General features: G+C 41.9%; 3 protein-coding genes across 3 annotated transcripts; 2 read left to right on the forward strand and 1 right to left on the reverse strand.

The window, feature by feature from the left end:
- Positions 1 to 1213: 1213 nt before the first annotated feature.
- MOV10L1 (Mov10 like RNA helicase 1) lies at positions 1214 to 53190 on the reverse strand. Its single transcript, XM_063135011.1, has 26 exons — positions 53105 to 53190; positions 46772 to 46956; positions 44230 to 44383; positions 43547 to 43659; positions 42936 to 43126; positions 39286 to 39426; positions 36801 to 36952; positions 36533 to 36716; positions 34786 to 34980; positions 34175 to 34289; positions 33049 to 33226; positions 32354 to 32424; positions 31647 to 31738; positions 31026 to 31084; positions 29895 to 30019; positions 28910 to 29066; positions 28487 to 28665; positions 27699 to 27845; positions 25612 to 25733; positions 23955 to 24054; positions 14461 to 14625; positions 10755 to 10928; positions 7460 to 7609; positions 5895 to 6002; positions 5194 to 5331; positions 1214 to 1335 (listed from the first exon to the last, which is right to left on the reverse strand). Exons 1-26 carry the CDS (start codon positions 53133 to 53135, stop codon positions 1240 to 1242), a joined length of 3522 nt encoding a protein of 1173 aa, XP_062991081.1. The 5' UTR covers positions 53136 to 53190; the 3' UTR covers positions 1214 to 1239.
- Positions 53191 to 54957: 1767 nt separating this feature from the next.
- On the forward strand, positions 54958 to 81662 carry MLC1 (modulator of VRAC current 1). Its single transcript, XM_063134887.1, has 13 exons — positions 54958 to 55031; positions 55623 to 55756; positions 56490 to 56673; positions 62654 to 62743; positions 65705 to 65758; positions 66108 to 66209; positions 72786 to 72887; positions 75088 to 75159; positions 75246 to 75362; positions 75751 to 75807; positions 77053 to 77175; positions 79392 to 79559; positions 81142 to 81662. Exons 3-13 carry the CDS (start codon positions 56494 to 56496, stop codon positions 81214 to 81216), a joined length of 1140 nt encoding a protein of 379 aa, XP_062990957.1. The 5' UTR covers positions 54958 to 55031; positions 55623 to 55756; positions 56490 to 56493; the 3' UTR covers positions 81217 to 81662.
- A 4914-nt stretch (positions 81663 to 86576) lies between these two features.
- TTLL8 (tubulin tyrosine ligase like 8) lies at positions 86577 to 118162 on the forward strand. Its single transcript, XM_063134888.1, has 14 exons — positions 86577 to 86652; positions 88733 to 88828; positions 91399 to 91490; positions 93374 to 93530; positions 95528 to 95595; positions 97571 to 97699; positions 99376 to 99490; positions 101006 to 101131; positions 104451 to 104631; positions 106897 to 107045; positions 110010 to 110256; positions 110936 to 111371; positions 114576 to 115047; positions 117960 to 118162. Exons 1-14 carry the CDS (start codon positions 86577 to 86579, stop codon positions 118160 to 118162), a joined length of 2547 nt encoding a protein of 848 aa, XP_062990958.1.
- The last annotated feature ends 26017 nt before the right edge of the window (positions 118163 to 144179 follow it).

Here is a 144179-nt window from a genome sequence, read left to right on the forward strand (position 1 = left end):
AAACAGAATTTTCACCACTCACTGAACTGTCCAGTATTACATGTAGCTCTAACATTGATATCCACACAAATATCTCAAAATCCAAAACACACATCGTCTACAGATGTTGTGTTTCACATGTCTAAAAGTCAGCCAGTGGCTCAATTCAGACAACACATTTCTCAACAGTGGTTTTAGAACTCCATGGAGGAGTTCTTACACCACTGTTGAGAAATGTGTTGTCTGGCGGGGAAACTCCACACGATGGTGGAGGTTTTTTGGAAAACACTCCACACAGAATATCAACGCTGTGCAGAGAAGAGTTCCTGCACAATGGTTGTGTTGCGTGGTGGGCTCCACGGATTGTTTTGTTCTGTTGAGTTAACTTTTCCCACTGGCTAGAATTCCCTGGCAAGAGTGGCGAAAAGAGCAAGTGCCTCTCTAGGAGAGCTACTAGGATTGGTTTATTTGCATTAACGGCTGATGGGATACCATTGGGAGGACCGGTGGAGGAGAGAGGGCAGAGGAACTGTCAATCAAACACCATGATGGATTTTACTCAACTCCACTGTAGCCCACAGTCACACAATGGTGGAATTAGAACATGTTGTCTGGGTAGTACCCCCTAAAAACTCAACCGTTGAGTGGAGTTTTCATGCTGCGTTGACTAACATGTTGTCTGAACTGAGCCAGTACCTTTTTGTATATCAGTATGGTTATAAGTTCACCTATTCTTGGTATATATTGGCAAAAGTTGTTTCTCCCCACAATCTGTCAAAGCTCTAGAAGGGCTCTGAGTTAATTTTTTTTTTACTGGAAGAACAATTCAATGAGGGTGGGAGTAAAAGAGAATCCATGATAGAAACCTCACCACATCCAAAGTCCTGTTGGGCTCTTACGGCATGGCGGTTGGAAGGAAAGTAAGGAAGGCAAAGCCTTCACATTCGGAATGTCCCCTTATGTTCATGATTACTGGAGCATTGAAGGCAGAGTAACAATGGGTTGAGGTTCATCTACCCGCAATACAGGTGGAGGGAGATTTAAACTAGGGAGCACAGCATTGCAGCTTCAGTTATTTTATAACTGTATGTATGCATGAACACACATACACACACTTTATTTTTAGATACAGTAACAGTAGTGGTAGTTTCTCTCCCCCTTTGTAAAAGAGGGGGTTTAAGGTGTTTTTTTTTTAACAAAGAGACACTACTGATCTATCAATACTTATTTCTTCTCTCCACAACAGTACTGAAAAGACACTCACTCGTTTTGATTTTCTAGTTCTCGTGGTAAGTCACAGCCAATGTAAACTCCATTTGTCAAACTGTATTCCAAGAGAGCAGTAAAGCAGGGATCCTGACCAAAACAAGGAAGATTGTAAAACCTTTACTATTTATTAATTATGCTAAAAAATATATTGCAATGGACAGTACACCAAATGATATTCTTAAAGTATTTGGAACCAGTAGGCCTTTAAAAGGAATACATGTTTAAGTTATATGCAGATGGATTTCACATAACTATGTGTTGCTAGGAAAGGTGGCATTGTGTGAGTTGTACAGCATTAAGCATATTCTAACTTCTCACTCTGATCTGCAATATACAAGAAGTAACTGTCAGATGTGCTCTTTGATGAAGCAAATATGCATTTGTTCCTCAATCTTTGCTGGGTTTTAGAACTCTACTATAACTGGAAAAGGAAAAAAAGGTAAAATGAAAGCCCACCTAGTTATGGTAGATCTTTGAAAATTGTGATTTGGTGACTATTCAGTGCAGTTTTTTCTAAAGGCCCTGGAAGCTATCTTAATGTTCCAAGAGCAGAACATTAAAAAAACTTTTTTTAAAAAAGAGGCATGCTTAAGCTGGCCAGGTGTTTTGTGCTACCATCCTCTTGTGAATTGGTGATTGGGATGGAGAAGCAAGACAATTTCTGGTCCCAATTTATTCCCTTCCAAATCATGTTATCCTTTAATTACTTCCACATCACTTTGGATAAGGATGCAATGTTGCTTCGTAATGCTTAGCCATGCTGTGGTTTGTGAAATTGTGAAAAACAAAGAATCCTCTTGTAAAATGAAAATCTATATTACTCATTTAGCCTGCTTTCATTAGCTCAGTTCAGACAACACATTTTTCAATGGTGGTTTTAGAACTCCACAGTGGAGTTTTTACACCAACGTTGAGAAATGTGTTTTATAAAACACACCACACTGAATATCTATGCTGTGCAGAGGAGAGTTCCTGCACAACGTTTGTGTTGTTTGTGTTGTGTGGAGGGCTCCGTGGAGTTTCTCATTGCATTGTGTTGACTTTTCCCACTGGCTACAGAGTTCTCTGGCAAGAGTGGCTAAAGAAGCGAGTGCTGCTCTAGGAGAGCTACCAGAATTGTTGTTTTTTGCAGCAATGGCTGATGGGATACCATCAGGACTGGGGGAGGAGAGAGGGTGGAGGAACTGTCACTCAAACGCCATGTTGAATTTTACTCAACTCCACGGTAGCCCACAGTCACATAATGGTGGAGTTAGAACATGTTGTGTGGCGAGTACCCCCTACAAACTCAACTGTTGAGTGGAGTTTTCACACTGTGTAGAGAAATGTGTTGTGTGAATTGAGCCATTCCCTCTCTACCCAGGGAAGCCTAGCAACTCTATTTTTGTGAGTGGGGTTAAAAATCTCTAACAGGAGTATCAGCACGCTGACCAAATCGCAATTCTTACAATGCGCGAGGGAATACCATGACAGTGAATATGGTATAAAACAATGTAAGTTTGTAGGGTAAAATAGCTTTAAACAAATTTATTGCCACATAAATTTCACAGCTAAGAGCTCACTTCAGATAAACACAAACATCTTCAATCTGAATATAATGAATGTTTTTTCCTTCTTTCTCTTGAAGCTAAACGTCCTGTGGGAAGAGTGGTAGTGCTGGGGTATATAATCATCCTTGTGTCCCATTTGGGGGATGACTTTCCATAGACTGCATGCATTTCAGTTTAGGTGGATCTCAGAATAAGTTTTAATCTTTAGAATAGCTTTCCCCAACCTGGTGCTCTCCAAATGTTGTGGACTTCAGTTCTCATCAGCTCTAGCCATCATGTCAATTGTCAGGAATCCTGGAAATTGTACTTCAAAATATCTGAAGGGTGCCAGTTTGGGGAAGGGTGCTTTAGAGTTTAAACTCAATAGCATAGATAAAGGTATAGAAAACATGTTATCATCCTGAATTTTTACTGTGTGGTATTCATTGCTTACGAAATGTCTTGGGCCACAGTAGCAAAAAGGGGCAGTGGGTATTAGAGCTGGTCAAGACAACACAGCTAAGGTTATACAGTTAACATTAGGACTTATTCAGTGCCGAAGAAGAAATAGTCTTTAATGATGAAAGCGTGACCTATCAGAAACACGCCATGTTTACTCAAATCGTTATTACTGTGACTCAAAACAGCTATAAGCAGAGGAAAATAATGCTCATGAGACAGAGGACAGAAATAGAAGACATGCACCTGTTTCAAGTGCCCTTTCAGTGAGGGCCAAAGTTTCTCCCACCTCATAATAACTTTGACTTATTTGTAAGAAATGGAACAGTCTCACTCTAGTGGCTAAAAAAATGACAACTTAACCTGTTACAATAGTACCAGCCGTACATGCAGTATGCTGTTGCTTTAAAAAACACTCTACTTTGTGGCAAAGATGCAGACTAAGGGCAGTATCCAATGGTAGTCCTATATAAACTCGACTCATACACATCAACGGGTCTGTGTAGGAATACCATTGAATACTACCCTAAGTCTTTCTATAGACAGTCTACCATTAGTACTTTTCTGATACTTAGAAACAGCCCCAAGCCAACCATGATCAGGGCCAGCCCTACCATTAGGCAGAGTGAAACATCCATCTCAGGTAGAATCATAGAATAGCAGAGTTGGAAGGGGCCTACAAGGCTATCGAGTCCAACCCCCTGATCAATGCAGGAATCCACCCTAAAACATCCCTGACAGATGGTTGTCCAGCTTCCTCTTGAATGCCTCTAGTGTGGGAGAGCCCACAACCTCCCTAGGTAATTGGTTCCATTGCCGTACTGCTCTAACAGTCAGGAAGTTTTTCCTGATGTCCAGCCGGAATCTGGCTTCCTTTAACTTGAGCCCGTTATTCCGTGTCCTGCACTCTGGGAGGATCGAGAAGAGATCCTGGCCCTCCTCTGTGTGACAACCTTTTAAGTATTTGAAGAGTGCTCTCATGTCTCCCCTCAATCTTCTCTTCTCCAGGCTAAACATGCCCAGTTCTTTCAGTCTCTTTTCATAGGGCTTTGTTTCCAGACCCCTGATCTGGAAACAATGCTTGGCTGTGCAGAACAGTAGCAAGGTGTTTGAGGACAGAGCAATTTGTGCCAAACAACCTGTCTTGTTCCCCAAGCTTGCTGCTCTGTCACCAGTTTTGAGGTAAGATTCCTTTGCCAGTCCAGTCAGCTCCTATATGTGGAAAGGGGTGGGTGCCATCTAGTCCTTTGCCTCCTACAACAAAATGTCTTGGACTAGCCCAGTAGTCAATTACGAAAAATAAGAAATGTGAAATACTCTGAAAACCACTTATCAAGCTACGTTTCCACTGGCAAACTTTGGTTCCTTTGGCTCCAGTCAACACCTTCCTGTGGCCTCTCGTGCTGTTCCATCATTTAATACAGCCATGTTTGCTACATTTCATGTCATTACTGTTTCCACTCCCCACAGTGGTTAATATTTCCTAAAGCAGAAATGCTGGCATGGATGAACAGATGTGAATATGGTCTAAATCAGAAGTGGGTCCAGAGGCTATTCCCCCGACCCACCCCTTGTGTCCCCCCGCAGATGCCAAAACCCAGGACAATAATACATTTTAAATGGCACCCATAGCTGCTACAGAGTACCAAGCTAATTTTGACCCTTTTGGTGCTTGGTAGCAGCTATGGAAGCCATTGTGCTTGCAAATAAATAAATAAATATCCAGTTTTTAAAATTTTATGTTTTTTGGCATTCTCCCCCTCACACCGAAGTTCTGGGGTGGCTGAACTGGGGTGCTCACTTCTTGGTCAAAATGAAAAGTACTAACATAATGACTTTTACAATGATATTCATACTGTAGATAAAGACAGGCAAGTTGCTATCTACTTCTGTGAAATAAACACTACTAATGGAATCAAACCAACATGAATTAGATGATAAAACAAGCAAGCCTTACTTTGACAAGCACATGAGGATTTCCGACTATAATGAGCAATGCCTTGGGTCTGGTAATGGCCACATTAAAGCGCTTTGCATTAGTAAGGAAGCCTAAAAAGTATCTTTCATCATGGAATGAAGTTTCATTTGACCGGACCTGGAATACAAGCAACAACATCAAGTTCAAAGGTCAAGACTGATGGAGGTAATTGTATAGGTGTGTGGATATACAATCCCTCCCTCTTGGAATGCCCAAGACCCACAATAGCATCTTGTGTAGTACAGGCAGTCAGCTTTGTTAGACCCAACCTTGTGCTGCACAACCATAACTCAGTAGCTCAAAAGAAATCTGATAGCAAGTCAAGAGGTACATTTTAAGAGGAAAAATGAAAACTCGACATCAACCGCCAAGCCTTTCCTTGAATTATAATCCTCAGAAATCACACAGTACAGGGTACGTAGCATCGCTGCCTTTTAAACAAAACCATACTTGGGCTGCAATCCTTTGCACGCTTTCCTGAGAGTCAGCTTTGTTGTAACACATTGGGACATCCTCATGAGTAGGCAAGCAGAGGACTGTGTTGTCTATCAACATCCGTACCTAACCTCTTTGCTAGACACTAACAATACCACCTATTCTGGCATCCTCCTGCTGCTTCAGCATCCAGTTTTTGACCATCACTTGGGTACAACACACACAAATTGTGCCTCAATACATACTGTTGATATGATGATCACTAGGAATTCTTGCCCTTGAAACTCTTCTACTGAGCCAACTTTGATGTCCATTAGACCCACAGTACGTAAGAGAATTCTGATTTTTTCTACCTAAAAATAGGGACAATGTAACAATTACTTTTCAGTTATGATATTTCAGAATTAGCTTTCAACATAAGAGAACATAATGGTTTGATTTTAAAAAATTCAACCGCTGAAATTGAAAATATTTAATTCCTTTGAATTCTATTTTCTAAAAATTTTGAATTGCTTTCATCTACTTGATTCTACTATCGTTGTCATACCATGGCTTTTGTCAAGTCATAAATTCTTCATATCTCTCAAAGTAAAGATTTAAAAAAGCAGAAGTAATGTACGAAAAAGTTCCATTTGGAGAAGTGTTTCAATTTAAGCCGCCTTAAAAATCAGGAACTTTTTATGGACCCTCAAGTAAGGGTCCATATATTTAAGGGAGGTATCCACTCTTTTCCTGGCCCTTCCAGTTCTACTGAAGTGTTTGTCCATAGCAAAGGATACCTTCAAGCAACTACCAGAGAATCCTCTTGGAGAGGCTCACGTCCTGTGGCTTTCAGTTTTTTCTAAATATTGCCTTCCCCAGACATATAAAAGCAAACCAGGAAGTACCCTAATAGGAAAACTACCTGTTATTGTAATTTGGAACTCTTTGGCACTGATGGTTGTTGTTGGCCTTGCTAATCACTAGCTAGTCACTAGCAGATGCAGTAAGACTGCTGGAGAGAGATGATTTTGGAAGCACATTTGGAGTACCTAAATATACACTGAAAATACTCTTTTGCTTTTCCCTATGACAAACCCATCCGTGTAGTCTATCGTCTAAGTGAGCATTGAATGTTGAAAATGATTCTGGAACATGCACTTCGATGCAAGGTCCTGACCAAAGTCTATTGGGCCTAGCTATTACAAGAAGTAAGACTGCACCTTAAAACACCCAATAGAGAAAAGGAAAGATCAGGAAAGTCTTTTTTCAGGGCACAGTCTGCCGTCACTGTTCTTCTAAACGAGGCACCGCTAATATGCTTCTAAGGAACCAAAGTTTTCTGTAGAACATAGTTTGAAACTAAATTTTCAGCTGTGGTAGATAAAAAATCCGGCAAGTAATTGAAGAACAGAAGAATAAACTTCCCAAATAAGTGCATTTCTTCTGAGAAATGCAATAAACAACCAGCCAAGTTACCAGTCAAATTTAATTACTTTAGAAGACAAGGCAAAGGAAGTTTGCTCTTCCGGGACTGCAATGTCTTTGGGAAATTTCTCATGAGAGGCTATGCTTTTCCACTATCTCTAATGAAATGGCAAAATCAACATTTGTTAATGTACCATCACACATGACCCTAACCCTAACCTTCTAGCATGATATTAAAATGTATTTTTTTAGTTTTGAAATTTATATCCCACTGACATGGCTTTTAAAACCCTTCAAGGCAGCTTACAAAAACACCAAAGCAAACAAGAACGTTCAATATTCCAAACCACACACAAAAAATAACAGCATTACCATAATAGTACTCTATAAAATGGAGCTCTACCTGCTTTCGGTAAGGTGTAATCACTCCAATGTCCATCTCTGACACTGTATTAGTGATGCTTTTAGCAAGAAGGCAACAATAACGCATTACTTGGACTGCTTCTGTAGGATTGAACCAAGAAGGATTATAGCCTTCTCGCAATTCAGTGCCCTGCATTGGGAAGGCAAGAAAAGAAAACCATGAAAAGCAATATACTCTTTCTTTATTTTTAAAAGTATATCCTGCCCTATTTTTGTGATAGCAATTACACTGCAGGCATTAATAAAAGTAAAAACCCCTCAGACTGGCACCACTGTAGCTCTGAGCGACGATTTTCTTCTTGTCACTCTCAAGGAGTAATTCTGTCAGCTGCTAGAGCAAGACTGTAGTGATGTTTTGGGCCCTAGAATAACTGCAGCAGTGTGAAACCATAGAAACACCCCACTGGTGCACCCTCTTTGTCAAGGTACCAGAATATCAGAACATTTTGGCTATCTGTAGAAATGTCTGTGGAATTATCAATTTCAATGCCAACAAAAGCAGCACTCTTCATCTCCTCCTTGATGCAATCTTTTGCCATGGTCTTTGAGGGATCTCTGAATACTGAATTCTGAAATTCCATGGCTACATTGACGGATGCCACAAGATAACCAGTACTCAGAAAATTCCTTGATAGTCTGACTGCTCTCTCTTATCATTGTCCACAAAGTGCTGGTTTAAAAGTTCCACAGATACGCTTTAAGGTAGAATCTTGCACTGAACAGAGAGTTGGACTTGATGGCCTTATAGGCCCCTTCCAACTCTATGATTCTATGAAGTGTATGCAGTCCATGTTTTTGGACAGGATGTATTTGTTGTTCTTGATTTCTTGGCTGTATTTCCTCATAGGTGCATGGTAGCCTTTGATGTCCAGTTTCTGGCAACATCTGCTTTGCTTAACATTGCTAGCTGCACCCAGTCATCAATACGGCTCCTGGATGCCTTGTGCGTCTTGTTCTTCTCAGAAAGAGATCTCAAGTCTTGGACATCACTGTCTCCACCCATTCCTTGTGCCCTACCCCTGCCAACAGCAAGCAGAGAAAGCGGAAAAAAGCATCCCTGCACTGACATCCTGTTAATCAGTCCAATGTCTGGTATCACGACGGACTGAACTTGCAAGTATATGAGTTTCTTCTGTTGTTCGCACATTGCTGGAATGTCAGAGTGGGAGTGTCTGGTCTCATCTCCTTGATTCAGAGCTTGGTGGCTAAAGTCAGCCTGAAAAACTGAGTCTGAAGGCACATAACTAACTAACTATTAGGGCCTCAATTGTGTTCATTGTGAATGTGATGGGATATGTTACCCTGGAAAGCAAGGAAAGAGAAACATTGCAGTAATGCCCATATTCTATGGACAGTCACCAAGCCACATTAAACAGAGTTGGGAGTTTCTGGCTGCAATAACTAATGCATTCTAATTAACCATGCAGCATAGCAGGACATGTGGCACAGCATTAAAAATGTTATATGGCATTGCAGGTTGAAAGGCATGCAAGTTGGCAAGCAGCACAAGTTTTCAAAACATTACATTGGTCAAACACATAATAAGAGACAATGGCACTTAGCAAAGCAAAGCAACCATAGAATTAATTTTTCTGAAGCAAGTCCATTAATTTCTTTAAGTAACCACTCGGTGAACTTTTGGATGCATTGCCATGTCATCAGGATTATACAGACCCTGCCCTACACCCTCAAGAGATGGGATTCCTTTAAAAAAAACAAAAACAAAAAAAACTTAGCATGTAAAGCAACCCAACCCCCTTTCCATATACTGTATTTTCTGGCGTATAAGACTACTTTTTAACCCAGGAAAATCTTCTCAAAAGTTGGGGGTCGTCTTATACACCCAGTATAAGATGACTTTTTAACCCAGGAAGATCTTCTCAAAAGTTGGGGGTCGTCTTATATGCCCAGTCGTCTTATACGCCGGAAAATACGGTAATTATTTTACCCATATAATTAATTTCAAGCAAATAATTTCTAAAGTAATCATTACTTCGCAAACTTGGATGAATTTGCAGGAATGCTACTATCATTGTCTGGTCCGAGTTGTCACCCAGGCAGGCAATTACGATATGCTGCAGGCTACCGCCTTAAGTGATCTGGGCCACTTCCTGTTTATTTATTTTATTTATTTATTTAAGCATTTTTATGCCGCCATTCAGCCAAAAAAGGCTCTCACGGCGCCTTACAAAAGTATTTCTTGACAGTCCCTGCCCACAGGCTTACAATCTAAAAGACATGACAGAAAAGGAAAGGGGATTGGGAGGGAGGAAGAGGAGGGGGAAAAGGAAAGCAAATTCAGGCACTACAGTCTTAATTGCGAAGTTCAGCAGTTACAGGAGGGGGCTCTCAGCTGGAGCTGAACCCAGGCACGGTGGAGAGGTGCCTGGCTGCTGCTTCCTCCCTCACTGATGGCCTCTGCAATGACTCTGTTTTACTTTGCAACTTCTTCCTGTCTCTCCTGAAGCTTTTGTGACTGTGCATTTCTTGGGCAGCCTTGAGAAAGTGGGGTCCTGTATGTAGGGATCAGGTATTGTGTGCCTTTGATGCTATGGGCATTGTGAGCCTTTGATGCTATGGGCATTGTGTGCCTTTGATGCTATGGGCATTGTGAGCCTTTGATGCTATGGGCATTGTGAGCCTTTGATGCTATGGGCATTGTGTGCCTTTGATGCTATGGGCATTGTGAGCCTTTGATGCTATGGGCATTGTGTGCCTTTGATGCTATGGGCATTGTGTGCCTTTGATGCTATGGGCATTGTGAGCCTTTGATGCTATGGGCATTGTGAGCCTTTGATGCTATGGGCACTGATTCCCCTGGCAGCCCTTCAACAAGTCAGCCATGTTAGCTGACATGATTCTGGTAAAGCCGGCCACAACCAGTTTTTCTAAGCAGCTCAGAAGTGACACCGATGAAGCATGTGTTGTGACAGCAACCAGCACAGCTGTGCCATGATAGAGAGGGACTATCCACTAGACATGATTGTAAACAGTATGGGGGAGCCATAGGGGTTTGTGGGGGGTGGGGCAGGGGGGCTGCCATAAAATGACACTTCATTTCTAAATTAAGTAAATGTCCTGGAATGGTGAAATACTCACTGAAGTTTTCTGAAGCTGTTCAAGTAGATTCCATATATTCTTTTGCAATGGTGAATTCACATAACACAAATTTCTGGCTTTATTCAAACTACATGGCATCGAGTGCATCTATGTAACAATGCTGTGGATAAAGTCCATTTTTCAAGAGTTATCTGGATATAAAGACATTTACCTACCCTAACTCCATGAAAAACCAGGGGAAAACCTTTCCTTGGCAACTTCTCCCATCCCAACAAAGAGTTTACCACTGAAGAATCAGCACAGACTTCTAGTTCCTTGTGGTAAAAGAGTCTAGATGGCAATGTGAGCAGCGCTGCGTGCGATCGATAATTCTTCACAAGTTTTGTAATCTGCAAGCAAAGAACAGAGAAGTCTATGATATGAGACTGTATAGTGCTATTTTCCGAGGCACAGCCATGTTGATAGCAGATCCAATTTTGAAAAGTTTAGAAGAATGCTGCTGAACTCTAAGGGGCTTCCTGATGGGCTTCATTTAGGGCATGAGTAAGGAACAGTTTTCAGCAGGAGGGCCGAATTTCTCATGGCAAACCTTCCGGGGGCTGCATGCAAGCGGTAAATGGGCAGGGCCACCCCATATTCACTATTGTCACACATACACATTACACACACACCTATTTTCACATAACTTATACAAACATACCTTCCCCTGTGGTCTCAAAGATCCCCCCTGCCCAATGTAGCAATTAAGCCTGGGGAAAGAAAAGCATCCTTTGACTCCGATGGGATCTTTTTTTAAAGCATAAATGCTTTGAGGCCACCACTGTCTTCCACTGCTGGCGCCTCCCAGGGGCATGATTCTGCAGCCAAACAAAGTGCATTTGTTTTCAAGCAAAGTTACTGCTTTTCTGCCACCATGGTGGCAAATTTGGCAGTGGTGGTGAGAGGTGCACCACCCCAGTCTCTAAAAGTTGCTTACTCCTGCTTTAGAGCATACCTATAGATTCATTGCTTTAATTGATTCTAACCCTCGCCAGCCAATGTGATGACACCGCAACTGTCCAGGCCACATCGTCTCTAAGAGAAACTGATGTAAACAGGCACCTAGGCAGATGTCAGAAACAGAGATCTGCCAGCGGCAGCAGTTTTGACCTCTCTTGCCAAGGGACTCTGCAGGCACTCTTAATAACACCTTTAAGCCACTGCGGTGCGCCAGAGGACACAATAAGCCACCATGGTTTAAATAAACCTCGCTACAGACATGGCTTATCAGGGTGGCTTATTTTGGCTTAATAAGCCACCCTGGTTGGGAAAAAGCAGACAACACAATGAGCCATGGCGGTGTATAAACTACTAAACTCAGGCTATATGTAGTTCTGTGTTTAATCAAGACTCCTAGGAATAGATTTGTTGCATTTAGGCAAGAGGTAGCTAACAAAGTATATCATAGAAGCATAGAATAGTAGAGTTGGAAGGTGTCTATAAGGCCATCCAGTCCAACCCTGTTTAATGCAGGAATCCATCTTAAAGCATCCCTGACAGATGGCTGTCCAGCTGCCTATTGAAGGCCTCCAGTGTGGGAGAGCCCATGACCTCCCTAGGTAATTGATTCCATTGTCGTACTGCTCTAACAGTCAGAAAGCTTTCCTGACGTCCAGCTGAAATCTGGCTTCCTTCTTGAGCCCATTATTCCGTGACTTGCACTCTGGGATGATCGAGAAGAGATCCTGGACCTCCTCTAAACATGCCCAGTTCTCTCAATCTCTCCTCTTAGGCCTTTGTTTCCAGACCCCTGATCATCCTCATTGCCCTCCTCTGAACACGTTCCATCTTGTCTGCATCCTCCTTGAAGTGTGCTGCCCAGAACTGGAAAAAATACTCAAGATGAACCTAACCAGTGCCGAAAAGAGGGGAATCAGTACCTCGCACGATTTGAAAGCTATACTTTTATTAATGTAGCCCAAAATAGCATTTGCTTTTTTTGCAGCCACATCACACTGTTGGCTCATATTCAGTTTGTGATCTACAGCAATTCCAAGATCCTTCCCGCTTGTAGCATTGATGAGCCAAGTATCCACCCCCTCATCTTATAACTGTGCATTTGGTTTCTTTTTCCTAGGTGTAGAACTTGGCATTTATCTCTGTTAAATTTCATTCTGTTGTTTTCAGCCCAGTGCTCCAGCCTATCAAGATCACTTTGAAGTTTGTTCCTGACTTCCAGGGTATTAGCTATCTCACCCAATTTTGTGTCATCTGCAAATTTGATAAGCATTCCCTGCACCTCCTCATACAAATCATTAATAAAAATGTTGAAGAGCATTGGGCCCAAGACTGAGCCTTGCATTACCCCTCTCATTACTTTCCCCCAGTTTGAGAAGTCCGATTCTGTAGCCAACTGTGGATCCACCGAATAGCTCTTCCATCTAGCCCACTTTTAGCTAGTTTGCTGATTAGACTGTCATGGGGTACTTTGCCAAAAGCTTTGCTGAAGTCAAGATATATTATGTCCACAGCATTCCCATAGTCCACAAGGGACGTTACCCGATCAAAAAATGAGATCAAATTAGTCTGGCAGGATTTGTTCTTGACAAATCCATGCTGGCACTGCATTGTTTTCAAGGTGCTTACAGACAGACTTATTTATAATCTACTTCAAAAATTTCCCAGTGATTTGTGTCAGACTAACTGGTCTGTAGTTCCCAGATTCCTCCTTTTTGCCCTTTTTGAAGACAGGGACAACATTAGCCAGTCGTTTGGCACTTCACCTGTCTTCCATGATTTTGCAGAGATAATAAACAGTGGTTCTGAGAATTCCTCTGCCAGATCCTTTATTACTCTAGGACGCAGTTCATTGGACCCTGGAGATTTGAACTCATTCAAAGAAATTAGGTGTTCCTTGGCCATCTGTTTATCAATCTCAAGTTTCAATCCTGCTCCTTTAGCTTGTACTTCATTTTTGCTGGTGTGTGTGTGTGTGTGTCACAGACCTGCTTTTGGAAGAAGGCTGAGCCAAAGTAGTAAATGAGCACTTTGGCTTTTTCTTTGTCATCTGTTATCAATTTTCTATCCTTATTGAGTAGTTGAACCACCATTTCTTTCCTCTGTCTTTTATTATGCACATACCTGAAGAAAGTTTTGTTGCTTTTCGCATCCCTCTCTAGCCTCAGCTCATTCTCACCTTTAGCCTTCCTGATGCCATTCCTGCACTTCTGTGTTACCTGTCTGTACCCTTCTTTTGTTGCTTGGCCTTCCTTCCACTTTCTATATGTGTCCTTTTTTTGTTTTCAGGTCATCTGTAAGCTTTTTGTGGAGCCACATTGGTTTGTTCTGTTGTCATCTATTTTTTCCCCTTGTTGGAACTGTTTGTAATTTTGCCTTTAAAATTTCCCTTTTTAAAACTCCCACCCATCTTGGACTCCTTTCCTCATTATGGTCACTTGCCATGGGACCTTATAGATCACAGTTCTGAGTTTATTAAAATCGGCTTTCCTAAAATCCAGAGTACACGTATGGCTACACTCAGCTTTTGCTTCCTTTAAAATGAAGAACGCAAGTATGATGTGGTCGCTTTCCTCCAGAGTTCCCGTAACCCACTTTATCCACTAAATCATCCCTATACTCTTATACCCTTCAACTGCTATATTCCAGTCATGGGAGTCATCCCACCACATTTCAGTTATACTATCAAGTTGTATTTGCCTTCATGTATTAAGAGTTCAAGTTCATTCTGTTTGTTTCCCATACTCTGGGCATTACTAGATAGACATTGAAGACCACAAACTTTACAGTCTGGCGTTTTCCCTACATTATTATGAAGTCTATTTTGGGGTGCTATTAGAGCTCTTCTCTCTGTTATGGTGGTTAACTGTTACATTAAGTAAATTTATAGACTTAACAATTAACTTTATTCTCCAATTAACTTACCACCAGAGGATTGTATGATCCACAAGCACCAAAAGCATGCTCATCTCTCTGATATAGAGGCCGACACATCAGTCTCTCCAACAGGGAAACATTTAATCCATATGCCGTAGCAAGACTGGATTTTATTACTGGGCCTAGCTGCATTGGATCACCTGAAAGCACGATCTGTAGGTGCAGAACGTTACTTAATTGAAACTTAGAATGAAAATTTAGCATATATTTAACGTTTTCATTTTCATTTCTTACATTTTAAAATTTTTTACAAAATGTGCAACAGAGATTGTCTTGACATCATCAAGGGATTTGGAGTTGGGTGTCATCATTATGCACATGACACATTTCGCCAAGGAGTAACTGTGGATACCCCAAACAGATGCCTGCTATCCGGAAAGGCCTGGATAAGGACTAACAAACTGAAGCTAAGAGGAGCTGATGGGGAATGTAATCTTTGTAAACCAGCCAGAGAGCTTTGGTTATTGAATGGTACAGAAATGTAATGTATGAATGAATGCTCTATCAATCCAGGGAAGTGTTATTCAGCCTAATCTGGATAGGGTGGTACTTTCTTTTAATGACCCAATTCACATCTAGGGTGATACTGCTTGATCTAGCACTGCTGCTGGACCATCAGATGGTAACAGAAGCTTGCAGTACCTTCCATCAGTTTGAGTGGTTCATCATCTATGCCCCCTTTCTTGAAGAGATTGTTGGAACAGTTATTCATGTTCTAATAATGTCTGGCCGGATTACTGTAACATGTTGTATGTGTGGCTGCCCATGCACTTGGAAACTACAGCTGGTTCAAAACATGGCCGCCAGACTGTTTATTGGGATTGAGCGCCATGAGCACATCATGCCAATACTGAAAGAGGTTCATTGGCTTCCATTTTGTTTCTAGGCCTTTAAAGCCTTAAATGGCCTGGGACCTGAATATCTAGAGGAATCTCAGCAATTAAGATCTTTGTCAGAGGCTTTTCTCTGTGTACCCCCATTGCCTCAAAGGGGAACATTTTCAGTGGTAGCTCCCAAATTATGGGATCACCTCCTTTAGCACATGTACTTGTGCTATCTTTTAGGCACCAGGCAGTATCTTGATTTTTTCATGGAGTTATCTATGTTTTTATGGTATTTTGTTCCACCCTAAATTTGAATTGTTTTAATGGCTACTGGTTTGTTAATTGTTGTGCTTTGATTGTGCTTCTGATTATTGTTTGACTGATTTGATAGCCACCAGGACCAGTCCAGGTTTTGGCGAGCCCCTGTGTATCAGTAGGCCCCCTTTGGCATTGCCACCTGCTCCTCCTACATCTATGTTGACAGTATTTATATCTTCAAGTGACCAAATTGAGGCTGCAACCCGAAACACACTTTCTAGGAAACAAATCCCACTTCTCTGAGTAAAAATGCATAAGACTGCACTACAGAGATCTGGAGATACTGGAGATGACAAGTTGCATTTTAGGGATTTTCCCCGAGCACTGAACTGTATACTCTCGTGCTTTGGGGCAGCCCCGAGGCTCAGGGCATCCTAAGCACCATCAAGCACGAAAACCTCTTTCCACGGTTCTCCAAGCAGTTGCAGAAGAGTAGCTACTCCTGCACCCTACAGCGGTATAAGGAGATGCTACATGCACTCAAGAAGGGTGGTTAAGATGGGTGATGGTGGTAGTTAGGCAGGGTGGAGGGTGGTTAACGTGAGTGGAGGGTGGTTAACATGAGTGTTTTCTGATTCAACGATCAGAAAAAGACTGAACAAGAATGGTGTTCATGGGAAGATAGCCAGAAGGAAACCACTGCTCTCTAAAAAGAACACTGCTGCCCCCTGAAGTTTGCTAAAGGTCACACAGATGATCCTCAAAACTTCTAGAACAATGTTCTCAGGACTGACAAATCAAAGGTAGAGCCTTTTGGCCTCACTGAGAAATGTTATGTTCGGCAAATAACAAACGCTTGACTTCGAACAGAAGACTCTCATCCCAACCATCAAGTATGGTGGTGGGAATGCATTGTTTTGGGTCTGCTTTGCTGCCTCAGGACCTGGTTGACTTGCCATCATGGTAAAACCATGAATTCTGCAGTGTATCACAGAAGATTCTAGAAAAGAATGTCAGGCCATCTGTCTGTGAGCTGAAACTGAACTGAAAGTGGGTCTTGAAACAAGAAAATGATCCTAAACATACAAGCAGATCTACAAAAGTATGGCTGTAGAAGAAAAAAAATCTATGTTTTACAATGGCCTAGTCAAAGTCCGGACCTAATGTAAGGAATGGTGAGTTGTCTGAGGATGAGGACTCTGGGGATGAGCAGCCACAGGCGGGACCCAGTACCAGCTTGGCTGATCAACAGCCAGCAGAGGCCTCATCCAGTGCAGACTTAGAAGAGGAGCAAACAGACTTGTTACACGTGCCCTCGTTCAAACAGCAAAGGGCAGAGAAGGAGGCGTTACGTCGATCTAAGCGGATTGCTAATAAACGCCAGCTGAACAAGGAACAGCTGTGAGGCTGAGCTGGTGTATTTAGATAGCAGTCCGCAGACCAGGAAATTGTCAGAGCTTATCTGGTTTGCCTGGGAGAAGCTCTGGACCGTGTACCCGTGACCGTGCCGTGTTCCTGTTGTATCGTTTTGGACTCTGGACTTCTTGGACCTCGTGACTCTCTCCTGCCCTTTGGAATCTGGACTGGCTTATGGATTTTCGTGACTCTCTCGTACCCTCACTGACATCTGGAATGCTTTATGGACTGCCTTTGTGTTTTGCGTAAGCAACCAGCAATTGCTCTATGTATTTCTGTTTCAGCTGTGTGACCAATACACATTATTAGTTACTTCTTTAATTGCTGTGTTTGCTGTTTCTTGGCGTGCTTCCCAGTCTGGGCACTCTGCCCAAAGAGATAAGCAAAAGTGGCTGGTTTCAGACCGGCTTCTTCAGGACAGAATAAGCTCTGACCAACGTTTTACCAGCACTTTTTCTGTTAAGAAAAATAAGAATGGAAAACCTTTTGGAGCAGCAGAAGCAGTTAGCTACGCAGGTGATCCAGCTCACGCAATTAATCACCATGCTCCAAGCGCAAGTGTCATGCCCTGCATGGAACCGGAGTCGGGAGATGAGGGGGAGTTGGCAGAGGCTGGACCCAGTACAGTGGGGCCTGGCTCAGGAGAGGAGAATGGACTGGCAGAGGCTGTGACAGAGCCTCAGGGAGAGGAGCCACGGCCAGCAGGAACCTCTGCCAGCTCTGAGGGCCTGATACCAGCAAAGACTCTGGAAGAGCAGCAGGGATCTGAGGAGGAGACGGAGAAGCCCGGTTTCAGCCAGTTCCGGGCGGAGAAGGCTACCCGACGCAGGTCTAGCCGTCTCCAACAGAAACGCCAAGCAATCAGAGACCAGCTGCGGAACGCTGACTCAGCACTCTGACTGAGGATAAAAGAGCAGCCGGGAGCCCTGCCAAATTGTCAGAGATTATCTGAGCTTTCTGGCGAAAGCCTCGGTTCCTGCATCTCGTGACCTCGTGCCTTGCTCCCTGACTCCTGGTTCCTGATTCCGGCATTGACTCCTGGACCCCGTGACCACGCCTTGCTTCTCTGGACTCCTGATTGACCACGGACTGGTTAGTGACTACGCTTGCCTGTTATTGCCCCCTGGACTTTTGGACTGTTGTTTGGACTTTGCTGAATGCTGGCTGCGCTGACCCTGGACTGGACTCTCGACTACCTGCTTTGCCAATTCCCTAGACTTTGGACTGGACATTGACTTCTCTGTAAGCTTGAATCCTGATCTGCAACGTCCTTTTGCCTTTACGTTCACAGCTCCGTTTGCACTGCCTTCCCTGAACTGTTTGCATACTGCAATAAACTCATCTGTTGCTTAGTTACCCGCTGGTCTAATCTGTCTTTGTCAAGCCATTTGGCAGCTTTCCCGGACAGAAAGTGAATCAGGCAATGGCTGCGGCTTCTCAGCCTCCGCCGCTGCCGCGTAGGAGTAAATGCTTTGCAACCATGCCAGAGAGGTTTTCCGGAGAAAGGGGAATGCTGGACACTTTTCTTGCAAACTGCAAATTGCATTTCAAGGTCCGCCCGGAGGATTTTGTTACAGATGGGCACAAAGTAGCTTTTATTGTGTCCTTATTGTCTGGGTCTGCAAGCAAATGGGTTACACCTTATCTCAATCAGGATAGCCCTTTGCTTGACAACCTGGATGCGTTTCTGAAAGAGATGACAGCCATCTGGGGAGATCCGGTGAAAGCAGAAACAGCTGAGCACTGCATAAGGGAGTTGCGTCAGGGAAAGGGGTCAGTGGCTGAATATGCTACTCAGTTTCGTCTCCTGGCACAAGACCTGACTTGGAATGACAGTGCACTTCAGTCACAGTTTCGTTATGGCCTGGCAGAGGAGCTGTTGGACGAATTGGCACGCTCAGCACCGCCTACATCATTGGCTCTGCTCATCGAACAGGCCACCCGGATGGATGTTCGCTTATCAGCTCGTCGTTTGGCACGAAAAGGAACAACAGGATGGAGAGTACAGCCAGTGGTGGAGCCAGCAGCAACACCTGCAGTCGTGGTCTCGCCCTGTACTGGGGAGGAGCCCATGCAGCTGGGAGCTGTAAGAGCACATCTCTCTGCGGCGGAGAAGCAGCGAAGGAGAGCGGCTGGCGTGTGCTTATATTGTGGACATGGGGGGCATTTTGCTCGAGTCTGCCCTGCCAAAGGACAGAAGGGGTCTTTGTCGGGAAACGGGACTTCCCAGGCTTAGGAGGGGTCGCTAGCCTGGGAATTTTGGGGGCAGAGGCAGGTGTGCCTCATGCAGAACCTAGAAAAGACCCTCTACTGGTCTCAGCAACGTTGTCAGAGGAGCAGGCTCAGGGGTGTGCAGTGGGAGTTATGGTTGACTCTGGAGCATCCAGCAATTTTATGGACTGGGCATTTGCTTCCCAACACAATTTCACACTAGAGCCGCTGGCAGAGCCGAGGCAGGTGGAGACAATTGATGGGCGACTTTTAAAATCAGGGCCAGTTACGCACCAGACCACTCTGTTGAGGCTGGAGATCCAGGGGCATGTGGAGCACCTACGTTTCTATGTGGCAGCAGTACCACATTTTGCAGTGGTTTTGGGGATGCCATGGCTCACGCAGCATGATCCCCATATTTCATGGGGTCGGCGGGAAGTACTTTTTGCTTCACCCTATTGTCAAGAACATTGTTGGCCAGAGCAGGTGCAGGCAGCCGTGGCAGTGGTTCCAAGATCTGCGGCCGCAGATCTTCCAGCGAAGTACGCTGAATTTGCGGATGTTTTTGACAAAAAGGAGGCGGATAGGCTTCCACCGCATAGGCCATATGACTGCACCATTGATTTGTTACCAGGGGCCTCTATACCAGCAGGGCGCATTTATTCCCTTTCAGAACCAGAGTTGGCGGTTTTACGGGAATTTTTGGAGACCAACATACAGAAGGGGTTTATTCGCCCTTCTAAGTCGCCTGCAGGCGCACCCGTATTCTTTGTACGCAAAAAGACAGGGGATTTGCGTCTCTGTAATGATTATAGAGGTCTGAACCGCATCACAGTGCGTAACCGCTACCCCTTACCATTAATTCCAGAACTTTTGGAGCGCCTGCGACATGCGAAGGTTTTTACCAAATTAGATCTTCGCGGGGCTTATAATTTGGTGAGAATCAAGGAAGGGGACGAGTGGAAGACTGCTTTTCAGACCAGATATGGGCACTATGAATATACGGTGATGTCGTTCGGATTATGCAACGCCCCAGCCGTATTTCAGCATTTTGTTAATGACATTTTCAGGGACTACCTGGATCGCTTTGTTATTATTTATCTGGATGATTTTTTGATTTTTTCCCCCAATCAGGAGGCGCATGATGCTCATGTTAAGGCAGTCTTGCAGAGACTTCGTGAGCACAGGTTGTACGCAAAATTAGACAAATGTGCGTTCGATCTCACGGAAGTGGACTTTTTAGGTTATAAGATCTCGGCAAAAGGAGTGGCGATGGATCACGCCAAGGTCGAAGCGGTCCTGTCCTGGCAGTCTCCTAGGACTCGAAAGGAGGTGCAGCGCTTTTTGGGTTTCGCGAATTTTTACCGGCGCTTTATTCCAGAGTTCGCGACTCTGGCGGAACCCATCACCCAGTTGCTGAGGGGCAAGACGGGGTTTCGGTGGACACCGGCAGCACAGGTAGCTTTCGAGCAGCTGAAGCAGCGGTTTACGGCAGCCCCAATTTTGCAGCATCCAGATCCACGTAAACCGTTTGTGGTGGAGACGGATGCGTCAGATGTCGCCGTAGGTGCAGTTCTGCTGCAGGCAAGTACAGCAGACTCTGGGTGGTTGCCTTGTGCGTTTTTTTTCTAGGCAGCTTACTCCACCAGAAAGAAACTACACCATCTGGGAGAAGGAGCTCTTGGCAGTAAAGGCGGCCTTCGAGGTGTGGCGTCATCTGTTGGAGGGGGCGGAGTATCCAGTAGAGGTTCGAACCGATCACCGGAATCTGGAGTATCTACAAACAGCCCGGAAGCTGACACAAAGGCAGAAGCGCTGGGCTTTGTTTTTTGGGCGTTTCAACTTTCGGTTGAAATATGTTCCTCGGGCCCAAAATCGCCAGGCTGATGCCTTGTCCCGCAAGCCGGAGTATGCAGCGCAGACGGAGAGGGAGGTGCGGTCAACGATCCTGCGACCCGAACATTTTGCAGCAGCGCAGGTGCCCCCGACTTTGAGGGAACAGATTCGCCAGGTGCAGGGGCAGGACGCGTTGGTGCGGGAACAGGCAGCAGGAGGGGCCAAGGCACCGTTTCACATAAGAGACGGGCTCCTATATCACCGAGGTCGTTTGTATGTGCCAGCAGGGGTGTGTAGGGACTCAGTGTTACAGCTGTGCCATGACAGCCGACCGGCCGGACATTTTGGCATATACAAGACTTTGCACCTGCTATCTAGAGACTTTTGGTGGCCGAGGGTGCAAGCAGATGTGGCTCGGTACGTCCAGAGCTGTCCGGTGTGCCATCGGGCAAAGGACATAAGGGGGCGACCGGCAGGCTTGCTACATCCGTTGCCTACACCTGTGGGTCCATGGCGGGTGATTTCAATGGACTTTATTACAGACTTGCCATTGTCTGCGGGTCACACCACTATATTTGTAGTGGTCGATCTTTTTTCAAAGATGGCACATTTTGTCCCGTGTCCAGGGTTACCAACCGCCCAGGAGACTGCTCGATTGTTCGTGGACAATGTGTTCAGGTTACATGGACTGCCGGAGGGGATTGTCTCGGATCGGGGAGCGCAATTTACGGCACGTTTTTGGAAGGCGGTGATGCAGGTTTTGGACATCAAAGCGCATATGTCATCAGCCTTTCATCCGCAAACAGATGGCCAGACAGAGCGGACAAATGGCACGTTAGAGCAATACCTCCGATGTTACTCTAACTATCAACAAGACAATTGGGCGGGGTTGCTTCCCTTGGCGGAATTCGCCTATAATAATTCTGTGCACGCCTCAACGCAGCAGACACCGTTCTTTGCAACCAGTGGTATGCATCCACGGTGGTTTCCGGCGGTGGTGCCCGCTACCAAGGTTCCTGCAGCAGATCAATGGTTGCAGGAATTACAGGCAGTGCAATCCATGGTGCAGGAGCAGCTGCAGGTGGCCAAAGAGGCCTACAAGGTGGGCGCTGATCGGAGGAGGCAGGAGGGGCCGGCAATCACGGTTGGTGACCGGGTGTGGTTATCAACACGGAATCTTCCACGGCATCGACCCTGCCGGAAGTTGGATGCACGCTTTATGGGTCCATTTTTAGTAACAGCACAGATTAATCCGGTGGCGTTCCGCTTACAGCTGCCTCGGACTTTCTGGATTCACCCTGTGTTTCACCGTTCTCTATTGGTTCCAGCAGCAGGGGTGAGGCCGGATGCTGGGTCAAAGGCTCCTCCAGTCCCAGTGTTAGTGGATGGGGAGGAGGAGTATGAAGTGGCACAAGTCTTGGACTCACGGAAACATCAAGGGCGTTTGCAGTACTTAATTGACTGGCTGGGTTATGGGCCAGAAGAGCGCTCCTGGGAGAATGCTGGGGATGTGCATGCTCCTCTCTTGGTGCAGGACTTTCACCTTAACTACCCTTCCAAGCCAGGCCCAGCTAGGGCGGCAGGAGGGGATTATGGAGAGGGGAGTAGTGTAAGGAATGGTGAGTTGTCTGAGGATGAGGACTCTGGGGATGAGCAGCCACAGGCGGGACCCAGTACCAGCTTGGCTGATCAACAGCCAGCAGAGGCCTCATCCAGTGCAGACTTAGAAGAGGAGCAAACAGACTTGTTACACGTGCCCTCGTTCAAACAGCAAAGGGCAGAGAAGGAGGCGTTACGTCGATCTAAGCGGATTGCTAATAAACGCCAGCTGAACAAGGAACAGCTGTGAGGCTGAGCTGGTGTATTTAGATAGCAGTCCGCAGACCAGGAAATTGTCAGAGCTTATCTGGTTTGCCTGGGAGAAGCTCTGGACCGTGTACCCGTGACCGTGCCGTGTTCCTGTTGTATCGTTTTGGACTCTGGACTTCTTGGACCTCGTGACTCTCTCCTGCCCTTTGGAATCTGGACTGGCTTATGGATTTTCGTGACTCTCTCGTACCCTCACTGACATCTGGAATGCTTTATGGACTGCCTTTGTGTTTTGCGTAAGCAACCAGCAATTGCTCTACGTATTTCTGTTTCAGCTGTGTGACCAATACACCTTATTAGTTACTTCTTTAATTGCTGTGTTTGCTGTTTCTTGGCGTGCTTCCCAGTCTGGGCACTCTGCCCAAAGAGATAAGCAAAAGTGGCTGGTTTCAGACCGGCTTCTTCAGGACACCTAAACCCCTTCAAAATGTTGTGGCAGGATCTGAAGTGAGCTGTTCATGTAAGGAAGCCCTGAAATGTCACGGAGTTGAAACAGTTCTGTAAGGAGGAATGGGTCAAAATTCCTCAAAATCAATGTGAGAGACTAAGAGTTATAGGAAACATTTACCTGAAGTCATTGTTGCTCAACAGTCTGCAACCAGGTACTGAATCTAAAGGTTCACATACTTTTTTACGCATAGATATTGAATGTTGAATCAGTTGTGGATAAATAAACTCTGAGAAAGGATCATGTTTGTGTGTCGTTTGTTTAATCATGTTATCTACTGTTCTTTATTTAGGATTATGGGGTTAGATTAAGACCTAATAACTTTTTAGGTTGGAAATATGTGACAACCCTAGTAAGTTTACAAACTTTTTCTTACCACTGCAAGTATGTTTTCTCAACACAAACCAGGAAGTGACCATTCCAGACAAAATGTGTCACTCTATACTTTTAATTCTTGTCCCTCCCCCATAACAAACTGTTTCATCATGAAAACTGGTCCAATATATTTTTGAATTGAAGAATTTCTCCTTGCTGGAGATTATATCATGAAATAATCTTACAGAAAAAGGAATCTCAGGAAAAAATATAGAAAGGCTCAAATGAATGCAGTAGAAACTTACCTGCCCAGTGACTTCTGAGATCAGCCCCAAAGGGATTAGGCATTCTGGTTCACTTGCCTGCCCTGCTTCATCCACAAATGCATGTGTGAAGTGCCCAAGCCTAGAGTTGGAGAACAAGAGTTGAAACTGTCTGCTTGCGGTATGTTCTGCCACCCTGTGGTGTTGCCTAAGCAAACAGCTCCAGAAAAATAAGAAGTCTGCCCGAGTAATATTTGAAGGAAGGATTTCAATCCACTTAAAGTCTATACTCTGTTTTTTGTATAGGTTAACAACAGGCTACCTTGGGGCTGTGTCACATAAATGTTTCAGATGTAGGAAACGTTTGCTCTGCTTGCCTTCAGAATACACAGTCACCTAACCTATACGCAAGTCCAGTTCAGACATAACCCGGTCTGGTTTTCACTATGTGAGTTGCAGCAGAACTAAACCTTGTGCATGCCCTCTTTCCCTGTCTGCTTCCATGTGCCAGGAGGAGATCAGAAACTTCCATTTCCAATTTTAAACGAAGTACATTTCCTCGTGGGGTGATTTAATGTTATGTGTAGAAACTTGCTTCACGAGCCCCATATATTGGGAGTTGATGAGTGGATACGTACGAAAAGGCCTTTTCCATAGCACTCCCCAAATTGTGGAATCCTCTCTCTAGAAAGGTCCACCTTGTGCTGACTCGATCCATTTTCTGGCAGCAACGGCAACCCCTTTTTATCCTCTCAGGCCGAAAAGTGATGTTGCAAAGTTGTGTTTTACAACTGTCCTTTTCCATGCTGCCTTGATATTTATCATTTGTAAATTATTGTGCTGCTACTTGCAATTTCTTTTGTTTTAAGGGATTTTGCTAATTTTATTGTGTTTGCTTTCATTATGTATGTCACCCTGAGAGCTGCAGCTAAACTCATTGAATATTTTAATAAACTACTGTAACATTTACAGGCAAGATGGAAAGATGGTCTGAACATGGCAGGGAATAATTAATTTCATTTAAATCTAACCTTTACTCCAATTATCACAGGGCAGCATGTGTGTTTGTGTCCCATTTTATCCTTACAACCACTCTGTAAGGTAGGTTATAGGCTGAGAGATGATGATTGGCCCAGGATCACCCAGAACGCTTCATGCCTAAGTAGGTTGTTTTTTTATGATAGCAAGATGACATAGACCATGGTTTAAGACACCTTAAACCATGGCTTTAACGACAGTGAATAAGGCAAAAAGCTTTATTCACCATGGTTAAAGCTGTGGTTTAAGGTGTCTTCTGAACAGGGCCACACTGAGTCTGTTCAGACAACACACTAAGCCACGGTGGTTAAGCATTTTGAGCTAAATGTTATGGCTTAGCATGTCGTGTGAACCATTTCTAATCCTGGTGGCTACCTAACCACGGTTTAAACACGCTCACTAGCCCTTTGCTGCAAAAGAGTTAGCAGCCTAACCATGGCTTAGCTTGTCATCTGAGCAGGCATATTAAACTATTCCTTGACACAGTATATTGCAAAATACAACTGGCATAAAGACCATTGCATTTTCCATACAGTGGTGGGTCCTTTCGCCGTCTCTAGTTGTTCTCTGTTCTCTATCCTATCATAAGCCCTCCCATTATTATTTTTAAACACCTCAGTCCTGTCTCGAATGTGTCACCAAAACACGCATCCACATTTACCTTATTCCTATTTGGTAGAACATTCCTGCACTGCTGCACGTCACAATGATTATCCTGAACCGAGATGCTTGCCAAATGTCTTCCCCATCTTTGGAGTAAAGCTTTATTACATCACTAAGGCTCTGTTAACATAAGCAAGCAATTGTGCCGTAAGTAATTTTGTCATGAGCTAAATCTAGAGGGTTGGATCCAGGATTTGCCTTCTGTGAATGAAAGGGCTCCTCCGTTCATGGAAGGTGCTTCCATCCCTTTCCTTTTTCAGGGATTCCACAGCCCACACCATTCAGCAGGGTCCCCCAACGTTGTGTATAGCATTCTCACGGGCTAGTAGAAAGGAGGAGGCAGCGACGTCCACCTCTATCAAGCCAGTTGCACATGCCTAAATCTGGATCCAACCCACAACGTGCAGTTCAAGTACACAGGAAACAAAATCCAAACACCAAAACATAATCTTTAAACACTGGAAGAAAGATGGTGACCGCTTGATGCTTTATTTACCTATTTGATTTCTCTCCTGCCTTTCCACATAGACGAATCCCCAAAGCAGATTATGTTTTTAAAAAGGGTACATTGGAGCTGCTTCCACCCACCCACCCACTTGCTCTAGGGTAGCAGGTTCTTCCCCCACAAAACCCAGCTCTCATTAGATTATTGTGTCTGCTCCCAGCAACAATCATTCCATCACATTCCCTGGCCCTGTGCTCTTTATTTCTTTCCACCCTTAACTGCAAGTCTTTTCACTGCCCAAATACAGAAAGGGAAGACTCAGATGCAGCAGCTGTGCCTCAGGTGAACCGCTGAAAAACGGCCGCTGGATGCTCTTTTGCTTTCCATGCAGAACTACAGACCGTTTCACTGTCTAAGAGCAGAGCAGGAGGATTCAGGTGCAACAGCTTTTCAAGATTCTGAAGCAGCAGGACAATACAGTTTTATTTTTAAGCTATGACTACAGTACTTCTGAGTCAGATGACATAGTGGAGGGGCTGTGTGAAGGTAATTATGGTGTTCGTTCAAGTTGTGCAATCTATTCATATAGCTCTCCACACCTCTTGTATGTTGCATTTTAAGTCTCTCTCTGAGGTGCCCATTTAAATTCCCCTCTCTTCACAGAAGCAGTACAGCAGGGAGGTAACATAAACAATGACCAGATTTGCATCAATTAACTTAAATTCGCCTGGGTCTTTGCCACTATCATTAATCAGGCTGATCAAAAGTTGCTCCGTGATGTGTGAACCCAGTCGACATGGGTTAATCATAGGTTAAACAACCCAAAGTTAACCTAAGAATGAATTAATCCAGGTTCACACACATCACAGAGCAACTTCCAATTGGGCCTATTAATCCTAAAATCTGCAGATTTGAGATTCCACAGATCAGGAGTGGCATATCAGTAAGCAATGTTTAGAGGTGGCAACTGAGTAATTTGGAAAGTCAAGTATTGCTCAATACAAACAAAGATAAAGGAACAAAAGATTAACCTTACTGTATAAAGCAAACTCTGAGCATCAAATGCAGCAGGGCAAGGAACTTGTAGTCCTCCAGATGTTTTGGCCTAAAATTCCCATCCACCCTGGAAAGCATAGGCAATGGTGAGGGATGATGGGAGATGGTGGCCAAAGTATCTGGAAGGCCACAATTTACCCACTCCTGCAGGCCTGGCCCTCCCATGAAACAGGTTGAGGTGCCTGCATCAGGCAGCAGAGTGGGAGGAGTGGTGAATTGTGCTGCTTCACCCCCACCCCTAGGAGGGCTCACCAGTGCTGCCCTATACCTCCACTGGGTGTTCCGGAGAGCCCTACCAGCCACTCTCTCGCCGTGGCCTTTGCTGCAGCATGAAAGCAGTCAGCAGGGCTCTCTGGAGGAGCCACCCACCCTATGTTTCCCTTGTCCTGTGCTCCCCCCTCATACTTTTGCTGGGTGGGGACATGTGACAAGAGAAGGGGAGGCATGATGTGGCAATGGCACCATTCTCTCCCACCTCAGGTGGTGAGTCGGTTTGTGCCAGGGCTGCACCCCTGAAATATAAAGTGATGCATTTATGACAGAATGAAGTCACATGGAGTATGGCACTCCTTAAAACAAATTACCTCTTCGTTTCTGCTGGATGCATTAACTCTGACCATCACTCCTGGCTTTAACACATTGCTGCTGTGAAGTCGTAAACAAACTAGATCTGTTGCACTGTTTGATGGTGCACAGACCAATATTCGGCTGTCTGGTAAGGTGTAATGTATCTAAAAATGTTGAAAAAATACGTCAATCTTTCATGTTCTCTTTTGGATGGATGTTCTTAATGTACTGGGCAGTGAAACAGTACAGAAATAGAAACTGTACAGATTATTTTCTGCCATTCCTATTTCTTCACATCCCAAGTGTCTGTCCTTCAAGGAAGAGGCCAACGATGACTTTTCCCTATTCACAGATGTTCGAAATTACTAGTAGGAAATTTTATGAAGAGAGACTGGAACTACTAGTGATCTAGATGGGCATAATACTGCCTTCAGAATATCCCAGTGATCTATCAATTATGCAATGAAGTTTTCCCCCCTTTATTTGTTTTGATCCACCATGCAAGGTTTACATTAATACAATTTCTGAAACACAAGTAGCAGCCTTTTTCAAGCCAATACAGTGATCAGAGCAGCACCAGAGCAATTAGTGTAGATGGAACAAGTCATGTGATCCTCAGTTCGGTACTGAACTTTGTTAATCTTATTTCAGACAAGGCCTTGGCTTCCTCTTTGAAATAAAAAAAAAACTTCTCAGGAGTGGGAATTCATACCTCGTGCATGATTAAGTAAAAGATTTAATGAAGAGTTAAGTTTATTTTAAAAACGCAGGGGCAAGATCCAATTATATTATTGTTCTCTGTTACCTGTAAAATTGCTTCAATGACTGTGACAGTTTTGCCAGTTCCTGGTGGTCCAAAGACAATGTAAGGAGTTGGACGACATTCACCACTAAGTATCCTTTTCACTGCTAGTTTCTGATGTTCATTCAGCAGAGGGTTGAAATAGTCAAAGTCTCTTCTATTAGATGATGTAGCTCCATTTACTATATTCAAAATGGTGTATATATAATTTTAGAAGTCTTTCTTTCTCAATTAAAAAAGCCGTACTTTAAAAAGTTTTTCTATTATTTACAAAATGTGTAAAGACACAAATTTATCTGAAAAAATACCAGCCACGTGCAAATTATTTATCCTATAATGAAGCAATAGCTGATAAACATCTAAACTGCCATCTACCTAATCACTTTATATTAGCAAAAAATAAGAAAATATTAACATTATACCAACTTGTTTGTGTGGCGACTGTCACAATATCGGAAATGACAACTGCTTTTTTATCGTTTGGCTTCTTTTTTCCATTGACATTTTGCACCTTCTCATTCTGAGAATAACAAAAATGAGAAATAAAATGAACGCTTACAATATTTATGAACAGTAGCACGTGTTAAAGCTGGGGTTCGCAATGTAGTGCTCACGGTCCCAATGGGCCCCCAAAGGCCTGCCATGGTGCCCCCACCAGGCTATCTGCTCCCCTCAGCAGTAGATGACCTAAGAGGTCCATTAAAATGCTCTCCCTGATCTGCACTGCCCCTTTGCCTGCTTGTTGTCCCTGCTTGGCTTCTGCTGCACATACCCACTTCCATTCTGACTGATGGCAATACCAGGACTTTGGAGAAAAGAGAGAAGGATGCCTGGCGGCTGAGCAGTGCCTGACCCAGTTATGTATCAATGGTTTGAATGAGGAAAAATAATTAACACAGTGATTTGGGAAGGGGGGTAGAAAAAGGGGCAGCTGGAGTCATGTCAGGGGAGGTCAAGTAAGGGGGAAGACAGTGTCCAGGGAGGGGAGGGGGGGAGGAATGCACAATGGAAGAAGTCTGGTGAAGCGAAAACCTTGAGCTATCACAACTTTTGCTATCCTTTCAAGCAGAAGAAGTATCTGCAGCATCCATTTCTTTTTGCAGGTGTACTCTTTGGTATTATGTCAACGGAAAGCATTACAGGGACAAAAAGACACGGATGGTGCAGCCATGAAACTGCTTCAGAGAGAAACATACGTATATGAGTTGCTAACTTCCACTCAAGAACCATACAGTTTCAGGCAAAAAATTTAAAGCTACAGTACAGACACTCACTTTCACTTGACTTGATGTTCTGACAACCGTATTTAAGTACAAAATGTAAGTGAGTGTAGGAACAAATGTTTACTACATTTTCTTACAGATGAAGTGATGCATTTTTACAGCAGTAAATAATTTAGTGAAAAACTGACAACAGATTGGTGGCAAAGGTTTACCTTAGCTTCCTGTGTGATACTTTGTACTTGAGCACCATCTGAACCATGCCACCGCTTGACAATTTGAGGAGATTGCATTGTAAGACTATCAGGAAATAAAACTTTGGGACAGAAATTAAGGAGAGAGAAGGAGAGAGAAACACGAATAGTGTATCATTCTATTTTATCAAATGGATTGTTTAATAAAAACAGATGTTACAGATGATGCCAAAAATGTTTCTCTGCATTCCTACATTCTTCAAAGACCGAAGTTACAACAGCATTTTCCCTTTGGCTGAAGTAATCCACATAAAAATATATCAAAGTCACCAAAAATTAAACTAGTGCTTTCGCCAAGATGAATCGCCCCTTCGGCTGTGGACATGAAGAGAATTATAAACATTTATAACTTTAGAACCCAGGTCCGATTAGTGAGAGGGGGAGCACTTTCTGGACGCCCTGGACATGCACATCGCCGAGCGCTTGGCCAGCCTAGCCAGAACAGGACTGGCCAGGCAGTGCTTGGCAAGCTCACGAGGTGGGCACCCTGTGAGTTCTTCTTTCACTAATCCAAACAGAAAACAGTAATTTCAGTTGTGCCCTGAATATAATTCTGTCTCCCATTTGAATTCTGTAATTATACAGAGGTGACACATCAAATCAAAACAGAATTCATTCAATGGCATTAGTGGCTTAAAATCCAGGAGAATGTCATTTTGGAACTAGTCTGGAAGAGCTATATACACCTCTATTAAGTAATTATTGGAAGACCTTTTTTTTACCAAGCTTTCAAGAAAATCAACAAGGTATATCTTAACAGCACAGTGCATTGAGGTTAACTTTCCATGTAAAGTTTGCCTAAAATTGCATCCATACAGGAGCTGTTCCATGGGGTAAACTATTCATATGCAGCTTGCAAGTCCATTCGCATCCAAAATAAAGTACTGATAGCAAAATGATGCAGAGGTGAGGAGAAAGACATAAGATATTGCATATATGCACATGGTGTACAGTCAAGTCCTAATGTGATGCAATTTTAAACAGCAGCCACACCGCAGTTTTGTTTGAAGTAGGCGTGAATCTCCCACTATTGTCACAACATTCCTTAGAGGGGAACACACATCTCACCCTTTTCTCCTAAATGGATGGCTTGTTCAACTGCAAAATGGCATCTCCGGCTGGTAGTCCTGTCAACAGATTAGAATAAAAGCTAAACCTTAAGAGTCAAGGTATCAAAATACTAGGCCTGAGAGATACATTCTCTTAGGCTGCTGCTGTATTTATATAGGGAATAGGAGAAATTTCTAAAACCAGTTGCTTCAGCTCAGCCATTTTACAGCAGTAACTACAAAAATAAATAAATAAATAAATAAAATCTAAAGGCATTACCTAATATTTCCTCAAAGTTGCATGAAAAATATTTGTATTATAGGAAACATTTTGTTCTTAAATAAGACGGATATTTTTTTTAAAAAAGTAAAGGTTCATTTGTCTTCACCAAGTGCAATGTTGCTAGTATACTAATAAAAGCAGAAGTAGTCAGCACTAAATATGTATGTACACATAAGAGCTAGACGTTTTATGTGACTGTTGTCACAGCAGTTCTGCAAGGTTGAGTCACTTTTGTGAAGGCTGGTCTTGAGCAAGTCCACCATACAAGGTGGAAGAAAGATCCTCCCAAACTGGCCAGCAAGCACACATCTTTTGCTTCATAATGAATTTAGCTGTAACTTTTAAGAAAAAGCTCACCTGCCAACAGTAAATTCCACATCCATGGGCTCAGAATTATAAGACCGTTCAAACTCTTGGTTAAGCTTCAGAGTAACTTCTTCATTATGAATCTGTATAAGGAAAATAAATTACCAGTTTTTTTTAGTGCTTGAATTTCAGAAATCTCAACTCAGAAATATGTCAACTGTATCCTTTAAGCTTAAGAGTAAAATATTTTAATAGAAGTTAAATTGCATTTAGCTGTTGAAATTTGAAGAAACCAAAAGCAGTGAACACACGTAAGAAATCTAGTATGAAATATGATAAAATCATTCAAACCATTACCTGCAATGAATCCCAAAAGAAGTGAACTTATTTTCCTAGTGGCCCCATTCAGAAGACACCTTAAACCATAGCTTTCCTCACAGTTGTTAAGCCATGTTCAGGAGAAACCTTAAACCATGGCTTTAACCACGGTGAATAAAGCAGCCTTATTCACCATGGTTAAAGCCATGGTTTAAGGTGTCTTCTGAACACAGCTTGGCTTTCTGGCTTAACCACCATGCTTAAAGCCATGGTTTAAGGTGTCTTCTGAATGGGCCCATACTCATTTTCCATTAGAAGTTGTAGGCTGCAATACCATGAACACTTACTTGGGAATAAGCCTCACTGAACACAACAGACTTACTGCACTGTTAGAAAACAAAAATACAGAAAGCTGAAGAAAGCAAACACATCCGACTTACCTCAGTGGCATACGCAACGTAGTGGATTTCTTGCTCCAAGTAGTCTTGGGTCTTTAATATTACTTTGTCACCTAATTTAAAATATATACACATTAGGGTTTTCCCCTGTATGAATTACAGCAATTCATACATCTGAATGAAGAGGTCTAAACACTCTATCATAGGCAAGATGATCAGGACAGTATTGTGTAATAACTTTCATACAAAGGAAAACTCCAGAAATTGTTTTGATTTGGGGTTCCAAAAACTTTCCTATTCATCAGGATATTAATAAATGATATTAGAAACACAGGAAGCTGCTTTATACCAAGTGAGACCTCTGCTCCATCTATCCCAGTACTGTCAACACTGACTGGCAGCAATGGCTCTCCAGGATTTCAAGCAAGAGTTTTGCCAGCCCTACCACTGCACTATGGCTCCTATTAAGCTTTATATATATCTTAGTCATTCTGGTATCTCTGAAATGTTACCGTCAGCTTGGGAAATAAATGAAAACAGCAGGTAGAAAAATTGCAATACGTGTTTCACACTAGGTATTTTGGATCTTTAAAATAAAAAAGAGGATTTAGGTTTATAAACATACCCTAACCAAAATGCACTTAAAAGGATCATGTAACGTGGTTCACATCAACAGAATACCATTCTTCTGATTGTGCAATATTAACATTGTATTTAACACTACAGGAAGCCCATACCTGAACATAAAGGAGGGCGACCCTCTGTGACCCCTGGCACTTCAAGTACTAGGTAGTTCCCATTCTTTTTTAAGGTGACTCCACACATGGAGAAATCCTTCAGTTCCATCTCTTCATGGATCTCCTCAAGCCACAGCAGAGCAGAAAAAATTGCTTTATAATTAGCTAGAGACAGACCCTGAAATGAAATGAAAGACATTTTGACATCATTTACGTTACAGAACTTCAAAAAACACAAAGGGCTATGAAGCTGTGAACTCAATATCAGACCACATTCCTTTCAAGGACCACTACAATGTACATCAGATGCTCAAATTGTCAATGAGCATCTCCTACGGTATAAAACAGGGACTCGGCTGACGCTGTACTCAGTGCTGGCTGAGTTCCCTACCTACATACTCCAATTTCAGAGTGGAACTTTGTCTCTAGAAAGGGATGACTAGAGGTTCCCTCATCTGATGTGCTACTTTTGTTGAGCTGGGGGCTAAGTTTGAAGTAGCCCCTTAGCCTTCATTTTTGCCATCCTTTTAAAAATTATTCCAGTCTTGACTTGTAATTAATACAACAGTCCTAATTCTGGTCCACAGAGGGAATGAAATTGTTAGCCAATTCTCACTGAATTTCAGCTGGACATGGCTATGTCCTGCTTCCTCAGCACCTGAGTAGGGCAATTCTGGAAGCAAAGCTTTTGGAAAACTTTACAGTAACCCGCCGCTTTTCCAAGAGAAAAGACCACCTTTTATATGTGCCCATCCTTTGCCTAAGAACATAAGAGCCTTGTTGGATCAAGACAAAGCTAGTCTGCCTTGTTGTTTAATATAGCGGCTAAAGTAGATGAAACCAGAAGTAGGACAAGTGCAACGGACCTCTCCTTTCATGCCTGTCTATTTTCCTGTCGTTTCTCTCTACAAGAGGCATATTATGTGATTCAAGTGTAATAGCTCCGATGATTTATTTCAAGTTTTTCTACTATTCTTTATCTGATCCAAACCTCTGGAAAGTCCGCCAGCACTGAAGCCATTCCAGATCTAGCCATAATGGCTAATAAGGCCATAAGATTGTAGTATATCTGAGCTATGCATCTGTCTGTTTAATTTGTAGAGATTATACTGCGGTGACATCTTACCTCTCCAAGATGTGGCTGATAAACCAGTACATCCAATTTCTTCTCCACACATTTCTTTAGTCTATCTGGAATGGGGTACTGAGGAATGAAACTTGGTAGCTGTCTCCTTGTGTTTCTAAGGTATTAGAAAATCATAGCAGCAGTTTATTCTCAGGATATAAAAAGGATTTTTTACCTATTACTGTCAACCAGTTAGGATGGAAGTTCATTTAACAAGATTAACAAAACACAGAAGAATCAGCCAGCAAATGAATCTTACATTCCGCTTTTTAAATTTAGTATAGGTTCTTTGTTATTGCAGTAGACAATTTCAGACAAAGAAAAAATGTCATGTTTTAACTACTACAATGAGTCCATTCTAGAAGACCACCAGGATGCTGCTGTTGGTCCAAAATATCAGCCTCTTCATGCAATTGGGCCCTAGAAGTATATACTTTTATCTTATTCCCATTTAAAGTTGTGTGATTTCCAAGTATATATCATCCCTAGATTGGAAGAAAAACAATTAAGAGCCTTAAATTAAGATTTTTTTTAAAGACATATGCACATTTATATGGGATCAGTACTTTAAAGAAGTCTGAAAGTGGCTTTATCGGTGCAATTGGCAGTACCTTTTCCATTCTGGTAAAACCGTTGTTGCCCTTGCGTTCTGGAATTCAGAAGTGATTTGACATTGTTTAGGGAAAAAAGGCTCAGTGGCTGCTATTAGCGACTCCTCTTCTGTTACTATAACTGCTTCAATGTAGCGACCAATAATGCAGTCAGAAAAACACAACAACAAAAGTTCTTTGCAACGACCTGGGTTTCTTTAAAGGAATAAAGAAAAGATTTAAAGCCATAATGAGGCAAAGCATACAGGAAAGTAGTCTTTTATTCCAAGTTATGTCATACATGTGAACACGATAGCCAAAGAGTACATGGGCATATTTACTACTAGTTTGGTGAATAGCAAATTTGGGAGATTGACAAAAGCACTGGATGATGGAGACGAGGTTGTAGAACAGAAGGGAATTATGCATACAAATGTATCTGACAATGCTTGTGAATGAAGGAAAATGAGACAAGCAACTTAGCATTTTGACTACACACTGTGAGAGTATTCATCTACAGTAATGACAGTGGAACATGGAAGGCGTGACTAATAGAGAAGGGGCTATCTCTTTATTATTAATGACCTTAATTGTGTGTACGTGAAAACACCAAGTAATTGCTATTCTGTAGGTTTATCGTTATTGTAAGCCATAAGTGTCATTTAATGTCTTCTACCATCTATCCCCACCCCTCACCCTCCTCTGCCACTATTCTACTTGTTGCTCATGGCTCTTTTACTCTTATTCTCATCATCACATTTGGTTGCTGGTGACTCAGCTGCTCCAATGTTATAGCCTAGGATAGAGGTAGAGAATCCTTTAGCTCCCAGGAGCCAGATTGCACACTGGCTCATCTCCTGGGGGGGCCCAGATGTCAGTGGGTAGACCATTCATCTCAAAGACCCCACTCTTAACATCACAGGGAAGTTCCTCCATGCAGACAGGGACAGGAGCAATTATTCCTGCCTTTTTTAAATGGAGAAATTCCTTTTGTCTGTGCAAAGAGACAGGCAAAATCTCAGGGACGGAGGAAGGCAGCATCTCTCTATCGCTGGGAAAGGAGAGCCCTGCTGTTATCTTTTATCAGTGATTAGAAATAAGAGTGTGGCTTTCTGTCCCTGGGAGGGGACTTCCATGGGCCAGATGAGGAGCCTCTGAGGGCCAGAGATCCTTCACCCCTGACCTAGGATATCAGAGAGACATGGTCAGCACAACTAGTTGCTTTAATTAATGTGGAAATCTTCGACCATAAGTTCTTTCAGCCATCTTACTAGTGCAAACTGGCTGGGTAGGAAGACATTTGCTGTAAGAGACAGACTCCTTTAGCTGTTAATAAACAAGGATTAATTCAACAGCCACTGTGGGTAGTTGGCACACTGCTTAAAGAGCTAGAATTTCCTCTTGGGTGGCAGCCACTTCCCTGATGAGATCAAGTGATAATTATGTGATTCCACTCCAGTAGTGCAGGCAACCATAACTCCTCGAAGCCTCAAATTTCTGGGTGAGGGGGAAGAATATTAAACCATAAAAGTCACATATATTTATGTTTTTAGATAGCGTTATCTTCTGAAGAAAACACACACACAGGGAGATACAAAATCACTGAAGTTGTATCATACATTGGGAATTAGCACCGCTGGTACTTTAATATGCATATTCCACTATAATTCCTTTCGGCTACCCATTAGAGTCCTGGACACCAATACAGAGGACCATAATCTATTGTTATGTTGTGAACAGCAATGGAAGAGAACACATGCATACTTACTTTGCAGTGCATGAAATCACTACAGAAATCTTAGTCCTAGAAGGAAGAGAGATCGCCCTGTTGAGGTCTGCTGTTTTTTCTTCTCCTTTTTCTTTTTGCTCTTTTTCACCGCTTAATTTTTCAGGTTGTCTGATAAAAGAATTGTCATGGTCTCCAATACTGTTTACACACGCAGATTCAACTTCTGTATAAAAAAAGAAAACAAATCAAGCAATTCTAATTATGCCATGCAGAACATACAGAGAAATTAGCCATTATATAGGGTTACCTGAAGCAGCTTCTTTAGGGACAACAGATGATGCTTGAGATGCTGTAGAACTCTCCTGCCCCATTCCTGGCACGTGAAGACAAAACTGGTTCTCTCTATCCCAGCCACCTAAGTTGCAGCTAATTAAAGAATGTGTTGTTTCCCCTTTATTTCTAAAAACAACATACGATTATCAACACTTGAACCTCAATCTTGCACGTTTATAAAAATCCATTGTTTCAAGATATAACATATCAGGCGATACAGCCCATGATTTTCAGAGAATTTTCTAACTTACACCGATGAGCAGATGAGATAATACGGTTCTTAGTAGAGCACACCTGGAAAACATACTGGGTCGGTTGGCTCCAGATTTAGGCATGTGCCACAGGAAGGGTGGAAGCAGACTTCCCCATCCCCTCCTCTCCACAGCAGTCCCGCAAGCCCCCTAAAAATGCTACACAAAGGGTCAGGGGTGACCTGCTGAATGGGGTGAGCTGTGGTGTGTGTGTGGGGGGGGAGGGAAGGGGGATCCCCCCAAATCAGGTGGAGATACTTTCCATGAAAGTACTGCCCATGGAAGGCAAATCCTGGCCCAACCCATTATGTTTTGTATGCTGCATCTCCACAGTTTTGTGTCTGGCAACTGATGTGCTAAAATATGCTTATGATAAATGCATAGCAAGAGACTTAACACAGGATTCTTACACCAGGATTGTTGTCTCTATCATAATTGTTACTTCTTACTATTTAATGATTTGTTTTACATCCTGTCTTTCCACCGTAAAATGGCACTCAAGGGGCCAATACTAGATTGTTTGCCTTCTTTGTATAAAACCCTCCTGCAACTATCTTTTATTTGCTTTAAACTTGTTGACTGTGCTGTATGAAATAGTTCTGCAAAAACAGTGCTGTCATACCTTTAAGAGAGAACTTCATGTTTGGGTGAATATGAGCAATGTGTATGGCAATTGATTTGCCTGTTATATTTGCTATTCGCCTGTTTTTCTTTTACACACACCCTTTGGCTTCCAAATAAAGTTAGTTGAGAACTTGTGAAGCAGGGATGGGGAACCTCCAGCCAACTTGGCCCACTAAGCCAGCCCATCTGCCCACAAGGCTTCAGGCAAGGTTCTGCTGGGAGATTGTGGGAGAAGACAAAAAAGGGAAATCCCTGCTGTAATCTCCAATCTGTGATTGGAGATTACAGCTAGGATTCCTCTTATTTAACACACTACTCGCTCTCCCAAGTGACAGGGGAAGGTGAAGGTCAGGTGAAGCATGGCCCCCAGCCTCCAGAACTGGAGAAGCTTCAGCCAGGGACCCAATGACATCAGGGGACAGGATTCTGCCACATGACATTATCCAACCCACAGGAGGGGAGATCAGGAGGCAATATGGCCAAATATGGCTCCCCACCCCTGGCATGAAGCCTACACATAAGCATAGTGCAATATGATAAGGGGAAGAGTCATGGTAGAGATATGATTTAATCTGTCCATTCACCATGAGATGCAGCTAGATGCATTTATATTTTCAATTATTTATATTTTCCAGTATGACTTAATACTATTTGCAAAAAGTATGCTATTTGTTTCACTGACCCTCCCACCTTCAAATGTCCACTTCCACAAAATATGCACATCTAAAAGCCCAGCTACAGAAGTGCACTATGGGAAGAAGGATCATTCTGCCATGCCCGGCAAAGGTTTGTGGGCACGGCAAGGGAAGAGGCGTGCCCAATGGTGATTGAGCATTTGGGTCTGGCGCCACTGGGCTGGGAGGAGTGACCCAAGAGATAAAAACTGGGCACTTCCCAGCCCTCTTTGCTTTGCACGGCTCCCTCCCTCCCTCCCTGTAGGCAGTGTGAGCTTGCTGGTTGCCATTAGGGGACCAAGTAGGATTTTTTTACTCATGTTCTGAATTGGCCATGAGTTTTTTCGCCTACTCCACACTATAAGACAGCCAGGGAGAATAAATAGGTTGATTTGGCGGATAACTAATTTGGTCACATTTCATTACCGGCAGGTAGGAACGGGCATCCAGAGGGATTGGAATGGTGAGCATTCAGAGGCACTGTTTTCAGTGACAGGTAATTCCCGAGGTCCCCCAGTGCTGAGCCTTGTGGTCAGGCTGGGAGATACCTCTGAGGCCGACCTTTCTCACCCCACCTTGAGTCTAGTGGCCTGGGTTGGGGGGTGACAAGGGAAGGTTTCCCTACCCCATAAAGGGACAGCCAGGGGGAGGGCGAAAGAGGCAGCGCCAACCCCCTGGACAAGAATGCTCGCCCTTACATAGTAGCAAGGCCTGTGTGCAGGCCAGGCTGGATGCCCGTTAGGATTACCCCACTTTTGCAGAACTTGAATATATGTGGCCCGTTTAAACCCAAAGTTCTGTGTGTCGTCTCTTTATTCTTGCGTCTGCCCCGCAAATATATCATGTTTTAGGCATGAGAAATGCCTTAAAAGGGAAAACCTAGGCAATAAAAATCATAGTTACAACTTACTCTATCCAGATCTCCATGCTTTTACACTCTCCTAATTTGAGTTTTCCAAAGTTTATCAGTTTTGACACTTCAAGTCCTCCTTTGTCTTTCAGTAAGTTTTTGTATGGCTCATTCATGTTGATTTCTTGGGTTAGAGATGCCCTGGAGGAATACAGAATTAATCCCTGTGTTGCATCAATCAATCTATATACAGCAACATAACAAATCTATTTCAGAACAATCAATTTGTTTCCACCATGTATGTGCTGCAATAGCCAACATGAACCTGCAGCATTAATGTTCTTTTCTTAAGTTAGAAAATTAAAACTGACAGAACTCTCAAAAAGGTGATTCAAGTAGATAAAAATGTAAATAAAATCAATACAGACTTTAAAACAGACTCTTCCTTATTTTGAGAATCAGAAGATGGAAAAAGTTACAGTGACTAGTAGTACTGTCATGAAGGCATGCATTATGGAGAGCTGCTATCACGAGCAATCTTGAGATTGTGTCAGAAGGAAAACATATCATGCTATAGGAGATTGCCATGTGGTCATGCTTCATTTTGTGCAATTTAAAGATGTTATAAACAGGCCTGCCATTAAGACTATGACTATTACTAGAATTTGTCCCTATTAAACAAGTTGAAGACTCAGTGTCCTAGATTTATGGCATAATTCCAAGCAGCACTCTATCTTAAAAAAAAGAAAAAGAAAAGAAAGAGGTTCAACCGAGTTGCCAATTTAACTCATAATCACTGGAAAAAATTATAATCACTGAGCCAGTACTTTTACAGTGGACTCATACTTGGTTTTGCAGGAGTATCAGCAGTGTGTACGGTTACAACCTAGGGGCTATCGAGAGCCCTGGAAATCCTGGGGTGGCTACGAATCCGCACTGCATCAATTATATGATGCAGCTGCCGATTTGGAGCCACCCTGGGGCAATGAACAGAAGACCCGCAGCAGGAAAGTTGGGGATTTTTCCAACCTTTTGCGTTGAAGCGAGGTCAGTACAGCTCTTCCCCATCTGTCCTCGCTGAATTGCTGTGCTGGGGGGCATTCCTGGGTGGAAAGCAACCTTGCTGGAAATCAAGGAATGGGGTGGGCCTGGCGAGCCTAATGGCCGCCCAAAAGCCTGCGCTGCCTCCCTCTGTGTAAATAACTTGCCATCACCCTACACCAGCAATACCCCAGGTTTGTCGGTGGAGCGACAGCAACTTGGCATTGTGAAGACTGTCTCCTAGTATCTCAGATTGTCTGTGCTTTGTAAATGTGGCCTTTGTTTTTGGAAGAAGCTCTGAACTTCATTGGTTTACTATGTGCTGAAGCTGTGTTATTGAAAAAGGCGTGAAGTCAACTCTAATTAATTGTCTGCATTCGCTAGAAAAGCTACAATTTAAAAGAAAACAGAATGAGAACTGCTATTATTTAGAGCTTACATGAGAATCATGCAAGACTGTTTATAGTTACTTTAAGACATTCAAAAAGGACTTTAGATTTTATTATTGTTTAGAGACTATTATTTCACATGTTCTTATGCTGAACCCTGGTACTAAAACTATTATGAACTAGGTTCTAGCAATGGATCAAATTAAGTGAGGATTGTAGGGCGGGGGTGGGGTAGGGAGGAATAAGAAAAAGGTATGTTCACCTGTGAAAGCACTCTGCACAACTTGGTTGTAGGTTAAGTGCCAGCACATACTGTACAAAAATAGTTTTGTTTTTATTTGGTCAGCTATAGAGATGTGAAGGCCCGAAAAATTTCAGAAGAAAACCCGTTCCCCCCTCCCCATTTTTACCCAAAGCCTTTTTAAAAAAATTTCCTGAAAAATTGAAAAAAATGAAGAAAAAATGTATTGTGGAATGTTTTATTTTAGCATGATGAATAAAATGTTTAAGACAAGGTATTTACTTCTCCAGATGATTCATAAAAACTATGTACAGTATCAGATTATTACATTTTCTGTGCACCGAGGACAAACAAGTCCTAGGTTGCAAACTGAGACTACAACTCCCAAATGCAAGAGCAAGATGCATTTCTGCCTCTAGGGTGCACTGCCATTGAAGCAGAGACTGAAACCGATAGCTATAGCTCAGAAAATGCGTCTTATGAAATTTTATGCATATTCATTGAATCTTGGTGCCCCTCTCATTTTCTCAGTTCTTCTTATGGGAATGGGTGGCTTTATGTCTGCTTGACACTGTGGGGGACTAGCGGAGACATAAATAATTTTCTTTGTTACTAATGTTGATGGTTTCTTTTGTTGTTTTTAAAATTGTTTTTTTGCCTGCTCCTCATAAACTGGCAAAACGAAAGAGGTTCCTTACAGTTCAGGTGTTCCTTACAGTTCAGGAGCTTGTAACTCTGTTACCAAAAAAAAGCAAAAATTTAAAAATGTAAATTCAATTTGTAATAATTGTTTGAATATACTGTTCTTTTAATATACCAAATGTAATAATTTTATGCCAAACCAACTTGGACATAATTACAAAGTGACTTTCAATCTGTAAAAAGTGCTAATATTGTATTATTTTCAATTTTTCCATTATTATTTTTTTTTGTTGGACTGGGAGAAGGGATTTGAAGTAGTAAATACTGGAAGTCTGAAAACATAGATTCAGGATGGAGGGGTGTGAGATTTTCCCTTTCACATACCAACAACCTTTGGAATTAGGAACAGAAGATTTGTGGTAGCAGCCAGGAACATACCTATTTTGTAAAAATATACTATGTATATTTAAAAACTAATAATGATATGTTTGCACATGACAGACATATAGACCCTGTTCAGACAACACACTAAGCCACAGTGGTTAAGCATTTTGAGCTAAACATTATGGCATAATGTGTCATGTTAACTATGACTTAGCATGTTGTGTGAACCATATCCAACCATGGTGGCTATATAACCACAGTTTAAACATGCTCACTAACCATTTGCTGCAAAAGGATTAGCGGCCTAGCCATGGCTTAGTGTGTTGTCTGAACAGGCCCATAGTATACATATCCTGAAAAGCTTATTACAGAACAATCTTATGGTCCCTGGGAGAGTATCCCAGGGACAATAGGATTATTTGGAGTTCCCCTCCTGAGGCTGTAGACACTGCCATACCTTCGAGAGGGGGACTCTGAGCTTCGATCCCCCACCCTTCCATGGGTGTTGCGCAAAGGACTACGCTGACTGCTTCCCAAGGTTGCAAATGCAGCCTCTGAGAGGAAGAAAAGGGGGCATTGTGGTGGACAAGGGAAGGAGGGAAGAGCCAGGATACAAGAAATCCTATGGACTCTTCAGACCTCACCCAGCCTCTGCCAGCACTCCCTCTCTAGACAGGCTTAGAGGGAAAACGTTTAAAAGGAGAATGGAGAGTGAAAATCACCTCTGGTGCTCCTCCTGCCCTGTCAGCAGCAGTCTGAAAGGACATTTCATAAGAGGAAGCCTCCAAGATAGGACAATTCCTTCTAACTGTATCAAGTGTAACTAGCAGTTACAGCATAGACTAGCATATTATGGCATTAGCATATTTTGCTGTTCCGGAAAACCACAAGGTCTAAGATGTATGAGACACAGGTATTATTCAACACATTTGTTTCCAAGTATAAGGACCTTGTACTTATAGTTAAGTATAACTGACGTAATTCTATATAAAACATGTGTAAATTTTTATTACCTAATTTTGTCTGCTGGAGCCATACAGAGTGCTCTCCAAATATAACATGATTGGTTACTTTCCACAACAACCACGTTGACCAGATCATGCCTTTGGGGCAAATAACCATCAGGAAGACTCAGGCAATCCAGAGTGAAAAATGCACAGTCATCTACAACGCCAATTTTTCCACATACACTGGAAATACGAACCTATAACAATTGTAGTTCTCATTAGACACAATAAAAACTTAAGTGCAATAATCAACGTATGCGTTTTAACCCAAGTATGCATTAAGCCATTTGAGATTACTGGATAAGGCTGTATCTCAAGTCATCCAGTCACTCAAAGCCCAATAGTGCCACAGAAAGCTAATATAATAAATTCTACTTAATTATATGTTCCCTATAGGGAAACCATGACAGTTAAATTGCTTTTGTTTTTTAGTTTGATCTTTTAGGTTAAGAAGCCCAATTCTAGCGATTTTGCTGCTACAAACAGGTTTCATAGATATTAGAATTAAAATTATCTTACATATGTTATAGTAGCTCCTTTTCTTCCTCCCATTATATTATAGTAGTTGATAAAATATATATAAGAAATTCCTAGATATAACCAAGCATTACTGATACCTTGTCAATTCTCTTATACCTCAAAGGCTTTACAGAAATGGCTTCACTGCTCCAAGTTGTTGGGTTAATAACATATTCTGCTTCCACCCAATCGCCTTTATAAGGATCAAAGCCTTAAAAATAAAATTACAAAAGTTTTTTTTTGTATTTATTATTACATTTACATCCTATCTTTTATCTTCTGCAAGGAACCCAAAGTGTCCTTCCCCCTCCTCTCCATTTTATTATCCTCACAACAATCCTGTGAAGAAGGTTAGGCTGAATCAGTGACTGGCCCATTCATTAGAATATGTTATCTGAATGGAATAGTTAAAAGGCAACAAATATCTAGTTATATCAGAACTTGGATTAACTACATTATTATTCTGAACATTGGAGGCCAAAGGCAAAATTTCAAAATGGAAAAGGAAAAATACTATAAAATTCAGAGGTCCATACATATTTTGATCACATCTAAAATTATATACACTATTCAAAAATAAAGACCTTTCTACCATGAGCAAAAACATCTTGTGAAAGCAAGGCAAATCATATATATTAACATACTAAAAAATAATATTCTTTTCTAAACAAGTGTATAGAAATAATTTCCTACTAATGCACTATTTTTAAAAAAATACTCTGTAATATAAAATCACAATTGTGATTATTATAAAAACCATCAGCAAAAATATAAAAGTTACCTTCAGAAACCTCTTTCATAGAGAAGGAAGTTCTCTGATTAATGTAGCCACCAGCAGCAGTTACAGATGTAATACTACCGATGAGTGTCTTACTATCAGATTCCATTTCATAAGGATATTCACTATCTTCCCATTTATCAGAGACACTTTCTACCTGTAACAGTAAACAAATCAAAATTTCCTATCAATGGGACATTTGGTGGGGCCTCTGAGGGTGCTGGAGGTGAAAGACTGAATTCCATTCCTTGAGGTTTCCCAACCCCCTCTACCAGGCTGCAAATGCTGCAGAACTGCTTAAAAATACATACAAACACCAACTTTCTAGAAATATTTATCTATATAGACCGAGCCTCACCCTGAAGTTTTGCTACAGAGAAACTAGGGACTGAAAGCCAGATCCCCTCAAGTTAAGCAAAATGGTGGACAACCAGGACCAGCTTGAAGTTGAAGTCTGCTAGTATTATGGGCCTCCTGAAAGATCTCTTTTGAAGACGCATAGAGGACTCATCTACACCAAGCAGGATATTCCACTATGAAAGCGGTATGACAGCGGTATATTGTATGCGTCAATGGGCCCCAACAGTTGTCAGTGCACTTCAATACCGCTATAAAGCACTAGTGTGGCTCCTGCCTTTTATATACCCCTTTCATACCACTTTCATAGTGGAATATCCTGCTTGGTGTAGATGAGCCCCAAGGCACTTAAGAGGCTTAAACTCGCTGAGCTGCAGACTATCATACAGGTAGTGAATGTGGAGATGGATGCTACTAAGGGGCATGAAAATGTGGGCCATCCTCAACAAATTGACAACGTGGTTCTACAGCCCAGAACAGATGCTGCCTGAATGACTGGCAGGATAATTTGGTAGCGGGTTTTTTTTAAAAAAAAAATCTACTCTACGAGTTCCGTTGGACCTACCACAACCCCCTTGGCCCAACAACAGTGGCAACTGCTCCATGCATGGCTACTATTTTCAAGCTCTTGTGATACCTCATAAAAGAAAGATGAGGGAGAAGGGGCAGCTACTTTGGGGTTCATACTAGGGAACATTTCTCAACACTTTCCTAAGCCGGTCATGACCCAACTGAAGGAATTTGTGAATGCCAAGCAGATGGCTTCTGTGAACCATCTTAAATATTTTGTAAACATTCAGCCATAGTATGCACCCACCACACTAATGCTGTATAATGACTTTGAACTCCCAAGGGCACTGAAGATTTTACTGGGGCCTTCTGAGTATGTATTCTACTGCATTTGTTAATTGCCCCATGCTAACAAATTTGGTTTTCCTTCTTTAGCTGTTACTTAACAAGTGCTAGAGGGATGTGAGGAATAAGGGGCACTGATCCTCCTCACAACTCTATGCAAGTGCCTATTATGGGGTGCCTATAGGTTTTTTGGGGGATGGATGGCTTGTTTGGTCTCTGTGGGACACAGGCGGAAGGATGCTGCTTAACATTTTCTATCAGTCCTCGGAAACAATTGAAGGACGTTGTTGAAGGCGTAAGGTGTATTTGTTGAAGGCATAAGGCGTACCTGTATCGAACAATTTTTTCCCCTTTCCCATTATATATCCCACTGAGTATGTAGCATTTATGAGCCATAACCACTAGCCTTGTCAATCTCATTCTGTAAAAAACTGCTCGAACTTCAACCAGTGGTGTAGGTCTGCCACCTACTGGGGCCTGGAGGTATTCCTCCACCTACAGTACTAATGAAGCAGTGTGGCATAAGCGATATAAAATGTGATATCCCCAACTGCAAAATCTTCCTGTTTTGTGATGTATTTGTTCCAAATAAAATTATCTCCCCCTAAAATTATTCCCCCCTTAAAATTCATGTTATGTTTCTTTTATGTCCACTCTGCGATTGCAATTCTAACCAGTTACACATGTAGTGCATCTATATCGTTCATTTCTATGGAACCCAGACTGAACTGCAGGGAAACACAGACATTCTCCAGCAATAAGCACAACACAGGCTCCCAGAAAGCTGTAGGATACAGAATAGAGGTTTCCAGATATTATAAAACAACACTAAAAAAAACCCTCTAAACAATACTATATGATCACTTAACAATAAGCATATTCAAACATCCTTATAAAGTCTTGATTTCTTGTAGTTTGGGATGACGTATCTATCCACTTTGACCAACTCATCACTGGGTAAAAAAAAGAAGTTAATATCTGATCCAGGTTGTTGCACTGTCTTCATTTGAACATGGTATCTTCTTTCATAACCCCTCCCCAACTCACCCCTGAAAGAATGGACACCTATCAACATCAGTGAGACACCAAATACCAGGTACACCCTGGATCAGATGCTACTTTCACTCCTCAGTGAGGCGGAAGAGAGGCCTCTGTATGCCCAAGATCATTAAGCTCTGTCTTTGGTAAGTGACTGAGTTGGCCCTAAATGTCAAAAAAACACTTTGTACTCTAAATCTAACCAAGCGGGTGTCAGTCACATTTTAAAAATAGAGGTTTATTATGTAGCAGTTAACAAAAGTTTGATCAACTCCTGCAACCATCTTTATCTCACCCTGATTGCCTTGAATCCATTAGATGTTTTATCTTCTTCAACAAGAGCTACAACTCTCTGTCCAACTTGCAGTGGCACATTGCTAATTACAGCATCACTGGTGAAACAAATTAAATCATTTATCATCCCGAAGTCTAGGCAAAATCTTGTAACCACACCTTGTACAGTTTTTATCTCTTTTCCATCTAAAAGGAAGAAAAACATATTTGTCAATATTTTAAAAATGCTGTACTTGCTACAGGATCTGCAAGTTATAGTAAGAAATTATTCTACCCAGTACTCTGGCTGTATCTGGAATATAGAACACAAAACCTGGAATAGATTTATGAGGATATCTTGTAAATGGTTAGGAAGAAAAAGGGCTTCTGGAAGTGTCTGGGAGCTTCAACTGGTGCAAAATGCAGCAGCTAAGCTGCTTACCAGTGCACAGTATCAGGACCGTATAACACCTGTCCTGAAAGACCTGCATTGGTTGCCAATTGATGCAATTCAAAGTGCTGGTTTAAAGCCCTAAACAGCTTAGGACTTGGCTGTTTAATGGAACTGGCCATCTGTGGGATGCCCTGTCTCATTATGAACCTGCCCAGTGGTTATGATCTGCAGGAGAAGCCCTCTTGGATGCCATTACTTAGAGGTCCACTTGTCAGGCACATGCAAACTGTGGCATGCGCTTCCTCAAGAATTTCAATCAGCCCTCAGTCTCTTCGATTTTAGAAACTGTGAAAATATACCTTTTCAATTTAGCCTTTAAACTTATGTAGCCATTTTGCTTTTTAAAAATTTCACTTTTATTGTGTTAACGTATTACTAAATTGTTGTACACCACCTTGATGAATTTTTTGAAAATAAGGCATAATAAATAAATAATAGTTACAACCTTACACCCTTCCCTACCTCCCTTTTATGATCACCTCTTTTTTTTAAAAAGTAGCACAGAATTACAACATGGTTTTATAAAGCATTTCTTGGAAGAAATCACACCAATGCTTGTACATTCCTTACTCACATCATGCAGGCAAGGTAGTTAGTCACATCCTGGTTTTCGGCAACTATACTTTTTCCAAGCAGCTGAACTGGCAAAACTAGGATTTGCACTTGTGCAAGAGGAGGAAGGAACCTGTGAACCCAATGCTCCTTCCAGTGGCACTAAACCATAGTTTAGTATTTTGAAGCAAGTCAAAGTTAAATAAGCCTACCTTATACAATTGCTTGACAAAAGGCAAGAGACCATGCTGGTTTTTATTATGCGATACCATTTCATGGAGAGTCTTTACAAAGAATAATATCGTTTTTTAAACAGTTAAGATAGCAACAGTGCAGGTACAGTCCTCTCCAAAGAATGTTGCTCATCAGTGCTAAATTAAGATTACCCCATTCGTAAACTGCCAAGAGAACTCTAAATCTCTATCTATTCTCTACGCCATTTCCCTCTTGGTCCTGGTCTCATAGGGTTCCTGACATTTCTCTATTCATTACAATTCAGTGTAGAATATCTTTCTCCTCATTGGGATAACGTCAGATGAATTTGTTTGCCTAACTCCATCACACTGCAGGGGAAGTTCAAAACCAAAACACAGCATAAGTCAATCTTGCAGTACAGGAAAAAAAAAACAATTCCCCAACTAGAAAGCTCTTCAGAATAATATTAAGACGAAACTAGGGTGGAGTAGATTCAAGAACATCAAACTGGACAAGCAAAGCCAGATGTGCAACTTTCCAAGCAGACATTCTTTTAAAAGGATAAAAAAAATACATAAACTAACACAGCCCTGTATAATTCTGCTCTTTGTTCACATTTCTTTGTATTAGGATAAAGCACAGAACATAGAAGAAATACCTAGGGAACCTTGCTGTCGTGTTTCTCAGAAACCTCCTGCCTTCTTGAGAGACAATGACAAGGCCTGCTAAGTAATCTACAAAGCTTTATTTAAGCAATAAACATCTCTTCCCACCTGAAGAGAGTCTATCTCTTGGAACCTTCCCCCTAGGAAAAACTATGCAAACTAAAAGAGAGAATTGTCTTTTCGAGGAGAACGGAAAACCTTTTCCCAAAACACAACAACTTCAGAGAGGCTAGTTCTGAAGCGAGCCGGGCCGACTTTTGCTTGCCTTCTTGTTGCTCCGCTTGTTTTAGCCTGCGGTGCACCCTAAGATCAGCTAGCCTGTCGGTGCTCTCTCCTTCAGAAGAATGTTGGCTTCTCACTGCCTGTGTATGATTTGCCCTTGACGAGATAAGCTCTAGAGAGAGTTCACCACCAGCTAGAGAAGAAACCGTGAGAGCTGTCTCCCCCACTGGTACAGGCAGGCCTGTGTCTAGCGCTGACTCCTCTACTTCAGAGTCTGATTCTGATTGATTATCTAAAACATCTTCTTCCAAAACAAGGAGAGCAGAGCTAGACATGACACTTGCCATTTCTCAAGCCAGCCCATACAATCATACAAATGTGTCTGTCCTTTAGATCCTATACTAGACTTAGGCTTACTGTTCAAACCTTGGCTGGGTTCACACGTAACACTAAACCATGAAGGTTTGCTAACCACTATGCATCACAGATTATGCAAACAGCCCACTATGCCATTCTGCAAAGCTTGGGTTCTCAGAGTGGGATAGTTGGGTGGATTAACTCATTGTGGGTGGTGGAAACATCCACAGACGTCACCATGGGTTCTGCTAGAAAATAAACCCTCATGGCTTAGCGTTACATGAGAACCCAGCCCTTGTCTCAGTTATGAATTGTCCTTGGATAAGTTTGTAAGTGGGGACAATGATTTATTCTCGGAAGTGCAACCTACTGAAATTGTGGTACCAATCAGCAGGGCATAATGGCCTGGTTTGCATGTATGGGTTGTCAATGAATTGTGGGTTGTCCTCATGTGCAAACATTGCACTATGGTTTAACTATAGGTTATTGACCACAAACCGCCCAAGAAGATAACCCATGATTTGCTATTGGCTTGTGAACTCTGGCTTGTTCATGGTTAAGAAACCATTGTGCAAGGTTCACATGTAATGACAACCCATGGTTCAAAACCAACCCATACTCAACCTGTACTCTGAGGTGTTATGTGTGAACCAGGTCGATGCATTTGGAATCAGGGTACAAAAGCTATCATGTTCAGTGAAACTTATCCACTAGCCTCATGTTTCAATTGCTTAGCAACCCAGTAAGAAGAAGTAAGGAAGCAGACAGATAAGCAATTTCATCTAGTACCCACTATATCTTGAGCTGTGAACATTCTAGTTTCAACAGTCACTTCTACACATGGTTGGGAAGCAGGGGAGGATACAAATATGCTTAAGACAGTTTCCAGTCTCACCAGACATAGGCCCCGTTCAGACAACACACTAAACCATGCTGCTTTACCACAAAATGGTTAACGGAATGCATTAACTTTAATGCATCCCATTAATCATTTTGTGGTTAAGCAGAATGGTTTAGCGTGTTGTCTGAATGGGGCCATAGAGGTGCTTTAGCACCATCTGAAAAGGCCCACAGTTAGGAGTGTGCCAGGGTCTATAGATGGATACTGAAACCAATTTACAGGCCGTATTTGCACTTAACAGTAACCCATGGTTTATAGCTTTAGCCATGAACGGTCTTGCAGGCAAGCAAACGAATCACAGATTTCTAGTTCGTTTCTCTCCAAACTATTTTGCCATCTTCAAAACTGTTTCATTTTCAGGCTGCTTTTGCTGGGCACCTGTTTCAGCAGTGCAAACAAGCCAGGGATAAGCTACAGTTCTGGGCTTTAACTTCACAACAATCCTCGGTTTAAATTAACCAGACGTTGGAAGCCAACGACAAACCATAGCTTCTGTTTGTGGTTTGTAGGTGGTTGACAAAGGAGTGGGTTCAGATACAATTGGATTCAGACCCAATGACAAGCCAGATTTCAACAAACCACACCACGGCTTAGCGTTAAGTGTGAAGCAGGCTATTAAGAATTTTTTAGGACAGATTTCTTAAGACCCTTTGTAAAGTTAAAAGGGCTAGATTCAACTTCACCCTTTAAAAACACATCACAGCCTATGTGCTCTCAAGCTGTATCCGTTTACTAACCATTACAACTTCTCTTTTAAAAAATGTAACATTTTTACGGGCTCTAGATGAAGTAAATACAAATGTCAGCCTATGCAGTAACGTTCACAGAACTGCAGTTCTTAGAAATTCACTGTTTACTAACATCTAACAGGAAACACATGACAAATCAAGCTTACAGAAAAGTTTGAACACTATTATGCAACAATCAGTAATCATGTTCCCAAACATAAAAAACTAAAATGTCAAAATAGTTCTTAGAAAGGCTCTTCAGCAGCCAAGAGAAATCAAGTCTAACATGTATCTATCTATTCCAGATATCCTAGAAAAGGTTTTATTGTTTATTTTGTTCGATGAAAATGGTGACCCTGAGTGCAGTGACTGTGAGAAAGGCAAATTCCATGTAGTTAGAAAAGGAATTGAAAATAAAACTGTCAAGATCATACTGCCCTTATACAAATCTATGGTGTGACTACACTTGGGAGTACTGCATACAGTTCTGGTCACCACACTTAAAAAAGGATATTGTAGAGTTAGAAAAAGTACAGAAAAGGCAACTGAAATGATAAAGGGGCTGAAGCAACTCCCTTATTGAAAAACGTAACATCTAGGACTGCTTATCTTAAGAGAAAAAGACTAGTGAAAGATGACATGATAGAAGTGTACAAAATTATGCATGATGTGGAAAAAGTGGATAGGGAGGCATTTTTCTTCCTCTCTCGTAATACTATGAAGCTTCACACAGCATATCGTTAAACTATGGGATTCACTACCACAAGATGGATGGCTTTAAATGGGGATTGGACAAATTCATGAAGGATGAGACTATCAATGGCTACTATGTACATCAGTTGCAAGAGAAAATGGGCAGGGGTGTGCTGTTGCATTCATGTTCTTCTTAAGGGCGTCCTGTGGGCAGCTGGTTGGCCACTGCGCAAAAAGAATGGTGGACTAGATGGATGTTAGTCTAATCCAGCATGGCTCTTATGTTCTTTTTAGTATGTTTAGAGTCCAAAGATATAAGAGCAAGAAGACTGGTACAATGGGTGCACTTCCCCATTCATCCCTCTCAGTATAGCTGGGTGAAATGGGCTGCTGGATGTGGTAGCTGAGAGAAGGGAGTGCCTTCATCGGGACTGTCTTCAGCAGGGTTGGTGGAATGGCTGGAAGTGGTGGTTTAAACACGTTTTAAAGAAATGCAACAGAATGTCACCTGGTATGTTTCTTAATGCTGGGAACGTACTGAAACCAAGAGTTTTTGGGAAGAAGAGGTGTCAATATAAAGTGGTGTCAATATCATTCCTCTTTACCCAGTTCCCCCCACTCCCTTATTAGACCATATAAAAGATTTACTTAGTCCACAAAATGTATTTGACTCCTTGGGCTGTAGTCCCATTCATTTCAATGGGTCTACTCTAATTATGCCTAGCAATGGATATAACTCATTAATTGCTATTGAAATAGATGTAAAGTAGAACCAAATATTGCTCTGTGGCTGAATAGGTCATCCATCATCTTGCAAAACTAATGGAATGATCCTACAAATTTTCAGGAAAGTAATCAGAATTTAAATATATATATAAACAAGCAGATGTTTCAATCTCATATAGCTTGGTTTATATTAGGACATTAGTTGATGTATTAGTAATAAGTTTTTTTCAGTTCTTTTAAATTTCAGCTATATATTTGGATGCTTTATTTATCAATTGATAGGCCTGATCACTTGAATTGGATAAAAAATAAATATCTGTAAAGAGATGTTTTTAAACGAGGGAAACATAACTCGTTGATGTTATGTCTTTGCTATATTTTCACCATCATCTTTAAACTACAGCTACATAAATGTCTTCGCTATATTTTCACCATCATCTTTAAACTACAGCTACATAAACGGAGTTCCTAGTCGTGAGGGCTCTCAAGACAGCCAGTTATTTATTTTATATTTGTTTATTATTGTGTATCATGACCAAACTAATCAATATGCGAGATAGTCTTCTTGGTGATGAACTATAACGAACAGATGCAAAACTCAACCGAATCAGAAGACGTCTAAGCCAGGAAGCACAACTGCAAGAGAAAAACAAGATTTGAACTGCAATCCTATTCCCACTGAACTCAACGGGGCCCGCTTCTGAGCTAGACAGGTATAAGTTACCACGGGGCAATCCTGTTCCCGGGCCTTGGAGAGCATCCTCTAGCCTGATAAGGCCTAAACAGCCCTGCAATTCAAACAACCAGGTCAAAGAAAAGAAACCAAAGCTGAGCTGGGCAGGAAGCCACTCAACTCCTCTACCTCTGGCTGGCTGCTGCTCAGCTCCCAACATTTCCAGGTCGGCCTTTCGCCAGAAAAACGAAAAGGCTTTGGACAAGAATTTCAGCATTTTCGCTCGGCGGCCGTCACCCGTTTCCTCGCCTGCTCTTTCTTTGCGGTTCGCGAATCGCAGCGCATGTGGAAGCTTCGCCAAAATGGCCGCGCCCAACCACCCCCCAAAGCGCCCTCTTTTGGCAGCGCGCCGCCCTGAGCGCGGAACTCTCCTCAACTGCGCAAGCGCAGCGAGGGGGAACGACGCTCGGTTTGAGTCCCCGCTCGCGCCTGGGCGGGCATTCAGCAGTTGCTGGGTCGGTTTCTCCCCGCAGCCTTCCCTCCACCTATCTATTTCCCCCTCTCTTCCGCCCTGGTGGCTTCTGCGCGTTGACCTAAAAACGCCTCAAGCAACCATTCCCCCCACCCCCAATCCAGATTTTCTCGTGTGCGTAATTCCCTCATCTACATCTGACGAAGTGGGTTTCAGTCAGAATAAATAAAGGTGCAATCCTATGCATATTTAGATAGGGGTGGGTGGAGAAGCACTAGAACTCCAAAAATGCTGGGAGTGGTAGGAAGTTGTTTTTCTATCTCAACATTTGTTTGTAGTGTTGTTTTTTATGATTTGTGTACCCTGCTTTAAAATCGGTAGATGTAAGTGGTTTATAAATACTTCTAATAAGTAAATACACAGGTTGATATACGTGTTTTATATTCGCTGTTGTTCCCCGGCTCGATCCAAGTGGAGAGGCGGGTAAGAAATATATTGATGATATTATTATTATTATTATTATTATTATTATTATTATTATTATTATTATTATTACTACTACTACTACTACAATCCTATACATAGATTGCTGGGAGTTTCATTGAACTCAATGGGATTTACTTCTGAATAGATATGCATATGATCGGACTGTAATAGGGCTATTTCTGTGGAATTTGTCACAACTAACCCACACCTGTGTTGTTCCCTTACAAAGCTATCAAATGTATACTGGCATCCTATTAAAAATAATAATCCTATACCCATTTATCTGGGACTAAGGTCTATTGAAGTCAGTGGGATTTACTTCTGAATAAACACGTATAAGACTTTAGTATCAATCCTAGTTTTCAGACATATAATCACACTGTAGAAATAGCCAGTTTCCTTATGCATGTGTTATTTGGCTATATTCTATTGTATTGAGCACATTATATAACATGTTTAGTTAAATTTGCACTCTATGGGTTGGATCCAGACCGGCTGCAATCCTGTCTACACATATCTAGGGAATAAGTCCCATTGAACTCATTGGAGCCTAATTTTGAGTCGTTTATTTATACACTACTTTTCCACAGCAGACTGTGCCTATAACATTTAGAAATTATTTACCTTATTAGTGCAATAGCATTACAAAGACACACTGATTAATGTTTGGACTTTTATTTTCTAGGAATAAGAATGTGCATGTTGTTAAATGCAAATGTTCATATGTACATATGAACATTTGCATTTAGCAACATGCACATTTAGTACTTGATGAAATGCGGATTATCTTTAAACAATTATAATTGTTGTAATAGTGGCAAATATTCCTTTTTTACAAGGAAAAATAAAAAGGTCTGAAATTAGTTTCCCTTAAGATTAGCAAAACACTGAAAGGTAGTTTTGCAGTGTTGCACTGCTGGGTTTGTTTCTTAGTTGCAAAGGAATGTTAAGAACTGCACAAAGCCCATTTATTTATTTATTTATTACATTTCTATACCGCCCAATGGCCGGAGCTCTCTAGTTTCCAGTGTGCCAGTATCTTCAGGGTTGATGGTATTCTTGTTACTTTGATTTCCTAATAAATGAGGGAGCAGGGAAAGATTAAATGGAGCCAAGATTATTTCATGTTTTTGCCGACTAGATCTTTAATTTGCCATGGTTTGTTAGTTCTCTGCTATAAAACCAAATATGAAGCCAGTGTATATTGCCAATAAGTCACTTTCAAACCCTATTTTTAACACATAATATGATTTCAGTGAAACTTAAACTCATATGAAATCATTTAGACTTATTTCCAAGTGATCATGTTTACCACCTCTGCAGTAGGTCTTGTTTATGTTCAAGTACTTCGTTCTTTCTTCTTCTGATCACTTGTTTTATAGTGTTTTCCTTTACTTTTGAGATAAAAATTGAATAATTACAGCACAATCCTATATATGTCTACTCAAAAGTAAGTCTCACTAAATTCAAGTAAGTGTCTATAGGTTTGAAGCCTTGACAACTTGCCATAATATATTATTTGATTAAATGGAGTATTAGATATTCTAGAAATCAAATAGCATGGAATCTACATATATCATGTTGAAACTTTTGCTTCAGGTTTTGCTTGTCCTAATGATGGCATCAGCCTTGCGAGAATGTGGTACAGTAATTTTCTAGCGTGTTCCCTTCATTAAAATTCAGTGGGCACTTCCCTGTTCTCTGGCTTAACTCTGGTTTTTGCTGTGCTTTTGTTCCCCATATGAATAGATCTTGTTGAAAGCCAAAGTGGAAGAGAAAACTTTTCAAAGGCAGCATGAATCACTAAGCAGCAAGACTATAACACAGTGTACGGACAGCTCTACTCAGAAAACTATACAAAGTTATTAACTTCTCAGTTTAAGGTAAGTATGACAGTTTTTTAACAACTGTTAAATATCTGGCTGGTAATCAGTCTACCCTATAATTAATTCAAAAGGGTGGGGAGTGGGGAAAGTAAAATTGGGAAGTTGCGTTTTTAGAATGAGCTATTTTGTCATATAATAAAATTTGATGTGAATGAAATGTCAGAATTTAATGTAGTTTTAGAAAACCGTGCCTCTCTCCCACTGTTTACTGATTATTATACACAAGTGACAGTTAGGAAACTGTATATCAAATAACAGTTCTTCAGCTCTTGATAAACATAGAAGTTGTTGGAAAATGGTTTAGATATATTAAATTATGCTCAATGTTAATTCATTAGATAAACGCCATCTTATATAAAATGTAGACATAATTGTTTATTTGGTTACACAATGGGGTTGCTAACCATGCTTGAAATGTAAAATTTAAAACTGCAGTAGTTTGAAAATATAACTAATTCAAATTACTTGCTATATTTACTGAATAATTTATACCTCAGTGTTAAACACACTTATTTGGAACTCAGTCCCTTTAACTAACTTTAATCCTAACCACATTATGTGACATTTTCTTTGAAATGTGTGAGACTATATGTACCTCAGAGCATACATTACATGATGTAAAAAAATGAAAAGTTGTTAACTCAAGATACCCAAGGAAATAGAGAAAATGTAGTATTTGTGGATGACTCCAAATCTAGAAGTAAAATGAAAACTTGTTTTCTCTTTAAAGCATTATGACCAAGGAAGAATCTTACAGGGAAGAATTTAATTATGACAGGATGCCAACTTTGGAGCGTGGAAAACCAGAGAATGGAAATTATGTTCCAGATATTAAATCAAGTGACCTTCAGCTATCAAAGAGGCTTCATCCTTGTTTTAGTTATAGAACATGGATCTACTCTTTGCTGATGGGGGTAAGTATGAACTGTTAATCTGGCCCAGTCAGGCATCAATAGTTGGGACTGTGTTGCACAACTACTAAAAGATAAAGATCATATTATACATGAAAATACAAATTATAATTAAACACATGCATAGCAATATCAGAAGCTAATGATTTTTAAAAAGTAAATGCAGACTGGATAAATGTGTCTTCAGGTATTTTTTAAATCCAGAAGTGATGTGGCCCAACATATCTTCCTGGGGAGGGAGTTCCAAAGGTGTGTGGCCACCAATGAGAAATCCCTGTCCCTAGTACCTGTCAGCCTAATGGCTCTTGCTGGTGGGCCAGAATACAGAGTTTCTCAAGGTGATTAACAATCCTTTACATGTCTCTTCAGAAGTAAGTAAGTTCAATGGGGCTCTCCCATCCCCAGTAAATGGATATATATTAACCTTAAATCATTATTTAAATAACCAACAAGAAAGGCCAATTCAAATAAAATTTCCAGTACCTTGCTTGTATGCTAATCGGCTAAAACAAATATAACATATCTGCTCTCAACTTAATAATGTCTTTATACTACATAGGAACATAATCTAAAACAGCCTTTCCCAACCTGGTGACTTCCAAGTGTTTTGGACAAGATTCCAATCATCTCCGACTATTGGTCAAACTGGCTGGAACCAATGGAGCTGTAGTCCAAAACACCTGGAGGGCAACAGACTGGGAGGAAGGCTGATCTAAAAGTTCTATAACATTTATGTCTACAGGTAAATCCATCCTACTCCCTACTGGAAGCTGGCTGAGGGGGATTAGGATGGGGCAGAAGTGCCCCTCCACTGACAGAGGAGCTCTGCCAGTGGCCCCATAGACCTTTGGAAATCTCTAGCTCTTCCACCAGTGGTGTTCATGTCAGTAGAAAGGGCCCAAAAGACATTCTAGGGAAGCGGCAGATACTCTTGGATTTCCTGGATCCAAAGCCCCCTTGCTCCCCAAGATGGGCTCAGGCTAGGCCCAGAAATTACACCTGTCTGAAGATTAGTTTAAATGAGAAGAAAAAATTGGAAAAGAGAGGTCCACCAGAAAAAAACAAAAACGAAAAACACACAGCACCTCCTGCCCTGGCCACAGCAAGCCAGTAGAGCTTTGGAAGTGGCAGGTTGTCTGTGACTTAACTCCTCAGCCTACCCCACTTAGGTTACTCTGTTAGGGGATTATTTGTGAAAATAAAGATGACTGTTTAGCTCTTTTTTTACTTAAGTAAGGACATGGAGTAAGATCACTTACTGGAAGGTTAAATGCCCAGATCTGTCACAAAACAATAAACAATAGTTACTGGTCACAACTGTGTTGCTCTGTGACATAGAAAGTAAATATCCATGGCGTTTGGTTGGCAGAATCAAAATATTCATTGTTTGAATCATAATAAATTCAATATATGGCTTATTCTGTCATTATCATACTGAGAACGCGTGACCAAAAGTTACATCTTTGTCATTGTTTTGCATAGAATAGCAGAGTGTGACTGAGTGGCTCACTTGAAACACATGGTCAGACCTTGATTTGGCTGCTGTGAAGGACTTTGGTCTTACATGCTCCCTCCTCCCCACTCTCACTTTCTGGTTTGTTGGCCAAATCAGGCTAGGTATGGTTACCACCAACTATAATAAATCACCAAACGAGAATTGCAAACCCAGTTCAGAGTAATTGCCAACTCCCAATTGGAAGAAAACTGATTTACAGTAAACATACTTTGCTCAGTTTGGACTTCATGGGAAACTATATTTATTGAAAACCAGAAAATGAGGCAGGGAATTGGAGAAAATGGGTAGTATCCAATGCAGACCTTGTACGGGTGGCCCAAGTGGCCAGTGGCTGCATACACATGATCCTTACAGCTGGTGGCCAAGAAGTAACGCTTCCAGGGAGAAGCGCTCCAACAAGCAGAAATGCTCATTTATGGAATGGGCATGACCTGCCCCTCCCAGAAACGAGCATTTCCACTCATTATGGCACTTCCCCTGGACGTGCTGCATTGCAGCCACCAGCAGTAGGGGCCGCGAATGCACCACCCTGGGCTGCCTGCACAAGGCCTGCATACTACCCCAGGAGAGGAGTGGGAAGATTTGAGCCTGAAGCCCATTCATGACGGCATCACTGTGTTTTATAGAGGGTTGTAGATTTAGTTTATGCACATAGAGTTTAATATTTCAGCTGTATTACATTCAGATACCATTTTAAACCAGACTATTTTAAAGGGATGCTTAATACATCTGATTTTTAAAGTTTTTTTTTTAAAAAAACAACCCCACCCTGCTTTGAATTTAAAAATCATTTTAAGACAATACGATTGATTTTTATCCACTGTGAAATGGTTGCAGTTTTTCACAGGTATTGATCTTTGATTATGCAGGCTGGCATAAATTCGTCATGCTGCCACTTCTCTAGACAATAAGGTCCACCACACTAATGACTAAAATATACAACGATTACCACAGATATACTATTCCCTGGTTTGACTTCTTTTGTGTTTGTTGGATTTGTTTGTTTTCTGTCTGTCTTTAATTATCTTAACTTCTTATGATACAAAACTTTTATATTTGGTATTAATGAACACTATCCATAAGAACAATCTATCTTCTGATATCTATTTGGAGTTGGGGGACACAATGTAGACTGCAAGCCTATACATACGTATCTAGGAATAAATTCTATTGGTCTCCATGAAACTTACATCTGAGAAATCATGTATAGCATTGTGCTGTTATTTCATTGGTCATTGGTATCAGGGGCAATCAATTTGCACAACCTGTGTATGTGTTTAGGTAAGGGTCCAGTAAATATGAACTCCAGCAGTGCATATGACTTAATCAGTTGACTTCTTCACTACTTGTTCTGACCACCATTCAGTGGACAGTAACGTGAGTACATTTCTTCATTCACCTCGTCACAAGCTGAACGGTTGTCCAGGCAAGCAGTGAAGGAAGTAAAATGAAACTTTTGCTTTTGGGCTCCTTTAGATGGGGGTGGGGGGGAATCGTGTTTCCTTACCGTGGCTCTGCTTCCTGCTTCTCTGCTGCATTTGCAATGAGCTGAAATTAGACAAGAAAGAGAGCAGCAACTACGTGGCTTATGCAGTTCAATGGGACAGTACCCTCTAGTGGGTGTTTTCTTAGCACAACTTTGCCTGCACATGGCAAATTCCAACAAATATCAATTTATTTCAGAAGAGTTTAAAGACGCTCATATTTTTAGTTGCAACATGCATTCATTGTGCCCTCCTTTAGCATGTGTAAAGAGGCCCTGGGTGTGTTATTAACTTCAGGGTTTGGTTTTATTGGTTTTATATTATCCAGCTTCTTGTAACACTTGTCAATAGTAAGAACTACAAACTTTATTCCATTGAGTAATAAAAGTAGATTGTTATTTTTTTTCTGGAACTCCCATCATTCTATGTCCAACTCCCAAGATCAGTGAATACAAATGAAATATCTTACCAGAATTTGTTCTGTACCTCTTTCAGCTTCACTAGTTTAGTTATGGACTTGAATGGCCATGATTGCACCCAATACCCTCGTAAGCCCTCTTATAAAGGTCACAATAAGTGACACTGGTGAATTTAAGGGAAATAAATATCTTTGCCTCTTTAGAGCTATGTGTTTCTAATTCTGCAGGCTTGAGAAGAATAACAATAGTCAAAATTAGCAAAACAGAATGCAGTCTTTATTTTCTGAAATTTCCCCAACTTTTCCTGATTTAACCCTGAGTTCAAAAGGCCATCCCAAGAAAGTTACAATAACTTGAAATGATATCAGACTTGTACTTTGGTCCTGGCATTACTGGAACTTGATATGTTTTTGAACCTTGTGATGAATTTCTAGGGATTATAACATATATTGAGGATGAAGACAAAAAGTCGAGCTGTTCCTTGGAAATGTTTTGCAAACAAGTATGGTCATAACAATTTTAAGAATAATTTGCCTATTTATTTATTTATTTCATTTTTATACCGCCCAATAGCCGAAGCTCTCTGGGCGGTTATTAACAGGTGATCTTGGTCGTTGGAGATTTCAGCATACTTTTACGACAAAATAAATGTGTAGTAGCAGTAGTAGTTGAGGCTCCTGAAGAATTTCCCTGAGCGCTTTACTAAACAGAACTGCTTGTAAATACTTTGGAGCGCACCACTGCGTTGCCACAAAATGCAGGCAAGCTGTCTGTTGATGTTTCAGTGTGCCTGCCAAGAAAGGAGCTTGTTTTCTTTAGCTGGCTTTCAGTTACTACTTCTGTGAGGTTTATTTTCCCTAAAATGTTGTTGCCAGTGACTACTGATTTATGTTTATTTCTGAATTCTTGTTGTTGATAAAGAAAACATAAGGGTGCCATAGTTTGTTTGTTTTTAACATAAAGAGCCATTGCAGTCTATTAAAATAACCATTGCTAAAGAAATATTAATCCCAGCTAAAATGTGTAGACACAAATGGAAATACTGCTTATGCGCCTGGGAATAAATTATATTTTATGGAAGAGAGCTGACAAACACTGGAAGGGGCTGGAAGAAGAAATTACAAAGAGATTGTTTGGATACTTTCCCCCATCACATCTGTGTGCAGTGAAATGAGCAGGCATAGACCTTGCACACCCATTCCCATTGTGCATAGAAATTAGTTGACTGTATTGGCATGTCTAGAATTATTTAAAAGTGTCAATTATTCTACTAAAAGCTAAAACCCGCTAGTATGCAGAACCTATATTGCGGGATCAGGGAAAATCCCACTTTCAAATTAACATGGGATCTCCCAGTGTAAGGCCTTAGCTAGACCTAAGGATTATCCCAGGCAAATGGAGGGGTTGTCCCTGCCTGCTCCCAGGACCCCTGTGTGTCATTTGGATGCACAGGGATGACCCCAGGACAATCCCAGGATATAGGCCTAGTCTAGCCATGGCGTAAGACTCACCCTCTTTGTGTGGTGATGAGGAGCTAGTAGAATGGCCGTATGCACCAAGATTTGCTTCTATTCTCACAATATATAGATGAGATTGGAAAGCTATTGTAAAAAGAGGTACAGAGAGAGAGAGAGGCAAAAGAGAGGCCAATGGAAAGAGAGCACTTTCTGGAGATGGTCTTTTTCACTGGAGCTCTCAGATTGTTCTACTTAAACCCTCTTCAACTACAATGATTTGTGGAAAATTGATTTATTTTTAGGGATTTTTATTTTGCTGTAGGGCAGAACTACATAACGTATGCAGAGAAAAGCAGTATTGGGTGTGGGATTTGGAGCAGAGAAGGATCCGGGGAGAAGGAGGTTTCACCTTTATTTTGCCTACCACTTCTGTGCACCAAGTTTCTCCCACCACTGCCCCATGCAAAGGTTTAAATATGTTTGCCGTCATAGTAAACTCCCTCTGTTGGTGTGTAAAAGCAAAGGCAGGGGTGGTGGTGGGGAGGTGGATTTGGAGTTGGGGAGATGGATTTGGAGTGGAGAAGTGACCAAGTTTAAGTCACTTTACTCCTTCTCCCCAAAATTCCCTCTTGGAAGTTTTTCCATAAGAGAACAGCTGTTGGGGATTTGTAACGTGTGTATGTATGTACTGAGATAAACATTTTCTGTACAGCAGGAATGAAAATAATGACATTTCTAAATACATTTCTTTCCATGGTTGTATACCTAAAAATGCAATCCCATAGAGGGTGGGAATTTACTTGTTGTGTGAATCTTCTCACAATCTGTGTATTTATTATCATCTACTTTTCATCAGTTATGTTGTTCTTTTATGTTGTTGCCAAGTCATTGTGTAATAGTTCTAGGACTTGGGAAACAACAGAGCATGTTATTTTGACTTTAAATCTTTTGATGTTTGGGTCTACTATCAGTACAACAGAGAAAGCATTATTAAATATTCCAGTTGTCTTCCCTTTTTAGAAAGAACTTCCAATTTTCACATACTTTCTTAGCTGTATAATTTTTACCAAAGTATTACTTCAATGTCATTTTTTTTTTGCATTTCAGACTTGCATACTTGTTACCTCTGGATTTTCACTTTATTTGGGGAATGTTTTTCCATCTGAAATGGATTACTTGCGCTGTGCAGCAGGTTCAGTAAGCATAATTTTTAATTGTTGTTCTCTGATAATATAAATTAGAAATATTATTTAGGGTGCAATCCTATGCATGTTTAGACAGAAAAAAGCTCTACAATTCTCAGCATTCCCCAGTCAGCCATTTCTGTCTAATATACATAGGATTGCAGCTTAAATTATTTTATTTTCATTATATTTCAAAACTATTATCTCAGATGCATCACTTTTGTCAGAATGAAACTGCTAACGTGAAAATGTTTCCTTACCTAGTTCTTGCCTGTTGGTTACAAATAAATGGTTTTCTTTAAAACAATTTGCACCATTTACCAATTGAACACACATTTTTTTCTTCTTCATCCAAGTGCTTTACAATAGCAGATGTAGGGTTAAATCAGTCATACTTAGAATAAACCCATAGATTTCAGTAGTCACAAAAAGGCCCTAATCTAGTGAACATTAGTTATGACTAAGGTCTATTGATACCAGAGGGATTTGAATTAATTATAACTAAGTTGTTCTATTGTGAGATGTTGTCACAGGTAAGGTTGGGCCCCAAATCTGTGAGTGGGACTCAACATACCTTGAGTCATCCTGGCAATGAGAAGATGGGGCTTTGGAGCCTAGCTGTGGCATTGGAACTATTCGAAACTCACACCCTATGACAGGCATTCAGCCCAGATGAACAGCCAACAATGGAGATGGCCATCCAGTACTCTTTCCAGTACCCTAAACCTTCTCCTCATCTCTCATTCTCTCTTACTGTCAATGATGTTACGCTTACTCCGGTCAAGGAAGCTCGTAGCCTTGGCTTTATATTTGACTCCTCGCTCTCCTTTATTCCTCATATTGAGGCAGTAGCTAAATCTTGTCGATTTTTCCTGTATAATATTGCCAGGATTCGATCATTTTTGTCTGTCTTTTCCGCCAAGACGCTTGTTCATGCACTGGTTATTTCACGGTTGGACTACTGCAACCTTCTTCTCTCTGGCCTTCCTTCTTCTCACATCAGTCCGTTGGTTTCTGTTCACCACTCTGCCGCAAAGATCATCTTCTTGGCTCGCCGCTCCGACCATGTTACTCCGCTTCTGAAATCTCTTCATTGGCTTCCAATTCACTTCAGAATCCAATATAAACTTCTCCTGTTAACCTTCAAAGCTTTTCACGGTCTAGCTCCTTCCTATCTCTCCTCTCTCATCTCACACTATTGCCCCGCTCGTGCTCTTCGCTCCTCTGATGCCATGTTTCTCGCCTGCCCAAGGGCCTCTACTTCCCTTGCTCGGCTCCGTCCATTTTCTTCTGCTGCCCCTTACGCCTGGAACGCTCTTCCAGAACATTTGAGAACTACAACTTCAATCGCAGCTTTTAAAGCTCAACTAAAAACTTTTCTTTTTCCTAAAGCTTTTAAAACTTGATGTTGTGCAGACTTTATACTGTTAGTTTTACCCTACCCTGTGCCTGCTTACCCTACCCTGTGCCTGTTTGCATTCTCTTCCCCTCCTTATTGTTTTACTATGATTTTATTAGATTGTAAGCCTATGCGGCAGAGTCTTGCTATTTACTGTTTTACTCTGTACAGCACCATGTACATTGATGGTGCTATATAAATAAATAATAATAATAATAATAATAATAATAATAATAATTTCTGTTGGCCAGTCAAGCAGTGATAGTGGCCGAGACAGTTTTAAAGGGTCAGAAGTAACCTGTGCAATTGTCTAAGAAATGAAAGTAGAGAGGCAACATGCACTACAGGCCTTCACTGCCAATCTTAGGTGTCTGAAGTGGAAATGGGCACATAATCAAACAAGCATAGCTGTCACTACTTTAGAAAGAGGAAGGAAAAGGAAAACCACAAGGAAAGGTCAACAGGAGCCTCTAAAGGATCAGGACAGATGTTAGCTTATCCTGAATTGGGTGAAGCAATCCTCGGGCAGACATATTCATGCAAGAGAATTCTGACCCAGTGAATCCAATGGTACAACTTCAGGGTAGGAGGAAGCTAATTTTGAAGAGGAAAAATCTTGTGACTTTATCATTAAACTGTGAATAAAACTGTATTTACTTGATATCTATCTGTCCCAGTTTGCATGATCAATGCAGCTTAAACAAGCCACAGTTGCTTGTTTAAGCTCTGGCACGTCAGGCACTATTTGCCTAATTACCGACCCAGGCATGACTTGTCATTCAAATCCAGGTGGGTTATTTGAGTGTTGTTTCTCCCTTAAACAAGCCATGCCGCCCAGCTTCGGACAACACAAAAAGCCACACCCATGCAGGTACGTGCCACACATTGATCCTGCAAACCATATCAATGTGTGCCTGTTGTGTAATGGAGAATGGGACTCCAACAAAGAGGCCATGGATCCCAATTGAGTTACCTTAAACAGTCAGACATTATTTTTTAAAGGTATATTATCTCTGTTCACAGCAAAATTAAAGTTTTGAAATCATTAGGTTTTCTTTCCTTTGTTGCTTGTCCAGTAAATTCCCAAGCAACATTAAATGTTCGTAAATTCTCAAGCTACATTTATTTCAGGTGTTCCATGAATTTAAGTGTGTCCATTTCTGCTTTGGACTATGGCCTTTGTGGAATTTTTAAAGCAACTATTTTGTAGTATAATCATTTTTTATAAGTGTAACACTTCTAGGGTACAGTGTGCTTTCTAGCGAGCCCGGAACCATGTATCTAGTTCTGTATGCCCAGGATTATTTAGATGTATTTCCCAAATAGTACACATTACTTCCACTAAAGTGATTTTCACAGCAACATCTGCGTGATCATTTAATCTGAGAGACAGTGGGCCTGTCCAAATCTACAAAGCAAGCTTCACTGGTGATTCAGCAGTGGCTTATATGTTCAAATAGAACGCACTGTCAATTCTATCATAAGTACTATACTCTTGGGAAATGTTTATTACTCCTGAAATTCTGATTTAATTTATAGACTGGCTTCTTAATTTTCATTTATTTTCCTCCCTAGTGTATTCCCTCAGCAGCTGTGAGTTTTGCAATAGCTAGAAACAAAGTTAATGTGGTAAGTGTGCCTACATTATATGCTTTTAGACGCCAGGTGAAGACCTTTTTATTCTCCCAACATTTTAACAATCTATAAATTTTAAATAACATGGTTTTAAATTTGTAATTTTGCATTGCTGCTGTTTTTATCTGGTTGAGCTTTTATATTGTATTTTATATTATGGTTTTATACTGTTGTTTTATACTTTGAATGGTTTAATTTTTGTGAACCGCCCAGAGAGCTCCGGCTATTGGGCAGTATAGAAATGTAATAAATAAATAAATAAGTGCTTTGAGTTTGGAATGACTGTTAATATAAAATTACTTAAATTACTTTAATTTTAGAAAATGAAATATTGTTTTTACAGATACCCAATTTTCAGATACTATTTGTTTCTACATTTGCGATTACAACAACATGTTTAGTTTGGTTTGGATGCAAACTTGTCCTGAACCCTACAGCAATAAATGTGAGTTGTAAATAACAAAGATCAATTCTTTATTTAGTTTTCTATTTGATATTGAGTTTGCTTTTTTAATTCCTTGTATATATAATCATTAAACAAATTGATCAGGCATAGTTTGAACACTGTTTTGTTTTTAATATTGATAAATTAATTGTATTGTCTGTCTTTAGGATATATTCAGTAGATTGGATCCAGGGTAAATGAGTTACACAGCCCTCAGTGAAATCAGTGGGACTTAGTCCTTAAAAGATTCTGCCTAGCAGTTAATTTATTTGCAAATTGAAAGTTCAGTTCTTCATCGTGGTCTCTATGCATCACACATATGGGCTCTGCGCCTGCGCTGAGACCTAGATCGGAACCTCCAATAGCTAAGCGACACGCTTTTGGGCGGGAACCCCTTCCCCACGCCACTGCGCATGTACCGTGGGTTCCCGCCCTTATCTCAGTTTTTTTCCGTCCGCCATCGTGCTAGACGCTAGTTTCTATACCTCCAGAAAAGAACTATTTCAACTCTTCTACTTAATACTTTATTATACTTACCTTTTCTTCTTCTATCTTTTTCTCCTAAAAAAAAAAAAAAAAAAAAAAAAAATAGTTAGTAGATATAGTACAAACTTTCAACGCTTCGGCTGAGGCGAATGGCAGTGAAGGCCCCATTTCGTAAATGCGTGTCCTGTGGGGCTAAACTCCCGCCTACGGACGGGCATTCTTTGTGTGTACTCTGCTTAGGAGAGAGCCACAAAGTTCAATCGTGCCACCACTGTATGGCGTTCACAAAGCAGACGCGCAAAAATAGAGCAGACAGACTTCGCTCTATCTTGTGGGAGAAGGCGCTTCGAGCTACCGAGCCAAAGAAGGCCAAAATGGACAAACCACCTACAAAAACCTCCGATACTGAACTTGAAATATCCTCGTTCGTAGTAGGAGATGAGACCGTGGCGCACTATAGGGCTGAGATACCCCTCACGCCAGGACGGTCGCTAGCGAGCTCCGCGGCTAAAAAACTTTCAATAAAAGCCCGGACTCCTAGATCCTCCGAAATGGAGAAGAAGAAGAAAAAGAAGAAAAGGCTGGAAAAGTCCTCACCGAGGCATTCTGGAAAATCAAAATCCAGCAGTACCGTGCCGACCTCGCTACCGACAGCGACGGCAACTTCTTCGGTACCGAACCAGCCATCGATACCGTCTATGGTATCGACACCCGCTAGGAAAAGACAACATGAGCCCCCGAGCCTTTCAGAGGGGGAAATCAGAGATTCGGCCTCAGCGGCCTCAACACGAGACCCGGCACGCCTCACAACAACAGATGAGGCAGCCGAAGTGCCTAGACTTGGAACCCCTAGACCTGCTCCAGTGGAAGTGCAGCAGTCTCCTAGGCCGGATTGGGATCGATCTTCCCAAGTTGCTTACTATAGACCTGAAAATAGGTACTATGACTGGGAAGGCTATCGGCCACACGACTACCTTCCCGAGGGAAGGAGGCTACAATACCCTCCGGAAGCATATTTTGCTTATCCGCCGCCTCCAACAAGGGTCTGTCGAATGCCGGTGGCTCCTCCGTTGTCTCACCATTCATCGCCAGCATCAACCCTTCGACGTCGAGCCGATGCGTCTCCGCATCGACCAGCACCACAACAAGATCAAGCGCTGCAGCCTATTCAACAGCAAATTGAGGCGCCCTCTTCACCAGACAATGACTACCCTTCGGATTCGGAATCTGCACTCTCTATCGCTCCATCAATCCCATCACCAGAAGACGCGGTCTACTCAACTGACCCAGCTTCGCCGTCTGATGACTCTGGAAGATTTGCTGAACACGTCCTAAGAATGGCTCAATCCCTAGGTTTAGATATTCAAAAACCAGAAGATCAGGTGCAGGACAAGATCTATGATGTCTTCCATACCGAAGATAATGCACCGGTAGCCATCCCATTGCCTCAGACGTTAATACAAACTGCCCAGCTAGCATGGAAGACTCCTACATCTAATCAGCCTAATTCTAGGAAATTAGAGTCTATGTACAGAATTCAAGACAAGGACGCGGGTTTTCTATTACAACACCCAAAACCCAACTCCATAGTTGTGGAATCGGCACAAGGCCGATCACAAAGAACCCACTCGGCACCTACCGACAAAGAGGGCAGGAAGCTCGATGTAACTGGGAGGAAAATCTATTCTTCCTCATCACTTGGCATCAGAGCAGCCACTTATGAGGCAACAATGGCCCGGTATCAACTATTTCTTTGGCAGAAGATAGGGTCACTGTGTGATCACCTTCCAGAAGATAAGAGGGAATTAGCCAGGGTATTTCAATCTGAAGCTACTGCCATAGCCAGGCAGCAACTGTCCACAGCGAGACACCAGACGGATTGCCATTCCAAGGCTATGATGGGCGCCGTAGCCTTAAGAAGACACGCTTGGCTCAGATCTGCTAATTTAACAACGGAGACCAAAACCAGAATTGAAAGCCTACCCTTTGACGGGGAAGGACTTTTCAACTCCAAGACGGACGAGGCACTAGATACCATCTATAAGGCCCGTACGACAGCTAGAAGGATGGGTTTCAATGCACCATCCCAACAATACAAACCGCGTCGTTGGACAAAACCACCTGCCCAACAATACCAAAACAGGCCATATTATCAACCCCATCCTAGGCAACAACAACAGCAATTGCAGAAGAAGAGACCTTTCCAAAGTCGATTCCAAGGGGATAAACGTCAACCTGACTTTAGCAAAAAACAGCGGGTTTGACTCCCGTGCCCCAAATCTACCACCATTTTTGAACCGCCTAGCACCCCATTTCCATCAGTGGGAGTTAATAACAACCGACTCCTGGGTGCTCACTATCATCAAGCAGGGCTACGCCATCGAATTCGATGTCCTTCCTCCTCCTTCGGGACCGAAAGTAACAGCACCGTCCGCACCTCTTCTCCTAGAAGTCCAAACCCTACTATCGAAGGGAGCTATCTCCCCGGTGCCACCACATCAAATCAACCAGGGATTCTTCTCCCGCTACTTCACGGTCCCGAAGAAGGATGGCGGTCTTCGACCTATCATGGACCTAAGAAATCTAAACAACTATATCAGCCCCAAGAAGTTCCGTATGACAACGGTTTCTTCGGTACTCCAACTCCTTCACGCAGGCCTTTGGTTCGCGGTGGTAGATTTGAGGGATGCTTATTTCCATATAGCGATCAGGGAATCACATCAACCTTACCTGCGATTCGCCATTGGAACTCAACAATTCCAATTTTCCGTTCTTCCTTTTGGACTTTCGACGGCGCCCAGGGTCTTCACGAAGACGATGGCAGTCGTCTGCGCCCACCTAAGACAAAAACAAATTTTCATCTATCCATACCTGGACGACTGGCTGCTGGTAGCGGAGAACAAATCCACGCTACGAGACAATATATCTACGACCCTCAATTTATTGAACTCGTTAGGCCTCTGGGTCAACGAAGAGAAGTCCATTCTAACGCCTCAAAGGAAGATAGACTTTATAGGGGTGACCTTATCATCCCTGGATGGCAAAGCTTTCCTTCCTCTGGCCAGAGCAAAGACGCTTCACGACTCCATTGTCGATATCGAGAAGCGAACAAGACACTCAGCCTGGACAATTCAAAGGCTACTGGGCTTGATGGCAGCCACTACGGCCGTCATCACGTTTGCGAGGCTTCGCATGAGAGTTTTACAAGGATGGTTCCTGAGAACGTTCGACCTTCGCCTCAACGCTCACAGAGCTTTTCTCTCCATCCCGAAACAAGTACGGGCATCGCTGAAATGGTGGCGCTCGATGGGGAATTTGTTGGAGGGCGTTCCGTTTCAACGACCATCGCCTTCGGTAACGATCGCTACCGATGCCTCCATGGAAGGCTGGGGAGCCCATTGCAACAACCTTACTGCACAAGGGCGATGGCCCCCCTTCTTGAAGGAAGAGCATATCAACCACCTAGAACTCTTGGCAGTGGAGTATGCGATAAAGACTTTTGCCCGGATCATCGAGGGCAGAAATGTCCTGATAGCCACAGACAACACCACGGTAGTCTGTTATATCAACAGACAGGGTGGAACCAGGTCGTACCCGTTGACTCGATCTGCAACCAGAATATGGAATTGGTGTATAAAGAGGGATACTTACCTTGTGGCGGTTCATGTTGCAGGGAAGGACAATGTCATCGCAGACTCACTCAGCAGGTCCTTCCACACCGACCACGAGTGGGAGCTCGACGTCGATACCAGGGAACACCTCTTTCGATGCTGGGGGTATCCAGCCGTCGACGTCTTCGCCACCGAGGGAAACGCAGCCTGCTCCAGGTTCTGCAGCAGAGCTGGAAAAGGAGAAAATTCACTAGGAGACGCATTCACAAGAACGTGGAAAGGAAATCTCCTATACATCTTCCCTCCGTTCCCTCTCCTAACAAGGGTCCTAGCGAAGATCAGGATGGACAATTCGGACTGCATCCTAGTAACACCGTGGTGGCCAAGACAGGCCTGGTTTCCGCATGCTCTTCGTCTATCGAGACAAATTTACATCAGGCTCCCGTCGATACCGAACCTCTTGTCTCGACACCAGGGCAAGGTTCGGCATCCAGATTTATCCACACTGAGGATGACGGCGTGGAGGATAATCCCAACGCCTCTCTCGGTACCGTAAATTTAACAGTTGATCAAATATTGATGGCATCGAGGAAACCGTCAACGAGGAAATCTTACGCCAAGAAGTGGCAAAGATTCCTAATTTTTGCTTCAAAGAGCAATCAGCCAGCAGTTTCATGTCCTATTTCTACAATACTAGAATATTTGCTGTCGCTTTACCGACAAGGTCTAAGACTGTCCTCGATCAGGGTTCACCTAGCTTCGATAGCAGCGTTCCATGACGGTGTCGAAGGGTATTCGCCCTTCTCACACCCCCTCTCAAAAACATTCTTGAAGGGGTTAAAGAATACGATACCGACCATCAAGAACGTCGTACCTTCATGGAGCTTATCTGTGGTCTTACAGTCACTGACTGCTAAACCCTTCGAGCCCATGGCTACAGCCGACCTTAGACTTTTATCATTTAAGACAGTTTTCCTGATAGCCATCACCTCTGCGAGACGTGCAAGCGAGCTTAGAGCTCTCAGAATTGACCCACCTTTTACAGTGTTTCATAGGGACAAGGTCGTTTTACGCACTGACCCTTCATTTCTACCTAAGGTGGTGTCGAACTTTCATGCCTCCCAGGACATTATTCTCCCAGCGTTCTTCCCGAGCCCGACGACGGCAATCGAGACTTCTCTCCATACGCTCGATGTAAGGAGAGCCCTAGCCTTCTACAAAGCTAGGACTGAAAGTTTTAGAAAAACTAAACAGTTATTTGTTTGTTATGGAGAGCCATCTAAGGGCTTGGCCGTCTCCTGTCAGAGACTATCAAGGTGGATTGTAGAGACAATTAATCTTGCCTACTCTCTGTCAAAATTGGAACTGCAACAGTCAGTTAAGGCTCATTCCACTAGAGCTGTAGCAACATCAGTTGCATTCAGCAGGGGAGTCTCCCTGACAGATGTCTGCAAGGCTGCAACGTGGTCTACTCCATCCACGTTTGTCAGGCACTACAACGTGGACACTCGAGCCCGTCAGGACTGCACCTTCGGGAGAGCAGTGCTCTCGGAAGTCCTGAGATGACAGCTAACCTAAAGAGCTCTGAGGCTGGGACATGATGCACCAACCCACCTCCAAAGGTATGTCAGCTTGCTACTCGCCCATATGTGTGATGCATAGAGACCACGATGAAGAAATGCAGGTTGCTTACCTGTAACTGTAGTTCTTCGAGTGGTCATCTATGCATTCACACAACCCACCCACCAACCCCGCTTGGTGGCATATCTTATTCTTTATTAGAGCACTGTATTCATGTGTTATGATACATCTGAAACTGATTAATTATATTCATGTTTATGGGAGCACGATGTCAGACTCCTATGAACTGAGATAAGGGCGGGAACCCACGGTACATGCGCAGTGGCGTGGGGAAGGGGTTCCCGCCCAAAAGCGTGTCGCTTAGCTATTGGAGGTTCCGATCTAGGTCTCAGCGCAGGCGCAGAGCCCATATGTGTGAATGCATAGATGACCACTCGAAGAACTACAGTTACAGGTAAGCAACCTGCATTTCTTCTATATTTGGGCTGGTTCACACATGCATGTACATAATTTGATTTCTAAGTAATTAGTAATTTGTAGCTTAATGTTTTGAACCAACTCCATTGAAAAAATATGTTTGAGGAGTCTTTAGGTGATCCAAAGAGGTATTTCACACAAGCGAAATAAGGCACGCTCTTGACTGGCCACTCATGGAAGTTTGCAGGTCTTTTTGACAAGATCATTAACTTCCTGAATGTCTCCAGCACCTTCCCCTGATAATCCCATTCAACCCCCATTAACCCACCCCGATAGCCAGATTCTTCTGAAATATCGCAGGATTACATTGCAAATGTAATGTTTGGTGTAAAACAGACAAGAGGGTTATACTGCACTGTTTGATATAATTTTATACATACATTTATATTAATCTAAATTATTAAATAAATTTTATGCACAGATAAATTTCAACTTGATTCTCCTAATTCTACTGGAAATGTTCATGGCAACTACTGTAATCATTTCAGCTAGGTCTAATGAGGAATGCTGCAGGAGGAAGAAAGTAAGTTTTTCCTTTAATATTTTTAAAATAGATTAATGCTCCTACTTCAACATGTATCACATATCTCTTTTTTTACTAAAAGCTCTGCCTTTCTTCATATGTGCCTATAGACTCAGACAAAAGCCTCCCAACTGTGATTCCACAATATAGTCTAGTCAGGAGGGCAGCAATCAATTCAAGGGATCTATTCCCTGTATTCTAATGAATATTGTTCCTTGGGGCACATTTTAGCTGGAGAGTAACTTCTGGATACATCCTTAATTCATTCCATTTTTATTTCTGTATTTTGTATCTGAAAGAAAGCTTTGCATACAGACATCTGGCTGGTAGTAAGCTCAGGAGATTCCTTCTTTTTTAATAGCACATACTTCTTCCAAAAATTAAATCAGTATCCATGTTATAATATCTGTTAGTTATTAATATCTATTAGGTTAGTTATTAAACTAACCTTTGCCTTAATAATTTTGTTATGAATGTATTGGGCATGTGTAACTATAGCCCCAGACAATACAACATTTACATATAGTGCATTGTCAGTAGCTAACATATTCTTCCACATAGATCTATGTAACCGATCAAATAGTATTCCTTCCTGTTTGTGTTCTATGCTGAAAGGACCTCAAGAGAACTAGGATCTTCCAACAGTTTACTTGCATAAGATAAAACCTGTTAGCAATTTTGTAGAAGAATAAAGTTGCAAATCTCAAACAATTTATTCTGTGTAACCAACCTGGATTGGATCCAGAAGTGCCTTCCATGAATGGAGGCCTCTTCTCCGAAATCCAGCAGTATGCTTCTATTAACTTAAGGCACGGAGCAACCTCTTGCACAATGCTTTATGATGCATTTCTGCACAAGACATTGCACAATCCCATGCACAAAGTTTTCCACAATGTATCAAGATGCCTGCTTGCACTAATTCCATCTTGTGTGAAGTCCTCCACTAGCTCTAGTGCAACAGTTTGCAGAACAGCACCATTGCCAGAGTTTCTTTCACAGGTGTGTCTCTGGATCTAACACCCTATCATATAATCCTCCCTCTGAACAAGTTCTTTTATGAATGGCTGTGACACTTCAGGTGCAGTGCTTCAGCATGAATAGGTTACACTGTGAGTGTGTGTGACTATAGAGGGTGGGACGGTGGGAGGGTGGGACCCACACCCACACCCACACACAGAGTTATATATTTAGATAGAGATGCTTTATGCTTAAGTAACTTTGCATTTGTGTTAGTATTAGTTCTATGTACACAGAGGTGGTACTAGAAGGAGGAAGAGGTCTTTCTCACATAAAGCATACATAAATAAACATAAGTTTGAACATGGGTTCCTCCTTTTCTGAATAAAAACACATACTAATAAATTACCAATATAGTTCTTTCCATCTGCAGGTAGCTTCTACTTACTACGAACACTTGGTAAGTTAGGGCACAACCTTATGCATGTTCAAACTGAAGAAGTCCTACAACTATGCTAGCTGGGGAATGCTGGGAGTTATAGGACCTTTTCTGTCTAAATAAGCCTAGGACTGAACCAGTGCACGTGCTGGTAACTTCAAGGCTCGATTTCTGCAATGCGCTCTACACAGGGCTACCTTTGTGCCTAGTCCGGAAACTTCAACTAGTTCAAAATATGGCAGCCAGGCTGGTCACCGGTACACCTAGGCATGACCATATTACACCAGTTTTAAAATCTCTTCACTGGCTGCCAATTAGTTTCCGAGCGAAGTATAAAGTATTGGTTATTACCTTTAAAGCCCTACATGGCTTGGGTCCAGGCTACCTGTGGGATTGCCTTCTCCCTTAAAATCCACCCCGCACACTCTGGTCCTCTGGGAAAAATCTACTTCAGCTAGCAAAAACTAGATTAACAACTGTTACCCAGAGGACTTTCTCTTCTGCTGCTCCCAGACTGTGGAATGGCCTGCCGGAGGAAACTCGTCAACTTAACAGTCTACTAGCATTCAAGAAAGCTATAAAGACTGATCTCTTCCGGCAGGCCTATCCAGTAGAATTTTAAGATGTTTTTAGGATGTTTTTAACAATGTATATTATGTTTAATTCAGTTTTATGTATTTTATCGTTTATTGTTGTTCCCTGCCTCGATCAGAATGGAGAGGCGGGTGAGAAATAAATTTATTATTATTATTATTATCATTATTATTAATTGCTTATTCTGATCTTTCCCCCCCTCCGTTTTAGACAACTGTGTATGATAGTACCAGCACATTGAATAATGTCAGCTTTCCAACACGGATCCTAAGATCCTATTCAGTAAGAAATCTTTGTTTTATCATTGTCTATGAGTCTTCTATGAATTTATTATATCCAAATTTCAAGCAAATTCCTCTTTTTTTTAGGTAATTGAAGTGATTATTGGAATTTCTGCTGTGTTCGGTGGAATAATCGCTTTGAATATGGATGTGTTAGTCTCAGGCCCATATCTTTCAGTAACTTTCTTTTGGATCTTAGTGGCTGTAAGTATAAAATTGAATTGTATTTATAAAATAGTATGCTCATTTTGATTTTTAATGATTTTTTTTAAAAAAAACTTAGTTATTGTTCTGTGTCTATACATTAGGAGGTAAGGACTAGACATCCCCATACTATAAAATTCCCATACTATTTATTAACAACATTTATATGCCTTCCAGTAACAGTGTTCTTTAGAAATAAGAGAGTCTAGAGACATGCTTGTATATAATGTATGATGTGTTTTCTATATTTTCCCTTTATAGGAAATAAAAAAGTGCAGTCAATGAAAGCACAATCCATGTAATCATCACGTTTGCTAATATTCACTGCTATGTAAAATGTAGTCTTCCTGAGGATATGAACATTTTTTCGTGTTTGATTTCCTTTTAGTGTTTTCCCAGTGCCATTGCAAGTCACGTTGCTGCTGAATATCCAAGTAAATGCTTGGTAAGTGTGTTATTAAAAGAGATGGTAGCACTTCAGTGGACTGATCATCAAGCATGTTTTTGTTGGTAGAGTGAAAATAGGTCCAGTAGACCTTTATGAAAACTATTAGATTGATCTACCCCAAGCACCTTTCCTTCAGGCTAGGGAGATATTATATTTTCATACAGTTTATGAAGATGGAATAATGGAGCAGTCACTGCCTGTTGTGTACACATTGATCCCACAATGGTTTCCAAAAAACTGGTTTTGCAGGATTTTATATTGCTACAAAACCTATTTAAATAGAGATGATAGTGGGAAAAACAGCTCTAAATTTCTACTTCCAAAAACATTTCAGTCCTCATTTATTGCACTTTGGTCCCCTGCCTTCCATCCAAAATGTTACTGCACACTGCACTGGCTACTAAATAATAATGATCATTCTCTATTGGCTTCCATTCACATACAATATCACATATAATATTCTTATCATCTTACATTGGTTTGTAAGTGGGACTGTTGGGTTAGGTGCTGTTTTTATTCTGTTATTGTGTTTTTAATTCCTTTTAATGCATTTATTTTATCATTTTAATTGAGTTTTATTTATGATTGTAATCCACCTTCAATGAAGTTTTGCTTGGTAGAAAGGTAGAGTCCAAATCATATCAATAAATAAATCTGTTTCATCCCGCCATCGCAACATGTTATTGTTATACATAGTTAAGTTATACATCTCCTTGGTGGTCTTTTTGTTTGTTATAACGGAGATTGATACAGGGTCACTTAAAAGCGTTTAACAGCACAATCTTATATGTATCTACTCAAAATTAAATCCAAGTAAGTTAACTAGTACTTGCTCCCAAGTAAATGTGTATAGGATTTCAGCCTAAGTGAATTGGTAGTCACATTTGTTCCCAGTTTTGGTATGTATTGTTTCACTCTCCCTTTTCCCCATTCCTATTTTCTTGTCTCTCCCTCATACTGGCTACTGCCATAAGCTTTACTGTGCTTAAAGAGCTCAGCTTGTAGCCTTTGGATAGGGGCCTGTGTCTTTGTCTAGATATTACTTTGTGTGAATTTTTAACATCTCATATTCATTGTACTCTACGAGCAAAGCTTAAATTTTGAACTTCAATAAATAAATGATTGCGAGCTTCATTTACGCAAGCTTATAAAGATATACAAAATACACACAACCATGAACCTTTTTTGTTTAACAAGTGTATAACTATATTTATCTATATCACAATTTTATCTTTAATTTAGGTAGAAGTTCTGATTGCCATAAGCAGTGTTACATCTCCATTATTATTCACAGCTTCAGGATATTTGTCCTTCAGTGTAATGCGCATAGTTGACATCTTTAAAAACTACCCACCAACGGTTAAAGTATGTATTTATTTAGCGACTGAACAAATCATGTCGGTGTATTGTGAACAGGGCCACGGTGTTCTGTGCAAATTAATGATTTGCACTGTTAAGAAATCATAGCTTTTATAAATGCTGGTTCCATTTTTCTGACTTACAGTATGTGACTTTGGAGCACTTATGGGCGGAAGTAGAAACACTGGGTTGTGTACATGCAGGACTTCCTTGGGGGCTGAGGGTGAAAATTTTGTGAGGCAGGAGCCAAAGGGGAAGCAGGGTAAAAAGGCAATGGGAAGGCAGACTGTTATATATTTATTTAAACTAACCAGTCAATTTTTAGCTACCCTTTAATGATTTGCCATATAATTTGTAAGAACGTGATGGAGACCAAGTCATTGGCTAGTGAATGTTATGTTGCATTTTGTCAGTGAAGTCATTTTGAGTAATTTCTAGTTCTTGGAATGTTTTAGAGATGTTTATCAATTGATTGAAATCTATTTTCATTTCAACAGTGAAAATACTTGCTTGCAAATTTGCATACTACCAAAGACGTCAGTTTCAGGAGATAATTTCAGTTGCAGGGCAAAACATGACAAGCTTCTTCTTGCCTGCTGTGGTAACTGAATGAGTTAGTACTTCTAATCACAGATGTGCAAAACAAGTGTCTCAGCCACCTTAAAATATGTGATTTGAAAGCATACTATATTTGGCTTTCTTTAAAGGCATTAGTCCACTGCTACTGCTTGGATTTATACGCAAATAATCATCATCATTCTGTGCATTGGAAGCTTAAAAGCATAGTTTTAGTCACTGTTATATAAGGGAATTGCTTGCCCATTTCTGTTCAATATTAGCAATTACTCATAGTAAGCATATGCAATATGTAAAAAATTATTGTTTGCAGTTGTTAAAGACAACCTGTCATTATGTGTTTATCATTTTCCCATAGCTATGCTAATAAGTCCATAAGGTGTACAGAAAATATGGTCCTGTCAATGTTGACTATATCTATTTGTGTGCATGTGTGTTTGTTTTTTAAAAAGAAAATTTTCTTTCTCTGTTACCATCTGGAGCTTTTAAAGGGTCTTAAATATCCAAATTAGCAAATACTTTAAGAACTGAGGCTTTGGCTTCTGTCTTACAATTACATCAAAACAAAATATGTGAATATCACATCCCTAGTCTGGGTTGTGGACTTTGAAAATTGATTTTCTTGACAATGACACAGCCCTGCAGGAAACCAGGGTACAGCCCAAAGTTGTTGCTCCAATGTGCTCACAGTAAGTTGCATTGCAAAGGGTATTTGGTGTGTTTCCATGGACCTCATATTTAGGTTATCAAAAATGTGAATGGAGCACAAGTGTATTTCTTCAGAATATAAAAACTGAATAGCTATAAAAACACTCTCTTATATGAAGGTGTTTTTTTTAGAAGCAAAACTGTGTGTGTTTTCCATGTGAGCAGGAGTGGTTGACTGGTGCTCCAATATATGTCTTTCTGGCCTCTGGTGACCCTACTGATTTTTAATCAAGATATGGTATAAAGTTTGCCCATAGTTGACTTCTGAGGAAAAGAAAAAGTTTCTAAACTAAGAAATTAATATACTGTAATATTGAAATGTAGACTGAGTTGAGTTCAGAGTTCCATTTATGGAATGGGGTACTCTTGGGTCTCTGCTCCCCCTTTCTCTGGCAACCTCCTGCACACACCAAACATCTACTTCAGAGATTTGGAAGACAGTCCAGAACTTCTTGGGAGGTGTCATGGTAGACTGCAGTGGGAAGGGAGAATTGGCACAAATTGTCTGCCCCCAACTTACATTCATAGAAGCCTCCCCACTGGATCCAAGTCCCTTTCATGAATGAAAGGACTAGTTTTAATTTAACATATAGTCTTTATTTCCTACAGCTTAGAAACTTTTTGTTCCTTTACAAGTCATATTAAAGATAAACTCTCTAAATTTGTTCAGTTTTATCTGTACATGTATGTACTAAGTAAATGTACACAGTTGCTTGTGTTTGAAGCCTGGGAAGACCTTTCTAATAAATGGTAGCAAAACATACTACTGGCTCCCAAAGCAATAGCTGGAGAATATAAGGGCCTTTTAGCTATCCCTGAAACAGAGAAATGAATAAAACCGGGCATGGGAAAAACAGGGCAATGTGATCTTATGGGGCAGTAAAGTGCACAAGAATTAGCATATCTAAAACCTGTTCTGTGTACATATTGATTTTTAGCAGTCTTATGATGTGCTCCTCCTGCTTCTAATGCTGATGCTGTTAGTTCAAGCTTTCCTGACCACTGGCACTGTCATATTGTGTGTAAACTTCAAAGCAAAAATGAAAATGCATGACTCAATGTGGTCTGTGCCACAAATAAACAAGCAAGAGTACAAAACAACGGAGGTGAGTAAGATAGCACTTTAAAAACGATCTGATCTTGGAATGTTTCTGATCATTTAGGTCTTGTTGTCATCACAACAATTAGGTCATATTGTTATTATTTAAAATGTGGAGAACATATTTATTTATATTAGGTGATTTATTACCATACCCACCTTAAATCTAGCAATGGGTGGATCCAGAAGGCATCCATCTGATTTCAGGGAGGAGGAATTTCTGTTTTTTGCAGCTCTATCTTGGAATCTGTATGAAGGCTGCATACTCCGAAATGTAAATGAAAAGACCTCAATACACCCAACACCCTTCCCAATATGAATTGGCTTATTGCTAGCAGGCATACTCCAAATGTAGCTGTTTAGATAGATCAGTTCCAAATTGCACCCACTGTTTAAAACAATATATGTCCAACAAAACTTGTTCACATTCATCCCTTGATATCCTTGCTTGTTGTCTAACTTCATATCGTAAGCTACTTGGAGCAGGAATCTTATTTTACTCTGTAAAGTGTCCTGTCCATTGAGGTTTCCATATAAATAAATAAATATTAACATGTTTGGGTCAATTTATTATAGTTTGTGAATTTTAAGTAGAATTCAAAAATGACAAATCTTGATAAAATAGTTAAGAGCAGAGACACCACACTGACAACAAAGGTCCGCATAGTTAAAGCAATGGTATTCCCCGTAGTAACCTATGGCTGCGAGAGCTGGACCATAAGGAAAGCTGAGCGAAGGAAGATAGATGCTTTTGAACTGGGGTGTTGGAGGAAAATGCTGAGAGTGCCTTGGACTGCAAGAAGATCAAACCAGTCCATACTCCAGGAAGTAAAGCCAGACTGCTCACTTGAGGGAATGGTATTAAAGGCAAAACTGAAGTACTTTGGCCACATAATGAGAAGACAGGATACCCTGGAGAAGAGGCTGATGCTAGGGAAAGTGGAAGGCAACGACCAAGGGCAAGATGGATGGATGATATTCTGGAGGTGACAGGCTTGACCTTGGTGGAGCTGGGGGTGGCAACAGCCGACAGAAAGCTCTGGCGTGGGCTGGTCCATGAAGTCCCGAAGAGTCGGAAGCGACTGAACGAATAAACAACAACAACAAACATAAAATAAATCTTTCTTGTTGAATCACACGATACATTTATCATAGTTGGGAGGGGGAGTTCTTTGCAGTTCTGCCTGGCTCATATATTTAGTTGTCAAAGGATATATGATCCACTAGATGTGTGATCACATTTCTCCAACTTTAATTATTGTTTGAACTTGCAGTTGCAGGAAGCCCTTTTCTGAATTGTGGCTAGATGAGGCATTTTAATACTTTTCTCCCATGCCTTTTTATCAATTAAAGTTGCCCACCCTAAACCTATTCGCCCCAGAAGAGAAGCTGATATTTATGCCCATAACGTCTTCTATCTCAGAGCAAACAACAGCTTTGGAGCATTTTTATCAACAAAATATCATGGAGGAAAGAATTAAATTCCCCATGCATCTACCTCTTCAGCTAGCGATTGACCTTATTTTGTGCTCTTCTGTTCTCGTTTGTCAATTACAGTGTTTGAAACCCTTTTTTAAATTTTATTTTAGGTTTCCAATAACAGCATGAAGGATTTTGATAAAGAGAAGGCGTGGAAAGCTGTTGTAGTGCAGATGGCCCAGTAATCTGGATTTAAGAAACTGAACTGGGAAAACTGTTGGCGTTAGGGCATATTAACCTTTGCATTTGCAAGTACTATGGTAATAGTCACAAAGCAACTTATTTCATCGCAGCACCATTAACCACTTGTTTCAATAGGGTGTGCATTTGATTTTCATTTATTAACTTCTTAATTGTTGTGTTTTATTCGCAAAGAGACTTTAAAGCAGCGACTTTGTTAATCAGAAATTAAGACCATCTGAACAGTTACATATGTAACTGTGTGGTAGGTCTTGTTTATTACAAGAGACTAATATAATTGCTGGTGTTCAGTTGATGTAACAGTTTAAGCATTTTTGTAAAATTATACATATGAATTATTCATGCTTTTGCCTAAGAACATCATTTTTGTAGGAGTTGCAAAGCTCTTAAGAATTTCTTATTACTTTTATATAAAATAAAAGTCTTTATCACAGAACAGGTATGGATTGATGATGCTTTATAGAACATGAGCAAAAATATCTTTATTACAAGAGCAGTATCTGAACAAAGAAATACATGATCTACAATGGGAAACCTCTATATGAAGACTATGTATTTTCTTTCACATGTGCATTCCTCTTTCTTTTTATAATATTTATTTATTGCATTTTTATACCACCCAGTAGCCAAAGCTCCCTGGGAGGTTCACATAATGATAATAATAATATTATTTCTTACCCGCCTCTCCCTTTGGATTGAGTCGGGGAACAACATTTATCAGCATATTCCTGCAATGAGTACTATTCCTTGGTATGATGCCAGAGTATTATGGAGTTTTGGAAATGATACAGTGGCACAGATAATTGGGCTATTAAGTGTGTGGCAAAGAAAGGGAATGTTAGGAATTGGGAAATAATTCTTTGATCTTCCCAGTAATACCGTATTTCTTCAATTCTGAGACACACTTTCCCCCCCATGTAAACATCTCTAAAAACGGGGTGCGTCTTAGAATCGCAGGTGTGTCTTTTTTCTTAGAATCAAAGCTTTTTTTCTGTTGGTGATACTGAAATTAGTGCGCGTCTTACAATCGATGGCGTCTTACAATTGAAGAAATACGGTAATAGAGTCCTGGATTTTATTTATTTCTAAAACCATTCATTCTCCATAGTTCAACACTTAAAAGGGAGCCTACAGATATATATATAACACACACACATACACATACACACACATACATACACAAATACAGTAAAGTATGAGGGAGCAATCCTATTCCCCTACACACCATCTGGAAGTTAGTGTAAATTAAGCAAAAATTATTGTGCAGAGAGAAGTAATGATGTCTGCCTGACTTTATATTTAGCAGATCATGAAAATGTATCATTTCAAGTATTAAGTCTACCTGATTATTCTATTAAAAATGGGCAAAATATATAACGTACAAGTTTTTTTGTTCTAAATTGCACATTTAAGACTATCATTAAACACACACACACACACACACACACACACACACACACACAGAAGTGATAATCTGAGCCACATTCTCAAATTCTGCCATAGCTTCCCTAAACTGAAATTAATCCAAGACCAACAGTCCACAGAGATTGTTTAACTGGGATGAAGACCTTCATGCACAGTTAGAAAACAATTGAAACAAGTAACTTTTTCTTGTTCCATCCAATTAGCTTGTTTACCAAACTTAAACGGGTGTGTCGGAGATTCACCAGATCAAGAGAGACTACAACAGCTTTCAAGGACAGACCCCACTCAGATTTACGGATCTTTACTGAATGTTTTGGGCTTCAAGACTATACAATATACATATTAAAGAATATATATTTATTGCTCAAACAGTCTAAGAGAATAACAGGCATTAGCTAAGGCAGATCACAAGCATCCCTAAATACAAGTTATAATCACTAAAAGTATAATGAAAATAGTACCAGGCATATTGTTAACAGTAAAATCTATGTTCCTATCAATCTAACAGACAATATCAGAATTTCATATTTCCCTAAACGGAAGGCATGATGAGCAAAGCCAGCCGAAGATGTTTAGTGGGTTTCTTGTTCTCACAGGATCTCTCTCCTAAACAGATTAAACTTTTGTCTTTTATAATCCCATAATGCCAGTGACCTCATCCTTCATTATAGATGTGGCGATACCACTATTCCCATTTTCCCCAATGTAGCCAGGTTTGCTATTGATACTAGGGCTGTGTACAGTGACGAAGACACAACTGTGTGCCATTCCTAGGCCCCTGGTAGGTGCCTCCCTTCCAGGCAGTGCATCCTGGGAGTTGTAGGAATTTACTACAGTACTGGGTGCTTTGAGCTATGTAGGGGAAATGGCGGATCCGTCATAAAATGGCTGTCGGGATTCATATATTCAAAGCTGAATCCCTAAGCTTGCACAGCCCTAATTGATACCATCACATGCAGCTGAAGGAATCCCTGCTAAGTTAAGCTGTTTTCTGTTTCCAGCACCTAATTAACCCACTTGTGGCAGTGTTCTTTCAATTCCAAGAATGTATTCCATTACTCACAGATAACTCACAATACACAGGACTAGTCACATCTACAAAACACAATTTCTTACCCATTTCACACACTATAATGCATATTTTGCTACACAACAAAAGAAGGTATAGAAGGGCAGTCTCAAATTGAGATACTAAGACAAAGAAGAAAACGGCCTGAACACAACATACCTATTGTATCTATTTACACAGCATATCAACAATCGCAAATCCCTTATAGAAAAAAAGAGTAACCAATGTAGCAGCGCATTTTATATTCAAACATTCCTAAAATAGTTTGTGTGTATCCAAGCAATCCGAAAGGCCTCCCTACAGTTCCTAGTGAATACGCTCTGAATTAAAACTTTCAAAGAGCTGGAAGAAGAATTTGCACAAACAAATCCTGGCTCAGAAAACTAGATTTGGGGATTCTCACGAAGAACATACTTTTCCATTTGTAATGGTAAGAATCAAATAAAATATGAGACTTCTCCAACAGTATACAAACTCCTCAACAGGTCAAAGTGTCAGTCAAGGTAGAAGCAAATCTTGTATTACCATATCTGCAGTGTTCCAAGTCATTACTATAAGTGAAAAGCACTCAAATAGTTAGTACCTAGGAAACGTGCCAAGACAGTGACAAAAGCAAAGAACAACGCTGGATTGTTGCAGCACGAGCAGGGAACAGCATGTACTTGAATTGGGGCCTGTAAATCTTCTTGTGCTATCTTCCCATTCCCCTTTTGCTAAGAACAATTATTTTCAAAGTATGCAGCTAAATCTTTCCACCGTCTACCACTGAGGTCAATTCCGGTAAGCAATTTTTTTTAAAAAAAGAATAAAGTCAGTCTGGTTTAAAACTCAGCCATTGGCAGCCCCATCACAGATTAATTTACTTTAGCTACATCTCCCCTACCCAGAATGCACAGGGTTGTCTGCCCACAAAGGTCACAATGGTAGTTAGGGAAGGTAGCTCTTTGTTAGTAAGGGACTGAGAGAGGAGTCTCACGTGTCACCAAGTGGAGGAGCTGTGCTGCTCTCAGGAGGGTAAGACTGGATTTAGAAGTTGAAAGTCAAGGATGCCAACGTATCCGAGCGAGCCCTTTTCAGCCAATAAATGAATTGGTTGTGATGCCAAGGCATAACAGAAATACTTGACACTGAGAGCAAGAGGATCAAAAGATAAAGGAGGGTAATCAACTACATAGACCTATGATATGCTTTAAGATCATTTAGGGACTGATTTGGAAGATCCAATTATGTTCATGAACAATACATAGTGCTGTTGGTCTACCATGTCAACCCAGATAAATGGCTTGGCGAAGTACAAACACAGCTTCGTTTTTCTCAATAGGCAAAAGTAGAAAGTGTTATATTCACTTCCCTTTTTGTTGCACAGTTGATTCCATGAGGAAAAGTTGCCTGAGGAGTGAACTGAATGGGAACATCTGGTTCTCCTAACAGCCAGCTTATAAGCTCCATCTGACGAGCGTTTTAATGCGTGCTCTTTACTGGGCACTCACAGAGTTTGCTCAGGTCCCTCACATGACATTGTCCACCTTCTGCATGCCTTCTGCCCCTTCTGGCCTTCCTTTTGCAACAAACCCCCCCTCTTTAAGTCCGATGTATTTTTAAACACGGAATTGCTGCTCTCTCCTGCTATGTGCAGGAGAAGCAGCACCATTAGAACAGCAGACTCAACGGGCCTCGTGCTCATTGTGTACTTTCTCTTTTGAAAAAGGAAGTAACTGAGGAACGAAAACACGGGCGGAGAAGCGACGGTAGGGAGCATGTTTCCCCCCGGTGTGATGGAGCTCTTAGTCTCCTTAAAGAACTGCATGCATAGATATGACAGGTTCCTACTTAGGGGCAGGAAGCGCACTCCTTTTCACTCTTGACGTTTGCCATCTAACAAGGTTGCAATCCTATACCAGTTTACCTGGGGGTGATCTACACTACTGCTTTTAAAGCGCTTTAAAGCACTTTGAAAATGTTTTGAAACCTGTATATGCAGTGTGTCCTGGGCCTAAACAGTTGTCAAAACTGTTATAAAGTGCTTTAAAGCAGTAGTGTAGATCCCCCCTAATCTCAGTGGGATTTATTTCTGAGTAGACATTTATTTATTTATTATTATTTTTATTTAAAACATTTATTTAAATCGCCCTATATCAATAATATCTCAGGGCAGCGTACAGATAAAAGCATACAGTATAAACAGTAAATGTACACAGCTAAAAACAAATTAAACCATAAACCAAGTTAAAACAATATATAATTTAAAAGCAGTAAAACTATTAAAACATTAAAACTTGGTGACATGTATAAGATCACACTGTAAAAGAGGTTTGCACATCTGGCTGAGGCTGGGAAGCGTTGCTGGATATACAAATCAAATATTAAAAAATGTCATAGAACAAGTAATTAGATAATTTTGTTTTTCTCACCCTGTCACTATCTTAGTTATCCCTAACAATTCTTCCTATTCCTCTCTATAGGAAACCTTATGATGAGTACAATACTTCTCATTTTCATTGGACTCATTCTGGTGGTGCTTTTGACTAAGACTAATTGGTAATTATGTGGTAGAAGACAAAATCAACCGTTCCCTCTCTCTCTCTCTCTCTCTCTCTCTCTCTCTCTCTCTCTCTCTCTCTCTCTCTCTCTCTCTCTCTGTGTGTGTGTGTGTGTGTGTGTGTGTGTACATAATCTCCAAAGAAATTATCTGAAGTAAGCACATTAGAGCAACCTGAATCTAGGTCTTATCATAAAACATATTTGATTTCCATTGATAGCTTCTCATGAGTAATTGGTGGAAGATGAGTTTCAATTTTGTGTTTCTTAATTTGCAGGATTGCTGCAAAGCAGTGAAGCAACAATGACAGGATGAACCGGCTTCATGTAGAAAGAAAACCATTCCTGATACCTATAAACGAAGAAACAAAGCATGGAGGAGAAAATCGTTAGTGTTTGGAAATCCCGGGTTTTTATTGTTGTTTCGCAGGAGGGGGAGGAAAAATCGTTAATAGCATGTAATATGTGGACCGCAAGATCTCCTTTACCTAACAAGGGAATCAATGGATGACAACTGCCCCTATTAAATATGTCTAGTGGCCATGTTCCTACAGAAGTCAAGCCACTGTTGACATGATCTTTTTGTGCTGCTTCATTAAGGTGACAACAGTTCACAGGCACCAATGCAGCCCTTGGATCTTTGATTCCATTTCCATCACTGGTACAGCAGTAGCCACTTGCCCTCTTCCAATGCTTGCTTCTACTTGCCCATTGTGGCATCATGAGATCAGGACTACTGACCAAAGTCAACCAGGGAGTTTATGACCTCTAAGTGCTTGGAAACATGGTCTTCCAGATCTAAACCCATCCTGATTTCCACTAGTCAATTATTTTCACTTTTTAGTTAGCTTTTTTTTTCATTTCACAGTATATGAAACATGAACATACCTACATAAAAGGTGTCCCAACTTTCCGTAAGTTGGGTTTCCCATAGAGGTGACAACAGCCTGAGGGCATGGGTAGACGCGGCTTTATTCCAGGGATCATCCTGGGATTGTCCCTGTGCGTCCACATGACACACAGGGCATCCCGGGAGCAGGGAGGGGATGATTCCTACCTTTCCATGGGATATTGCCGTCCCCATTAATTTTAATTTTTCCGTGGTCTTTGGATGCCAGGGGGCTGCATGTGTATATGCGTGCACACATGCACATGCACATGCTCTCTCTCTCTCTCTCTCTCTCTCTCTCTCTCTCTCTCACACACACACACACACACACACACACACACACACACACACCCAAGGGAATCCCTGGAGTTCCTCTTGGTAGTGCTATCACTAGCAAGCAAATCCCTTATCGCCGATCTTCCTGCTAGTGTGGGAAACACTAGGCAGTGCTGCCGCCACCACAGGTGCACAGAGCTCTTGGCAGTCCACCAGAAATGACTTGGTAATCCATGGGTGGATTTCAGGCTGCACTTTTCGTATTCTTGATGCAGAGTCAAAGCAGAATGAGGGCAATGTTTTCTTCATTTATTCTGGCATTTGTGGGTACAAAAAGACATTTGGGTGACATTTTTAAAACAACAGTGATTACTGCTGTTCATAAATTCGTTCCATACTTTGCTTGCAGTTGTACACCCCCAAATTGCTGAAATACCTTCTCAGACTTCCTACCATGGCATGGCATTTCCCCAAAATGGTGTGAAGCGGGGAGGGCATTTCAGATCATACTTTAAAAATCTCAGCTTTACATCTAAGCAATATAATGTGTACAAGAGATCTAAGGATGATATTCAAAGATCATCAAGCACTAACAATTTACGTTTAGTTATTTCTGCTCAGTTTGTGATCTAAAGTAATTTTTAGATGGCTTCTGTAGATTTATTCTTTCCATTTGTTGGCAGTGTTTCTCGCAAGGGAGCTGAAAGGTCCTATGCTCCCTGCTTCAGTCCCAAACTGATAGAATTATTGACCTAATTCACACAAAACAACAACCCAGAGTATGGGTTGTTGCCTTACCCAAAGTTTACCCATGATTTGTCTGTTAAACAATTGCGTAAAGCACAGGTTGTTTTTTCAATTTTTGGGTTGTTTGATTTCCTCCTCTTTCTCCCACTCTGTCTCTGAATCCCAAATGCCTTTGCAGCGCTGTACTACTGGCATGTAGAATGGGCATTATGATTTTTTTTAGCCACTCTTGCCTGCCGCTTCTGTAATCTGGTGAAGCAACTCACAAACAAGCCATAGTTCTGGTTTTGCACATATCAATAGCCCACAGTTAAAACAATGCAGAGTTCACAACCCAACAGCAAACCATGGCTTCTCTTTCTGGGTAATTCGTGATTAACAATCCATACTTAAGCCATAGTTCCAGGTTTGCACATAATGACAACCCTGGATCCAACAACCTGTACTCAACCCACATTCTGGTTTGTCATTACTTGCCAACCAGCCAGACCTGTGTCTGTCTTTGTCATAGATTATCTCTCAGATTCTGTACTGTTGTGTGCTTTTTCTCTAACAGGATTGGCAAAGACTGAATTCCCTCCTCAAAAAATCCTGAAATTCTCTTTGGACAATTGCCTTCCTGTAGTTCCGTGCCACCAGGGACTGTTTCCTGGTATGTCTCCAGCATCTTTGCATTTGCACCCCTGAATATTTATTTCAAAAAATAACATGAATTGGTTCAGATGAGCTGATTAGCATTTGCAATGTATTCTGATAGGAAATGAAAATGGTATAGGTATTTGAAAGTAAATTGCTAGAGGAAAGGTTCTTGAGGATAATCTGTCCAAAATTACTAGAAACAAACAATTGTAGCTTTACAGTGTAAAGATACATTGGTGTTCTCAGAAGTAAGCTCCATTGAGTTCAAAAGGTCTTACTTCTAGGTAGGTGTGCGTAGGATTTCAGCCTTAGAGACTAATTCTTGAAATCCGGGGTGGTGGTGGTAGAGGATCCCTTGGATAAAAGGTGTGGATTGTACAGTAAATGGAATATTTATAAAATGATTTCAGCTTACATGATGTACAGCAGGGGTTGAACCTCTTTAAGCCCCAGGGCCAAATTCCACTATAGAAAAGCTTTTGGGGCCACCTTCCAGTGGTGGATGGGCTGAGGGCAAAAGGTTTAGGGCCAAAATAGAAAAAAAAAACCCAGCATATTTTATCTTAAAGCTTTTACCTGCCAGTAACTAAGCCTTAGGAGAAGCATTTCAGCCTTTTAGAATGGGGAAAAACTGATGGGAATTATTTGGTATTGCTGATAAAAAGGTAGTTAGCAGAGAAAAAACAAACGGCAGAATTGAGCGTTTACCAGTCCCACCTGCATGCAAGGTGAACCCCCCCCCCCAAGACCTCACCTTTCTTTAGGGAAGAAAAAGTAAAATGGTTTACTCACAATATTCTCGCATAAAAATGCAGGTATGATGCAGACTTTCAAAAAGAGTTTGAACAGCCCATTTTGTGCTCTGCCACGCTGGCAGGAGTGTGAGAAGTGCTTCCAGCCATAGAGCAGGTTGAGGGTTGGGGAAGAAGGCAGGGGAGGAGCAAATCACAGAAAATGACACTATAGCCGAAGATAGTCAGCAACGAGGTGCAACCAAAATAACTTTTTCATGGGGAGAAACAAGGATTGTTAATTCTGGATAGCAATCCCAAAGCAATTCCTGAAATAAGCACTGGCATCAAAACCTGGTATTCAGCTTCTGTGCACATGGAATGTTTCACATTGTAAATGTATTTGTTTCCACATTCTCTCCCTTGGCAACGTTCCAAGAGAAGCAATACTCAATAAAGCTTCATTCTATCTGGGTAGATACTTAAGAGTAATGTAGACGCTAAGAATTTTTCCATTAAAGCTTGGGCATTCAAGTGCTCATTGTTACTATTTTGGGGCAACCTCATTGGAAAATTTGATCATCATAATAAATAGTTTCTGTGTTCCAGGGAGGTTTACAGAGTGCTTAAAACTCTAATTTCCATTTGATTTTTTTGTCTCCCTGTCACACACCTCATGTTAGCGTATACTCTAGGGTTTGCCCCCAAGCAATTTCCAGCTCCAAATCAACTCCACCCCCACAGCTGTTTGCATCTGAAGATGCTGTTGCACTAAAATGAACATGTGGGACTAATAGCAACCTGTGTGTGTGTGTGGTGATATTTATAGGAAACCATCATGGGCCTCCAATCAAGCTCAGGAACATATTCCACATTGCCCTCCTCCCTGCTTTTCCCTCAGAATAAAAATGTGCAGCTGATGCATACTTTTGGGAAAGCGTGAATAACGCGAAGTGCCATTTGATCTCTCAGTTACTGCCCCAATGCATTTTGTTTGGCTCCGAATACGGCTCTGGGGACAGGCAGTTGAATTTGTGAACCAATACCACTACTAAAACTCACTCTGTTTGAGATAACATGAGGTAATAGGAATGTTTTGTCTTTAGTATTTGATCTATTGCCAGCTGCTGAGGGAATGCCAATTGGTTGTAAAAGGGAAGGTAAATGTTTTCAATAAATAGACGTGTAATCAGAAAAAAATCCTAAAATTACTAGCATTCCTCATGACTGGTGAATCCTGGGAGCTGTAGGAGTTTTTTCTGTCTAAACATGCATGGGATTGCATCCTAAATCACCATTCATACATACAACTCTAAACACTTGATGCTGCAGTCTAGTTTTAGCTATCTTTCTTTCTGCACAGCTCATAGATGCCTGGTGGGAATGTGGGAGAATGGCCTTCTCGGTGGCTGCTCCAGTGCTCTGGAACTCTCTTCCCAGGGAAACTAGACTGGCTCCCTCCTTGATGTGCTTTAGGAGGCCGGCAAAGACTTTTTTGTTCTGGCAGGCCTTTGGCGAATAATCGGGACCTCTGTCTGTGCCAAGCACTTTTAAAACTGTCATTTTAAATGTTTAAATATTGGAATATATTTAATATATTTTTAACTTTGTATATTTCTATTTAAATGTTTTAAATGTATATGTTTAAATTTCGTAATGCCGCCTTGAGGCCCAGCATTGGACAAAAGGCGGGATACAAATAAATAATAATAATAATAATAATAATAATAATAATAATAATAATAGATGTATATGTGCATGAATGGGAACGTGAATGGATAATCCATTCTGTATTGCTCTTGTTTTAATTTGACAGTTGCTGTAATGTTACATTCTTCTTTGTATTTTTTAGAGTTAACCCCGAGAACTGTGGATGACTTACCTCCTCCCCCTAAAATAGACAAATACAAACTTGCAAGATTTTTAACAGACAAGGCGATCAGGGTATATGTGACTAGCAATAGTTTCTTTGTTTGTTGCAATAATATTATATATTATTTGTTATAATTCTTTCCCATCTTTGGCCCTAATCTGTTTTAAAAGGCTTAACAAGCATGCACTATTGGTCTTGAGATAAAAAGAAAAGGGGAAATGCCCAGTGAACAAAACAAGAAGATTTTACAAAACAGAATTGCTCAAAAGGTCACAAAGGAGAGAAACATGTTCTCAGGATGCAAAATAGATTTATTGACAAGAAGACCGACGCGTTTCAGCCTGCCTGTCCTTTATTTTAAGGTCTTCTTCAGGGGGCTGTAACATTAAGAATAAAATAGAATACAATGAAACAACACATAATATTACAATAAATAAATAAATCCAGAATTGGTTAATTAAACACCTTGCTACATATAAAGGCAGTAAAACCCTTATAAACATGGCGGAGAGCCACTAAGGCCTATGCATATGTAGTAGCATTAAAAATCTTATAAATCTGGCGTATTGCAAAAGTATAGCATACACCACGTTCTTACTTACTAGAATGAAGTGTCTCCAGAATTTCTTCCAGCGAAAAATATTGTCTCCTGTATTAATCTGTTGGTGACTGAAAAGGGTACTCCTCAACTTCACTCTTATACTTACTCCTAGTCCTGTTGTTTCATTGTGTTCTATTTTATTATTACTGTTAAATCAGCAACTAGCAACCTCATACATCTGCTTTGAAGATCAAAAAAAAGGTGCTGGTGAAGGGCAGAGGGAGTCACCCTTTCCTCCACACAACATTTTCCTGATTTAAATTGCCCTCCAGAAGCAGTTATCAATGAAATGTTTCCCGCTGCAGAGCTAATTGCAATTTGAGGGTGGGGAGGCATTTAGACTTGAGAAAGTTTCATGAAATGATTAACCTTCTCTCCCCCAGTTCCTTTAAAGCAGCTGCACAGGTAGGTCTGGGAGATACCCCCTGATGCCCCTCTGCTGGCGCTTCCCCCCGCCCCCCGGTGGATAGCCCCTGTCTTCTCCTTGTCCTACTGGGGCCATGGCTAGACAGAGCGATATCCCAGGGATCACCCCAGGATCATCCCTGTATGTTCACATGACACACAGGGGATCCCGGGAACAGGGAGGGATGATCCCTCCCTTGCCCTGGGATATCGCCATACCCTTTTTTCCTGCTTTTTCCCGCAGTCTCGGGATGATTCCGAGACCACAGGAGGTGTGCCCAGGCATCGTGGTTTGTCCCGGCTTCTTGCGAGTAACTGCGACAAGCAGAGACCCGGGCACAGGGCATGGCGCTCCTCAGGAGCTCTGTGCCCATCGGGGGTGGGGTGGGGGGAGTGGGCAATTTTTTTTATTTAAAAAAGACCTACCTTTTGCTCTTCTCTGATGAAAACAAACAAACAAACAAACAAAATGGCGGGCACGACATCCTCTTCCTCTCTGGATGTCACATGCCGCATGTAGACAGAGGGGGAGATCTCACGATCACCATATCGCGAGATCCTCCCCCCTCCGTCCCTCTACACCCGGTAGGTCTAGACATGCCCTTATTAGCACTGGATGTGGGGGTGAGATGGGTGGGCCTATTAAACAAGGTGGATAGTGGCAGCAAGGTGTTATGGTATAGGTGGTGCTCTAAAGGGTGCCAGGAGGCCATCACTATAAGTACCCACAATGCCCTGGAGCTACACCATTGTTTCAGAGCAAGATGGACAATTACAATGGTGACTTCTCCGCACTCCTTGGAGCACTGGAAAAATGGCTCCAGGGTAAGGAGCCTGGCAGCTGCCCAAGGATGTTCTAAAAATAAATAAACCTGTGGGAGACACTGATCAGGAATTTCCCACATCATGTCTACCTTGCCTCTGAAATGCATTTGTTTGTGAATTTAGGAAAAGAGAATCTTTACCATCTGTGGACCTTATCCAGTGATTCGCACAGCTTTAAGGAAGAGAGGATGGGTGGAAAGAAAGAACGTGATTAAATGTGACATTCAGGACCATAAAGATGATTCAAATGAAACAGAACGTGACAATGTTTGCAAAGCTGGTAAAAGCCCTCTTTTAAGTACCCTTTTCTTGTTTTCCATTTGTGTAGACGTTGGCATAAAAGATAAAAGCTCCAACACACCTTGGAAGAAATGCTGCCTAACGCTGGCTACTTTCGCTTCTCTGTGGACACTCAGTTACTTCCTGTTTTCAAACAGGAAGTAAACAAGGCGTATGAGGGCCATTCAGTCCCTCGTTGGGAACACGCTGCTCCTCCCACACATAGCAGGAAAGGGCAGCAACTTCGGTTTAAAAGAATATTGCGTAGTTTTTCTGGTTTTTCTTGGGGTGCAAGGAAGACCAGAAGGGGCGGAAGGCGCGCAAGAGGCAGACAACGTCATGTGAGCTATCTCCGAGGAATGTCTGAGTGCCCAGTAACAAGCGTGCAATAAAATGCTTGTTGGATGGAGCCTTTAGATATCAACTTCTTTACTTTGGTTTCAGGAGAAAAATTGAATGCAGTTATGTTGGTAGCCTTTAATGCAGCCTTCCTCAACCTGGGGCGCTCCAGATGTGTTGGACTGCATCTCCCAGAATGCCCCAGCCAGCTGGGGCATTCTGGGAGTTGTAGTCCAACACATCTGGAGTGCCCCAGGTTGAGGAAGGCTGCTTTAATGGTTAAACATGACCCTTGTGGAAAAACCAAGAATTCTTTGAAATTCACATGACACCCCCAACACAAGCTTTTGTAGGCTTATTTCTCTCTCTCTCTCTCTCTCTCTCTCTCTCTCTGGCCTTAGCTAGACCAGGCTATATCCCTGGGCGAACCCCGGGATCGTCCCTGTGTGTCCACATGACGCAAAGAGGATCCTGGGATCAGGGAGGGATCATCCCTCCCTTGCCCCGGGATATAGCCCTCCCCTTTGGGCCCGCTTTTTCCACGATCCCAGGCTGAGCCCGAGACCGTGGAACATCTGGCCCATTTCCGCTGCTTGACCCCGCTCCCATCAGGATTAGGGTGGGGGGAGCAGGGAAATGAAATGAAATTTTTAAAAGCACCTACGTTCAGTGCATGGGCATTCGTGTGCTCCTCTCCCTTTAAAAATAAAAAAAATGGCGGGTGCAGCGCCTCTCTTCCTGAGGTCATCACGTCTTACGTGTAAACGGGGGCGAGATCTCGCGTTAATCACAATGCAAGGTCTCCCCTCCTCTGCCTTTCAGATAGGTCTAGTTAAGGCCTCTGTCTCTATTAGGCTGTCACCTGGCTACAAGCCTTTTTTAGTTGTTGCTTTTCACAGAATGCTCACAAGCATTCTAACTGGTGAGGAGGGAGAACAGTCACTAGAGGAATGTTTGAAAATCTGTGCAGCTGTTTGGAAAGAGAAAAAACTGGTTTAGTTCAACTCCAAAAGTACCTATGGATAGGATGATCACTCTTCTGTAATGGAAGGAAAGGAAGTTCATACATTCATTGAAAATCTTTGGCTACAGGTGTCTAGCAGATATGAGTTCTGTACTTAGACTTAGCCTTCTTAAGTGCTTAAAATGTAGAAGTGACCAAGTATGCCTTTCAGACTGGTGAACTTGCTATTTCATTGCAAAAGTGAAGAGTTCTCGAGGGCTGAGAGAAAGACAGTCTGCACTTGCCTTAAGCTTTAGCTCACATTTTAGGACTGCATCCTGGCATTAAAAAGAAGCTCTGATGTTTAAACCTGGTGAAGAGAGATTCATTTTAAACACTTCTTCCGTCTTCTCTCTGACTAATGATATCGGAGCAAGATTTGCCATATCTTTTGTATTTGATGTTTGGTTGCTCATTCCTTCTGCGACGGGGATATAATTTTCAGGCACTTTCAAAGAATTTAAAGACATGACTCCAATTAATTTATCTACTTGGGCCAGCAAATGTAACAATAGTAGATGAAGCAGTGATATTCTTCACAGCAGTATGTTTAGTTTGCTTTGCTGCAACCCATTGATTGACTTCTTTTAAATCAACATACTTATTCCTGTTCTGTTCCTTTGCATGCATTTTTTAAATTGTTGTTGCTGTTGAAGAAAGCAAAACTGCCTTGCTGGAAGAGGAAAAACATTTTACCAATTCAAATGACATCCATGATATAATGGTAAGATTATAGAGATAATGATTGTTCTTATAGGTTAAGAAAGCTTTCTAAGGTACATAGAAAGTTGCTTTCCAGCATCACCCATACCATTTCTGATATCACGTTAGGAAAAGGGTTGCATAAACATCAATCTCTCTAAGAGACAAAGAACTGCCTTTAACTACATCATCCCAATGACCCAGCATAGATGTGCCTGTTTCTGGGGCATAGGTATGTTAATTCAGGTCACCCAACCTCCACAATTTATATAGCACCTGTGGAAACACTTCATGGATTTTCCTGGTGGTCTGAATGGCAGACCAGGCTCCCGTCTATATGACAATGGGATTGCTCCTCATTAAATATAAACCCGATTTTTCATTGATTTGAATCTAGGTAAAGAGTGTCACGCTGCAGCAGAAACAGCGATTTATTTCCTGATTTTTTATAGTGCAGTTATAAATGCGCACATGCGCATATATGATGCTACGGAATAGAGATGATGGAAGCTATAAATTCTATATGTGGAGCTCCGCAGATTCATATAACACACAAACTGGGAGCGGGGTGGGGGGAGGAGAACGAGACAGCAGAGGAGGATGCCCGTTCCCCACTCCTTGTTTTAATAAGCTTTCTCTGCGGAGCTCCGCAGAATCAGAGAATCCAAACTAAAACGGTGCGAAGGAACAAGGCGGCTGATAGGTGGGAAATCAGGAAATCAGCCAATCATGTTGTCCTACCTCAAAGCTCCACCCACGTGTCAAAATGCAATTTAACACATAACCATAACACGGTGCAAACTCGGCCATGCTCCAAAAGTCATGGTAAATCGCAACTCCAAATACATTATCGCGTTAAAAACCCAGCGCTACGGCGAATGGACAGCTATGTCATGTGTCCTGAAATGCGAATATGCGCATTTAGGTCAGGGTAAACAAGCCGTATAGACAAGCCCAAGGAATGCTTCCAGATGGAGAGCTCCTACCTCCACCAATCACAAGACATCGTGCAGCTTTAAGCACAGGTAACGAAGTCCACACTGTGAAAGTATGTGGGGAACCCCTTGAAACATGGTGCATTTGTTTTGGAGGAAACATTTATTCACATTGTGCACTGGAGGGGCAGCACAAGCACTTTTTGTACCATTCATATTCAAAATCTGCCGCTCAGATATTTTGCTGTGATCAACGGGACTTACTCCCAGGCCCCATCTTGATGGCTTTGCTGCTCGTTCCTTCAAAACCCAGCAGCATCGCAGCTGCGGGTTGGGAGCAGTGAATCCCCACAGCAGGAGAGAGAGCGGGATTTCTGGGCAGCAGCTCAGCTCATCGAGGCTTCTCCCTGCCCGGCCTTCTTGCATGTCCCCCCGAACTACCATGGGCTTTGATCCGCCCCTAGAATGCTTCCAGCCTCAATGTGAAGTGAGGTCACCACTGACAGATGATGGTGACCTTGGAGTTAATGAAAAAAAATCACTGTATGCAACTTTTAAAGTGCGCAGTTTTGGGGTAAAACCTGTGGTGGATACGAGATGGTGGCTGCACCATATAAATGACGCAGTGGCACTGCACAGCCACCATGGGGTAAACAGGGCATATAGACAGCCCCCCAGGCAAATGTGCATAACGACTACAGCATGAGAATCACCCCTTCTTCCACCACCATGTTTCAGGCTGGGTCGTTGTGATTATCCCATGACTGTTTGGTTATGTGACACAAGCTTTCACTGATCAGGTGCCATAGGGATAATTTTCTTGTGACATGAATGTTTCTTCTCTTCAAGCTTATGACATGCTAAAATAAACTGTGTTAACAACCACAACATCAGATCATCACCAGCTTACTCCTATATTACTGCACAAATAGGAATTTCAATAAAATGAAACATAATGGCTCTTGTTTTGAGTGTATAGAAGGAAATGGGTTGCTCAATGGCATTGGGTGAATTGGAGAATATTTTCTTGGTAGAATCATAACACAGTTTTCTTTGGGCCAGTCTAGGTTGGTAAGAAATGAAGAAACCTCTTTTTACTGGACTATAAAAAAGGATGCCGTTGATTACTATAATCTCCACATTGATCAGATGCTCAACCATTATGCAAGAACTGGCTCTTTTACAACCAAAGTAAGTACTGTAGATAGTGGAGAGGATGACTTATCACCACAACATGTTCTTTGGCCTGGTAATCCAGATTCTCCAAATCCCAGCTGTCTGGAAGCCAGTGTACACTGCCCCTGGCTATGATATTGTGATACATCGCTCCATCTCTTGAAGAACCATCGTAGCAGACACTATCCTTTCAGAAAGTGGGATATTAGCCCCAGTCCCTCTCTGCATGGTTGGAAAGGCTTCCAAAGTGACCTCTTATTTCTTGATAGGATGGGAGAGAGTTTTCCAGTTAACGCACTAGGCCTCCTGAGGGGAGTCTATAAACCACCACTTTGGTGCTAATTCCCTCAAAAGCCTGCAGCATCACTGCTGCAAGGTGGAATCGATAAAGCTACATGGCAGGAGGGAGTGCAGGCTAAAAAACACAGTTCTGGTGGCCATTTTGCTTGTTAAGCCCGCCTCCTGCCCTGTGTTCCTTCACTTACCCTGAACTTGGATCCGCCCCTCACAATGCCCACTTGCTTAACCCAAACCAAAGCCATCACTGACAAATGAAGAAACAATGTGGTGACCTCAGAGCAACTGAAAAAGTCACGGTAAAATGACACTGCGAAAAAGTGCAGGGTTTTTTTTGCGGGGGGGGGGAAGCTTGATGTGGCTGCGTCATATAAACAATGCAGTGCCACTGCGCAGCCGTGACAGGGTATACAGACCAAAAGGAGATGCAAAGGATGGCATTAGAAGGGCCAATTAACAAGTGGTGCCTCCTGCCCCTAGGCTAGCTCTGCACTTACTGCTTTGTAGCAGTATTGAAGAGCACTGCAAGGGCATCGGTGAAAGAACACAAACTTTCTGAACAACATGATAAAAAAAGGAAGTTCTTACTGTTTACTTTTTAACTTTTAAACAATGTTGATCAATTGTAAGTACATTAAGAAATCACACAATTATGACTCATTTGTTCCTCAATCATTCACAAGGCTGGACTTAATTTGTTGTTGTTGGTGATGTCTGGCAAAATGAGGAATGGATTTTTGAAATTCCTAAAAGAGAAATAGGCATGTAAAGTGCAACTCCTGTTGTTCTTGTATAGAAAACCTCACTTGTCCGAACATAAGTTGCCACATCCCCCAATGGCCACACATTTGGTTTGTGTGAGAAGAGGTCCTCGATGCAGGTCAATGTAGGCAGTCCTTCACACATCGGGGGATCACATTTGCCTCAGGTTTCCTCCTCATGTGGAGCAGCTCTATGTCCATAACTCAATACAAATGTAGAGCACTTTCTCATTTATTTATTTATTACATTTATATACCGCCCCATAGCCGAAGCTCTCTGGGTGGTTGTATGTGTGCTGAAGGTGTGGCTGGTAAGGACATAGATAGGGCACATGTCAGGGGTGGGGCAGGGGGCAGCTATGGCAACAAGGTGAAAACCCCACTCCCCTCTAAGTGCGTAAAGGGTGCTCATCGGACTACTGCTACCATTACACCACTGAAACAGTATAGATCTGGCCCTCTAAACTATGCTGCTTTGGCATCACTGGAGGAAAGGTGAGATGTAAATGGTGAGATATAAAATTAGAGGAGGCAGGGGATTAAGTTTCCTTAATCACACAATTTTGCCTTTTCATTGATGCAGTTGTGTACTGAAGCAGCAAACCGCAGATAATATATTTATTTTGTTTAAAGATTGGCCTTTGTTTGCACATGAGGAATTTGCCGTGGTATGTGCCAGCCAACCCAAGCAATTTCTTCCCTCGATGTTACGGCATTTGCATGGACGATGAGAAATATGATTTTATTGGTGAGTTGTTTTAAATGCCCCCACCTTCTGTCTTGGAAACCTTGCCCATGGGTGCCTTTTCCTGATACTAATTGCAGCACAGGGGCATTTCTGGTTAGGATCATGGTGGGGTAGGAGTGACTAATCCTTCCCTTCCTGAGCACTATAGTCCTATAAAAAAACAGACCACCCCAACCCACTTACTATTAAATTTGTTAAAACTCTCCCATGATGCTCCACATTTAATGTTATATATAGTTAGCCCTAGGCCCTTGTTTCCTTAAAATAAGGAATATGTTATATGCTCACCTTTAAAAACGCACAACTTTATTTTGCTTTCTTACTATACTGGGCTGTGGTTAGGGATATATGTAATGCTCCATTCAAACAGGTTCACACACCTAAAGTATCTATATAATGGTAATTTTCTTAACATAACGTGCTAATGAAAAATGGATTTTAAAAAATGCTATGATTTTGGATGTTACTGCCAACATGATATTATTTGGTGCCCCAGGGCCGGCTCTGCCATTAGGCAGAGTGACACAGCCACCTCAGGCAGATAATTTTAGGTGTCATAGAAGGGCAGGAAATTGTTATTTGATTTATTATTACTGTATTTTTTATTTTTTTTACTGTTAGGGAGAGAGGTGCTTATGGGATTTTCTGCCTCAGATGTCAGAGGAGTTTTGGCAGCCTTGGGTACTCTGCAGCTTGACTTATAGTAGGCTGGGTTGGTCATTTGTTGCTTTGTCTCAGGTAGCCATTCTTGGGCCAGTCCTGTAGCTCACAAATTATGGCCAGAATTCTAACAACTAAGCAATTAGGTGTGTGTGTGTTTTGGGGATGGGGAGAAGGAATGGGATTTCCTTTTCTCAAACAACAGCGCTTCTCTTACCGAGCATGGAAAACTTTCTTTTTAAAGGCTAATTTGTCACCCCACATATAAATTACATAATTGTATTAAAGCCTCCAATATTATACAACTCTTGCATTTTCTTCTACAAAACCCCAAAATGTGGTGAAAGTATGACTTTTGACCAGTAAGATGCACATTTTAATTCTCTGTCCAATCAATTTTATTGCAAAAGGAAAGACAGAATGACCAAGTTTTCAAGAAGCTGGACTTTCCTGGCACCTTAAAGACTAACAACTGGCATATTTTCTCCTTAGTGGCTAATAGCAATATGGTTGTGAGTGTGATTGGAACTGGGATACTCAGGGGACAAGGGTCACAGTCCCACGTCGTAGCCTTGATCCAAATGGGTTCCCCATGGCTGGGTTTAGCATACACACAGCAAATGTTAGACATTCATTCACACATCTCGGATGTCACATCTGCTTTGGCACAAACGCTGTAGCACTGCTGTGAGAACTTCCTACCTCTTGTGGAAGTGAGGCAAGTGCATAACAATATGTTCAATGAACTTGGTAATGTCTTCACTACATTGTTACAAAATCCCTCAACATTCTGTCATTTAATACATTAGTTGGTTAATGGGACGTACTCCAAAAACAATGTGCCATTTCTTTCAGATGACTTCAGAAAAACAGCAGCATTCTGCATCATCAAACGGATTGTTAACTTACATATTTCTGGTGATAACTATAACTGGCCATGTAAAGAAAACACCTATAAAGAAGGTGCAACTCCAACTAAAGGTATTACTTAAAATTTTGAACATTAGATCTTTCTTTCTTTTTTCTTTTTTTTAAAAAGTCCATTTGACAGTCTTGGTGAATGTAAGGGCTCATCTACACCAAGCAGATGAAAGCAGTATGAAAGCGGTGTATAAAAGGCAGGAGCCACACAACTGCTTTATAGCGGTACTGAAGTGCACTGACAACTGTTGGTACCCATTGACACATACCATATACCGCTTTCATACCACTTTCATAGTGTTATATCCTGCTTGGTGTAGATGCGTCATGGGCCCCAACAGTTGTCAGTGCACTTCAGTACCACTATAAAGCAGCAGTGTCGATCCTGCAGTGCACTTCAATACCACTATAAAGCAGTAATGTGGCTCCTGCCTTTTCTATACCCCTTTCATACTGCTTTCATAGTGGAATATCCTGCTTGGTGTAAATGAGTCCTAAGAGGAGTCTACAAATACCATTCTTAATAGGCAAGTTAATATAAAAAAGTCAATTCAATAGTTTTGTGTTCTTGCTTCACATTTTGGTTTAGAGTAAATCTACAGAAAAAGAAGGTTTTCCCTATTTGAGGAAATGGAATTGCAATAATTGAAAATGCTGTTTCACTCTGTAACCAAAGTAATCATAAGGGAAGTTGTGGAAGGAGTTGCCCCAAGAGTCTTCTCATTTCTTTCCCTGCCACATCTTCCCAGGGGATACTTAAGTTCGCTGTGTACTGAGGAAAGGCAGAAGTAGCCCCGACCAGGGAGCTCATGCCATCGGGCCCCTAAAGAGACCTTTTCAGCTAGAGAGAATTGTGTTGTTCTTTTGCGTGTGAGACAGATTTGTTTGTTTTAATATTTTAAAATTGTGAACTGCCTTGTGTGCCTTTATTTGTTATTATATATTATACACCAGAGTTTACCCAAAGGAAAACATGAGCGCACATGCTAAAACTGAAAGCATGACATTTAAAGATATTTTTTGTCCATAATCTAAAGAAGCCATTCATTTGTGTACAATGAAATCATGTACACAGCTGAAGGTTTCTCAGTGGTGTATACTGCCTGAGCTCTCACAACTGATAAGACAAGCCACCAATCAGGTTTAAACCTGCCTTGTGTAGCCCAGAGCCTGAGCTTTACAACTTTAGTAGTTCATGAAGGAGAACAAGATATGCCTAGCTACTGTTCCATGTTTAGTTCTATTGAGATAGCTAACAAGTATTCATATGCAAGAATTAAGGACAGTTAATCCAGAGTTCAGTTCATGATGAACGCTCATGGTCTCTAGATGGAGTGATGGATTCCAGATGATGTTACAAGTCAACTCAATTTGCCTAACTTCTGAATTCTTTGTAAACTTTTGGTTCCCCCCTCCCCTGGGTCAATTTGGAAAATCGTGAGGTTTCACAATTTATTTACATCTTCTTGTGTGAGCGTTCTCTTACGCAAGAAATGTTATCTAACTGACTGTTCCAAAGTTAAAACGAAAACCTAACTCTTCAGTGACAGATGAGTTGAGTGCCATTGAGCTATGTTTTGTGCCTTTGTGGTCATGATGCTCTCCTCATCATGCTTTTTCAAATGTCTCTCAAATGTTTCCCCTCTGCAAGATTACATTGTAAGTGCAATTTCAAACGCTCAGTGGGTTTGCTTCACTGCTCATCACAAACAATACAGTTCACTTTCCCTTCCCAGTTCTTCTTCATATTCTGGTCTTCCTTGCAAAAATTCCACAAAAATGCCCGTGGGCTACTTTGCATGTTCTGTTTTTTCTGCTGCTGCTGAGGCATTTTTAAAAATGCTGCAGCTCTTAATTCTGTGTGAAGATGTCATTGCATAATGGCGACACAACCTTTTAAAACAGCAAAACGCATCCAACATTTTCGAAAAAGAGCACAAAAAAGATCCAAAAAGGTGGTGGCAGTTTGAGAAAAAAGTGAAAAAGAGCGAAAACGGTAAGAGCAGTTTTGACTAGGGGTGTGCACGGACCCCCCAATCCGCTTCGTGGCCCGATCTGGAAAATCCGGATCGGGCCCGATCCTCTTTGCACCGCTCCGCCCATCTCCCGCTCTGCTCCGCGGAGCGAGATCCGGCTTCGCCACCGTCACTATATCGATAGCGCTGCCGCCGCCGCCGCCAGAGAAACCACCCACCCACCCCACCCCCTTACCTTCCTCCATCGCGGGATTCAATTGAGGCCCCAGTTGAAGCCGGAAGAGGCCTCGGCCTTCACTTCCAGCTTCAACCGGGACCTCAATTGAAGCCGGCGACGGAGGAAGGTAAGCGTCCCTCCTCCCTGCTCCCTTACCTGGTGCTGCTGCCACCACTGCTGCATGGATGGCGGCGCCGGCAGCGCCAGATTAGTCCCCCTCCCCCCCTTACCTTCAGGCGAAGCTCCGGATTGAGGCGATCCTCTTCGCCTTGATCCGCCGGCCCCCAATCCTCTTCGCCTCCGCCTTAAGGGTAGGCGAAGCCCCCCACTCCGCTCCTGCTTCTCCGGTTCGAGGAGAAGCGGAGCACATCCCTAGTTTTGACACAGTCACAGTTAGAATGGCATAAAAGATGTTACTGTTCAAAACTTAGGGGCATACACATAATAACATGGATATTTGTCTTTTAATTAATTATTTGTCTTCTTTTAATTAATTAATTAAACACAAATATACTTTTCCCTTCCTGCAGCTTAAAATTAAGTAATCTCACAAAATTTGAATTTGGTAAATGCATACGCCAAGATGAAATTTTGGGAAAAATATTAAAATGGGGTATTTGTATATCTAAAATAAAAACTTAGGATGTGAAGCTGAAGGCAATAAAGGGTTGTTTTGCCATGTGAATGTCTATCCCAGTGTCTGATTCCTACTGGAATTGCTCCTCAAGGAGAGAAGGGATTTGACTGATTCCTTCCACTGTTGCCCCTTGAAAATTGCCCTTCAAAATTAATGTTTGTCCTAGAAGGTAGCATTGCAGCAAATTGCACCATTGCAGGGTATTTTTTTGCTGAAAAGGGGCACAGGTCACTTCCCCCTTCCCATGTGTCACACTTCTGATCCAGTTGTCCCCTCTGCCACGATAACTATTTCAAAAAGAAAAAATAGCCTGGGATGAGAATCATACAGAAAATGGGAATTATGCAAAGGCTTTTTTCAGTAGCAGTAGAAGCAAGTACCTGTGCTTGCAGAAACTAAGATTCTTGGATATCCTATATAACAAACTCAATTTTACTTTATGAAAATATCTGAGCTTGGAACTGTTTACAAAGCAATCTTGACTGGAGGAAGTTTTAACTGTGGAAAGAGTGCACGTTGCTGATAAGTGCTTTGCTTCGGATTTTATAGATCCTGTGGTAAAGCAAGTTAAAGAGCTTCCCGGAGAAGTAGTAGAAATGGCTTGCAAAGTATGCGAAACCTATCTTGAGCAAATTGAACATGACGACATCGACAGAGAGGTAGACAGTACTCCAGTACTTTCGGACAGAGAATGGAATCAGTTAATTGAACACTACTACTCTCTCATTCAGTAAGTCTTCATTCTGTATCTAACTGTGGTAACTGAATATTTAGAGAAAGCACCACCCACCATGCCTTTGTCTCTCTCAATTTTATGTGCCTTATATTTGGGGCACATAAAATATAAAATATATTTGGGCTCAATCCTATGCATATTTTAAAACAAAAAAGTTTACAACTTCCAGATGCCTCAGCCAGCCATGGTAGTTGTAGGCCCTTTTTTCTATCTACACATGCATAGGATTGCGCCTTTAGTCAATGCAAATATAGGAGCATGGGTATAAGCAGTAGAGTTATCACCTGATTTATCATATGGTTTTGCTCAATCACTTAAATCTGTATATGAATAAAACTGTAGTTTTGAGGCAATGATATATTCTCTTAAAAAGAACACATATATGTGCATTGCTCCCAGGCATCCCTCTTCTAAGAGAATGGGTGGCACCTGCAAGTTTTATACATCCTTATATTTAAAAATAATACTTTTGTTTTAGAAATCTGTTGTCCAATGAATTAGAGAAACTTTTTAGCTGATAAAAACTCTTTAATCAATTTGTCTGATTAATTGATTAAACATTTCAGGCTAATAGGTATTAGCTAGACGTGGAGTTGTGGAGATACCATATATTATCTTTGAGAGCCAGTGCGGTGTAGTGGCTAAAGTGTCAGACTGGGAGTCAGGAGATCCGGGTTGTAGTCCCCACTCAGCTGTGGAAACCCACTGGGTGACTTTGGGCCAGTCACAGACTCTCAGCCCAACCTACCTCACAGGGTTGTTGTTGTGAGGATAAAATGGAGAGGAGGCAGATTATGTACATCACCTTGGGTTCCTTGGAGGAAAAAAAAGTGGGATATAAATGCAATAAATCATCATCATCATCATCATCTTTGGCTATTACACAGTATAGAAATGTAATAACTAACTTTATGACTAAAATTAAAAAATGTTTCCATTACAAATGTCTATTTTTATTTTTAATTTTTAAAAGCTGGCTTTCAAAGCTGTAGGTACATACAATGCAGAAAATACAGGCATAAACTCAATATTAGTCAACACGGGTTTCCTCTTAACACTAAACGCGTACAGTCCATTGTAGTTTCATTCTTTCAGTGTGTGTTTTTGGGTGAAAATAGAATTCTAATCCAGATTAGTGATTCACACATCATGATAACCATGGTGGGTGACAAGCTACACTGGGTCAGTGGTTATGCAAACAACCTACTGTGCTCACCTCAGACAATCAGGCAAACAAGCTGCAAAGAGGGTCCATCTAGTCCAGCACTCTGTTCACACAGTGTTTTTTTTTTAAATTATTATGTGGACTATACAGGGTGGATGTCGGTACGGAGCAACTAAAATTCAATGCTTGAGCATCAGGGATGCATTAAGGAACATATCAAACTAAACAGTCCTTTTCTGGCCTCTGCACACAAACTCTTCTATGACAATGAATAATGAATGGGTGAGATGGGAGTGATTGGAAAGAATACCTTTGAATCACTTGATTACTCCACCAGTATCTATTGGGAAGAGTCTGGGGGCTACTATGTCCTGTTTTCATGATAGACATACTTAAGTACTACTAATCACTGGATAAAGCAAATAGATTGCTAGACTATAGTGCAGACAGATCTCTGAAAAAAGTCATTTATCAAGTGGTAAAACTCATATTATACAGTACTTACACAAGCTTTGCAGCTTTATCTTGTTGGGGTAAACTGAAAGTTGCAAGTTAGCCATCCATTTGATCTTCTAAAAAAATATTGTTGATCTAGCTCTTTGTATCCTTAACAATGAAGATGACCAAAGTGTCTTCAGTGGTTGAAGTTTATCCAGAGACTCAGGATCACCATCAAAGCAGACTGAACTGCTTGATACTGTTGAATATATTCCCATGGATCACCACCTTACATTCTCTTTACAGTCTTAACATTGCAGTTCACTAATGGACATCAGCACTGCACAGTCAATAATACAAAATAGCAATCTATAGCTAGGAGAATGGAATGTTTAGGTTTACATGACTGTATGTATACTTCCCTCCATATCAAACCAATTTGGATTACTATGATCTGCAGTGAGGTAGCAACTAGAAAATACAACAAGTCATTTTCTGTTAGGAACTACTAGTTTTAGGCCACAGTCAAATCTAATCATGCCTAGGTTTTGCTCTTATTTGTACAAAAATAAATTGTGAATGTTCACTTGGAATTGCAGGAAATGTTTTTAAAAATGTTTCTTATGTGGTGGCTTAAACATTTTTGTTGTTTGCAGTGAGGGTGCAGTGATTTGTAATGCAGATAGTCATTTCATTCGGTGTCAAAACTTTTTGCACAAAATTACGCTAGCAAACCCACAGCAAGAGATTGATGGCCTTCACAACATCTGGATTATTAAACCTGGAGCAAAATCCCGCGGTAGAGGTATGGTTGCTTTTCTTTGATGAATACAGAAAACCGGCTTACCACATAGTAAATGTGGGATAATTTGCCCATTTCTTAAATATGTGCTATAGAGAAATAACAGAGACAGGCAGCAAGGATTGGTTTTGTAGTATTCTGTGGTTACTGGTTCTAGTAGAAACTGACTGAATCTGAGTCAAGGGGGGCTGAGTCAACCTGCCTTAGCTCAAATCTGAGGTGGCACTGGGTCGGCCTGATGCACCCTGAGGCTGAAGCTGATTGGTATTGGGGTTTTAGGGTGCCTCAGGCCTATTCTGGGTGGTGCTGGGCTGCTACCCCTGCCCACTCCCCACCCAGGAAAGTCAGGGAGGGAGTCGAATGGACTCTCAGACGGCCTTGCCCCCAGCTTTCCTGGGTAGCCTGCTGTGTGGCTGGCTTACAGGAACCCTGCAAAAGCTGAACTGCCTTGGTGGGCCCGAATCTCATTTTGGCTTTGGTACCAAAGCGAGGTGGCAAGCCCTGAGGTGGCTGAGCTGAATCAGGGCCGTTTCAGAGCCTCTGAAATGGCCTCTGAGGCAAGTGGGGGGGGGGTGGGGGGCTGTGCATAGCCCTACTGACTAGTTCTGTTGCAGTGAAGGACGATCTATTTACTCTTCCATACATTGCTGCAATGTTCGGTCACTACTTCCTGCTTCTTTGTTAAGCTGTTTCCATTCTTTTAAAAATGTATTCATAACATCAATGGTGTTATTTCAAAGAGGTCAGTAAAGCATTTCCCCCACTCTTTGGAGTCCTTCCCTTAGGAAAATTTTCTGGCTTAAAAAGAAAAGAAAAGAAAAGACTACATTGCTTTTAAGCCTGCAGTTCCCTCTCTTGCTTTAAGCATTTCTGGGAGACTATTGCCAGAGAGTACAAAACCCCTTAATAAATGTCCTGTATAATATTACACATTAAAATTGAGAACTAACCAGAAACTGACCAGAAAATAATGCAGGAGCAAAAGCTTTGTGATATATCCAAATCGAGATTCCAAGGGGTTGTGTATACAAGGGGAAAGTCCCGGAGTGGCTTCGGAGTGATGGACCAGCCACTGCAGAGCCATTCCAGGGCTTTCCCGCAAAGATCTGATATAAAAAAGTAGGGGACTTACACCGACTTTTTTCTGCAGACCAAGGCGACGTCTGTTCATCTGTGCCTGTCGCCTTGCTCCGAAGTTGCAGTGGAGGTGTGACTGGGTCAATGGCGACCTCTGATTGGTCGCCATCGGCCTGGACAGGGTGGAGGGGTGGGCCAGTGAGAAGCTAAGGTTTGGGCAAAGTCTCCTTTCCAAAGAAATACTTATTGAGGTAAAGAAGTTTTCTCTCACAAGGAAAGGGGGGCGGGGGAAGGGAAAACAGTTGTAAGAAAATTCCTGCCTTCAGACAGATGACCCACAATTTTAAAAAGCAAGAGCGGATCTACACTGCGTACTGAAGGCGCTTGCGTGCGCCTCTAGTGCGCCCCGAAAACGATTATGTAGATCCTGCCTGGAAGAGGCGGAGGAAGAGGCGGCTGGGGAATCCGGCCGCGTCCTTGCTGCCGCCGCCGCCCACCTCCCCGCTGGTCTCCTGCTGCCGGCGAAAGAGCCACCCGGGTCCCGCCGAGCTCTCCGACCCGGGTGGCTCTTTCACCGGCAGCAGGAGGCCGGCGGGGAGGTGGGCGGCAGCGGCGGCAAAGATGCGGCCGGATTTCCCAGCCGCCTCTTCCTCCGCCTCTTCCAGGCAGGATCTACATAATCGTTTTCGGGGCGCACTGGAGGCGCACGCAAGCGCCTTCAGTACGCAGTGTAGATCCCCTGCAAATCATTTTTACTTGCTTTCATTGGGGCCCACTTACTACAAAAGGGTGGGATTTTGTGCAAACAAGTGAGCCTCTCCTCCCCGATGCCAAGTTCCTGCTCAGGACTCGATGCTGTGGAATGAAACACAGGTGCCCTGCTAGGGAGTAGGATTGTCATTGCAAGATTTGGGGAGGGTTTGGGGCTGCTCTCCCAAGTGCCTCTTCTCTGGCTCCCGTGTGTACTGCAGCTGCTCCCCAAAAACCTCCCAGCTGAGCCGTTTCCAGCTCTTGAACAATTCAAGATGGAGTGGCGTGGCTGGGCTGATGGTGACCCCTGATTGGTCGCCATTGGCCCAGACAGGGGTAGGGGGCGGGGCAATGAGCCAAATGGCCACTGGAACACCTCTGCACGCTTCCTCCGGTGTTGTCGCAAGCCCCACGCTCGCCCTTCTTGTGGGGGCAACTCCACAGAAGCACAAGTGTGAGGGTTGGGGGGGGGGGTCGTGGCGCCAATGGGTCTTCATATAACAACCCCTAGTTTGTCATTCCTTTAGCAATCCAGAGTTTGAAGCCAGAGTTTGAACCTTCTAGTTGGTTTTCCATACCTGGTTTGTTGGAGTGACAAGCCAGGGTCTGGGTTCAGACAGAACAGGAGGCTTTTTCTTCCTGGTTAGTTTCTGATTAGTTGAACCCAGGAGTGGAGAAACTTTTACAGCCTGAGGGCTGAATTGCATTTTAGAGAAGCTTCCGGGCCCCCCGCCTCCTAGTAGTGGATGGGTTCAAAGAGAAAAAGTGGAGGGAGCAAGATACCAGCATATTGTAGCTTAATTCTTGATGCCATTAAGTAAGTATTAGGAGAGGCATTTCAACCTTTTAGAATGGGGAAAAAACTTTACAAAAGCTGGGGAACCACCAATCCGTGCATTGGGGCCTGGAAAGGGGTGTGGCCCTCTGCGGAACCCCAGATGGGCAGATTTAGCCCTGAGGAGCTGTTCCCCTAGTTCAGCCTCTCCTGCTGGCAAAAAGAGCCAAGTGAAGGCCATTTGGGAATACAAGCCCACTGCTTACGAATGATAAGACAGAATTCTCAGAAATTCTGGCTTATTCTTGCTTGGAACATTGCTATTGACATTACTATTTTTATTGTCCTGTATTTTTCTTTTCCAGAAATCGTATGCAAGAACCGATTGGATGATATCTTGAAACTAGTTGAACCAACTGAACAGTTTCCAATGAAGGATCATAAGTGGGTCATCCAAAAGTATATTGAGACACCACTACTGATTTATGATACAAAGTTTGATATTAGGCAGTGGTTTCTTGTGACAGACTGGAACCCTCTGACAATATGGTTCTATAAAGAAAGCTACCTGAGATTTTCTACTCAGCGTTTCTCCTTAGACAATCTGCACAGGTAACCAGTAGTAATGATATCATTTTTATTGTGTGACCTTAGGTCATAACAGCATAGGTAACCATGAGAAAACGTGTGTGTGTGTGTGTGTGTGTGTGTGTGTGTGTGTGTGTGTAACGTCTTCTGTAGGAGTGGTTCATTTGAAATAGTTGTGAGAGAATCCTGTTTCTGTAGGAGGAAGTTATCAGCCATGCATGTCAAGAATTTCTTGGAGAGGGCACTTTAGGCAGAATTTGTCTCCCAACAGATATCGGGGTAATTGAAATTCCCCCATTACTACTACATTGCACTTCCTTGAAATACTGGCCATTTGCTTATCAAAACGTTCCATCCTTATCTCCTTGATTGGGTGGTCAGTAGGAGACTCCGACTATCATATTCGCCACAAGAAACTAATGCAGATAGTAAGAACTGAAGATGCATCCTTTAGTCTTATACCACAAAGTAATTTTAAACTATGTATGATTTATTGATTTCTAATGAGAATCAGTGATGCCCAACATTATTTGGTTTGCACCTATTAGCTCAAGTTTTTTTAAAAAAATAAGCACTATATATTTAAAGTAAATGCAATGTTGTATCATTCATACACATTTTCTTGAATTTTTTCTTACAAAAATGATTAGCATTACGTATGTCTGTGTCACCTGTTTTACAAGAGTTATTCTTATATTCACAGCTCCATTCACCTTTGCAATAATTCCATTCAGAAAAATTACAAGAATGCACAAGACCGCAGTTCTCAGTTGCCACATCACAACATGTGGACAAGCAGCAAATTCCAAGACTATTTGCAAAAGAGAGGCCTTGGCCATGTCTGGCGCAATGTCATCTATCCATCCATGAAAAAAATCTTAATCTATACAATGAAGATGGCTCAGGACCAAGTTGAACCACGGAGGAGCAGTTTTGAACTCTATGGAGCAGATTTCATTCTTGGAAATGACTTTAAACCTTGGTTGATTGAAATCAATAGCAGTCCAACCATGTATCCTTCTACTCCAATTACATCAGACCTATGTGCTCGGGTTCAGGAAGACACAATCAAGGTCATTATTGACAGGAAGTTTGACAGAAACTGTGACACTGGAAGCTTTGAACTTCTCTGGAGACAGGTAAGAGTCATTGCGTTTTGTTTTCTAATCAGATGGCATTCAAGGTATTTAAACATTCATTTTGATTATATTTGGGTTCTGATTTGGGGTTGTTTCCAATGGTGTCATCTGCTAGCTTAAAGCTTCTACCACTTGTGGAAACTGTGTTCTTATCCTTGCACAAGTATCAAATCCAGTACTTTGATTCTGCTTGTGCAAGCTGCTGTACAAGGCATTCTGCAAATTGTTGTACAAGGCATTGCACAACTCATAATGCTTTCATTAGACTAGGTGTTGCTTGAACTAACAGAGCAATGATGATTTTTCTGCTAGTGTAACGTTTGATATAATCCAGAACTAACGTAACTAGCACATTCAATTAGGGGTGTGCACGGACCCCCTGCTCCACTTCACTTGCAGATCCACCATTTTCGGAGCGGGCTGCTTCGCCCCGCCCCCGCTCCGCCCACTTCCGCTCCGCTCCGCTTGGAGCTCCGGATCCGGATTGGAGCTCCGTTTTTCCCCCCATAGGGTTGCATTGAAAGCTAAAAAGTTATACAACGTTTTTTCTGTTCAAGTTAGAAACCTCAAACTCGGCACCATGAAAGTTTATCCACGTGTCCACACGCACGCCAAGTTTCAAGCAAATCCCATCAGCCCCTGATTTTTGGCGAATTTTTGAAAATCGGGCACCCCATTCAGACCCCTTGGGATAGCTCCGTCAATTTGCACGTTAGAAACCTCAAACTCAGCACCAGGACAGCTTATCCATGTGTCCACATGGACGCCCAGACTCAAGGCAGTCCCATCATCCCCTGATTTTTGGCGCGGCTCTAACCTCTAACGCACCACCCATAACCCTAATTCACACCCCTTTCGATAGCTCCGTCAATTTGCACGTTAGAAACCTCAAACTCGGCACCATGATAGCTTATCCATGTGTCCATGTATAAGAATATAATAATATTACTAAATGTAGGGAAATGGGACAAGAAGTGTGTGTATGCTTTCCCCAAAATGCTCAATCTGTGGCTGTTGCACTACACAAAAGCAGTGCACGCAATCAGGCTTTAAGAGAGGGGAGGGGGGAAACGAACCAACCAAACAAACACACACTCCAAAATTTAAAAATAAAGTTTATATTAAATCAAAGTAAGGGAAAAACACAGAGCAAACTAAGCAAAAAGTCAGAAAGAAGCAAACAAACACACGCGTCAAGCTAAAATCCTAATCTATCTCCAAAGTACACAGCAGCAGCTAACGAACGCTAAACCCACAAGACGCTGAGAGCTCAAAGATATCAGGATGACTCTGCCTTAGTCCCCCCCCCTCGAACGCTGGGATTGGAGGATGCTTCATGAGGAGATCAATTCTAATCAGGATTGGGAGTTGAATGTGCCTGTCATCGCTTCAAAAAAACAAAAAAAACAAAAAACCCAAACCGTTTGTTGACCCAATTTTTAAAAAATTCTAGCACGCGACCCACACTACGTAGAGAGGTGAGAGTAGTCTCAAAATGACCCCCATCCACGACTCTCTGTGCACAAGAATTTTCAGAACGATTGCTTATAAAACAACCCAGTTATCCCCGATTCTTTCCCGCAATGCAATCCTATGGGCGAAAAGCTGAAAACCGCCGTTTGAGCCGCGCTGTCCCTGTTTGTTGACCCAATTTTTTAAAAAATATAGCACGCGACCCGCACGACGCAGAGAGGTGAGAGTAGTCTCAAAATGACCCCCATCCACGACTCTCTGTGCACAAGAATTTCCAGAACGATAGCTTCAAAAACAACCTAGTTATCCGCGATTATTTCCCGCAATGCAATCCTATGGCGAAATGTTTTCAAGATGGCGATCGGAGCGCTCCGCCTGAACTAGGAGCTCCGAAAAATGGCCGCTTCTCTTCGCCTTGCTTCTAGGGGTCCGCGGTCCGCTTCTACTCCGCCTCTGGGTAAGGCGGAGCAGGCCAATCCGCTACTGCTTCTCCGCTCCTAATCGGAGCGGAGCACATGCCTACATTCAATACCTAATTTAATGAAGCTGTAATGAGTTGTGCAATGCCTTCTGAAACCATTTGCAGAACAGCTTGGGCAATACCTTGTTGAACGTCTTGTGAAACAATTTGTGGAACACCTTGTGCAACAGCTTACACAATGGCTTGTGCAATGCATTGTACAATGGCTTGTGTAAATTGAATCAAATGGCTGGATTTGATTCAATAATGAAAGGATAAATGCAGTGTTTTCACAAAGAGGAAATGCTTTATGTTAGCAGAATGACACCACTGGATGGATATAACCCTTTGAAATGTGAATATTGAAATAATGATAGGGGGAGACCAGAATCTGTCATGAGCCCAGAAAAGGGTCTATAACCCTCCTCTCCAAAGTGTTGGGCTTTAATAGGCTTGTACCAAACATTTGGACAGCACGTTGACATGTCAGCATGCCGGTCCTGAGTAAGGCCTATGTAGATCCAATGCACCACGCATGCCACGCTTTCTCTCCCTTCAGTGGCTGTGATGGTAATGGCCTAGCCCCTTTCGGCATACTAACATAGTTTCGGCATACATCTTGACATGCTGATATGAGTTAATGATCTCATTGTCCCCATCAGCGTATCTTCATGGCTTGGTGCAAATGTAATGAGGACTAGTACCAGGGAAGGACTTTCCAGACCCTTTCTGGAATTATTATTATTATTATTATTATTATTATTATTATTATTATTATTTATATACCTCCCCATTGCTGAAGCTCTCTGGGCGGTTTACAAAAGTTAAAAACAGTGAACATTAAAAAGAAATATACAAAATTTAAAACCATAAAAAGCATAAAATACAAACAAAAACAGGCAACATCCATTTTAAAAACAACTATTTTGGGGTCAGTTAAAAACTCAGTATTTGTTGTTAAATGCTGTTAAATGCCTGGTAGAAGAGGAAAGTCTTGACCTGGCGCAGAAAAGATAACAATGTTGGCGCCAGGCGAGCCTCGCCAGGGAGATAAATTGTGGCTGGAATAATGAACTAGATAATCAACGTATGTCCAGAAAAACAGTGCAAACTATTTCTACATAATCTTAAGTGCATAATTGTACTGAACAATCTCTTGTTCAGTACATAATTGTGAGAATGAGCCATCTCTCACCTAATTTCCATTTTGATAAGAGAAAAATACTAAGAAAAAATCCACCCACTTGATTTTGTTCCCCCACCCCCTACAGCCCATGTTGGATCTGCCACCATTTAATCCTACTGACCTTTTTGTGGAAGGTATCAGTGTTAGGAGGCTGAAGAAGCACCTGGTTTCCCTTACTAATTTTAGTTTATTTGAACCACTGCTGAGTTTAACGCAACCTGCAACCCGTCAAGAAAGTAAAGGAGACTCCGTGACACCTGCCAACGCCAAGCAAAATGCAAAAGGGAAACATGGAAACAGCGTTCCTTGCACCTTGCCAAAGACTGTCAAGAAGCTGCAGGAGAAAAGCGTTAAAGTAAAAAGCGCACACAAAAAGCCTCTCAGAACCATAGACTTTCCTCGCATAGTAGAAGGCCCTGAAGCAATATCCACATCTGACAAAAAAAAGACAAAAGCAGTTAAAGAGCCAAGCCATCAGACTGGAAGCCAAGCAGTCGCTACCTTTCAAAGGTCACATACATTAGACTGGGCAATACTTCAGCCCTCTAAAGATACAGGTAAAATGAATATCTAAATCTTTTTATACACCTCTCTCTCTCTCTGGCCTTAGCTAGACCTATCTGAAAGTCCGGGGGAGAGGAGAGGAGACCTCGCATTGGGATAAACGCGAGATCTCGCCCCCATTTACATGTAAGGCGCGACAATCTCAGGAAGAGAGGCGTTGCGCCCGCCATTTTTTTTGATTTTTAAAGGAGATGGAGCGTACAAATGCTTGTGTGCAAAGGTAAGTTTTTTTTTAAATTTTAACTACTTTCCCTGCTCCCCACACCCTACCCCAGATGGGTGCAGTGCTCCTGAGGAGTGCTGAGCCCCGTGTGCGGCTCCTGGCTCCGCGCAAGTAATCACGCGGAGCCGGGGAAACCCATGGAAATGGGCTATACACTCCGCGGTCTCGGGATCAGCCCGGGACCGAAGAAAAAGTGGGGCCAAAGTGTAGGGCTGTATCCTGGGGCAAGGGAGGGTTGATCCCTCCCTGATCCCGGGATCCCCTATGCATCATGTGGACGCACAGGGATGATCCCGGGGTTCGCCCTGGGATATAGCCTGGTCTAGCTAAGCCCCCCTCTCTCTCTATACACACACAATATATATATATATATATATATATATATATATATATATATATACATTTACTACAGTATTCATAACATCTATATTACAATGAAATACCACCGCTGTTAACTAATTAACTTATAAATTATTTGTTAAATAAATAGTTAGAATAAATATTTGTTAGAATAAAAATATGGGGGTGAGTGTTCTCCATGCAGCTGACATTTTGAGGCTAAGCTGTTTAAGGTATATCCCTGCTTATTGTTTTTTGCCAGTTTAACTGTCTCATCTTCCTTCACCTAATCCTGGAAAACTGTGATTTCATGATGATTCCCTCTTTTGGATCACTTGCTCTCCCAAGAGAGCTTCAGTTCCCATTGGTAGAGGAATGACCGTTAAACCAGATTAAGGACCAGACTGGGCCCGTCACTGGGAGATCTTTTGATTTATTGAAATGGTGTTACTGTTTGGGCAGTAGAATTAAACTTTTTTTTTTTAAAAATGAAATATTTAGAAAAACTGCAGATCACTGGTTCATCTTAGCATCCCCTTTTCTTCCACACAGGTGGTATCCAATGATGGCTTCATGCTAGTGGAAAGCACTTCCTCTTGTGCAAGTCAGGGCACTTGATTTCACTTGTTCTTGAGGGCCGGGGACAATATGAGATATTGCAGGGAGGGCGGCAGTAAGCAGAAGCAGCACAAATCAACTTGCCCTCCCTCGCACATGAGTTTTCTGCTAGAGCAAAGCCACTGTTGGATACAACCCAGTATATTTTTTTCTTCATAATTATTGCAGAATCATATGAAAAATTGTGCAAATTTAAATGATTCATCAATCAATTAAGTAATCAGTTAAGTCATAAATTAAAATACATGGATAAATACATGAAATTTCCTTAATTGGATAAGATCCCTGACATAAACTCATTCGCAATGATTCATATATTGACCTCAAATATTGTATTTTTAGTGGCTGGTCTGTGACTATTACTAAATAAACTTGAACTTGAACACTGTGATCCAGTGGAAGAGATTAGAAACAAACTAGGGCTTTCCTGTCTTCCGTTATGGAAACTGACATAGGGGAGGGTCAGGGACCTTCCTGTGCTGTTACATCCCATGCACTTGACTTTCAATTGTGTGTGCTGATGACTGTATTAAGAGAGCCACTTAAATTGCTGGTAAGATACACATGGATCATTTGCAGTTATGCCGCCAGATTCAATGCCCTTTCATTGCAGAGAAGGGCTGCTGAGAGGTAGGTATTCATGGGAATATTTGGTATTGCCGCCTCCTGTTAAAAAGGCAGTTAGCAGAGAAAAACAAAAGGCAGAATAGAATGACCATTTACCATTCTCACATGCCCACAGGCTATTTTAGGATAACAAAAAAAAAAAAAAGGAAGCCACACCTTTCTGTACTGAAGAAAGAAAAAACAGTTTTACTCACAAATAGGTTTACACATACAAATGAAGGCACAGAATAGGATTTCAGACAGGAGTTTGTTCAGTCCATTTTGTGTTCCATTACACCAGCATGAGTGAGAGAACAAGCCATGTGCTCCCAACAATGGTGGAAAGCAGAGAGAGAGAGAGAGAGAGAGAGAGAGAGAGAAAACAAAAAAGCCTAAACCACCTTGGTTAAAGCCTTAATCACCGTGGTTTAAGGTGTCTTCTGAACAGGGCCAGACAGAGAAAGAGAGAGATGAAGGAAGGAGAAGAACAGGCAACTATACTGTAAGCTGTAGAGATCCTAAGGCTAGTTATGCCCCAAATACCCATGTATTAACACTGTATTAATAAACGTATTAATAAATACATTTATGTATTAATAATGTATTAATAAATACCCATTGTAACACTGGTCCTTCCTGTAACTTACACACGAGGTTGCAATATTCTCAACACCCACTGGTGGGATTAGTAAAATATTGCTACTTAACGTCTTTTATGTGTTCAGAGTCTATTGGTCAAAGAGAATGCCTTCAAATCCAAAATTCTATTCAATTAGAAACAAAATGAGGAATGAATAGCTAATACCTTTTGACCCACACAAAAGGCCTGAAACATGAGAAGTTCCACCAATTGTTAAGATATGTGTGTTTGCGCATTTATCCTTAATTTTAAAAGACTTGGTTACTAAGACTGCATAGCTGCTGGAAGGCCATTGCTGGCAGCTAGGTGGAGAAAACTTTTTATAAGTTTTGTTCAGGGGACCAAAATGTCATGGGATGGCCCTCATTAGTACAAGCATTGTTTCTCTGTAGAGTGTTTTCGAGAATCACAGTAAAAGGGACACTGTAAACAATGAAATTCAGTGCTGATGGGAGTTACTCTCTGTTCTCTATTTAAAGGTCTACAGAACAAAAACAAGAAGACGTCATGCCTGATTTGTGATGGTTTCCAGTCAGAGAAAACTTGTAAAAACTGCAACTCTTTTTGTGCGACTGTATTACAAGGTGGTTCATATTTACCTATGAGTCCGTGTTCTCCTCCTGAAAAGATGGCAAAGAACAGACTGAGTGTCCCATGTTATGGGCTTCCAAAATACTTTTGACTCGATTCAAAGTGCCTTGAGAAGGTGTTTTTTTAAACCGACTTCCAAAAGCTAAGACAGAGCCCAAGAACCTTCCTTGTATAAAAAATAATGAAAAATGCAGAAAGGCCCTATTTATTGTCAAATATCTGTAGCTGAAGTATCCTTTTATTTAGGTGGATCAGGTCTGCATTAGGCATTACATGAGCTGCATTTTGAAGCTGTATTTCAAAGTATGTCTTGTAAAATGATGAGTTCACTAAGGTAGTGCTTTTAATTCTGTTCTCATGTACATAGGGAAAAGATGAATGTTATATTCCTTATGGAATACTTTTCATTTTTATCATATTGGACCGGGCATTTGGTGTCAGTTGTCCATGCTTCGGAACTAAGAACCTGACTTTGATTTCCCAGAGGAAAAAGACTGCTAATGGACATATTATCTTCACTCAGATAGAATGCCTTGTATCAAATGTTTGCCAAATATTTCTAATACAATAATTAGGCTAGGACTTTGAGAAACTGGGCAGAATCTACGTAGGGTTCAATAAATTTTGTAATATTTCAGGCATCATAGTCTCCAACCATAAGGTTCGTGGAGCATGCATAACTCTGCTTCCTGAATTAGAAGCCTGTGTATTGCAATCCTATACACACTTACCTGGGAGCAAGTTCCATTAAATCCATGGTGCTTGCTTCTGAGAAGACATGTATAGGACTGTACTGCAAAGGAGGGAGCATCAGGTGTTTCTGTACTAACAGAAGTGAGAGCCAGTGTGGTGTAGTGGCTAAAGTGTTGGACTGGGAGTCAGGAGATCTGGGTTCTAGTCCCCACTCGGCCATGGAAACCCACTGGGTGACTTTGAGCCAGTCACAGACTCTCAGCCCAACCTACCTCACAGGGTTGTTGTGAGGATAAAATGGAGAGGAGGAGGATTATGTATGCCACTTTGGGTTCCTTGGAGGAAAAATGCGGGATATAAATGCAATAAATAAATAAATATCTGCAGAACTAGCTTTGCCAACTCAAATGGCAGATTGCACCAGACTTTATGTAACTAATATGGCTTGCTCTGCTAAGATAAATGAATCCTTCCTGGTTATCTTGCACAATTTGACTCTCCTCCTGCTCCACCACCTGATGCGGGCACCTCAGTCTGCCTCGTGATAAGGCTGGCCCTGAGAGGCAGTATGCCCCTGCATGCCAGTGGCTAGGGAATCTGGGCAAGGGGGGTGCTGTTATGTCCTGCTTATAGGTTTCCCGTAGGCAACTGGTTGACCACTGTGTGAACAGAATGCTGGACTAGATGAACCCTTGGCCTGATCCACCATGGCTCTTCTTATGTTCGCTATCCTTATTATTAATCTATTAAAAATTATATTTGCTGTTCAGAGATTTGCTATTCAGGGATTTCAGATGCCTATCTCACCAGGGGAGTATCTAGATACATTCCAAATGTAGCCATTTTAAAAGGTTATGGGAATAGCTGGAGTAGTCTTAAAACTCTCTTTCATATACAATATTTCCTCACATTTTGCAAGTTTAGGCTCTAATTAGGGCATTCCACTGCTGTGGAGCCAACACTAAGGCCTGGCCATCTAAACCTGGTGAATTGATCTGACAGAGATTGAGGATTGAAGTCAAGGCCTCATACATCAATTTCAAAGAGCAGGAGGCCTCATCTCTCTTGTGATGCATAATATTTAGCTTTTTGTTGATTTAAGGAGCAGGCATAAATGTTCAATATATTTATGATGCAAGAAAAACATGATATTGCTAAAAGAGTGACTTTTTATATAAACAATAGATGATAACACAATTAACAAATATACTTGCCAGCTGCACTTGTGATGGTTTGTAAGACCTCAGTTGTTTTCTGTACTAGCTTGCAACAATATTTAAAATAAATATTTAAAATAATATTTAAAGTATTTAAATATTTAAAATATTTAAAATAATAAAGTTTTTAAAAAGTTGGGTTTATCGAATGTTGTTTTGAATCATTTTCAGGGTTTTAACCTGAATGCCATTCTGGGTTTTCACAATTTCATCATAACATTGTCATCACTGCACTTGATTTATGAAATAAATGCGCAAACAGACTTTACGCAAGAACCTTTCTTGAGTGGAAAGGTCATTTGTTGTTCTTCAGATTTTGTGTCAAATACAGACTTGGAAAGAATAATTGCGTAGAAAAATTATGGAGATACGTTAGAAGAGACTTTACTTTTGGTAAAGGTATAGTGCTGGATAGGGAACAGACGATTTGAAGGTGATTGAAAGTATATTGAGCATTCGGGCAAACATTTATACATACAGTGGTGGCCAAAATTGTGGACACTTTTTGAAGTTCTCATGTTTTGCAACTTTGCAACTTTGCATGCTTATAAAAATGCTCTGTTTCATGAAATTCAAATGTTTATATATCAATTGAATGAGAATTTAATGCAAAAAATACAAAAAACAGAATGCAAATATCTGCAGTACACACAAAAAAAGTTATGCTTACTTTAGTATAAAAACAAACACAGGTGTGATTGAGTGAAGAAGTGGATTGGAATTGCAAACCCTACTGGCCAATCACAGTCCTTGTTCTGGGGAACAATCACATGGCAGTAGCTGTGATACATCATGTTTCAAGTTGGGGGAAGTCAGTTTTGCTGTTCTGTAACTAATGCACAATTTGAGATTGTGTGAATATTTGAAGTATTTCTCAAATTAAAAGTGTAAAAGAAAAGAGTTGATTGGACACCCAGGAAAAGAAGCAGGATTGTTGTATTTCATGAATCAGGTCTTTCAATTGATATATACACATTTGAATTTCATGAAACAGAACATTTTCTATAAGCATGCAAAGTTGCAAAACATGAAACTTTCAAAAGGAGTCCACAACTTTGGCCACCACTGTAGTGACATCATTTGTTTTCTTACTGGCTAGTTACATGACACACGCAAGTGTATTGGTGTGGGGTTTGCAGTGTGATCGTTGGGAACATATCTAGCACCATGGTTTTACCTAAAAGCAATGGCTGATCAGAACCTCATCCTGGGATCTGGTGTCCTCCAACTGGATTGAGTTGCTTCCCTTTGTGACCACACATCTGGAACCCTTTGTGGAGAATGGCTGCAGGGAGAGGACAATTTTGAATATATAAATGAGTGGTGAGGAGAAGGTTATGTTCTCTTTCTTCACTCCAAATGGCAATTTCTCTCCCCTCTCAAGCTGTTCCTTTGCTCAAATTGCAACCTCCTCAGGCTGATTTATTTTCATTTTTTCAACTGAAAAAAGCCAAGAATTAATTATATGTATCTGTGTGTAACAACTCAATTTGCCCCCAAGATGGTGACATTTTACTTCTATTAGCAAAGTGTGTGCAATTCTTAGCACTACTGTGAAAGCCTGACTTTTGAAATGTAATAAATAAAAAAATAAAGCAAGGAAGGATCTACACTACTGCTTTAAAATGGGTTATAATGGTTTAACAACTGTTGGGGCCCAGGACACACTCTGTATACAGTTTCCAAAGTGTTATATCCTGCTTGGTGTAGATCTGGCTCAAAGCTAGATCTGTAGAGTGAGTAACCAGTGAGAAAAAATGGACTGGGCTCCTGAATCTCTAATGCAGCTTTCCCCAACCCAGTACCCTCCAAATATTTGGCCACAACTCCCATCATCCCTGCCTAGCATGACCAATGGCAATGATGTTGGACATTATGGGAGAGGCAAGGATAGGATGACCATATGGAAAGGAGGACAGGGCTTCTGTATTTTTAACAGTTGCATAGAAAAAGGGAATTTTAGCAGATGTTGTTTTTATGCATGCAGCACCTGGTGAAATTCCCTCTTCATAACATCAGTTGAAGCTGCAGGAGCTATACTAGAGTGACCAGCTACAAAAGAGGGCAGGGCTCCTGCAGCTTTAACTGTTGTGATGAAAAGGGAATTTCGCCAGGTGCAGCATGCATACAAATGACACCTGCTGAAATTCCCATTTCTCTACAACTGTTAAAGATACAGAAGCCCAGTCCTCCTTTCCATATGGTCACCCTAGGCATTTCCTTTAACAAACAGCATGTATTCTGGTCCCAATGGCTTCTGAGAACACAACCTGAAGAGGTGTGTTCTAAGGGTGCTGCTGTCCCAGAGAATGAATAGTTACTATAGCCCTATTCAAGTGTTCAATGTCAATAAAAAGCAAATACATGAGGAGAGTGAGTGCCGTCACCTTGCCCCTCCTCCTCGCATGTTGTTTTCACCTAGTCATGGAGCGTGACTTCCTGAAGTGGAGCGATTCATGGAGACACTCCACACAGTTGAACATGCTGGAAAATCAGGAAATTCCCTTCTTCAGAAAGCTGGCCATCCATGAGTAAAGGATGACAGACACGTATGAGGAGCGGGGAGAAGTTACAGCGCTCCCTCTCCTCATAGGTTTACTGTCTACTGATGAAGGGCATTTATACACAAGGCTTTTATTGTGCGCTGGTGATTGCTAACTCACGGTAGTTTGTGGGTCCTTTAGACAACATCCTCCTTCAGGGAATCTCCCACTCTTTGTAACCATTATTGGGGTTTTTTTTCATGATGAGGAAAACCTAGTATTTTCTCTGTATTCTGCCAAATCCCATCTTGTGAAAATGCACAATTCAGCTATATCACAGTGCCATTTAGTGGGTGTATAATGAAACATGTAGAACTTGCCCAGAAAGAAAAAAACCTCACCTGAAACCACAGGAAAAGGAGCTGATCTCAATCCCATGAGGAATCTGGAAGCAGATACCCTGGTAAGGATGTGGGATTTTAGCCTTGTGTAGAAATGCTCAGAGAACACCTTGAACAGAGCTTATGTCTCAAAATCTCAAGTCGCATACTCTCACAAAGTATGACAACTGCTTCTGTTTGGTTGGATTCCGCCAAACCTGGGGCCAATCTACACTAGTCTTATAACGTTGCTAGTGTCCCTTTCTAACGTGGTTCTCTGTATCAGTTCTCTGAATCATGAGGCATACTAGCGTGATTTACATTTAGCTGTAACGTTACTGCAGGGCACATGGTTAAATCCTTTCCATTGTTCTGGGTTGCTCTGAGCTGTTGGGTTTGCTCCGTCCACTGCCTGCCTCATTCCTAGCCAGCAGAGCAGAGCAATAGTCTTAAGCACACACAAACCCCTTCCCAAAACATCTTAATGCAGGTCCCAGGGAATAGCCTGAGTGCATAAGAGCCAGCCACTTTGCTGAAGCTAAGCAGCGTTGGGTCTGGTCAGGGTTGGGATGGTAGACCAAATTGAAAAGTCTTAGCAGCAGCCCTATTTAAGCCCTGCTGGTCATGTGTTTTGGACTGGGAGCAAGAGACCCTTGTTAATTTTCCTGCATGGAGCTACAGCAATCCTTTGAGCACTCCTCAGCTCCTTTGCAAAGAGGGGGGAAATGTTAAAAAAAATCATAAAAAATCAACCGATGACCCAATTTGATTCAAATTTTAAGGCAGGATGCATGGGGTACTTCACAATAAAAGCAGATTCTAAGGTGGAAAACTTCTGAGTCCTTTGCATGCAATTGTCAGTGATTGCACAGTATAAGGCTGGTGTGATTTATCTGCTGTAGCAGATAAGATAGCAAATGGGGCGAAGGAAGGAGAACAGGAAGTGGGCGGAGCAAACCCAGCAGCTCTGAGAAATGGAGAGGAGAATTACCGGTAGGACAAGGCACATGAGTCTGTAGCCACGCTGGAACTAAGAAATAGAACCGGTAAGTAGAACTCATTTACAACGTTGGAGACCCAGGGTCACGTGATGCTGTGCGTCACAGTAACCCATTCTGGAATGGTCTACTGACCGCAATAAACTGTTGTTGTTGTTGTACAGTAACCCATTCAAAACTTTAGAATAACACCAGTGTAGATTCCCACCTGGTATTAACAAGTGAAACATTTGGGTGGCTGCCGAGAACCCAGCACTGCTGACGCTGCTGTTCTGGGCTCCATTATCTAGGGTGACCATATGACCGGATTTGCCTGTGCAGCGACGGCGGCAGAGCCAGGTAAGGGACCAAGGGGGAGGGGGGTCTTACCTGAGTCTGTTGTGCCCCATCCCAGCTTCACTAGAGCCCGCGGCTCAACCAGGAAGTGTAGGCCGCAATCCAGTGCTCTAATGCTCAGTGGGCAGTGCTGCTTTGTTTAGTATGTCTCTGACTGTGAGTGCTGCTCCTTGTCCCTGCTGCTACCTGCCACCACTTCACTTGATAACCTTATTGTGGGAAGTGAAGTGACCTCAGTACCACTGCTGTCTTTATTTCTGATGGGGAAGGGGCAGAGGGCAGATGGCTCAGCCCCCCCCACCAACTGCGTGCCAACCTTGTTTGTGAAACATGGTTTGGAGGGAATTCTTGGTTACTGCTAACCATCATTTGAACAATTTGGATGGTGCATGATGTACCACTTATAGTCAGCATGATACAGTGTTTATCATGACAGACTAGGGCCAGAGAGACCCAAGTTTAAAATCCCTAGTCAGCCATGAAGCCTATTGGGTCAGTCACTATCTCTCACCATAAACTACCTCACAGGGTTGTTGTGAGGATACAAATGAGAGAAAACCATTTACACTGCTTTGAGCTCCTTTGGGGGAAAGCAGGATGTTGATAATAGAACAACCAACGTAAAGGAAGAAGGAATGTGTAGAAGCCCATGATATATTCTCATGGACGGTTGCAATGTGACATCTGTTCTATGGAATATCTTTAGGCATTAAAATGCTTGACATGGCAATAATTAGTTCACTAAAAGTTAGAAGTCCATTACTTTTTATAGCTTAACAAGTAATTTGCCAACCACTTCTCTGAACTTGTAATCATCAACTGATGATAATTATTTTAACATTGATCAGAGAGAGAATGTTTACATAGTGACTGACTCTATAGTTGACCAACAGCAAATATTTCTCTGACTTAAGCGAGTTTGATTCAGAATTAAAGCTGTAGTGGGTTGATGATAGGTGAGTATAGCTTCCATTGGTACGTAAGTAGAGCTTTCAAGTAACAAACTTCACTGTGCTAATTGTGAGTCATCTGGCCTGAAGAAAGCAACACTGTCAAAATAAGCCTTGAGTGAGCAAGAGGAGGAGCTAATCTCAGTGGTACTGGGGGTGGGGCAAGTTAGTCATATCACAGTATTTAAAAGTTTTGGCACAAGGGGATGAGTGTCAGAGTGGAAAAGCTGTTTCTAGAGGATAAATAAAGAGTGGTTTATTTTAAAATAATAATAATAATAATAAAGAAAGAAAGGGAAGTAATTTTATATTTAAAAAGAAAAAAATCCAAAGATGATATTTAAGATGCAGATTTTTGCAATGTTTTGGGGAATTTATGGCTATCACCTCATTCCCAGGATTGAAGAATGTGGAGTCACGTGTTCACAGGTATGTTATAATCTGTATCTGTTGGCTATGAATGTAATAATAATAACAACAACTACTACTAGATGCAACTGATTTATTGATGAACAACTTTTAATATGTACTATTTGTTCCTGGGATGTGCATTGCATAGAAAAGAAATATAGAAATGTTCCAATCCTTCTCAGTAGAGTCGGATTTTTCCTTAAAGTGTAAAATAAAATTAAACAGTGTGCCAAACATTCAGTGAAATAGATTTTTTATAGATGTTAAGAATTAATCTGCCCTCCACCCCCATATCTCTTTGTTGAATTTTGAGGTAAGTAATGCTGAAGTCATTGGTAATATCTGTTGCAAAATTCTCAGTAGCACAATCAAGTGTGTTTTGAGATATTGAAAACAAATATAAAAAGACTGAGGTGGGGGTTCGAAATCCCAGGAAGGTATAATACTGGCTATATTAAGGTGGAGCACAGATCACTTTTATGTTGATGATATATGTTTATAAAAATGCTAAATGTTGATGAAATTATTTAATAAACTATGTAGGTTTATTTGTGTATAAATGGAGCACAGAAAATTTTAATGTCCTCTTCTAGTATCTGGATTAATATCAAGTGTTTGTTAAGCTATTTGATCATCAAGGTCTGTAAAATGGATGGCAGTAATGTAATATTGTCTGAGCCACCCTGAGAAATTTTTGTTATAGAGAGCATGTAAATATAATAAATAACTTTAAAAAAAAATAGAGTTGGATACTAAACAAATTTAGGCCACAATTCAATACATACCTGAAACACTTTCTATTTGGATTCTACCCTTTCTGTGTATTGGAGAAGGATTTTTTTAAATATTTTGTTTTTTAAAGCCAGAAACACTACATTGTCATTTTCGTGTTGAATGAATCAAGAGTGTTGGCTTTTTAAAGTATCTCCACTTGGGGGCAATATTGTAGATGTTCTGAATTAGAACATGTTTCAAGTAAGGATTTCCAAGAATTTCAGTTCAGTTCAGTTCAACTAACCATCAGTATTTGAGCAGTTCACATCCCTGAACGCAAATGCATTTTTCGGACAAAGCCTCAATATTGAGCGTGTGCACGTTTTGAATAAAAATGTGCATTTTCAAGCATTAGAACTTCTTCACACGAGCAAAGCAAAGCATGCTTTTGGCTGGCCGCTTCCGGAAGTTAGTGTGTCCTTTTGATGACGTTGACATAAGCCAGGACGTCTCCTGCGGCTCCCCCACCTTTATTCCGTTATAAAATAGATCAAAGAAAAGCTGGAATAAACCCTAATAGTGTGAAATTGGCAGTGTGTAAAGCTGGGGTTGCGTTATGAACTTGACGAGGAAGGACTTTCCCGTGTCTGCTATCAAGGGAGAAGAGGGTAAAATACCTCCCTGCAACAAAGGGAGGCAGATCTGATCCCCCATCCCACCAAGAGCACCCCTTTAAGTTTAATGGGGCTTACTCACAAGTAAGTGTGCTGAGGATCTTATGTCTACTCAGAAGTAAGTCCTGGCTTTCCAGGTGCTGTGAGGAAACAATACAGCAGGCTCCCCATCCCCACACATGCCAGGGAGGGAGGGAGGTGCTCCGTCAATTCAAACCTTTAAAGGAGCAGCAGGAAACAGCAGGATCTTCCGCCTTGTCACCGCTCTCCTCCCGTGTAATGCAGCCCATATCAATCGTGCCAAGAACCAGGAAGCACAACAGCCCCAGGTAAACAACGCAATTTCCCTTAGTGTAGAGACGCTCTTAGTCAATGGTGGTGGTGGTGAAGTATGCATGTGGAGGTGTTTTCTACAAAAAATTGCACCTTCCTACTTTGAACAACGCCAAAATACTTGCATTTGGAAATAGGAATGAGGCAGATTGAACTAGTGAAACAACAGGACTGATTAATTTATGAAAACAAACTTTTCAGTTGGGAGCCACAACATGTTCAGATGTGTTTGCCTTACTAACACAAGGTAGCGAATGGGATTTGCAACACATTTCCCTTTGTAAAAGGAGTGCTCCTGTTATGGGTTCCAGCCAGCTATTCCTTCTAAGTAATTGAGCATTTGTTCTCTCCTTCCCCATTTTTTGTTTTTCCGTTTTTCTTCACCGACACACAACATTTTGTGACTATTGGGCATCAGAAAAAGATTGTAGCATAGTGGTAAAACACAGGCTTTGCTTGCAAAAGGTTCCAGGTTCAAACCTTGGTATTTCCAGAGAAGGTTTGGGAATGAGTTGCTGCCAGTCAGTGCAGACAGTGCTGAGCTAATTGGACTGACTCAAGTAATTTACATATAAAGAAGGTGCAACTCTCTGGAGAGTTTAATGGTTTGGAATAAGTTCATTTGTTTTGGATTAATATCCTTGCTAGATAACAGACTACATTTTAAAGGAGTTATTTGTCTGCACCGAAATCTATGGGCTGATTCATACATACATGTCCTTCTTTTAGCGTTTCCTCAGCTGATGACTCTCAGCTGAATGTGTGAACTGCCAGCACTGAACAAGTATTATGTTGAGGTGATGCTGGGTTATGGACAGGATCCCATCGGGGCCTTCGGCATGCAGCTAATCCCGCTGGCCCTGGTGCATGTGTGGCCCCTACTCCCGGTAGCTGCAATATAGCACTTCCAGGGACAAGCCCCCAAATGAGAAGAATATGTTAAAATCTCATTGGTGATTAATCTGTGTGGTTCTTTCAGACCTGCAACTCATCAAGAGTTTAGACAATTGGTTGTTCAGGCAATTTCTTTTCAGATAGGAAAGTTCTAATAACAGTTTTTCTTGTGATTAAAAGGCAAATAGAGCTCGTAGACAGGGATTGGGTACCTGTACATATGTGTATCCATCTTACAAGACAGAACCAAGTCATGTATGCATATTTCTTTCAGTGTAATTACTGGGATTGTCATTGTTAGTTTTTTTTTAGTTAATATTATTAGTATTATTATTCAAAGTATTAAATGAAGAGAGTGCTTTTAAACATGTGCAAAGTGCCTTTCCCTTCTGAAAATGCACAACTGAAGAATAGATAACGTTCGCCTGACAAAGTGTGCTCCTGCCCATAAAAGCTCATGCCTTAAAGGGCCACAAGGCTCTGTTATTTTTGCTCCAAGCAGTGCAGGTGCCTACGCATTGACTCCATTAGATCAGACCTCCGTGCCAGTGCATGAATATCTGGGGCGGGGCCAAAGTGATGCTGGGTCCAAGGTCAGTGATGTGGCCTGGCTCAGTGGTAATCACATGAGGCCCCTTCATGCGATTCATCATGGAATAGTAGAGTTGGAAGGGGCCTATAAGGCCATCGAGTCCAACCCCCCACTCAATGAAGCAATCCACCCTAAAGCATCCCTGACAGATGCCTGTCTAGCTGCCTCTTGAAGGCCTCTAGTGTGGGAGAGCCCACAACCTCCCTAGGTAACTGGTTCCATTGTTGTACTGCTCTAACAGTCAGGAAGATTTCCTGATGTCCAGCTGGAATCCGGCTTCCTGTAACTTGAGCCCATTATTCCATGTCCTGCACTCTGGGATGATCGAGAAGAGATCCTGGCCTTCCTCTGTGTGACAACCATTCAAGTGTATGAAGAGTGCTATCATGTCTCCCCTCATGCATGAAGGGAGCTACTGATTTTGATCTATGTGAAAGTGTGTAACCTTTGGATATAAACATTTAAAAATGCAGATGTGCTCTCAGTGTGGCAGTACACAATTAGCAAATCATCATCTTAGGTTGCTTATTCTTAACCTCCAGCAATAAAACATATGTGAACATGATTAATCCATGAATTAAGCCCCAGATAGCTTTTTTCTCTCCACCTAATCTTTTATAATTAAGTTATAACACTGGTTTGTATCTTTGATTTGTGTAGAGCAGACATGGAATTCTGAAACTGCAAGGTGAACTATTAGTGTTTATGTTATGTACGTATATAGTTTATTCTCTTTCCTCAGTGTGTAGATCTGTTATTAGAAGCCCATTTTAATGTAAGTTTCTTCACTTCCCGTGTTTGCTTATGCAGAGTCTGAACTTTTTACTATAAGAAATACTTACGACTTTAAATAGAATATCTGCAAAAAACTGGCTGCCAGTCTCTTTTAACTCTGCTGTGCATTAACTAAATGGGCCAGTGCCATGATGCCTGACAATGAGTCTGCAACCCTTTACACACTTACTTGTGAGTAATCCCTAAACATGCAGAGGACTGCACTGTTAATCAGCTTCATTACATAAAGCTTTACATAAGTCAATCCTAGAGGGAAATTCCCTACTTTTACTTGTATCCTTGTACTGCCTATTTTGCAATTCAGTCCTATTTAAACATTTGCCCGTGAAAAATGCATGGTTTTTGCCATTTTGCGGTGGTGGTAGGATACGGATACATTAAAAATGATAAATGTCTACAGACGTGGGCTTCTTTTTTCCTCTCTCCTTCGCCTGCCCTCCTCCTTTTGGTGAAGTATTTAAAAGAGTACGTAGAGGAGGAAATAGCAATGTCAAGAGCTGGGATTTCCCTGCCAGAGGAAAGGTTTATTAAAAAGCAGCCAATGAATGAATCACGGGGGAGTTCTCTCCCTGTCTGATATGGCTTTAGCCCCTTAACCTTTGATACGGTTCACCTTAGCAACCTGTGTGTTGTAACCCATGCAATGCAAACACCTGGGGAAAGCCATAATAGCATACAGCGGTTCAGGATCATGGCTCAAAGGTTTGAGTTACTGTAAACCGGCTTGGTATTGACTCATGTCAATAGTTTTGCTGATTCATTTCAAAGGAAGATCAGGTACCACCAGGCCTAAGGCTAAGCATACTTAACAAATTAGCAAAGGAAAGATAGTTCTATTAGTGAAACTTGAGTTTTTAATAGATGGAGTTAAAGAAGTCAGCCAGTTATTTGGTGGTAGTGGTAGGGGACTCTTTATTCTGATTATTTGTAATGATTTGCGTTGAAATGGCTCCCAGAACTTCTCCACCCCTCCCAAGTGAAGCCATGATACTTTCTGTAGTTCAGCCAATTTACAGAAACGTTGGGTGTGTTATTCAGCTGCCATGCATGTTTATGCTACAGCCAGAGCTCTGGCGATTCAGGGTCTTGTGGTGCACATCATTCCATTTACGTCAGTGGGGGCAGAGAGCCCTAAATGGGGAAGAGGAATTCGAAGCATTGTGAAGTGTATAGCTGCATTCTCCCCCATAGAATTTGCACGAGGGTGGAGAAAATAAACAAAATTCATGCCATCCTTTCTTTCCCCAAAGCGCTTCCCTTCCTCTTCGAGCAACCTTTACCTTATAGTACCTTGTTCTGTCCCAGTTGTTACATTTGTGTGCTGCCTTTTTGCTCCTTCACCTTTGCAGTCCTCTTTCTGTTCCTTTCTATTCCACATGTCTCTCCAATTACTTCCTTCCCTTCATTTCCTAGGACTCTTCTTGGTTCTCTCTCTTACTGCTCAAATCACTCTTTGGGAGCTATTTCCTTCCTTCCTTCCCACAATCCCGATACTTCTGTTTTTGAAATCTGTACTGCCCAGAGCCTCTGTGTTTCCACTCTCTTCGTTCTATTCTTCCTCTCCCACTGACTGTCAGGATTGAGTCCTGCCAACCCCAACCATGCCAAGGCATGTACACAGAACATGCCAGCCCAGCACCATTTTGGTTTCCACCAGTCACTTACAGCAGGTGTGGGCAGAAAGTAGATCTTCAGGTGTTTTTGACTTCGACTCCTAGCATTCCTGGCCTTTGGTCATTCTAGCAGAGGCTTCTGGGAGTTCCAAAAATCTGGAGATCTACTTTTTGACCTCCTTTGACTTACAGTACAATTCTATACATGTTGACTCAGAATTAAGTCCCATTTAGTTCAATGGTGCTTACTGCCAGGTATGTGTATATATAGGTTTGCAGCCTAAAAAGCAAAACCTCCCACCCTCTAAATCAGGGGTGGGGGATGTATGGCCTTCCAGATGTTGCTGGACTGCAACTCCCATCAGCCCTACCCAATATTGCTAAAGGTGATGGAAGATAGGAATAGCAGGGTAACATCTGGGGGGATGGGACAACACATATTTCCCTCCCCTACTGTAAATCATCCTCTTGCTTGATTTAGCCACCTCCCTTTGCCTTGCCTCACCGCTGCCAGAAGGGATAGGAAGCTAGAGATCTGCCTCAGTGAGCCTAGCTTGAAAGCTTTTATTCATCAATACCCAATTGCGGGAACCACGAACTGGGCTGTAGAGCAGAACAAAGCTCACTGCTGATAAAGACAGAAAGCTTCATCCCACCTACACTTTTATTCTGGCTCTCCCTCGAATTATCCCATACCGTTATTGTTGCTGTTGAGCTCCATCACACCAGCCTCTGTGCCTCCGCCCTGCAGGAGGCTGGGCTGGGCTCTGCAGCGCTCTGCTTGGGGGCTGCTGAGGGAGGCCCTGCTCCTTGTCTTCTTGCTCCCTCGTGTGCCCCGGGAGGGCTGGGCCTGCTCCAGGCTCCGCAGCACTCAAGGCTGCCAAGGGAGGCAGCTCTGCTCCTCGTCATTCCTCTGCGCCCCCAGTGGCCGTTCGAAGCTCAAGAAGAACCTTCTTTCCGCACTGCAAAATATGTCGCCAAGGTGGGGGGGAGAAGACCCGCGATTACAGCTGGACATGCTGCATGTCATTGGAGTCCTTCGCCCCCAAAGCAGACTATAACGTAGACGTCAAGTGAGTCCTTTGCATGCAATGCACCATGAATGCAGACTATAAGGCTGGTGTGATAAAGCTTCCATAAAAGCCAGTCTGCAGCTAGTAAACTGGAATCAAGTTAATCTAGAAGTCTGATTGAAGAGAAGACACCCACCCCGGGCTGCTTAACCTTTCTTCCCTCATGACCACTGCATCAATCTCTGCGACGGCACCGACCTCACACAGAAGGCCTTGCCTAGCACACCCTTCTCAAGCCAAGCGCCACCTCTTGAAAAGCCTGAGGAAAGGGTAAAAACAACACAACCTTTCCCCTATACATGAGGGAACAAGGTAAAGGGGTTTGAAAAATAGGTTCTATTGTTGAGGTACTGAACTGCAGGTGTATTGTTAGATGTTTTTACACTGTGTAATATAGCAGGTAAAAAATCTGAGCTGACATGTGGTTTGTGGTAACAGAACACAAAGTAAAGTTAATTGAAATTTAACAGATCTTTGGTATTTCAATTTAGATCAAACCTGCTTATTTTTATATTTAAAACAACAATCCCAAGTCCCTTAAAATCCTATCTCTTCTCACTCCTCACACACCAAACACTCTCATGGAGCACAAGCCAGACTAAAAAACCCAGACTAAAACCAAACTAAACTAACTCACAATCCCCTCAGCCAACTACTTATACTCCTCCCTCCCACTTATCACTAGCCGCATCACTAGCCACACCCACTCTGTCAAACATTCCACACTCGCTAGACATACAAACTCAGACATACCTAAGGGACAGAAAGGTGGGTATCGCCACAATCTCCATCCCATATCTTCCCAGCACAGCCTTCTGTTTTAGCTTTGGATTTACCTTTTTCTTCTAGCTGGCTGGCTGCTTGAAAACATCCTTGGCAGAAAGGGCTCGCAGATGAAATCATATACATGTTCAAGACTTGCTCGCTTATTTATTTGTTAATTCCGTTTATAGCCCAACCTTACACACACACACACACAAAAATGGTGCTCAAGGTGACTAACAATAATAAAAGCTAGATTAATAGAGCAACCCTATGCTTTCCAAAGGGCGCTCTGAAGTTGAATTGCTCTAAATAATAATAATAATAAAAATAATTTATTTCTTACTCACCTCTCCTTCTGGATCGAGGCGGGGTACAACATTAAATATATTAAAACAACAACAGCCCCAAAGCTCTGATCTTTAGCAGAGGTACTTCCCCCCTCTTTTTTATTGTGAATATCAACAAAACAGAACAGAAAATACGTTGTGTAATGAAAAAAACACACACCATTATATATCTAGGAATACTAACCCTTTTCCATCATGTGTACTGTTTATTCAAAAAGAAAAAGAAAAAGAGGGAGAGAGTTATACATAGGTTTCAAGAAAAGCAGATCAAATATCCATGTATTCATCCACTCACAAGTTATGCCTGTATATCATCCGTTCAAAAGTTGACAGTGTTATCAACATCCCGTGCTCTGCAGAGCAGGAAGAGCAACGGAGGTGATCTTCCTCCTTTCTGCTCCTTTTTTTTCACCGGCAGAGTCGTGGGGATGGTGGGAGGCTTCAGGAAGCTGTGGATCCTCAGGGCCTCTCCTTATCGCACCCCTTTCCCCTAATTTGCATCCTCACCCAAGGTTGGGACTCTGACCTCAGCTGAGAAAGCCACCGAGGTGCTTTCTGTGGTGGCTACAAGGGGCATGGGGAAAACAACCTCTGTTTCGAATTCCCCTTTCACGGTAATAGAGTCTTTATGGCCTCTGAAGGGGAACTCCGAAATATCCCATGATCCCTGGGATGGTCTCCCAGTAACCCATGTTAAAACATAACATAAAAACTATTAGAAACTCTCTCTATATGTGACATATAGAAAGATAGCAGCAAAGGAATATACTTGACCAGAGGACATACCCTATTTCTTCGATTGTAAGACGCCATCGATCAAGATGCACACTAATTTCAGTACCACCAACAGAAAAACAACAACCCTAAGACACACCTGCGATTCTAAGACGCACCCTATTTTTAGAGATGTTTATATGGGGAAAAAAGTGTGTCTTAGAATCGAAGAAATACGGTATATTTTAAACTGTTTCTTTATAATGACTTTGAAGAAAGTAGTAACAACAAATATAACAAGACACTACAAAACACAGTCTGTCCTTTCCTTAATACAGACAACACACAACAACCCAGAAAAGAGCAGTTAGCTGCCTTTTTCAACTGCAACGGAACAGAGCAGAACCCCCCCCCCCCCCACACACCTTATACTGTTAGAATGTTGGTCTAACTTGAATCAGATTAACATGCATAACGCAATATTTCTAACAAAACAAGTCAATTAAAACCACAAGAAAAGAAAAAGACAGCACCTAATCAGTTAAAATCCCCTTCAGCAGCAGACCAACTTCCACGGCTAAGGCCTGCCTGACTAAACAGACACATCCTTCTCTGTGATGGCAATGAAGCAGTAGTTCAACAGCTCATGATGCTTTCTCTGCTGTTTACTGTCTAATCTCTTTTTGTATGGCTCTGGTGGCATTGCAGCCTCTGCCAACACTGGCTGATCTTGTGTGATGGTACGGAACCAACTCAATTGCTCAGGGAATTAAACAGTGCGTAACCAGTTTCTATCACAGACGGGCTGGGATTAAAAGCTCCATCTGATGAGCATTTTATTGCCCTCTTGTTACTGGGCACTCACGGATTCCTCAGAGGTCCCTCACATGAAGTCGTCTGCCTCTCATGCGCCTTCCACACCTCCTGGTCTTCCTTGCGCTGCAAGAAAAACCAGAAAAACACTGAAATATTTTTTAAACTGAAGTTGCTGCTCTCTCTTGGCCCCCGTTTATACAACAGTGGGATTGCTCCTCATTGAATATAAACCCGAATTTTCGTAGATTCGAATCTAGGCAAAGAGCGTCACACTGCAACAGCAACAGCGATTTATCTCCTGAATTTTTTTGTAGTGCAGTTATTAATGCACACATACACACATAGGATGATATGGAGAACAGATGAGTAAAGCTATAAATTTTATCTGTGGAGGTCCAGATGTGAGGAAGAGGAACGAGGCAGCAGAGGATGATGCGAGGGGGGGGGAAGCAGCGCGTTGCAAAGGACAACCCTCCCCCCCCCAAACCTTTCCCAAAGGTAGGAGAAGTGCAGGGTACGGGTGAACAGGTGGTCAGCTCAAGGGGATGTAGCATTTAAACACACCGTGCTTTTCTCCTATGAGTGAGAGGGGGACTGAACATGTCTCCTCCCTCTGGCTGCCCGTTTCCCCCTTTTTGGGGTAATATAAGTTCTATCTGTGGAGCTCCGTAGTGTCATATAATTCAAAATGAAAATGACGCAAATGAACGAGGGAGCCAGAGGAGGACACGATAGTTGGGAAGACAGGAAATCAGCCAATTACTATGTCCTGCCCTCATAGCTACGCCCACATGTCAAAATGCGATTTAACTCCTCCAACGACATTTAACTATAACGCAGTACAATATTGGATGTTGATCCCAAACTCGCGGTAAATCGCAACTACGAATATGTGCATTAACGCGTTAAAAACCTGGTGCTGCAGCAAATGGACGGCTGCATCATGTGTCCTGAAATGCAAATCTGCGCGTTTAGGTTGGGGTAAAGAACGTGTATAGACATCCCCCTGCTGTGTGTGGGAGAAGCAGTGTGTTCACAACAAGGGACTGAACGGCCCTCGTGCACCTTGTTTACTTCCTGTTTGAACAAAGGAAGTAACTGAGTGTCCATGGAGAAGCGATGGTTAGCCAGTAGGGGTGTGATCCGCTTCTCCTCAGATCGGAGAAGCAGAAGCGGATCAGGGTGATCCGCTTCCACTACAGGTAGAGGAGAAGCGGATTGGGGGGCTGGAGAAGCAACCATAAGCGGATCGCTTCTTTTTGCGGAGCGCTCTGCCTGGCATTTTGGATTTTTTAGCCCATAGGATCGCATTGCGGAAAAGATTAGTGGATAACTTTTTCGTTTTTCAAGCTATCTATTTGAAACACGCTGTGCTTAGAGAGTCGTGGGGGTGGTGGGTCATTTTGAACCTATTTTCAGCACTTTGCGTGCTGCAGTTTGCTTGCTATAATTTTTTTTAAAATAGGGTAAAAAAAGCGGGAGAGGTACCTTTTCGAAGTGCTGAGAGGCAGATTCAACTCCCAGTCATGATCACCTGATGAAGCATCCTCCAATCCCAAAGTTGGAGGGGGGATAAGCAAAACGGGATACTTAGTAACTTGGGATACTGGGGAACTTTTTTTTCTTAGTCTCTGAATGGACTTTTCCCAGTGTTTTTTTAAACAGTAGCCCCACCAAACGCACAAACATAACCTGAAATCATATAGTAAGCAAATAAATAACAGATAGGAAATACAGCACTGCTACCCACCCTAACCTTGGTGAACAACTGAATAGATGTGGTGCAAGGGGATGAGGTCCCCTAGGGCATGTGGACGTGCCCAGTGCACACACACTCCTGTCCTTGGAGGGTCATCAGAGCCTTCCAAAGATAAACCAGTGGAGAAGCTATGCCTGTCATGAGTTGAAGTGTCAGGTAGCTTCTTAAAGACTAGTACTTACTTAGGGCCAGTCAAATTGGCATAATTTCCCCTCCTCCTGGGCACGTCCACTTTCCTCTTACTGGTAAAAGACAGACATAGCCTTTTTTAAAAAATTCTTCTTGTTGTTTATTCAGCAACACTGCTGCTTTTAATTCCACCCCTCCTTTGTTTGTTTATTTATTACATTTTGTATTTATACACCCCATAGCCCAAGCTCTCCTGGCTTTTCCTCTTCAGTGAAGTTAGGCAGGCTTTCATTGTGGTTCAACTCCTTATTGTTATTATTATTGCTATTAATATTAATTAGTACTGCTATAATTAACATTATTTTGTTGTTGTTTAATAATGGCTGTGACCACAATGCAGTCAATCAACTCTGAAGCAAGGATCACAAAGCTTTACTCTTATTCTCCTAGCCTCCTAGTTATGGGATGCAAAAGAAAAGGCATCTCTCTGTGCTGCTCCTGCCTCACAGGGTTGGTTTGCATTACTTGCTTTGAAACAATCCTTGGCTCACTTTGCTGTGCCCCCAGAAATGTCTGCCGCATGCCTGCCTTCCTTCCTCCGCCTGGATGCTGTTGTGGTGGGACATCTGCTGGGACTGACTTCCCCATAGATCTTTGGCATAGTTGTACATTTCTGCCTTCCTCTCTGCCCGCCTGGTGCCTGGGAGCTGTACTACATGATGGGCTTTGTGGTTCAACCCCACAAGCCCCACATGCTTGCTCTCAGTGCTCCCTGTCCTCCTCTGTGCCCGCCTCGCAGGGATGGTTTGTGTGTGTCTTGCTTTGACTCAGGGGATAAGTCCCTCCTGCGCTCACTTAGACTTTTTGAAGTTCCAATTAAATTTTTCAAGTGTGGAAGAAGATTCATATTTAGGTTTATCTACTCCCCAATTCATGGCATGTTGGGATTTCCTTTGAAATGGCCATGAATAAAGCCCATTGAGCTGTCTGCAGCTTTAAAAATCCCTGAGATACTGGGGCGTCAGATTTTCAAAAATCCCCCAATAATCAGGAGAGGCTTGGATTTGCTTGAGGCTTGGCATGCATGTGTATACATGGATAAGGTGTCATGGTGCCTAATTTGAGGTTTCTAACATGAAAATTGACGGAGTTCTAGCATGGGACTTGAATTGGGGTAAGTTAAAAGGGAACCCCCCGCCAAAAATCAGGGGATGATGGGATTTGCTTGAAACTTGCCATGAATGTGGATCTAGATGGCATCTGTGCTGCATGCTTCCAAGTTTTTATCTATCAAAATGTCAGAGTAAATCTCATTTCTGAAAATGTGGTGTCAGATTTTCAAAAATCCCCCAATAATCAGGAGAGGCTTGGATTTGCTTGAGGCTTGGCAGGCATGTGTATACATGGATCAGGTGTCATAGTGCTTAATTTGAGGTTTTTAACATGAAAATTGATGGAGTTCTAGCATGGGACTTGAATTGGGGTGAGTTAAAAGGGAAAACCCCTGCCAAAAATCAGGAGATGATGGGATTTGCTTGAAACTTGCCATGAATATGGATCTAGATGGCATCTGTGAGGGTGCCCGCTTCAAAGTTTTAATCTGTAAAAATGTCAGAGTAAATCCCATTTCTGAAAATGGGGAGTCCGATTTTCAAAAATCCCCCCAAATCAGGAGATGCTTAGATTTGCTTGAGGCTTGACATGCATGTGTATACATGGATAAGCTATCATGGTGCCAAGTTTGAGGTTTCTAGCGTTAACAGAAAAAAAGTTGTAGGCGTTTTTGGATTTCAATGCAAGTCTATGGGGGGGGGGGGGAAGCGGAGCTCCGATCTGGATCCGGAACTCCACAGCGAAGCGGAGCGGACCATAGGTGAACCATAGGCAGAGCAGAGCAGACCCGATCCGGAAGTTGCGAATCTGGAAGAGAAGCGGATCGGGGGGGGGGGGGTCCGTGCACACCCCTATTAGCCAGCGTTTCTTCCAAGGTGTGATGTAGCTATAAATCTCACATACTGGAAACAATAAGGACTGGGAAGGACATAAAAGAAGCTAAAAGACAAGGAGGCTGAAGAAAGGATGCAGGTTAGTCAGTAGTCTGAGCAAGATGAACCTGAGGGATAGGCAGGAAAATGAAGCCTGAAGGAAATGGATGCAGAAAGCAGGGAGCTGAGGCAAAAAGTAACTAATCTTGTTGAGATGATGAGGGATTGAATGCTATGGGGTGGGGTGGGGTGGGGTGAGGGTTGGGGAGGGAGGGAGGGGTGTCAGATGACTGAAGAGAGTAGGATGTCAATAGTGGATTGAAAAACAGGAATCAGAGGAAACAACGGATGGATTGGTGGATACATAAAGGTAAAGAAAAGAGGAGTGAAAGACGAAGTGAAAGACAGTTGCAAAACTCTACCTAGGGGGCTGTCTATACACAGGGACTACTGACGGGGGCAGAAAAAATATGTGAATAGGCCCAAACAATTTCCTTAAACATATTTATTGGAATGAAATTCGAAACACTTTTCAAATCAGACCTCCATTTTTGCAGCTTATGGTGGTCATATTTGACCACTGAATTCTTATTTCCAGGCATAGTCATGTATTTGTTATGGCTCTAGGTTTACTTCAGGGGTGGCCAACATATGGCCTCTGTGCTACCCTCGCCGAAGTTGATACTGAGAAAAAAGCAACGTGCGCTGCTGCCTCCTTCCTTCTTCCCCCGCCCCCAGCATAACTAGCTTGAAAACTGCTGCAGACAGTGCATCTGCCCCTCTTGATGTCCTCCCTTCACTGCCCCCCGCCCTAGCAAAAACCTGGCATCCCTTTCCTGTGAGAGACACTCTGACCAGCACTCCCACAGGGCTCTGTGGTGCAGGAAGACGCTCCGTCATCCTCCTGCACCATAGAGTGGCCTCGCTGTGGTGTTGCTTCGAGTGACAGCCACAGTAAGTGGCGGAATGAATGAGTGGACAGGTAGACTGAGGATGGAGGGTGCATAAATAAATAAATAAATAAAGGAAAAATAAAGGGTGAAAAAACTGGACAATCTAACAAAGTAGATGCCATAGCACCAAGGCTGTGAAACATAGGCCCCATTCAGAAGACACCTTAAACCATGGCTTTAACCATGGTGGTTAAGCCAGAGACCCAAGCTGTGTTCAGAAGACACCTTAAACCACGACTTTAACCATACTGAATAAAGCAAAAAGCCTTATTCACCATGGTTAAAGCCATGGTTTAAGGTGTCTTCTGAACACAGCCTGGCTTTCTGGCTCAACCATTGTGGTTAAAGCCATGGTTGAAGGTGTCTTCTGAATGGGCCCATAGGTACCTGACATTTGGCATGCATACTAACAGAATCATTGGGGCATGTATCTTGGGGTTATTTGGTTTTTTTTTTTAATGCATTAAGTAGTTTTAATTAATTTAAGTGTGTCCATGTGTTTGAAGCATGCAGTACATCTTCAGCCATCATGTTAGTCCCTAGCCAGTGCATACTGTAGCTTTGCAGCCTAGACAGTTTGAAACTGAGAGAAGCCAACGTGTGTGTGTGTGCATGCAGCCCCCAGTTCTGCCTTGGTCATTCTTGACCTTTTGCTGCATTGGATGTAGCTGTGCAGGCCTACAAGGAAGGGGGAGGCTAACGCACATTCCCATTGCTAATTTGCTTTGGTACATACCACAAAAGAATCCCTGCAGGCTCCTTATACGTCCTTGCTTCAGTCATTCTTTGCTGATGACCTACAACTGTCTAACTCAAAGGAAAAACATTTTTTGCTTTCATTGTCCTGTACTCTCTAGTCCTGGAATGACTCCCTGGAGTTGCCCTTACTTGCCCACATATTTTCCATACTATTTCAATTAGCAAGGCAACTTAGGTCAGCCCAGGGTGTATGTATATTCATGATCTTTTCTTAGAACAGTGTTGAGGAAGTAGGCTTGAAATTCAGTCAGAGCTGTTGAAAACCTCTTAAATTTCATTTCCTCCTTTTTTATCCCTAAGCAGCTGAAACATTCATAATTTTGCCCCAACTTCCTCCTCATTCTGGTCTGCAGTCTTTCAATTCCTCCCTTCTCTAGACTAGCCATTTATGGATCCAAAAAAAAAAAAAAAGATACTGGGTGTAAGCATGAATGACTGACACCACAACAGCTTATAAACCTATCCCTCTTTCAGGAGTATCAGGAGGGGAAACAATATTTAAAAAATACAACACATGTGGCACAAACTACGTGCTTCAAACCCCCAAAGTAGAGCAACAACATCAGCTCCGTTGAAGCAGGAGGCAACATCTGATTTTCCGTTCCACAAGGCACTTGATGTTAGTTAGCCCTGGGGGTTGGGGTGGGGGAAGATAGTCCAACTGGAGCAGACCCTGATGTTCCCTTTGCCTGCTCCTGTCTTCCTCACTGCCTCTAGGGATGCCTACCTCAAACCAGATTGTTTTATAGCTCTACAGTGTGTGTGTGTGTGTGTGTGTGTGTGTGTGTGTGTGTGAGAGAGAGAGAGAGAGAGAGAGAGAGAGAGAGAGAAAAAGAGAATGTTTCTGCAGATAGAACCATCCCTATATAACAGGGATGGAGACACTTGCATGGAGATGGGAAGTGCTGAATCAGCACATCTGAACCCTGTGCTGTCCCTGAGCTTCTCTTAACAAGTGATTTATTGCATGCCCATGATTGGCCACTCATGGATGTTTGTGGGTCAATTACACAATGTGGTCAACATCCAGGACATCTCCCCGTGCTATCCCTGGGGAATCTCACTTTTTTAACAATGGAGACAATGAAGTATTATCTTGGATATTGCTGGATCTCTCTACCACTAGATGGTGCTGTCTCATTAAACTCAATGGAGCCTTTCCAAGAAGGGAAGTTTTCAATTCAAAATTACATGTTTGCAAGTAAAGGAACATGTCATGGTAGTGGGAAGACTATGAGGACAAAAGCCCCAATAAGACTGTGGGATTTTCCCTATGCGTAGAGAAGGACATGCTCTTAGACAGTTGGCATAGCTTTCCAGAAATGAGAAAGTCAGCCCTTCATGCTCAAGCAACTTGTTTATTTTAGTACCTCTTCATTTAAATAGACGTTAACATTGGCTTACAACATTTTCACAGGCTTTTCTATATTTATTACTGTAAGCATTTTATTCCCTACTTCCTGGAATATTTTATGTATCAGTAATAAAGAAAGCCTCTAATTCACTTTGCTTTCCCCTTAAATGTCTTCCTGGTTTGCAGATTGCTGTCTTTATTGTTCTTCAGTAATACAGTTTAAGCTTAGCTATATATCACTTGGCTTTATAACAGATTGAGCTAAGGGGAAGTCCCAAGTAATAATTGAGCCAAATCCTCTTCTTGACTTTGTCAATGCTGCAATCCTGAGTACACCTCCCAAAAATATTGAGTACAATCCTGAGTACACCTCCAAAAAGGATTGTGCCCTCTGTGATCAGAAGCCCCCAAATTTGGAGGCATCTGATCATCCAATGCAAGGCAATCTTCGTCTCCTCGTCTCCCCACCATGCCAAATGGGCTTTTTAGCCTGTCCAGCAACAGTTCTTCAAAAGGGGAGGAGAGGAGGATGGTAGAGGCTCAGGATAACTCATATCCTGGCCTCTCTAGGCTCCTCCCCTCCCCGCCCACCCCCATTTCCCCCTCTCCAAGGCAGCTGGTACAGTTCTTTCCATGCCAGCTGTGAGGGGACGGAGGCAGGGGATTGGATCTCTGACACCGCTTTCTGAGATTGATGTACTGTCTCCAACCTTGGAGGGGCAAATTCCCAGGATCCTTTGGGCCCTCACACAATGTCTAGGGGCCATGGGATTGCAATTGGCCCATTTTAGGTTATGCTCTCTTTGTTCTTGTGACTATTTCTGATGATGGGCTGCTAACTGGGAGTAGATCACATTTACTTGGGCCCTCTGTATTTTATGTTTTTGCCCCTTCTGAACACATGCATATATAACAAGCAATGTAGGCGTCAACTTCCTAAATTTAACATCAGCTTCAGGTCACCAAAGCTGATGCCATAATAAATGTTTTAGTCTTAGGGCTTTTCTACATGAGGCTTTTAACCTGCCACTTTATCAAGGTTTGTGCTTCTGGATTCTGTGGCCTTAGCTAGACCTAAGGTTCATCCTGGGATCGTCCCGGGGTCATCCCTGTTCATGTAAATGACACACAGGGGATCCCGGGAGCAGGAAGGGACGACCCCGGGATGATCCTGGGATAAACCTTAGGTCTAGCTATGGCCTGGGTGGGATTAAGATCGCCTCCTTTACATGTGCTTTTTTCTTGTGGTTTTTCTTTCTCTGCCTTTCTAAATGTTCCATTACACAACCACTAAGTGGTGCTGTGGTATAGAGGAATTGTGCAAATACACACGGGTTTCATGCTGCCATTCACAGAAATACCAGACTTTTTTTCATTAGAGAAACAATAACGCTATAATGCTTGCAAGAAATGGGGAAGCCCTGGAGGATATTAACATCATGTAAAGTATCCACAAACTACAATGACTGAGGAATCACAACTACACAATCAATGCCTCGTGTAGAAAGGCTCTTAATGTGCTACATGATGTTTGGGCTACATCAAACTAACATGACCACCCATTTATTTATTTTATTTATTTATTTTATTACATTTATATACCACCCCACAGCCGAAGCTCTCTGGGTGGTTTACAACATTAAAAATAGTAAACATTAAAAGTATACATTTTTTTAAAACAAAAACAAAAACAGTATAAAAACAACAATTCTGGGGTCCATTAAAAACAAACTTAATGTTGTTAAATGCTGTTAAAATGTTAAAATGCCTGGGAGAAAAGAAAAGTCTTGACCTGGCACCGAAAAGATAACAATGTTGGTGCCAGGCGAGCCACATCGGGAAGATCATTCCACAGTTGGGGGGGGGGCAACTGCTGAAAAGGCCCTCTCCCTTGTTGCCATCCTCCAAGCTTCCCTTGGAGTAGGCACTCAGAGGAGGACCTTAAATGTTGAGCGCAGTGAACGGGTAGGTTCATGTCGGGAGAGGCGTTCCATCAGGTATTGTGGTCCCAAGCCATGTAGGGCTTTATAGGTTAAAACCAGCACCTTGAATTGGGCTCGGAGTTTAGTTCTGGTTCACTTTTTTCACCCTGTTCTATTACAGAGGTATTACAGATTTCTGCCACAGACTTCAAGTTTGCAGGAACTACACTGTTTTTTCCTTGAACCTTTAGATTCACAACCATTGCCTGAAGCTAAAGTGCTTCCAGAGCAACAAAAACGAATGGAAATACTTGTTTCTGGAAGGAGGGAGGTCAGTGGAACTCCGCTAACTTGCCTCTGTCCAGAAACGAGTACTTCTGCTCATTTTGGGGCTTTCTTTAGGAAGCGCTAAATCTCCCTTGCATAAGCAGTGGGTCCCATTTGTGCAA

Source organism: Elgaria multicarinata, chromosome 9 (assembly GCF_023053635.1).
Source record: "Elgaria multicarinata webbii isolate HBS135686 ecotype San Diego chromosome 9, rElgMul1.1.pri, whole genome shotgun sequence".
Taxonomy (NCBI): domain Eukaryota; kingdom Metazoa; phylum Chordata; class Lepidosauria; order Squamata; family Anguidae; genus Elgaria; species Elgaria multicarinata.

Excerpts from the sequence above, each read along its gene's own strand:
- MLC1 (XM_063134887.1), top strand. The coding sequence starts at position 56,494 with ATGACCAAGGAAGAATCTTACAGGGAAGAATTTAATTATGACAGGATG. Across the intron at positions 72,888-75,087 it reads AATGCTGCAGGAGGAAGAAA|ACAACTGTGTATGATAGTAC; the intron begins GTAAGTTTTTCC and ends CCTCCGTTTTAG. Across the intron at positions 77,176-79,391 it reads ACTACCCACCAACGGTTAAA|CAGTCTTATGATGTGCTCCT; the intron begins GTATGTATTTAT and ends ATTGATTTTTAG.
- TTLL8 (XM_063134888.1), top strand. The coding sequence starts at position 86,577 with ATGAACCGGCTTCATGTAGAAAGAAAACCATTCCTGATACCTATAAAC. Across the intron at positions 91,491-93,373 it reads TAACAGACAAGGCGATCAGG|GAAAAGAGAATCTTTACCAT; the intron begins GTATATGTGACT and ends TTGTGAATTTAG. Across the intron at positions 93,531-95,527 it reads TGACAATGTTTGCAAAGCTG|AAAGCAAAACTGCCTTGCTG; the intron begins GTAAAAGCCCTC and ends TTGCTGTTGAAG.
- MOV10L1 (XM_063135011.1), bottom strand. The coding sequence starts at position 53,135 with ATGTTGGGAGCTGAGCAGCAGCCAGCCAGAG. Across the intron at positions 36,717-36,800 it reads CCCTAAAGAAGCTGCTTCAG|AAGTTGAATCTGCGTGTGTA; the intron begins GTAACCCTATAT and ends TTTTTTATACAG. Across the intron at positions 27,846-28,486 it reads TCATTGAAGCAATTTTACAG|ATACATTACACCTTACCAGA; the intron begins GTAACAGAGAAC and ends CAACATTTTTAG.